The sequence below is a fragment of the Tiliqua scincoides genome, chromosome 8 (genome assembly GCF_035046505.1).
Source record: "Tiliqua scincoides isolate rTilSci1 chromosome 8, rTilSci1.hap2, whole genome shotgun sequence".
Lineage (NCBI taxonomy): Eukaryota > Metazoa > Chordata > Lepidosauria > Squamata > Scincidae > Tiliqua > Tiliqua scincoides.
Window position 1 is genome coordinate 6,114,808 of NC_089828.1, and position 125,619 is coordinate 6,240,426.

Consider the following 125,619-nt stretch of genomic DNA (forward strand, 5'->3'; position numbering starts at 1 on the left):
AGCAGATAACAAATTGCATCAAACTGTGGCTGTTCAAAAATCAGACAGCTGCTAATTGCCCTGCAAAGAGCTGAGCTCTTGCAGTTTGCAAGGAGTTTGCAAGCTTGAGTAAATATAGGGAGATAAATGTTTGAATGCCTTTTTTTCTGGTGTGTGTGTGTGTGTTTTCCAAGTCCATCAATGACAGGTAGTGCGGGGCAGGTGAAAGCTGAGTCACATAACTAACAGCTCAAGCCTATGCATGTCTACTCAGAAGTAAGGCCCACTGCAGTCAATGGGGCTTACTCTCAGGAAAGTGTGAATAGGATTGAACTGTTAGCCCCTTCAAGCCTTATGGCTATTCATTAGGGCTGCCTCATTATGAAAAATTATTATTATTAATTATTATTAACAGTATTTATATACCGCTTTTCAACTAAAACTTCACAAAGCGGTTTACAAAATCAAATAGCTAAATGGCTCCCTGTCCCAAAAGGGCTCACAATCTAAAAAGATGCAAAAGAATACCAGCAGACAGCCACCAGAACAGACACTGCTGGGGTGAGATGGGCCAGTTACTCTCCCCCCATGGATGGATGGAGATGGATGGAGTTTTTTTGCAAATAAATAAAGTGTTACTTGTAAATAAATAAATATTATTTCTTTCTTGATTACCTATTTTTTAAAGTCTCGTAAAGATAGGGGGGTCCTGATAGAGTGTCATTTTTAAAAGTAGGCCCCAGTGCTAAAACCTTTGAGAAACGCTGTCTGCAGTGTTTTGAAGGCTGGGGAGAGGTTCTCGGGCTTTAAGGGTCACCAAGTCTCTCTTTGGTGTGCCCTGTAGTGCCCAGTTTATGCAAACTACACTGATAAACCCATTCACAATAATCTAGGTAGCTGAACTGTGAACGCTCTCATCAGTCAACAGGTGTCATCATCAGCCCGGCCTGTGTGGATGCTGTGCAGAGAGCATGTGGAATACCAGTGTCTAACAGCTGCCAGAGTTCTGGTATGCGGCAGGATCATGTCGGAATATGTTTGCTTTTCTGTTTTATCAAAGGGGGTAAATATGAATATTTACCCCCCAGAATACTCCCCCAGAATATGCCCATCAACGAAAAAACTGTCTGTTTAAATAAGCATAAAATTATTAATCCCCTGCAGCAAAATGATAGACAGCAGAGTTTAAGTGGTCTATGGGTAACAAAGGGTATGCATTTCTCCCCCTATGTGGCAGAACTGATGGGGTTTGGCCAGGATGAGTCCTCTAGGAAGTTTGCGACCAATTGCCACAATTTGTATTTTGACCTATAATAGAGCACAAGAAGAAAATAACGCTATTTTCACACACTAGATTAGATTCTTCATCTATTGAGATGCAGGATAATGGTGAGCAATTATGATATTTGTTAATATGTTAATGTTTTATCTGTTTTTTAATATTATGTTTTAATCTGCTTTTAACTTGTTGTACGCCGCCCTGGGTCCCTTTGGGGAGAAGGGCGGGGTATAAATAAAGTTGTTTTATTATTATTATTATTATTATTATTATTATTATTATTATTATTACTACCCCTGGGGGCTGGGGATAAGAATAGGCCCTCAGTTTGGCTGTACTTGTCATAAGAGGCGACTAAACAGCCACCGGGTAGATGGGACTCGTCAGCCTGGGAAGGCAGTTCATCTGAGAGAAGGAAAACTCTGATCCCAAACCTCCACTGCCTTGTGGCTACATTATTTCCAATTATGGAAAAGGTTTCAGGAATCAACCTCGAGGCAAAATCCGGAGCCGGAGTCCCTGAGGCAGTTCATGGCTGAACACAGTCACATTCTGGCAACTCCTGTGATGCCGCTGGAACCAACCGTATTGGCCTCTGCCTTTCCATTGGACCATTTCAGCGACGTGGAGAGGGGGGATTTGCTGCATGGGTAACAGCCTATCCTCCATACCTACTTTACCCAGGCTTTGCGCACTGGAGAGGACACTCTGTTCCAGAACCACCATTCAGAGCGTGACACCATAGTCTTCCGAGACTGAAGGATGCCAACAACCTATTTAGATAATGCTTTAGTGTTTCAAACTGTGGGTTGTGAGCCAATTTCAGGTGGGTCCCCATTCATTTCAATATTTTATTTTTAATTTAGACTTGATGCTACCATAGAATGTGACTGCATGTGGGGAAATGTGACAGATCTGGACTTTTAACAGGCTACCATGTGTTTGTTTTTTAACAATGATTGTAAATAGGACTTCTGGGTAAATGTGAGTAGGACTGCAGTCTAGGATTGTTAAAAATTTTCCCACTTGATGATGTCACTTCCAGTCATGACATCACCCTGGTGGGTCCTGACAGATTCTCATTCTGAAAGTGGGTCCCAGTGCTAAAAGTTTGAGAAAAACTGCTTTAGCGTGTTTAAATTTAAGTGCATAGACACTGCCTATAGATCTGCTCTAGAAGCAGCTTCATGGTGATTGAAGCAGGCATAATCCAGAATTGAGCTCTGGAAAATAAAGTTTGCAGCACCCTTCAGTCTGCAGACATGCTTAGTGCACCACAGAGGACATGCCAAGAAAGAGCTTCTCTCCCATTAAAAACAAAATACCGTTTTTACAATTAAAATTAAAAATCTGAATTAACGAGCGCTGATCCCAACTGGCTACTCCAATTTTACTGCCTGGTTCGGGGGTAGCAAAAATGGGGAGGTTCGGTGAATGGGGGAGGGGGCAGACAAATGGGGATAAAGTGTGCATAACATATTACCCTGCACATGCCCGATCTTGTCTGATCTCGGAAGCTAAGCAGGGTCAGGCCTGGTTAGTACTTGGATGGGAGACCGCCTGGGAATACCAGGTGCTGTAGGCTTATACTAGAGTCTTTCGAGACTGAAGGTTGCCAACCATAACATATAACATTTAGCCTTTGTATGGTAATTTCAAGCACACATAGTACTTCACATGCTGCCTTTACATCAGGCCTGTGTTGTAACTGGAGAGACAAAGCTGAGAGCTAACAGCTGGCCTAGGGAGGTTGACATTCAAGCCAGGGAAATCCTGACTCGGAGGTCAGTCTCCTCTGGGTGACCACAGTGTTCCCTCCAGAAGTGATGGTGCAGAGTTTTTCCGTGGCCTGCAGGGGAAAGGGAAGGCTTTTTCATAAGTCAGAGGAATGTCTGGATTTAAGCTTGTCTGGTAATGATACATTTTGACAGACCACCTAGTTTGGCCCCAGGCAGGGCCAAATTTGGGCACTGGCCAAGTGGTGTGCTCGCTGAGAGTCCCCCCCATCAGACTGACCCCTGGAGCCGTAGTAGACCGTGGCAATGGTGGCATGGAGGGGGGAAGCTCCAGGCTCACAGCTGCTTGTCCCCAAAGCTACAAGAGAAACAATTAGCAAAGGGTCAGTGACAGCAGATAATTTTTCTAAGCTGCGCTTTTACTGGCTGTTGTGAAACTGTTGGGCGTCTAATGTCTGCCTGCCTCTGAAGAAGACAGACTGGTGCATGCATGACTGCCATTGGCCCTATCTTCCAGGTCATGCCTGGCACAGGAAAAGCAGGATGTGTGATGTCAACACACGCGAAAGCAAAAGCTAATGCTTAAAGTGCGATGGTATCATGTCACACACGTGTCACTAGAGTGAAGGGTTACATACCCAGGAGGCTGCCTTGTCCTGAGTCAGGCCATTGGTCCGTCTAGCTGAGTATTCTCAACAATGAATGGCAGAAGCTCTCCAGGGCTGCAGATAAGGACCTTTGCCAGTCTGCCCGGAAGTGCCAGAGATTCCACCTTGGACTGTCTGCATGCTAGTCATGTGCTTTCAGTTGCGTAGCTAGGCCAGGGCCGGGGGGGCGCATTGCCCCCCACAGTGGAGTGCTGATTTTCTGTTGGAGAGAAGGGGGTGACAGCTTTTACTGTTGTTGTGTGACAAACACCGCAAAATGTGTCCACCTGCCTCCAGCCTCGTATGGCTCTGGGACCACAGCCACACTTGCATGGGAAAGGGGTGACTGCATGCAATGTGAAATGCAGGGGTGTCATCACCCAATCTCGGATACTGCCCCCCCCAGCTACACTACTGAGTGCTTTGACACAGAATGATGCTCCCTCCATTGGTTCACTGCAGCGATGTACAGCTTCCTCCCCCCCCCATCTAACATCGTCTAGTTAGACCTTGGGATGTCATCAGTTCAATGCATCTCTTTGGGGGCTTGTTTGTAACGCTGCTTTCACTACTTGTCAGACAGTAGATGGTGGTCTCGTAATCTCCAAGCACAGCGCAGGCAGCATTTATTAACTTTGGTGCTCACACGGATTCAGCTCCTCTTGAATCTACTAATTTTAAAGGCCTTCATTGCGCCAGATAGCTAGCTGCAAGGGGTTTATTCCCAGATGCAGCTTTTCAAACATCCATATCGTTGTACACGGGTCTTTTGTTTGTGGAACCCCAGCTTTGTTCCCCTATTTTTATTCTGACCATCCCCTGTCAAACTGGAAGGACCCTCTGCCTCTCAGGATGCAGCTGGACTCCAGTCCAGGGTATGGGAGCACAAAGGCAACATCAAAGCCGCAAGCAACAACTCGCTTTTTTCCCAAAGAGACACTTTCCGTTAAGCCTTGGACCAGAACAGCCAGTCAGTCACCCCCTCAATCGCCACTGCCCTCTCCCAAAATGAACACACTTTCCGACATTGCTCAAAAAGAAATCGGTGAGGGCTCCATTTACTTACTTACTTACTAAAAAAAAAAAAGTATTTTTATACCACCCTTCCTGTGAGGAGCTCAGGGTGGTGTATGTGGTTCCTCCCCTCTTTTTGTCCTCACACCCACCCTGAGAGGTAGGTGAGGCCGAGAGACCGTGACTGGCCTGAGGCTACCAGAAAGCCTCACGGCTGAGCAGGATTCAAACCTGGATCTTCTAGATCTCTAAGTCCAGCCCCTGAAACGTAACTCCCCTTCTAGCCTAAACCTCTCCACTTGTTGTCAGTTGCACTAGTTCCCTCTCCTGTACCGGATTCTGAAGCAGCTGCAATAGCAAATGGACTTGAAAGAAACAAGTCTGGAAAAGTTTCATATTGGTATCCAGAGCAGGGCAAGTAGCGACTGGGGGTGGGGGACTTCTGTGGGAAAATCTAGCTCCTCATACCACAGTGCCAGGCTACTGGGGACTCCCACGGCTCCTACTAAGAACTGAAAGGGCAAATCCGTTGAGACTGACCCTAAGGGTCTCTCTTTAGAGATTTGGTTTCAGTGATTCTGAAACCCTCCCCCTGCAGTTTATTTATTAATTTATTAATATCATTTATAAGCCACTGTTTCTGCTCTCAGGGCATTAATACACCATACAAGGCGGGAGGGAGGTGTTCCAGGGTGGCGGGAGGGCCCAGGGGCGGGCAGGTGAGGAGTGGGAGGTGGGGCTGGGATCTTGCTGGATCCTGCTGGATCCCAAACCCCATTCCCGGGGAGTTTGGAGCAGCTTGAAGCCACTCCGGAGGTGGCGCAAATCTGAGGAGAGACATGGGGGCCGAGGCACCTTACCCAGGGGTAAGGGGAAAAGTTTCCGATTCTGGCCATTCCGTTTCCATGTTACTGCGCCACCCAGCCCCAGGAGCCAAGAGGTTCCTGTGCACCACTGGTCCAGAACTATGTGTTCCATCGCAGCTGATGCGGGTTAGAATGGAGAGAAAGGCTGTATCCCTTCCTAGCAGCATCACAAATATCAAAACTTCACATATAGGCTAATGAGTTCTGAGCTGTCTGTGACGGATCAGGAGAGAGATCTTGGGGTGCTGGTGGACAGCTTGATGAAGGTTTCCACCCAATGTGCAGGGACAGGAAAGAAGGTCAATACTATGCTCTGAATCGTTAAAGAAAGGTATTGAGAATAAAATGGCCAATATCATAATGCCAATGTACAAATTGATTGGAAGGTCATATCTGGAGTATTGCAGACAGTTCTGGGAAACACATCTCAAAAAAGAACATAGTAGAAGTGGAAAAGGTGCAGAAGAAAGTGACCAAAATGATTACCGGGCTGCGGCACCTCCCTGATGAGGAAAGGCTACAATGTCTGGGGCTCTTCAGTCTAGAACATTGGTGGCCAAACCCCAGCCCGGGGGGCCACTTGCGGCCCTTGGAGACTCCCAATCCGGCCCACGGGGAGCCCCCAGTCTCCAATGAGTCTTTGGCCCTCCGGAGACTTGCTGGAGCCCACACTGGCCCGACACAACTGCTCTCAGCATGAGGACAACTGTTTGACCTCTCGCATGAGCTGTGGGACGAGGGCTCCTTGAACTGCTTGCTGAATCACGTCTGTGATGCAGTAGCGGCAACAAAGGAAAGGCTGGCATTGCTTTGTGCAAGGCCTTTTATAGCCCTTGTGCTACTGCAAGACCTTCTTTCATTCATATAAGTTCCATGGCTTATATATTCATTTATGTAAATTTATGCAAATTTATTCAAATTTTAAATGTAAATTAATATTTTTTTCCCCGGCCCCTAACACCTTGTCAGAGATGATGTGGCCCTCCTGCCAAAAAGTTTGGACACCCCTGGTCTAGAAAGAAGGAGCCTGAGTGGGGATATGATTGAGACATTTAACATTAAGCATTGGGATGGATAGAGGGCAGGAGGTGTGTGGTCTGGAAGTTGAACTGTCACCTTGCCTGAAAAAGCTAAGCAGGCTTGGCTGCTCAGATCGGAGACTGCTTGGGGATCTGTGTGAATGAGTCAGCTGGCAAAAATGAGCAACAACCTTGAGAAGCCGGACTGAGTCTTGGTTGCCACTGCCTGTGAAAGGCTTGGAAAGTGCAAGAGGCGACAGCCAGGTTGATGACTGCACTATGAAGGGGAACACCTGGAGAAATGGAGGTTTTATGATATTTTCACACGAAATAATGCTTGTAAAAACCACATTGAAAAATGGATTGATGTTCAATCCTGCCTCTGTACCTTGGGTCTATTGATAAATCTCTTAACAAGCAAACAAAGGGAAGTTATTTTCCCTCTTTCAGAGGAACCAGGGGGCATCCACTAAAACCGAGAGTTGGGAGAGTTAGAAAAGGCACAAGGAAATATTTCTTTACCCAGTGTGTAATTCATCTGCGGAACTACTTGTTACGTGAAAATCCCCTGTTTCCTTTTAAGTTGTGATTTTATATCTGGTTATAAGCCAAACTTCTCACAGGTCCAATTTCCAAAACCCTGGTAGAAGTCACAAGTTTACACAACCTCTACCTCTCCATGCACACAGCAGCAAAGACACAGCAACAAAGACTGTAGCAACAAAGACTCTAGCAATGCAAAAGGGTCTCCTGATCCAATCACTGTTATGCAAGCCCATTAAACCTCAACACACAGGACAATCAAGTCAAGTCAAGCTCATGGTGACCACATCCCCATCCCCCAGTCAAAGAGTCTGGAAGTGTAGATTGTTGTCTCAATCACTGTAAATCGTTGCTTATATGTCTCATTGTTGTAACTCAACCACTCTTAAGTACTGTATACAAACTGCCTTCAGGGGTTGGTCCGAGTCCCTCCCCAGAAGGCCAGTCATGGCTGATACCTATCATCCTGTTTTTCTTGCATGCTCCACGTGTCCCACTGGGTGTAGTAAGCATGCGCATCCAGGACAGCTCTAGGCCACAACCGGGTCATTCAGGTCAGCAAAAACCCTTTTAAGAGAGAGCTTCGCACATGCTAGCTCTCTCTCTGGTTGCCCTTCCAAGGCAGAGGTCCTCCTTCCAGGACTTCCACCCCCCATCCATCTGCTCCTCAAGGCAGGTAACTATCCTGCGTTTCTGAAACTCTTTCCCTTCTTCCCCATCTATTCCTCCCTTCTTTCCCTATCTTTAGTTAGCAACTGGGTTATGCAGATCAGGGACCCCTAAAATCCTTCCCTACAACCTATCCTTTTCTAATTTCCTCGGATACACCAAATACTTTTCACATGCAACCACCATAAAGCTAGGTACACTAGATGCAAGTACTAGGAACCAAGAAACATATACTTACCATTTTTCCATGTGCATTATGTTTACCTGTGTGTTTTTGCAATAAAAGTATAATCCTGTTGAAAGTTATCTTTCTCCCAGTCTCCGCTTTAAGCAAAAAAGGAATTTCTTTGCATTACGCTGTCTTGTTATCTAGCCTGTGATCCTGAAGTTTCCAATGAGGGCACTGTAATAATTCCCCTTAAAACATAACAGCCCTTTTTGGTAACATACTTGCCACAGATTGTGATGGCACCTGGCCTGCTTGCCTTTAAAAGGAAATTGGACAGATTTCTGGAAGAAAAGTTCATCCCAGGTTACATTGTGATGACTATATACAGCCTCCAGGTTTTAGAAGAAGCCTATCGCTCAATGCCAGGTGCAAGGGAGTGGCAACAGATTGCAGGTATCTTGTTATCTTCAGTGCTTCCAGAGGCATCTGGTAGTGAGATATGAGAAGATGGGCCTTTGGCCTGATCCAGCAGGGTTCTTCTTAGGTCCTTATGCCCATTGAACACCCTCCCAAGCACCGCTCTTTCGCTCCTGTCTAAATCAGTAATGACACACGGTTCCACAAAGCAATTCAATACCACTTTGGCTTCAGGAGGGGGTGAGATTCTTTTTCCCACATACATCATAGGAGTGATTTACAAACTACCATCTAGAGCATCCTGGAGATGCGAAGTGATTTGAGAACATACTTCAGGGCTCATCAGTGAATACAAGAGCTATGAATTCCAATGCCAGAAGAACACAGGACAAGGATTTTCTCTCCTTGTCTCCCTCCCCCTACACTTTCTGATAACTAAAGACTGACACTTTAGAGAGAGAGAAAGAGGATGACACTCAAAGAGAAGGAAAAATCAGAAGCAATTAAAAATGGGTGTTTATTCAAATACGTTTGTATACTGCTTTTCAAACACACATTTTCCAAGGTCACTTACTGTTAGAAACATCTGGCAAGGTCTATTGTTTGAGGTCGGTTTAAAGCACTTTTATGGATTTGATATGCAAGCCATATTGATCACCTTCTTTTCAGAAGTGGAAAAGTAGAATATCATTTCCATTATACATAAACAAATGCTAGATTGAGAGGTTATGACAGGCTGAGATTTACCCAGGGAAGCTGAACCCAGCAACCTGCAGCGCTGGGCAATACTATAACCACTACACCACACCACTTTAGCTTGCATTCTTGGCCTCACTAGATCCAGCCTGCACCACAGCCTGGCATACAAACGGTGCTGAACCTGGCTACGCTTTCAACCCCATTGCCACACCCGGCCTTGCAGACAGGACTGGCGATGAATGCTCAAAAAATGAAATTTGAAGTGAATTTTAGGGACCATCCCAAGGAGACAGATCTAGGAAAGGTTCAAGGGAAGCCAACTGAGTGCGCACAATAGTGGCCAGGATTTAACACTGTTGTAAAGGGGCTTGTACAGTTGGAATGGCAGAACACATTCGGATTGGGCCCCCAGTCTGGCATTCCAAAAGCACAAGCACCTTTACAACAGTGTGAAAGTCTGGCCACTATTGCTTGCTCACCAATTGATCAGAAATTGTGAGAGATTGTTCTGAGAGATTCTGCAGGTGCCAATACATTGGAGATGGGGGCAGGAATGGGAAGGATTGGGGCCATTCCGGGGCAGGGAGAGATTAGTGCACAGAGTGGCAAATGGGCTGGAGAAAGAGGATCTCAGTGGCAAATGTGATTGCCAGATTCTAGCCCCCATTTTTTTCTTGCCCACCAAGCCCCCTTTCTCTCCTCAGGCTTACTTCTTAGGGTCCAAGGAGCCCCATAGGCTACCAGGAGGCCACTGCTGGGTGCAGACCTCCTGCTCACCCCCCACTGCTGGATGCAGCACACGCCCCACCAGAGTGGCTGCATTGCCACCAATGGTGGCGTTAGGGTCAGGAAGTGAGTTTTGGCACAAAATTTAGCACAAAGTCAAATTCAAAGTGAATTTTCAGTTTCCCGTCAAGCAGAAACATCTGCAAATTGTCAAGGAAAGTCAAGTGAGCTTCTATGAGACAAGAAAAATAAATTGGGAGTGGGGGGAGGGCTTTGCACATCCCTTCTTCCAGAGGAAACACAGCTTTCAGATTTCAGCTCGAACCAACATGATAAAAACTTGATTCTAATTGACTGTGGCTGCAAGGGATGGAATCTGAAGTTTGGGGAAGCCAATGGCTGGGAACACCAAGGAAATGGCAACTTGGGTACATTCTCTCCAAGTTTACAAGTGATACAGCAATCGTTTTCCTTTTCTCAACGTCTGCACAGCTTGAAAGCCGTTTCTGATCAGAAAATAGTCACAGGGAAAAAAAAAAGTGACAAGAACTGTAAGCTATTACCCAAATTCCCCTCTTTTGAAGAAGATTCTCTCATCCAAACATAAATATATTCTTTAAAAAAAAAAATCATTTCCCTTCTCATGTCTTCTACATTGAACCATTCATTCTAAAGACAGCGAGGGATCTAAATATATATTAATTAGAACTCTGGTGGTTGGCAACACTGAGATACAATTATCCCAAACTGATGGTATTACAGGCTCTGATAGCTTCATTTAAATTCCTGAATAAAACATGAAATATCTTTAATCAGAAATGAATGTAGTTGTCAGGAGGGAGTAGTTGCAGGAGTGTTACTTGTTGGAGATGGAAGATGTAATGTGAATACCTACAATTTTGTATGAAAACGATGGCTGTTAAGGAAAGACTGATCTCCCCTTTGGAGACTTCGTTTGGGTTTCCACGCAAATGAGAAGCGACTGGGATAAGGAACTGTCAGCATTTGAGAATGAGTCGGGATTGACTGATGCATTAGTGAACCCTTGGGATTGCCTCCAAAAATGGTATCCCTGGGTCCACTCCCCCTCTCCATAACTGACACTGCCCTAGCAGGAAAGTGCAGGGCATCATGGGATCTCTTCTCCATAATGCCAATTCTACCCTAGGGTGCCCTTTTTATCCTATTCTACTTTACCCTTCTAGAGAACCCTTCTTCCTCAAGAAGAACACTGTCCCCGCTGATTTAGTTGTGCACCCTGGCTATCCATTGGCTGGAGTCAAGCCCCACCCCATGTGGGAGGGGCAAAGAAACAAGTTAACAGCAAGAATACTAGAGACTGGGGTGCTTTAGCGGCTCCCTTATAATTATGCACACATCAGAGCCTCCTCTAATAAATGCATTCATCACATTCTTGTTACGAAGCAAGATCTAAGGCACTCTCTCACTCAGTAAAAACAATTGCATATGTTTACTGCATGTTCTGTAAATGCTTTTAATGGATGGCGCTGATATTCCACTTTCTGCAGGGTGCCTACCTAGCTATTATTTTAATGACAGCGCTGCCTGGTTTTTTCACCGGCTATGCATTATCATTACTTCTATTGAAAGTGCTTTGCAAACATTAAATATCTGAGCTTTCCCATATGACCCCAGGAATCAGTAAGTAAGAATTACAGAACCCATTCTTTCATGAGCCAGCAGGCCTTTGTGTGTGAGGGCGGGGAGTTGCTCCCCCCCCCCACCCAGCACGCTTTTGTTGGAAAGGATTTACCCAAAACACACAACCACACCTGCCTCTGTAACCATCTGACTACAAGTTCACTCTAGCTGAACCACTGTACAAAAACTGGCCCTATTCTCTGGGACTTCTCCCCTTGTTTTAAAGGGTGCCTTCTTGGGGTGGTTGAATGGAAAACCACTCTGGAAGTCAATCTTGGCTGGAAAGCAACTTCGACTTGAGCCTCGGTATCCATGGGAGATCCATTCCCAGACCCCCCGTGGATACCGATATCCGTGGATAATGGAATATATAGGGAGGGCCTCAAGGACCTCTTGGACATGACCGCAAGACGCACTTCAAAAGGCCACCCGGAGACATCCTGAAAGCGCTTCCGTTTTTCAGTGAAAACCAGAAGTGCCTTCTGGACACCTCCTGAGGCCCAGGAGGACATGCCCAGCCTCCCTGCCCCTTAGAACAGTTCCCTTCCAGTCATGTTTGAGAGGTCCTTGACGACCTACAGGTGCAAGTTCACCACCTGCACTGAGTCGGGTGCCGAACCCCCAGGTAAAGGGGACCCACTGTATAAACAAGCAAGATAAAGACTGTAAACTTTTTACAGATTGCATTCTGTAATCAGGCCCACCACTCTAGTCCACCATCCCTGATCTTTTCTCCAGAAAAATTCAAGACAGAAAGTGCAAATCTTCATTTGCGTGGGTTATCCCAAAAAATTGTTACTGCTGTTCAGGGTGACAATTTTGTGATGTCCCTCAGGGCAGAAAATTGTGCCCAACAGATGTCAGGTGCTCAAGAGACAGCCACTCTGATATGCAGCTTTTTTTTTTTTTTCAATTTTTTCAGACTGAAAGCCCACTCCCATCCTCCATGAAGCCCCCACTCTCAAAATCAGCCAGCTTTATGGCTAATTTGGGATTCTGTTTCTCACCCCTATGCCCATAACTGGAAATAGCCCCTAAAAATTGGCAAAAAATGTTGCCCAGGGTAAAAAATATCAGAGCAACTCTGCTCTGAAAAGCACTTATAACTTTTAGGCACTTTATAACTAACAGTAGCAGCCATATTTTTATCCATGAAATGAGTTGCTTCCTGCTTCTTTAAGATGCCAAGAAGTCTTCAGGATGAGGCAGGCCATGTGAGCAAATGGGAGTGTCATCAGTACAAGTTTTTCTTAGCAGGTGTCTGTGAGAGTGGTTGAGCCTGCCCAATCTTCTCAAAGGTGTAAACAGTCTACGCCCATGTGGGCTAAAACCATGGAATCTTAGAATCTTGGATGGGGCCTTGGAGATCAACTAGTCCAACCCCTGCTCACTGCAGGTAACTGCTACAACGGGGGTGTCAAACATAAGGCCTGGGGGCCGGATGCGGCCCGCGGAAACTTTTTATCTGGCCCTCAGGCTCTCATCTGCTGAGCAGTTCTGAGGTATTACTGCTGTAAGGACAGCCCACATGAAAATTGGGCTCTCCCATATTTTGAAATATGATCAAGATTTGCATATTTTCTCTTCCATCATTTGCAGCTAATGAGTTCCTAAGTGAGAAAAAGTGCTTATTTTGGGTTATGACCTGGTTAATGACATCATTTCCTGCCTAATGACATCACTTCCAGCCCTCAGCAGGCACCATAAATGCTATTTGACCCTTGGTTTGAAATGAGTTTGACACCTCTGTGTTACAACAAGCCTGTCATCACATCCAACAAGGGGGAGCCCACAACAGCACAAGGTAGATTGTTCCAGTGCCAGACAGCTCTGACCATTAGGAAACGCTTCCTCAGATCAAGACTAAATCTGTCCCATGTAGTTTGAACATGCTGGTTCTAGTCCTGTCCTCAAGAACCTCACAGAGTGAGCCCCCACCTTCCTCTGCATGGCAGTCCTTCAGATACTTGAAGACACCTATCATATCTCCCTTTAATCTTCTCCAGGCTAAACATACCAAGCTCTAACTATTCCTCATAGGGCTCGGTTTCCACCCACTAGCACAGAACAGAGTGGTACTATCACATCTCATTATCTGGATCTAGAAGCTGACTAGAAGTCACTTGCAGGAACATGCTTGATCTACAACTTTGGATTTTGGGGGCTTTGGATCAATTTTGGGTTTTTCTAGGGAGTGAGCAATCAATAGTTGGGCTACCAGGAGAGATCTGTTCTGTATAAAGGCACACTCTGTATATTTGCTTTTGCAAAGCTTAAGAACATAAGAACAGCCCCACTGGATCAGGCCATAGGCCCATCTAGTCCAGCTTCCTGTATCTCACAGCGGCCCACCAAATGCCCCAGGGAGCACACCAGGTAACAAGAGACCTCATTCTGGTGCCCTCCCTTGCATCTGACATAGCCCATTTCTAAAATCAGGAGGTTGCACATACACATCATGGCTTGTAACCCATAATGGATTTTTCCTCCAGAAACTTGTCCAATCCCCTTTTAAAGGCGTCCAGGCCAGTCGCCATCACCACATCCTGTGGCAAGGAGTTCCACAGACCAACCACACGCTGAGTAAAGAAATATTTTCTTTTGTCTGTTCTAACTCTCCCAACACTCAATTTTAGTGGATGTCCCCTGGTTCTGGTGTTATGTGAGAGTGTAAAGAGCATCTCCCTATCCACTCTGTCCATCCCTGCATAAAGCTACAAAAATGGGCCTTGAAAAGGATGTTAATGTAAAACCCCTAAGATTGCAATCCTAACCACACTTCCCTGGGAGTAAGCCCCATTGAACAAAATAGGACTTACTTCTGAGTAGACCTGGTTAGGATTGTGCCCTAAGACACTCTGCTCCCTTCCTCTGAATGAGCAGTACCAGACCTGAGTCCTCTTTCTCCCAGAGTGTCAGCATTCAACTACTGAATGCTGAGCCAGGGGTTAGTCTGAATCTAGTCTGCATCTGTTCCTGTGTCTGTCCAGATGAGAGCTTCTGTCTGCATCAGCCACCTCAGAGACCAGCAGAGAGAGAAAGAAGGGGGGGGACATTAAACATTAAAGAACAGAGCTGGAGGTTGGCTCTCAGTCTTGGGTTTATGGGCAGCCAGACCCCTGACAGGTGGCTACTGCAGAAGACGTGGCCTCAGAGACACATTTCTCTTGATTTTTATTTTTTAATTAACTTTTATTCCTGGTATTTCATCCTTTTCCTCCCCCCACCCCACCTGATCTAAAAATTGTCTTTTCCACCTTGTGCTTCTCCAAAAACAAGCTGGGGTCTTTCCAGAATAAATGCTACGTCTGTCTACGGACAAAAAGCCTGAGCAAGGTGGCTCTGTGACCCGACAGCATGGCAGCTTCCTTTGACCACTGGATCTTAAGCACACAAACCTGGCCCACTAGCCCAGCAATTTTCAACCAGGGTGCATCTCCACACTGGTGCGCCGTGAAAGGTCTGCAGGTGTGGCACAGGTAGCTTGAAGCACAGAGGTTGGAAATCACTGAAAAAATTCTTCTGGGTTCTGCAGTTGTGGGGCAACCATCTTGTCTGTCCCTCTTCCTCCACAGATCCAGCAGGTCTTGCATGCTTACAGCATCCTGTTAAAGAAAGAAACGCTTCACAGTGGAAAGCATCTCAACAACATTAATTGGGCATGGGGAGGCACTGAGAGCACCTGGATCCATGGATCTGTAGATAACTGAAACGGGGACACTGGATCCGCAGGTAGGGGTGAGCCTGTATAGGGCTTCTTCATGCAACACATACGTTTTGGAATTCAATGCCACAGGAAGGCTGTTCACATGTTATGCTGTGCCCAGGTACGCATTTCTGCTTGGCACCTAGGTTCATTTTTATAAAGCATCAATGTGACTGCTGTGTGTGCCCAGAACGTACCTGCATTGAGTGAAGTATGTGTTTAACTGTAACCTGGTGAACTCATAGGCAGTTCTAGGTTATGCTGATAGCCACTAGCTTGGTTTAAATAAGTGCATGGAGCATAAGGCTACCCATGACTCCCAGTCATGATGTCTACATGCTACCTCTAGCTTCAGAGGTAGTGGTCCTACCTCCCATTACACTGTTTCTTTTAGTGTGGTATTACTACAAGGCTCTTTCCCCTGGGGGCTGGGGATAAGAATAGGCCCTCAGTTTGGCTGTACTTGTCGTAAGAGGCGACTAAACAGCCACCAGGTAGATGGGACTCCTTAGCCTGGGAAGGCAGCTCATCTGAGAGAAGGAAAACTCTGATCCCAAACCTCCACTGCCTTGTGGCTACATCCAGTTATGGAAAAGGCTTCAGGAGTCAACCTTGAGGCAAAATCCGGAGCCGGAGTCCCTGAGGCAGTTCATGGCTGAACACAGGCACGTTCTGGCAACTCCTGCGACGCCGCTGGAACCAACCGTATTGGCCTCTGCCTTTCCATTGGACCATTTCAGCTACGTGGAGAGGGGGGATTTGCTGCATGGGTAACAGACTATCCTCCATACCTACTTTACCCAGGCTTCGCGCACTGGAGAGGACACACTGTTCCAGAACTGCCATTCAGAGCGTGACACCATAGTCTTCCGAGACTGAAGGATGCCAACAACATCTTTGCCATGGCATGAATGATACTTGTTCACAATGGGAGCCAAAAATGGAATGGCAATGGAAACACAGGGCCAAGCAGCTCCAGTTTCTTGCCTTGCTCCAGGGATCTGTGCTGATCCCTTGAGACTCCAGGCCCATCCTGGATGATTGGTAACCCTATTACTTCTTCCGGTTGGAACAATGTCTCCTCTAGTGCTGGGACCAGGATGGTGCAAGTGGTTCAGGAGTTGGACTTAGACCAGGAAGATCCAGGTTCAAGTCCCTGTTCAGCCATGAAGCTTCCTGGGTGACCTTGGACCAGTCACTATCTCTCAGCCTCACCTACCTCACAGAGTTGTTGTGAGAACAAAAAAGAGGGAACTATGTACACTATCCTGACCTCCTTGGAGGAAGGAGTGACCTTCCTCCTCCTATGTTCTGGCCTCCTTGGAGGAAGGGTGCTATAATAAAGTGAATGGATGAATAATTCTCATAATGCACCCTCCATGTTAAGGGAGGTATTCATCTATTGTGTACCCAAACACCTGCTTTAGGGAAACCACAGGACAAAAGAGCTGAGTGTTCCTCTTCCACCCATAGACTTCCCAGAGGCATCTGATTGGCCACTATGCGAAACAGGATGCTGGACTAGATAGGCCTCTAGTCTGGTCAGCCTGCCTCTTCTTACACCTTAATCCTTGGCAACTCTGACAGATGCTATTCTTGGAGATCTCTCTTTGCAACATGATGGGATGCCTCTAAGCCAAGGACAGCCTCTTAAAAGCTCCAGGATTGCTTTCAGCAGTCAGCTGGAGATCTGTGCTGATCCCTAGAGACTCCAGGCCTGTCCTGGAAGATCTGTTCTTCTTACTGGGTACTTTGAAAAGCGGTGGAAAGGAATGTTCCTTCTCTGGATTTCTGGCACATACACAAAAAAAGGATTTCAGAGAGACCGGGCTGGGCCTCTTGAGCACGGATGGCAAAACATCATTGTTTGCTATATAAATATTTCCTCATTTACACTCCCTTCACTCTTCTCCTCTCCTTCTTTTTCTGTAATGATAAATTGCTGTAACATACCTGGAGGCAAACAGGTATGAACAAAAATAGGCTTCCTGCTCTCCCCCCCCCACCCCATGCTACCTTCTCAGACTGTTTTATTGACTCCTACATACCCACAACATTGTGAAGAGAAGAGCTTAAAGTTTCTCCAGGTATTTTCGTACTCTGTTTTCCATTCCATTCGGAAAAAGAGGAAAACAATTTAAGGATGATTTTGTGTGGCTGCTGCCTTTCACAGCAGATGAGCTGGACACATGCCCACTTCTACATTCTGCTCCCCCCCCCCCCCAAAGATAAGAGTACAGGCATCCCCGCATATATATCCCCCCAAATCCGCAGATCTAATATCCACAGTTTCAATTATCCACTATTCAAAAAGGCCCCCCACTGCACCCCCGACCATGCAAATTACTCATCGAAAGTGAGGCAGAGGACCAAAAAGAACATAATGCTAAACTCTTTGAACTCTATGATAAGCATCACATTCTTTTCCTCTGCCTCCTCTTCCTGTGAATGTCTGGGAGTGTTTCCTGCTTCCATTTTGTAGTCAGCAAAAAGCAAGCAAGATCCAGAAGGCTGCAAACACCAGCAAATAAGTAAATTGCACAATGGGGGGGGGCATTCTGTCTGTTGCTCTTTGGGCTCCAGATGTACCCACAGATGTACTCCAGAAACCCAGAAGACAGGTCCTTTTATGACTTGGTAACTGGTTAAAGAACAGGAAGCAGAATACACGCACAACAGAGGGAAGTAAGGAATGGGGTCCCATAAGAATCTGTATTAGGTGCATTTTAATTTGCTCATAAACAATCTGGAGTTGGGGTAAACAGAGATGAGGCCAAGTTTGCAGATGACACCAAACTATTCGTGTAGTTAAAAAACAAAGCAGATTGTGAAGAGCTCCAATAGACTTTCTCCAGATTGGGTGAATGGGCAATCAAATGGCAAATGTAGTTTAGTATCCAAAGCCAGAGTAATGCACATTGCAGCAAAAGAAAAAAATTCCAGTTTCACATATACACTGACAGGGTCTGATGAATCAGGCTGGTGATCAGGAAAGTGATTTTGGGATTGCTGTGAAGAACTCAGTGAAAATGTCAGCCAGAAAGTGACAGCAGTGAAAGAAGCAAATTCCATGCTAGGGATCAGTAGGAAAGGAGCAGAGAATGAGACTGCTAAGATTATATTGTCCCTACATAGATCTCATTGGCTCTGGTCAGGGGTGTCACTAGGGGGTGCATGGGTGTGGGCTGCACTAGGTGATGCACCTGGGGGGGGTTTACACCACTATTGGCCAAAATTTTTAAAATCTTTGTATTTTTAAATCATACCATCATGTTGTATGTCATACAATGTGTAATTTCATGCAGAATGCAATGAAACAAACTGCACTGAAATATCTCTATTCCATCAAAACTTATATCCATAAATATCATGATGGGACAGTGTTGCTTCACCATACCCACCTCCCAGGGCTCACTGCATGGGAGGAGGCCCATCACGGGGGTGATGTTCTGACCTCCTGTACCAGGTAATGCAAACCCTACTGGTACAATTGACCCTGGCTTCAACTGAATTGGCATGCTTGCTTTTTTTCCTATAAATAGCACATATGGGAGGCCTAGTCTACATTGGACTATACCTGGCTTTACCCCTAACCCCCCAACCATCACATTCAGGATCTCCCTCCATACCATGCATGTGCTATTTGCCCTTGAAATTGCTGGCATCCAGTGGATGCTTATTTTCCAGAGCAAATAGTGTCCTGTGACATAGGGGTGATCCAGAGATGAGTGGCAGTCAGATTAAAGCCCCTACCCCGCTCTGTACCACAGACTTGATCCAGTTCGCTCCCCCCCCCCCAGACTACAGTAGTTCTTCAGACTACAGGCCCTGTTACGCAGATGTCATGCAGAGGTGAAAGGTACAAATGTCTACATATGGTTTTCCAAACCCTCTGAACATTTGCCTCCAGTTTGCACAAGGTGCACTCCTCAACCACTATGCTGTTTACTTGCTAACTTCCTTGCTAACAAGGAAGGAGGGGCAATGCCAAATCCTTTGCATTTGGAATGATTTTTTTCCCCCTAACCATTTTCCGCGAGGATTCAGCAGCCCTTTAAATTTTAAACAGCCGGTCCTCCCAGCTGTGCTAAGTGGCACACCCGGGAAGAAAAGTGCTTTTAAATTTGCTGGTACGCACAGCCCCGTGGCGTTAATGTCATTTATCAGTAGAAGAGGGGCTTCCAACAAAAGGCTCACAGATGTGGGGTTTAATTACAAAAAATTAATTTTCAGCTGTGCCTTTTGCGGCGTACCTGACAACAACAGCTCTCGTTCCCTCCCTGCACGTACCTTCCAAAAGCCACACCGAGGAAAACAAGGAATTGCCTCCTGCAGCAGTTGCGCCGCAATGTTCCAACTGCATTCAAAAGGATAAAAGAGAAAAAGGCATGATCACAATCTCATTCTCAGGCCATGAAGATAGCCCTGAAGAAGCTCCTTGCAGAGAATTAGCCCCCATCCTCCTTGCATTTGTCCATTGAGGGTGATTTGCAGTGGTACCTAAACAACACCTCCATCTTCGGAGGGAGTCTGCCCCTGAATTCCAGGTGCAAGAGAAAGCCAATGGAGAAGAGCTCTTGCTTTCATGCCCTACTGAAGGGCTTTCTGGATGTGGCTGGCCCCTTGGGGAAATTGGATGCTGGGCTCAATGGGCCCTGTTGGCCTGATCCAGCTGGGCCATTACAGTTTCCAAACAACAGAGTCCTGGAACGTGCTGGAATCCCTAGCATGTATGCACTGCTGAAACAGAGATGCCTGCGTTGGCTCGGTCATGTCGTGAGAATGGATGATGGCTGGATCCCAAAGGATCTCCTCTATGGAGAACTCGTGCAAGGAAAGCGCCCTACAGGTAGACCACAGCTGCGATACAAGGACATCCGCAAGAGGGATCTGAAGGCCTTAGGAGTGGACCTCAACAGGTGGGTAACCCTGGCCTCTGAGCGGCCCGCTTGGAGGCAGGCTGTGCAGCATGGCCTTTCCCAGTGAAGAGACACTTGGCCAACAGTCTGAGGCTAAGAGGCAAAGAAGGAAGGCCCATAGCCAGGGAGACAGACCAGGGACAGACTGCACTTGCTCCCAGTGTGGAAGGGATTGTCACTCCCGAATTGGCCTTTTCAGCCACACTAGACGCTGTGCCAGAACCACCATTCAGAACGCGATACCAGTCTTTCGAGACTGAAGTTTGCCAACAGCTCCTATCCTGACCTCACTTAGAAAGTGAGCCCCATTAAATATCTCTGAAAGTTGACGTGAGAGGGCAAAATGCCGTCTTCGGAATCAGCACCCCAAATTCATAGAAAACCACCATAAATTTGGGGGGGGGGAGTTTTTTCTCAATTTTGCAAGCCTGTGTAATTGTAAATGCAGAAGGACACAAAACCAAAAGCCTTGTGAGTTCTCAGCCCCAAACTACAAGTGTGGTATGTTGTGATATGATCATCATCTTGCACGTAGGAATTGACCCAAACAGGGATAGGCTTATCTGTCATCTCAAACAGGGAAAAAGCAACGTATTTTATGGGTCACTTCAAGACAAACTTCCCTTTCAGACAGACCAGCTCTTTTGACCTTTCAGCCTGTTTTGCTCAGAAAAAGGGGGTCTCTTCAGCACACGCTCTTCCCCTCCTGCATCTCTATTTGGAAGGAAAGGCCCCATAACCAATGTCTGAGCAACAATTTACATGAGGAAAAACCCCAGAAAGTTCTGAGATGAATGCACTGCTTCTCTTCCTGGCATTCTCACCCCATGGCCACCCCATCTACTCCCCCCCATTCATTCCAGGGGAACAAGGGAATCCTCTGAGAAGTTGTTGGGTCTTACTATGGTTACAGTTCAGAGCGGAGTCAGAAGCAAAGTGTGTGAGACGGTTGGAAAGAAATGCCCCCCCCCCCCGTTGTCAGGGTTTCAGGACAGCTGTAACAACACTGCAGCCTCCAAGCAAGTGCAGAATAACAGAAATATTGTCAAGCCCCCCCATGTTGGCATGTGCCAGCACGGTCACACACACACACAACCCCCTGGTTCGAGGGTCACGGAGTATCAAAAGGGAAGGAAGTGTTAATTTCCTGTTGTGCTTCCAAGGTTTTGACTCCAGGCGGAGGGTGAATGAGAAGAAAGATTGGGGGAAGAAAGGGGACTAAAAATGGCAGAAACCGTCACTAGTAATGTCTGGAAGGCCCTGCCACAATCTGTGGTCACTGGCCCCGATGACTTAAAAAGAGAATTAGACAAATTCATGACAACCTTCTGCAAAGCTGCCCAAATACAGTGAACCCTCTGCTTCTGTGGGGGGGTTCCATTCCCAAGCCCTCCGTGAATGCCAAAATCTGTGGATGGTCAAGTCCACGTTAAAAACATTTTAAATGTTTAAAAAAAAATTAAAAAAATGTGTTCCCTGCCTTAGACCACAAACTATACTGGCTGCAGGTCAGTCTCTGGTGCTCCCTGGGTCATGCAGAGGTTCACAATCCCCTCCCTTGGCCCTAGTGAGCACCAGAATGCATTGTGGCAGCATTTCCAAACACTTCTGCTGGATGCGCCAAGGCCAAGGGAGGGGATCACAAGCCTCGGTGTGATCCAGAAGTGGCTTCCAGGAGCGCCAGAGACTGTCCTGGAGTCCACGGTCTCCACATATCCACGGATGGTGGACTTCACTGATACTGAGACCATGCTTAAGGACCTCTATACCACCTTCCGCGTTCATGATGCCTCTGCTGGGACAGGACTGGTGCCTGCAGAGATGGCCAGTGGACGTTCCAGTATGGGGAAAAAGGACGCTGGATTTGATGCACTGTGCCACAAAATCATCCTATCATTGCCCCCAAAGATCTCCAGTCATAAGGCTGAGAAAGATCTCTGTTGGAGACTTCCAGCCACTTCTACTCAAGAGCAGGCAGCACTGGGCTCAGTGTAGAGTAGCTCTTCTCTTGCATGCTTAAGATCCCAGGGTCAGTTCCTGGCATCTTCAGGTAGGCCTAGGAAACGAAGTTGGGGAAGCAGCTGGCAATCAGTGTGTAGACAATTCTGAGCAAGATGGGCCCGGCTTCATCTGCTCGCAGACCAAAGGCCCAGCCTGGTACAAGGCAAGTTCATGGGAGGCCAGATATTCATGTGAGCCCCACTGTGAGGAAAGGAAGACAGCCAGCATGCATGGGACGCCATTTCCTCGTTAACCATAATGCTGGCAAACACAACAAGCTCTTGCCACACCAACCCTGCTCCGTTACAGCTGGCTTGAGGGCAGACTTTGATTCTGATTGGCCTTCAACCGGTCAAAAAATCCATTATGTTTTTCTCCTCCTCCAGCCTCCCCTGCCTTCCAGCCACCACAACCCCAGAGGCCTTTGACAAAGATAATTTGAAATTACTGTACAGGCAGCTTGTACATTATGCCTTTGGAAGTTAAAATAGCCCAGAGCCGGCCGTATCTCCGGAGAGGGAAGAAGGGAAGGTGTCAGGACTTGGCTAGTAAATAAGATGTTACCATGCGAAGCATGGGGGGGGGCCTGTAGCCCCTTTTTTCTTTGTAAAGGCCCTACCTGTGTAACGTGAAGGGGAGAATCAGTGACAGACACATTAAAACACCATTAAACTGTGAAATGGAACACAGTGTGAAAATAGATTTAACCTTCACAGCGTATCGATCTCTACCCTGTGCCGTGCCTAAGTTCTTGGACAACTGTTTTATAATGGGTTTTACTCATTTTCCTGTTGCTATTCTGACTTCCTCAGAGGAGTGTGTTATTTCTAAAACATCCTGACAGCCAAAGCCATGGCGGGGGGGGGGGGGAAACGGGGACTCGTTTCTTCAGCTGCCCCTCGACTCGGGAAGGTTGCCTCTCGTTTTAAAAAGGAACCACTCAGCCGAGAGCCAAAGCGATGGCGGTTCGTGTCCCAGCAGCTCTGCCCGCATTGTTTGCCAACGCCCTCTCTCTGAGTGACGTTTGGGGACTTCCGTGCTGCGCCGAGCTGGTTTAGCAACACGGCAGCTGTGTGTAGCACACAACTAGCTTATGGCCTCTTTCAACTCTTTGGCCTCTTTAGTTAAATCTTTACCTTGAGTAGAATAAAATGCTGGAATTCTGGATTGTACCACGTGCGAGTGTGAGAGAGAGATTTTCAAATGGTTTCCATGCAAAAAAAAAAAAAAACAACTTCCTGCTACAGCAAACTATCATGCCAAGGATAAAAGTTTAACCAACAGTCCTCTCCTGGGCACATTCATTTACTGGGGCAGTTTTCTGCGACTGCTCCAGCACCGTTTATCCCAGTTTCTCTCCTTCTCTGAATGATCTCAGTCTATCAGGAGTCACATAATAAACATGTCGTAATACCACAGACCCAGTCAGACCTGGCTACATTGCGACATCACAAAGCCGAGCATTACCCTCACTCTGAATGGGCACTAGGAAGGGAGCTGCACCACGAACATGGTCACTCCAGGCATGCTCCAGAAATGCTGTTGAAATGGTGGTGACTTCCGTGGGCTGTTCCTGATAGTCATTCCTCAACCACATTTCAGCTCTCCTTTCAAGCTTATGATAGCTAGAAACTGGGTCCCTTTGGGGAGAAGGGCGGGATAGAAATAAAGTTTTATTTATTATTATTATTATTATTATTGCACTTTTCTTTAAAAAAAAATGAATGAATGAAACCTGGTGGTTTACACTGTATCTTCTGGAAACCATAGTGCTGAAAAAAGTAGTGATTATCACCAGGATAACTCAGGAGCTTGAGAATTACCAGTGTGCAGAGACTCCATCAAAAACTGAAGTCACCCAAAACACAACAGCCAAACAAGTTCAGGTCAATACGAAGGAACCAGTCCACAAGAATAAAAGGCTAGAACAGACATTTTCAACCACTGCGCCGTGGCACATTGGTGTGCCATAAGTGGTCCACAGATGTGCCATAGGAATTGGGGGGAAGTTCATGTATTAGTAAAGGCCAGTGGGGGATGTGAGCCCCCACCGGCAGTATAGTGTGCCTTGACAATTTTAGTGCCTTGTCAGTGTGCCATGAGTTGAAAAAGGTTGAAAATGGAGGGACAACATGGAACTGATGAAGCTGCCTTGTACTGAGTGGATACCACAGACAGGGCCTTTTTGGTGGTGGGACTTTGCTTGTGGAATTCTCCACCCCACCCATTCCAGGCTCTCTCCCTTTTTTCTTAAAGTGGCAGTTTCATTTTTTCATGAAGCCTCTGGAAGGAAAAAAAATCAGCTTAACTCATAATTGTTTTTAGACAGCTGCTTTGGACTTATTATTTATGTCTTTGCTTATACTATGTTTTGTTGTTCTTAATTATGCTTTGTTTGTTGCCAGCCATCTCATGTTAGTTTGCAGCAAGGAAAAGTGGGGCATAAATACCACTAAAATAACATCATTTTATCCATTTAGCACTTTGATTCCAGCTCAGCCAAATCCCTTTTGAAAGTTTATGAGCAGGACACAGTGCAACAACTGTTTTCTTGCTTCTAGCACTTGACATCCTTTCAGCTACTATGGCTGCTAGACATGACTTCCATTGGGAGCTGGGCTGGAACAGACAAGAGTGTGTTGAGGTGGGAGGGGCTGAGTGATGAGGGAGTGGTTTGCCAGAATGGGTGGGGCTTAGAATTCTTGGAAGGATTAGCCATCTCTACCCAGGATCTCCGTTTGATCTCTGTTTTAGCTATTCATACTTTTTTCCCCTGGACTTCAACCCCCACATCAAGAAATTTTTTATTTATGTACTTATTATTTATTGTTTTTATTTGTATGTATTAAGAATGTTTGTATTCAGCTTTTCAATAATAGTTTCCAGAATGGCGTATGCAGCAAAATAAATGAGAAGATGGTTCTCAAATGCCCAGTGCCCATGATATGCTAAATAAAGATCTCTACAGGCAAAACAAGGGGAGAGTTTTTTTTTTAAAAAGCCCATTGAAAATGGATAAACAATTAAAAATGTATTGAAAGTAGAAAGGGAAAAAAAAGACAGGGAGAGAGAGAGAAATCATTCCTAATTAATTCTGGTGCCCTGCACAACCCCAGTCTATTTGTAATCCTACAGGGAACATCTTCATTGATCTGGGCGACGCCACTTCAGACTTCTGATGCTTATCTCAGCATAAAAATAGGCTCTCGTGATGAGCAGTGATTTAATTACATGACAATCACCGTTAACAATGCATGGCGAATACCAAAAAATATGCAGAGGAAGACTGGCAGTGATAAATGCGAGCCGATGGCATTGACTTTCAGTAAAGTCATCCATTGCCAGGAATGGTCGGAGACCGAAATCCCCCCCTCCTTCCCACCGCACAACTTGGGCGCCCAGTTTGTTAGGATGCAGCTTGAGACATACTCCAGGGGATCTCAAGACATATTGGAGGGTGGGATGAGAGAGGGAGGAGGGAAAGGGAGCAGACCTTGATCAAAGCCGGGTTTCATGCATACCGCAGTTGAACTTGCAAGAGAGTGTGCCACATCTGAGAGGAGGGGAGTGCCATGCGCGCTTCTAAAGAAGTGAGAGAAAATGGCTATTTGAGTTCAGCTGACATAGAAAGTGCATGCAGGAGTGGGCGTGGGATGTAGACCCCCTCCAAAATGATCACTTGCAGTGACATTAGGACAAGACTCCAGTTCTGGCCTTCACACTAATTTTTTGCTGGCACCAAGCACAGAGTGTTGTATTTTTCCCAGGCTTTTAACACTGAATGAGCTTTACATTTTTGACAGCTGTAAAGTTCTGCTCCTTTATTGATTGGCATAGTTTTCTTTTAATTTTATGATTGTCTCGTTTTTTTACCTTGGAAAGTGTCCTGAAAATATTGTGGAAGGGTCAGGTAGGGCTTATAAAATAAATTTATATACTCATTTTGAAACTGTCAAGTTCACTGTTCTTAAAATTAAATGCAACTTCCAATAGATAGAACAATAAAGCATCAAATAAAATACATACATAAGAAAAAGTGATGAACAAGATCTATGGCTGCTTTCAGTAGAGCAGTATTCAGAAGTGCAGTACCAGGAGTTGCCACAAGGGGAAGCACCACCATTGTAAAACAGGTGTGATTAAAATGTGTCTGAGCCGGATAATGGGGTGGGGGGCTTTTAACTAAGGCCCAGCCAAAAGTGCTCACTGGAGACTGGGAGTCTCACTGTGATGTGCAAGCAGCCCCTCCTCTTCTGAGCCATTCTGCGCCACTAGAGCAAAACAGAGGCATACAGCTGGCTCTGAAGGGAAGGGCCGCTTGTGCATCGCAGTAAGGCTCCCTGCAAAACTTAGTGCTGGACTTTAAGGTAACCTTAATCAAGTAGATGGGGTCTTTGAAATAATGAGGTTTCTTTTTCTGCATCACGAGATGGATTATACTATATCAGGGGTGTCCAAACTTTTTAACAGGAGGGCCACATCAACTCTCTGACGCTGTTGGAGGTCAGGAAAAAAAATAATCTAAATTTGGGGGTCCCTGAAGGCCACAAATGGCCCCCCAGGCCAGGGTTTGGACACCCCTATACTATATGATTGCTAACAGTTATCCTGAAATCTGCTGACTCCAGAGGGCAGAAGGTCAATTGGGATCTATTGGCAGATCTCTGAGCAAGAGTTAGACTCCCCCTAGTTTAACAACAGCAAGTAAAATTGAAAGTTCCGGTTTCAATTTATTTAAGGCTTTAGATGGCCCATTTATTTATTCGATTTGTATTCTGCCTTTCTCCCAGAAGGGCACCCAAGGCGGCCATTCACACATGCGATCAACATTTCCTATTTCAGTCATCAGCTGACAAACTCACCCTCGGTGGAAAGGCATAAAGGTTGGCAAGCTATACCCAGAAGCTCCACGTGAAGGATTGCACTGTTCAACAAATCCGGTTTCCCAAATAACCAGAAAGCATTCCTTCCATGTGAATCCGGCCATGCTTGGAATCTATGTTTATTGCCTTTTTAAACTATTCTTTCTGACAGAAGTACTCTCCCTTGATAGCACTGGGGATATTAGCACCACCCACGGTTCTTAGATTTCCTTTAAATACCTTCTGCTACTGTGCACATATAGAAAATTAAAACTGGAATTTGGCAGACTGGGTATCAAGTATGGGTGGAGGAAGAGAAACAACTCCAACAAAATTACTGTAGTGTGGAGGTTCCAATCTGGAAAAGACAGCTCTACCTTTTGGGGGGTGGGTGGGGAATAATTCGGGTGATTTGTTAACTTTGGGGTGTTTTTATTGAAACTGCTCATCAGATCTCATGAGTCTTAAGATGCTCAGTGCTGTAGGTTTTTCCTTTTGTTTTTTATACGATGATAAAATGGTATGGCATGGTAAATTCAAGGACAGCTTGGAGCAAGAGAATAAGGCATTGTTTGCACAGAAGACAGCTGCAAAAAAAGGAGTGTGTCGTTGCAGTGGCATAGCTAGAGGGGGTACAAATAACTAAGTGTGGCAGGGAGCCTCACCGCAGCACGCAAGCAGCCCCTCCCCTTTGGAGCAAAACGGAGGCGGAGGGACCACTTTGCGCTTTGCACCCCTCTTGTTACGCCACTGTGCAGTATCATCAGACATGCAAGCCATAAGAACAGCCCCACTGGATCAGGCCACAGGCCCATCTAGTCCAGCTTCCTGTATCTCACAGCGGCCCACCAAATGCCCCAGGGAGCACACCAGATAACAAGAGACCTGCAAGGCCTCCTGGGAATTGTAGTTTAAGAACGTAAGAACAGCCCCACTGGATCAGGCCAAAGGCTCAACTAGTCCAGCTTCCTGTACCTCACAGCAGCCCACCAAATGCCCCAGGGAGCCACGGTAGCATAGCTGGAGCAGCAGCGCACTAAGTACTGCAGGTGCCACAAATGCCACTTAAGTGACCCTTTGCTCTTGGAGCCATTCAGGGTAATGAGGGCAACACACAAGTGCTCAAGCTCCGTTGGTGAGTGGGAGGGGCTACTTACTTGGCACGCTATATGGCACATTGGGCAAGTAAGTACCTGCAGTACTTACCACACCACCACCCCTGCTGGCTACACTACTGACAAGCCAGAGGAATTTGCTGGAGTGTTTGCAATTCTTTCCCATGAGCATCATTAACTTGAAAGTAAATCAAATTACACAGAGATGCAGATAAACCAGAAAGGCAAGTCTGGAGGGGGGGAGGTAAGTATAATATTCCCCTGCTAACTGGGAAAGAGGTGCCTTCTAAAGTGGTGGATCTCTTACATTGAGCAAGGAGAGAGCAACTGTCTATGTTCAACCCAATATAGGATCTCCACAAGTGGCTGGTACTCATATATCCAACTGTTGCTCTGCACATGCCTGATCTCACCTGATCTCGGAAGCTAAGCAGGGTCAGGCCTGGTTAGTACTTGGATGGGAGACCGCCTGGGAATACTGGGTGCTGTAGGCTTATACCATGATCTCGGAAGCTAAGCAGGGTCAGGCCTGGTTAGTACTTGGATGGGAGACCGCCTGGGAATACCGGGTGCTGTAGGCTTCTACCATAGTCTTTCGAGACTGAAGGTTGCCAACCAACCATTTTAGATGGTGAACCCTTTTGGGACAGTGGGGCATTTATTTATTTATATGGTGTAAACGACTTTGTGATCATCTTGTATTTTTGTTGTTGTTGAAAAACAGTCTGCAATAATCTGAATTGCAGGAGCAAGACCAGGACAAGAGTTAGTTCAAATAATATGTAAAGCTCAACCCCATCACAGCTCTCCCTCTTACTGAGGGGTGGGTGCATCCTATTCCTCTGCTTCTGGATCTTCCAGGACATCTTCTCAGAGGCATCACTGGGGTTTGCATTACCTAGTGGGAGAACTCATTGTGTCACCCCATGATGGACCACCTCCTGTACCAGACCATACAGAATAAGTTACAATATCATATGCACAGCCTACATGCAGTAGCATCACTAGGGTTGGTGTCACCCCATGAACTTTATTTTAATATATCATAGTACAGGTCACCCAACAAATCAGTCACCAATTTAAAAAAAACAAAAACCCAGTGGTCAACTTGATGGCACTCACACAACAAAGAGTCCTAGTATGAATTCTGATGCACGGAAATGAGAGCTGACTCATACGAACACCTTATTTGTTCCCTACGGTGTCACAACACCACCACATTGGCTCTTGGAACAATCAATCTCATTGGTCAGTACTGAGTCAAAGAAATTCACTTTTTGTTACCTAAGGCAGTTGTGTTCTCCTTTTCTGGTTATTTGTCGTTAACATTTGATGGAATACAAATATTTAAACACAGTTTGTTTCATTGTATTCTGCATCAAATGATATAACACATAATGGTATTTGAAAATACCAAGATTTCATAATTTTGGCAAGTAGTGGTGTGTGTCCCCGGTGCAGTCCACACTCTCCCTACACCCCTCTAGCAACACCACAGCATCTTTCTAGTTCTCAGCCTCCCCTGCAAAGCCATTCCAAAGGCCTCCAAAGCCTTTCGGAGTTAGCCAGACATAGAAGCCCTTTATAGCCCTTTATAGAAGGGAACAGACCTGGACTGTGTGTGTGTAGATATTGGGGGGTGGGGAGAACACACACACACAAACATGAAGGTTAGACTTTCCTTTATAATAAAATATTTCATCTTGATCTTTATTGCATCATCAAAATGTTCTCTTTATAAAATTAAAATCTCTCATCAGTCAAATCTATGAGCCATTCAAAAAAACCACTTAGAGGCAACTTAAAACATCCGACGGAAACCAAACAGGTCAAAATGCATGTCACCCAGTAAGAATTTCATCCGGCAGGTCCTTTTCAGGACATGTGCCATGAAAGCTTACAGCTGAGCAGGCCCAGGGAATGTGTGTTCCAGGTGGCCACCTCTCTGAGGCAAATCTGCTCCTTGAAGTGGACGTGAAGACTGCTGGGTTAGTCCACACTACTTTTCATTGCACCAGACTGAAATCCAACCACTCCAGGTGGCTGATACTTCATGCAAGGAGTTGCACTGCCACATGATCTTTTCGTTTCTAGGGCTATCCTTATAGTGATGGGATGTCCCTCCACTTGTTGCACATTGCAGCTTCATGGGAACTTAAACTAAAAAGACCTTGCAGGACCAGACGAGGAGCCATATGTTCAGCAACCTGTTTCCTTTGTTACCCAGCTGGATGCTGTTGGGAAGGTCAAGGTGGGAGGCAATGCTTTCCCCCTTTGTCTGTCCACCACCCCCTAGAACAGGGGTTCCCAAAGTGTGTGTTGCAATGCCGCAGGGCCAAATCCTATTAAATTTTCCAGTGCTGGTGCTGCTGTGCCAATGGGGTATGCACTCCTTCCTCTGTTGCGGAAGCAGTCATTGAGGCCTCCTCAAGGTATAGGAACATTTGTTCTCCTTACCTCAGGTTTGCATTGCGGCTGCATCGGTGCCGGAACGTTGGATAGAATTGGGCCCTTAGGGGGAGGCAGCACACTCATAGGGGCACGTGATATGTCCCTGGTGGCCACTTCAACCTGTTCTCCTAGGCAGTGCCATCTTGGATCTTGTGAGATCCAAGATTGCAGTGCCCAGCTGAGCTTGGGAGAAGAGGCTGTGGGGGTGTCATGACCCAGGTAAGTATGGCAACCACTGCCCTAGGGGATGGACTTGTCCATGAAATGAGTGCAAGACTTCTCCTACCCCTGGATCAGGAGTAACGGTGTTCAGAGAAATATGTGGAACTCACGACTCTCAACCTTGCTGCATCACCTTTTATGATACTCAAGACACCGAATGACAGACCAGAAATCAAGAACCTTGCACCGCCCCAAATTCAAATAAGCAACATGGAACACACCTGGTTCTGCTGGAATAGCTATTTAAAAAAAAATCACCAGTACAGTATTATGGTTTTGCTACACGCTCCTTAACCTATGCAATTCAAAATCTAATAAGGATATAAAAATACTTTGAATATGTAGTGTTGGCCTCTCTCTGGAATAACAGAAAAATGATGAGTTGGACAAGATGGAATTTTTAGAAGGCAAATGGAAAATGCAGCATCCACAGTGAGAGATTCAGTTCACGTACTCCTCTGGAACAGCAGATTAGGGGAAAACCCATTGCCAGCAACAGGCTCTTCCCTTGTGTAGCAGCTCTGGTATCTAGGACTTATTGACTGTTTTTGAAGAACAGAAAAGAACTACAATTGCTGGATAAAAAAGAAAAAAAAATAAAGATCAAGAATGTAGGAACATTTCACAATTCCTTGTAATTATGATACAAACACCACTTTATGGCTTAAAGCAGAAGTTGGATATAAACTTCTAGTTTATAGCTAGTTATTTCAGAGCTTAAAAAACATCAATGTTCAGTAATTTGGCCAAAGGGCCTCTCTTGTATCTTGATGCAAATCTGCTGGATGTGTAGGGGGGGAAAAATAGTTCAGGACATCTTGCATCAGCCTTGTTGATCTGTTGTGGGAAACAAAAGCAAAAAGAAAAAGAGAAAAAAATCGCTTTTCATTACACAAACAGTAAGATGTTCCTCATATGGTTTGTATTCCAAAATCCAGACTGAAGGGTACACCAGTGTCTCCACTTATAGGGCCAAATCAAATAGATCCAGCAAGATGCATAGGTTTCATATTAAATAGTTTAAAAAAATGTCTTCCAGATGGAGCAACAGGGGTGTAAGGCAGTGGCCAGATCCAATGCAAATGGGGTGAGGGGGAGGCCCCGGGCGCACGAGTGTCTGGGAGAGGGGATGCCACATTCCGAGCTCTGCATCCTAGAGAGCGCTCCGTTTCTTTCTAATGGGGCTAGAGCCGCTGTATGGTTTCAATTCAGCGTGTTGCACCTGTAAAAACAAACAGACGTCACGTTTGCAACAAGGTAACCCAAGCTCACTCCGCTGGTGCATTAATGGCTCCCCAAGGACAATCTCAGGGAAAACTAAGGAAGGTTCAAAAGTAATGAATCATTCTCTAAACACAGCAACATGGGGGATTAATTGCAGGAAGGATTTGAAAAGTCATGCATCATTTCTTGAAAACCAAAATATTAAAACCAGATTTTTTTTTTTCCTAATGAGATGCACCGGGGAAAGGTTTCACCTGATTTTGGCATGTGGCAAGAAGGACCTTATTTCACTTTATTTTTTGCACTCTCTTTCTTGAAGTTTGATAAAGAAAAGGGAGCCTCCCCACCCAGTGGTGTAGCTAGAGGGGGTGAAAAGCACTAGGTTTTGCAGGGAGCCTCACAGCGGGACCCTCCCCTTCGGAGCCATTCCGGACAGCGGGAGCAAAACAGAGGCGTTGCCTCCCATGTGGCAAATTTCAGTGCTTTCCACTCATGAAAGGCAAGGCGATATCTATTTTATTGCATGCAGTCCCATGACTTGTAGGACTCTATGACTACTTGTGGCTGAATCTGGTTGTCTTTTGCTGATTGACTCGAGTGCAGGAGCTCTTCTTTTGCTGTGTGTGTGCTCATTTTTTAATCTGCAAAAACAGTCCCCTTCCCTGATCCTCCCAACCCACAAATACACATAGTCTGCCTTCTGCTTCTGACAAATAGGCTTTTGTGAACCTCATGCCCAAGTACATTTGCTAGCTTCCCAAGTGCCACAAGACACTCTGTTGTTTCTGATGCAACAAGTGTACACAGCTGCTATCACAGAATTTCCAGCACTGACATTTAATCCCCCCTTGCCATTTTTTCCCCTTTTTAGTGAAATTTCATTTGCAGCAGGTTTTGTTAGCTACACTAAACAAATCCAGGCATGCAATATCTTCAATGGCAAACCATCTCCCTCTGTTATCTAAATAGGCCCACTAACAATCTGGGATATGTATACAAATTTTTATATTCCTATCCACTTTTCTGTGTTTTCCTCCCATTACCCTGTTTTTGGGGAAATAAGGCTGGTGATCATTCTAACCTCCAAAAGAAATCAGTCAAAGAACTTTATGCGTGCCAGAAGTTCATATAAAGCATGATGAAACAACTAGAGTTGATTCAGTACAAGATTCTTGACATAACCTGCTGGTCATTTCCTTTGAACATGTCTATGGAAATGAATGGGTGCCCTGTAGCTGATTCAACATTTCTCCCATTCGGGGATGTGAATATGACAGTCACAAACTCAGGCCTGTGATGGATTTAAACAGACCTGACCTTCCAGCCTGCTTAGAGGATCAAGGAGCACCCATGCAGGCTCCTTCCCCCACCCTCCTGCTCACATGTAAAGGCCCCCCCATTCCATTTTCAGATCTAACCGGTTTTCACTTTACATCTGCACCAGCAATTTCAGTAACTGGGGTAAGCTTTGTGAACATGCTTTGCAAATTCTGATTTGAAGTTTCCCAGGGTTAATGACAACAGTAGTATAGACACCATGTAGTACCACTGATATCTCAGAAAAAGAGATGGGAGGGGGAAGTTTGGAGAAGAAAATGGGGCAGGGAAAGGGAAGGAACTTCTGGAGTGCATCCAACCTCCAAACCACAAGTAGGAGACTCTGGGCATGACACATGTACCAAACCTCACTCTCAATTCCATTTTTCTGGTGCAAAAAAATCCATTCTTTGATGCATTCCATCTAACAGGTCTGGACATCTTGCTCTCTTCCCCACATCCCCACTTTGAGGTGCAACTTCCCCACCAAGGGTGAGGGAAACCACTCACGCAACTGTAATAAATGCAAGCCTTAAATACAACCTAAACAGAAAAGCAGCTTATCATTGAAAATATGAATGTATACTAACACTGCAAATCCTGTGTCCTCAAGAAGAAAAGAACGGTTGCAGAAAGTAGGAAAGAGGAGGGAAATACCCTCAAGCTTAATGACTTTATAGATTGGAAAGAGCTAAACACAAATAGATAAAAAAAACCAAGACAGCACTGTCTTTGCCTTCCTAACCACTTCTCATGGCACTCTTCAAGGTTTCACATCAAGAGCTCTTCACCACAACAACAGAAAATAAGGCAAGCTTATATACCACTGGGTTTTTGAACAAGAGCACTTCATCCTCTAGCAAGAAATCCCTATAATTCTTCAATGGTTACTTTTGGGCAGCTATTTCAGGTTTGCATAGTTATTTTATCATCTCAGTGCACATGTGAGAGAGGGATGGATGGATCAACATCAGAGGTCATACACAAAGCAGATGAAAGTTGTCCCTTCCTCCCTCTGTTGACTTGAATATATAAAGGAGACGGTATAATTGAATGCAACACAGGCATATAGGGACAAGCGGATGGGAAATCCCGATATAATCATAGGTCCCAGTTCCACATACTGATGTGACACAGATATTGCACAGATGTAGGATGTACAGACATCCCGTCTCCATGGATCCAGCAAACACTATAAGCAGAAAGATTTTGACAAGACGAGCAGGCAAGAAGGGAGGCTAGAAGACTAGAGGGGCTAGAGCAGGCTAGCAGGCTAGAAGGGAGACTAAGAGTGAACTTCCTGCTTCCTGTTAATGTTTGCTCCAGCCTGCAGGCTGCCTGCCTGCTTGTCTTGCTGTAAGCTTTCTGCTTATAGTATTTGGTTAAAGCAAGACATGCTATGGCTTTGCACAAATGTAAGAAGATAAATAAGGTAAAGGGCACGGGTGATGTGGGAACATGGAGAACTGCGGAGATACGGCTCCCCCTTATCCGTGATTTCTGTTATGCACAGGAAGGGGGGGGGAACATATCCTCTGTGCATACTGGGGTATGCTAGTATGTAGAGACAAGTATACAAGAGGAAGTTCCCAGTCATTCTTAGAGGGCACACTTATTAAGGTTATACACCTCCCTTTTTCCTGCAGCAACCTCCTTCCCTTTTCTCCCTCCCCCCCCCCGCCCGTTTATGGTTATTGCAGATGTCTTATTGCCCACCCGCCAGTCAAGGTGCCCTGCATTGCGTTCCTGGGTCACTGCACCTGGTGGGTCTTTGGGCCAGGCCTGGTGTCTCTGTTGGAGGCCAACATTCGTTACTTACCCTTTGGACATCCGACGGCACCCTGGAGAGAAAATCGAGCAGCTCATTATTGTCAATGGCATAGGGATTTCTAAGCTTCTTGGTAAATTTATTTATGCCTGGGAAAGAAACAAGAAGAAGACACAATTCAAAGAAAAATGTAACTCTCTCTCTCCACAGCACAAAGTACTTTTCTTGTTCAGGCAGGAAAGGGGGGGGGGACTTTTACAAGAAAAAAAATTAGTGCGAAAACACAGACAAGCTGGACACATGTTGCTGTCATGTGGAATCACTCACAAACATCTTTCCTTGAAGGAAGTGGTGGGAGGTTTATTACAAAGACACTCTCTGCTTGCCTCAGCAATGAAAAATCCCATTATTCAAAATCAGTAGAGAAGCAGGAATAGCTGTGGCACAGAACAAAGAGTGTCTTTCTCATGCAGGCATTTGTTCTTGGGAATGGATCGTGCCCGGGCCCGAGTTCTGTGCAATCTAAAAAGAACAAAGCAATAATCATAGAATCACAGGGTTGGAAGTGACCTAAGAGGTCATCTAGTCCAACCCCATAATAACTGGTGCATGTGTGTTAGGGCACATGTGTACTTTGTACCTGGGTAGCAATATGGTTGGCAACCTTCAGACTCGAAAGACTATGGTATAAGCCTACAGCACCCAGTATTCCCAGGCAGTCTCCCATCCAAGTACTAACCAGGCCTGACCCTGCTTAGCTTCCGAGATCAGACGAGATCGGGCACGTGCAGGGTAACAGTTGCTGCCAAGGTAGGTAGCAAGGTGGGTAGCAATACCCATGCACAGAAGCCATCCTCAGTCTATGGAATACATAGGCTTATATGAGTGAGGGTTAATAGAAGGCTCCTGGTGTCTCAAAGCAGGGATTTTGGCAGCAGTAACCCAGCCATAGTCTCTGCACCACCGTGGTAGCTTTCCAAAGGAGAAAGTGGCTGGCCTGCTTTGAATAATGCTTCACTATCACCCCATAGAGGGGGAAGCAATGGTACTGTAGCTAGCCACCCAGGAAGGGTCAGGTGACACAGAAAGCCAATAGGGTTCCACTTGACTCCACGTGGCAGGTTGGGGCTATTCCGTCAAGAGGAAAAGAGTTTCATTAAATTTATCAGAGACAGCACACCCAATGTGCCTAAGTCCAATGCTAACTAGGGGACTGGCACCAATGTTGGGCACTGGTCCTTCTCCATAGAGGACCATAGACAGGACAGCGAACCTGGGAATGACACCATGCAAACTTGGCACTCAACTGCTGACCTACAGCCAGTGGCGTCACTAGGGTCTGTGTCATCCAGTACAGGAGGCCAGCACTTCGCCCCCATGATGGACCTCCTCCCATGCAGTGGGCAGGCCAACATCCCGGGTGGTGGGTATGATGGTGTACCATTGCCCCACCCCCTGCTGGTTTTTTGGCTATAACCTTTGATAGAACAGAGATATTTAAATGTGGTTTGTTTCTTTGCATTCGACATAAAATTACGCATCAAATGATATACAACATGATGGTATTATTCAAAAATGCCAAGATTTAAAATTTTTTGGTTAGTTGCAGTGTCACCTCCCCCCTGTGCATGTCACCTGGTACAGACCACACCCCCTAGCAACGCCACTACCTATAGCCGCTCTACCTGCCACTAGCAAACTCATTTATTCCTAATGTTTCTATTCCATTGTGGGCAATAAAGTCCTATTTTTTTTTTAAAAAAAAAAAACCTCTTCTCTCATTAGGAGCCCAAGAGAACAGGGCAGATTCTGCTTGGAGCCTGAAAAACAGCCAAGCTGGTGCCAACGGTCAAGCGCATGAAGACAGCTTCATAACAATGGCATTGCCTTGAAAAGGTCTCTCTCCAGGAGCCACAACTGACCTCAGGAGAGTGGGGTACCTGAAGAAATGCCTCCAGAACTAGGAGACGGATTTATGTGGGGGAAGGTGGTTCTCCAGATAAACCCAAGGCTTTCTAAATGTGAAGTTCTTTTCAAGCGCACCAGGCCTTTGGTCCTGCTAGCCCAGTGATTTTCTACCCAGTGTGCCATGACACAGCAGTGTCCTATGAAAGGTCCATAGACATGCTGAGGGAGTTGACATAACACCTAAGGGGGGACATGATTGAGACATACAAAATTATGCAGGGGATGAGTGACAGAGTGAATAGGGAGATGCTCTTTACACTCTCACATAACACCAGAACCAGGGGACATCCACTAAAATTGAGTGTTGGGAGAGTTAGGACAGACAAAAGAAAATACTTCTTTACTCAGCATGTGGTTGGTCTGTGGAACTCTTTGCCACAGGATGTGGTGATGGCGACTGGCCTTGACACCTTTAAAAGGGGATTGGACAAGTTTCTTTTGTCCAATCCATTACGGGGTACAAGCCATGATGTGTATGCGCAACCTCCTGATTTTTGAAATGGGCTATGTCAGAAGGCCAGATGCAAGGGAGGGCACCAGGATGAGGTCTCTTGTTATCTGGTGTGCTCCCTGGGGCATTTGGTGGGCTGCTGTGAGATAGAGGAAGCTGGACTAGATGGGCCTATGGCCTGACCCAGTGGGGCTGTTCTTATGTTCTTATTAGTTTGGAGCACAGCTGTTGGAAAGTACTGAAAAACTCTTCTGGTTCTATGGCTCTGTTTCTAGGGCAGAGGAAGATAGACAATTCATACAATTCAAAAAGGACACTTTATACTACAGAGTCACAGAAGCCAGAAGAGTCTCCTGCAAGATGGAACTAACATCACAAGAGGCAGAGACCACAGAGAAGACCACAGACATCAAGGTGGCGCAGGAAGGAAAATGTTGAAAATCACCGATCTAGCCCAATACGTCTCGGCCCGTTTTTGTTTCCCCAAGGTCTCAGAGACAGGCTTTTCCCCAGCCTTCATTCCTTTGACTGGAGACACTGGGATTGATTCTGGGAAGCTTTACCATGCAAAGAATGTGCTCCACCATAGAGCGCTGGGCCCTTGGAAAAAGTCACACATGAAGGGCTGACTTACCCCAGATTAAAACGATGTACCTTAGAGGTATGTAATATAGCAGGACTGTTGCCACTGCAAGTACTAAGCAGGCCAAGGTGGAGAGGAAAGGAACTGTCCAGTTGAAGGTACTGTGGAGCAACAGGAATAAAAAAAGGGGGGAGGGAGAATTGATCAGTATTCACAGATACAAGCCCAATAGGTTAAATAATATTCCATGCACCACTACAAGAATGCTACAGGATCCTTGCTACAGATCCCTGATCTTCAGGGGCTCCAATGGAGGTCTGCACTTGCATGAGAAGCTTCCAATGCATGGCTCCATAGGGTGAAGTATGCTAAGGGCTCCACCTCTCAGTCACTATTTTGCTCTGCCTCTGGGTTCTAGAAAACAATAAAGCAGGTGCCCTGAGCCTGAATCCACCTTTAATCCAGCCTGGCAACACGAAACCTGCAATGAATCCCAAACAGGAAAACTTAAGAAGTCTTATGAAATGGGCAGAGCAGGACACAGCCTGGCCTAAGCAACTTGGCTCTAATGCTGAAGCTCTACAAACAAGCACTCAGCCTTTTGAAGGCATCGGTTGTCACAAGGAGATGACCCAGAGATGTCCCTGGAGGTACTCCAAACACGGGGTGCTGGTGCGAAGGGACTATAAAAGGACACTTTGTCTTAATTGATTCATTTTTTTTTTTAATGACAAGAGGAAATAATGCATTTCTCAGCCTCAATGAAGACCTTACCATTTAAATCTAAGCAGGGGTGAGAACTGGCTCAGAAACACATGGAAACTATTTTTAAAGTCACCAAACAGAGCTATTTAAAAAGTCCCTTTGACACAAGGGGTTACACAGATGGAAGTGCTTGTCTAAACTGTCATGACACTTGTTTAAAACCACTTCGGTGGACTCCCCCCCACCACCACCACCACCCTTGTTAATAGCCACGTTACTGTTGAGTTACAATGGGATTCCTGGAGGATTAGGCAGGGCAGCCATATTAATGCCCTTCTGGGTTCTTAGGGGTCATTGTCATCAACATGAATGCCAGAATTTAGAGTCACCCGATGTTCTGAGCCTTCCTGCTACCCAGCTGCACACAGAACAGTACCCTGTTCAGATGGCTAGAAGATGTCCCTTGGACATTTCCCGCACAGCTGGGGCAGATGTGGCAGAATCACAACACATGGATTTGTTGTAGTATTAGACCCCCACATGGCTGTCCTTTTAAAAAGCGGAACTGTTGGCGAGTCTCAATTTCCATGTGTATGTTAAAAAAAGAAAAAAGAGGATTACATGATTATGCTAGTGTGTGTGAGGGAAAGTTCACTCATCTTCTTGCTGTGGGGGAGCAAGGCCCATCTGAAAAGGGATGGCACACACCTGCTGCTGAAGTCAAGGAGTCTGGAGTGACCTGTAGCTTGCAGTAATGTCAACCAGTGGCCTCACAACAGGGTCGCAGCTGCCACAGGCCGCAACGGGTGTCACCACACTACCCAAGCCTCTGTTTGGTGATCTTCAGTCTGCTTCAGGTCCAGCCACCTTTTGCTCTCACCAACGATGGTGTCTTCGCCATTCGCTGGTGAGAACATGAAGTGACTGGGCCCCAATCTCGAAACGGGCACAGTTCGGTGTTGGGTTTTTTGCATTAAAAGGAATGCAAAAGCTCAGAAGGTCAGGGGAGATGTGATTAAATCATGTCAACCCCAAACTTCCAGAACGCCAAGCATCTGCTGGCAAGCACCACACTCTCAGGACATCCTGGGGAGGTCACCACTGGGAACCAAGGCATAGAGGTTTCTAAATGCCAGCAACACAATTTTCCAGAAGCTCAAAATTCGGGGGCCAAAAATAATTACTTAGACACAAGTTCAGGCATTCCCATGAAGTCCAGTTCAGACACACTATCCCCCAAAATGGCCCTGGGAACTCTGTCCATCCCTAAAACAGTCAGCAAAGCTTCCCACCTACCAAAGCTTTCCCAGATAATTGTGTCTATGCTAGGGGCTTTCACAAGACTCTGGAGGAAGCATATTTCAGAAGACGGGCAGCTGCTGGGTCAGCATGGGAAACAGGAAGTTGGACTCACTGGGCCTTCGACCTGATCCAGCATAGACAGACTGCCAACTTGCAGAATATGCTTAATTTTTACTCGATTCCCCAGGATCCACCAACTGGAACAGGTGAATAAGAGGGAATTCTTGACAACTTGAATGTACAAATACGTATCACCTGGCAAGACTTTGTGAGGGCTGCATCAAAATAATGCACATGAGGTACACTCAGAAAGCACAATACGGAGGCTAAATATTCTCATCCAGTGACTTTTATTGTCACCTGTGAGTCGGAAATGCAGTGGCAGAAATGATCTTTAGGTTGTTCTGTGCTTGACTCCAGCAAGTCACACTTAATTCTTTAAGCTATCATTGGTCAAGTTACAATGCCTGGACATTTTTAAGAGAGCCTGTAAAGAAAATCCTCACTCACTTTTTTATCCTTTCTGCAAAAGATGCTATTTCCTCCAAGAGATTTTGGACAGTGATGACAATATCCTGAACCATGTGGATCCTGTCTATTAAGCCTTTTTTCTCGGATTCCTGGATGAAGGGGAGGGCAGGACAAAGAAAAGAAGAAACACAAACAGATAAGATCCATATTTCCTAAAATTGTCCCAGAGAATAAGGGTTGTCAGGGAGGTTAACTCCCTTGTTAACTTGTGTTTGGTCACAGTGTTAATTGCAGCAAAGTTACACACACACACACACACACACACACACACACACAACAATGGGTGCCCATATGGAAAATTTAATTTATTTTCAACAAAATGACATTGATATGTATAATGAAATTCCCACCCACAAATACCCCCACATTATCTTAGTAAAGGCAGGTTTGGAAACACATCATGACCAGTATGTCGTTCCAGTTCGGCTGGCAAAAGGCAGCCCCCTCCCCTCAGTGACTGGCCGCAAGCTCCCGGGCTGCAAGGCACAGCTTCCAAAAGAGAAGCAGTTGAGCCCTGGCTTCAGAGATCCACCCACACCACTCAGCATTTTGCCCGGTTCCGTCTTGCTGATGCGACCAATTCTTTGTGGCAATGGAAATTTCATAAATAGACCGTCTTCCCGGGCAAGCCTGTTCTTGAAACCTGGAACTGTGAAGGATATCATCTGACAGCCGGATCTGCATCCCGCTGGCTTTGTTTACACATCTCAGATTGTGCTACAGAAACGTGGCAATAACACAATTTAACGCACATAACATTACGTCTTCTGTTGCAGCTATCCAGACAGCCAAGGACCAAGAGATGAACTTAAAACAAAGCCACTGATGCATTCGGAGAGACATCCTGAAAGTGATATGGGTCTTTTTCATTTATCTTTCTCAGAAGAAGATGATGGTGGCATTCGATTTATAATGTGAAAAAAGAAAAAGAAAAAAGAGAAGGGGAGAAAGAAAAAAGGAGGGGTGGAAGAATGAGAAACCCACTGGATTGTCAATTAATTTGAGCTGCTGATGGTCTAGCAATAACCTATTCTTTCATTTTGAGCAGAGAGGCTTCTGTTTCGTCAATATCTCTTTCCTGACTTGAACTTTTTCTCAGCTACTGTGGCACTCTGGATGGAATAAAAGTATCCCTTCGCCTCTGGGAAAGAATTAAAACCATCAAAACAAATTTACAGCCGAGAATTAATTATACAATCAGTGTGTTACTTTAAATCTTCCCCACATAACCTCAGCAAAGGAAGTCCTCCTCTCTCTATTAATTGCTGGAGCAAAACTACAAAAGAGGGCCGGGCGGAGATTAAGCAAGTTGGAGACAAAGAATAATAATTTTAAAGAGGAGAACAGAGCCAGGATTTAAATCCTTTTGTGACCAAGTAATTCACCTCAGATTGAACTTGGGAAAGGAGAGCGATGGCCATTGCCCCAGGGAGGCCAAAATGCTCGAGATTAGCACTAGGCAAGTATCCCATGGCTTGCACTGGATTGGCTCGGAAATAAGTTGAGCGACTCCCCCCACCAAAATCAGAACATAGCTTGGCCTATTTCCAAGTCAGTCTAACCCTCAGCCTGGAAGCTGTCATTTGTAGCCAAGGGTCGTGGAAGTTCATGAATGACCACAATCCCCAGCTGCAAATAACAATTTCAGGATCAAGGCAAGCCACTCTGATGGAGACACACACATACCGTGAAGGTGTTTGGGGCAAACAGGTGATCAGCAGTGGTTTGCTGTTTTCATCTCAGTGGAACAGTGTTCAGCTCTACAACTTCTTTCCTGAGTTGAACTCCACAGAGAAATTTAGTCTGAGTAGGAGATGTCTGTTCCTACTAAGCCTCACCTCTTCTTTAAGGTGCTATTGAACCCTCAGAGCTCACATTCAAGTCAGACCTTGGTCAACTATTGCAGCCTCTCTCTAGTTGAGAGCTCAACTTTGGTCAAGCATATAAACAAGAGATTGGGGCATTTGCTCCCACAGCTTGGTGTTTGTCATACTGTAACTGTCTCACAACTTGAGTGGATCTGGAACCCTCCGCAGGAATATAGGCACAGAGGGAGATAATATTATGCTTTTGCAGAGAGCCCACCCCCCCCCCCCAAATCAAGGTGTACTAGATCCACAGGCTGCACTGTGGAAGGGGAGTCACAGGCAAGACAAAGACTAGGCAAGAGCCAAGACCAACTAGAGGGGGTCTTAATTAGTGATGCTAAGGAGCACAGTCACAGAATCACAGAATGAGGCAGGCACAGAGTATAGTTCGGGTGTTGGCGTTACATACAGGAGACTCTTTGCTCCCAGACCATGTGACCATGCAAGAGTGTAGAGATAACTGACCTGGTTGAAGGAGAGCTTACAAAGAGGATATAAAGGGACCCTGACTCCACTCAGACTCACTGCGAAGCTGGTTAGAAAAGACAACTGGTATTTCTTTGTTGCCAAAGCTGAAGCAATTCCCTGAATTTTCCCTTCTCTGTAATTCAGGGACTGCTCCATTCCCTAACCTTTTTGAGGGTTAGCTCAAAAGCTGATTTTTGAGAAATCAGCTTTTGAGGGAAGCCTAGTTAGAGAAGGGTTCCATACAGTTCTGTTCACATGGGGACCAGGTCATGAACACAAGACAGAGAAATGACCCTTTTTTGCCCACCAAACATGCATGACTCCCACATGAAAACTGAAATGCATTTTCATGTGTCCTTGCTCTAATCAAAAGGCAATGCAAAATGGTACAGGGACGCACTGCTACTTCATCTCATATTAGCACATCTGGAAGCAAAGTCAGTGGGAAAACACAGCCCTAGGAAAAGGGGAGTCTTCAGATGTCTTTTTTTTGCAGAAGAAGCTGAGCTTGAGCCAGAAATGGTGACACTGTAAAGAAGCATTCATTGAAAGAGATGCCCAGGGAATGAACCCCTCTTATCCTCCATCATAGTCTCCTCTATCAGTATGTGTATGGGAAAGAGGGCTGGCAACTCAGCCCTGCCATTTTAAAGATTGATCATTCAGATGGAAGGGAGTTAATCTACCCCTCTGTATTTGCACTAAGTGTCTATGTGTTTCTAAGTTGTAAACAGTTAGTCTCCAAGGGTGTGTTACAATTCCCAGAATCATGGTCTGTTATGTCTGACATGCAGCAGAATCCAAGAAACCTCTCCCTCCCCTCCACCCGCTCTGTACACTTTGATGGAACACACACACACTTGATAGAAAACATGACCTTCTGTGTCAAATCCCAGCCAGCACCTTTTCCAAGTTTTAGGAGTTGTTGCATCAAGGGGGAAAAAAAAACGTATTTTATAAAGTTTGCTTTTGTGTGTCTCAGTGACATGACTCTAAAATAGCAATATGCCAATGTTCCTCTAACAGCAAATAAGCCTTGACCTCTCCAGCGCTCTTCCAAACTGCCGTCTTGGAAAACCAAAAGGCTGACAGAGATTTCAGTTACACTGCAAAAAGAGGTGAGAAAACTCCATTGCTCTTCCTTATAGACTGTGAAAATTTTAAAGTGAACACACACATAACCGATGATGCCACATCTTCCCTCGAGTCAAATTCTTCAAGGATCTAGGGTGCTTCAGCTGAACTTGATCTTGGAAGGTGCATCCTTCTGGCCCAGAAACTAATTAGGTGTCCTCAGCAAAGTCACTATCTCTTTGCTTTAGCCAGCTTCCCAACTGACAACCTCAACATGGGGATAATAATTAGGGTTGAGCTGATAACTTCCTCCAAATCCCATTCCATCTTTACCACTTGATGGTCTCATGCTGGAAATCACCATCTATATTTATTTATTACCAGAACTTCACTGGTACAACAAGATGTAGCTTCATGGTGAGGGAAAAATTACAGCTGTCAGCAGCTAGCGGAAGGACTTCTGGTCTTCACTTCTTGTGATTTCAATTCTGGGAGACTCATCCAGGGTTCTGCAGCTCTATTTCTAGGGCAACTGCCTGTAGTCACAAATTCCTGGTCCTCTCTTCCTCTGCTGGCTCTGCCAGCGGAGAAAAAGGGATAGACAATTTATTAGTAGTACAGACAGTTGCCCTAGAAACAAAGCTGCAGAACCCCGGATGAATTTTTCAGCAATTTTCAACACTGTTGAAAATTGCTGCTCTAAACTGCACCTAAAATTATAATAAGCATACTACAGCCCTTTCTGAGTGTGCAAAGTATATCCCATGTATTATCATATTGTCTTTCTAACAACCCTGTAAGATTAAGTAGGGCTTACTATCCCCATTAAGGATCAACCCTGTAAGATTAAGTAGGGCTTACTATCCCCATAAGCGCCCTGAGTACACTTCTGTACTGCAGCAAGTCATGGACTCTTCGCTCACAACAGGAGAGGAAACTGAACGCTTTCCACATGCGCTGCCTCAGACGCATTCTCGGCATCACCTGGCAGGACAAAGATCCTAACAACACAGTCCTGGAACGTGCTGGAATCCCTAGCATGTATGCACTGCTGAAACAGAGACGCCTGCGTTGGCTCGGTCATGTCGTGAGAATGGATGATGGGCGGATCCCAGAGGATCTCCTCTATGTGCAAGGAGAACTTGTGCAAGGAAAGCGCCCTACAGGTAGACCACAGCTGCAATACAAGGACATCTGCAAGAGGGATCTGAAGGCCTTAGGAGTGGGCCTCAACAGGTGGGAAACCCTGGCCTCTGAGCGGCCTGCTTGGAGGCAGGCTGTGCAGCATGGCCTTTCCCAGTTTGAAGAGACACTTGGCCAACAGTCTGAGGCCAAGAGGCAAAGAAGGAAGGCCCACAGCCAGGGAGACAGACCAGGGACAGACTACACTTGCTCCCAGTGTGGAAGGGATTGTCACTCCCGAATTGGCCTTTTCAGCCACACTAGATGCTGTTCCAGAGCACGATACCATAGTCTTTCGAGACTGAAGGTTGCCAACGCAAACTATTCCCATATTGTAGATGAGGAAACCTGAGACTGAAAGTGACTTGCCAAAGGCCATCTAGTGAGATGGGAACCAGGTAAGTCCTGACTTATAGTTCTCTCTCTTTAGCCACAATATTACCCTACATCCAATTTACTTGTCTCCTTTCCCCATTTAGCACTCTTACCTTGTCATCATCATCTTCATCCTCTTCTATGTCCATGCAGTCCTTGAAAAAGGATGAAAAACATTAACACATTTTGGAACAAATGGCAAGAATAAATAATGCTATTTACATGGAATCCTCTCTCCAAGGAGAGCTTGTGCAAGGGGGCTCCCTCCAAGCTGGTAAACATAGGAAGATTCCTTAACTGACTCAGACCCTGGGTCCATCAACGTCCATGCTACAGCTCTGTATCACTTACCTCTCATTCCTTTGAAAACACTTTATAAATAAATGGCATCATAACTCATCATCATATCAACAACAGCACTCCTCTAATGAAAAAAATCAACTTATTAAAAGAGATGATTATATCCTTACAGCAATCACTTGAATGTTCTTAAAAACCACCATCTTGACCTTTTAACTGCCAATTTAAATAACTACATTTTTTTTAAAGAAAAGAATGAATTTTTCCAAGCTTAACCTATTTTCCATGACCAATCCATCCCTATTTTCCCAGGAGAACCTACACATTTTCCCAAATTTAGACCAGGAGTTAATGCAGTGCTCCAAAAATGGCTGCCAACCAAGCACTCCATGACGGTGGTCCATCATCAGCCATTTTACAACCACGGGAGCTTCTTCCGCTGTCGTAAAAGGCTCCGTACAACAGCCCAATTCGCAGTAGGATTGGCCCATTAGACTTATGTTTCCCTCCTGTTTTCCCTCCATGGTTTGTTGCCAGGTCTCAACAAAATCTTTGCATCATGGTCCTTTGAAAAGGAAATGACTTAAACCTATTATTGCGACCTCGTTGAACCTTTTTCCTTTGAACTTGAGGTTTTCTTTTACAAGAGCTGAAAACAACCCTCCACCAAGACCCACACCTACAACAAAGCTGTCGGCTGCAGGTGCAAGCTTGCGACTCGGAAATCAAAAAGTTGCGTGTGTGCAGGCACACGCGGGTGATTTTACTTTATTGTATTTTAATTCATTGCCAACTTTTACCACCAGTGAGTGTCTTTGTTCTTGCTCTGAGAAATGAACCAGCCGGCATGTCAAGGCTGAGAATTCTACACTCAGTTCGTTCTACCCTCATTGCTTGTTTCAATGACTGTTCTCTCCCTTTAGGGCCATTATGAAAACATTAGGGGGCAGAAAACACATTAGTGCTCACATAATCAATCTTAAGAATCAGATTCAAAGTTCTATATGGCATTATCACTCCACTCACTTTTAAAAAAAAGAAAGAAAGAAAGAAAGGAAAGGGTTATGATGGGAGCTTAGGGACAAAAGTGGCTTTCAATGTATGTTCCTTGACAGCAACGTATAAAATAAAAAGATCTCTAGGTTAGCTTGAGTGGTAGGGATTGAATAGGTAGTTTTTGAAAAGCAATGAAAATGTTTAAACACAAAACAGTGGAGATGGGCCAAAGTACAATTAAAAGCTGTTTTATTCAAAAAATTACAATATCATCAAGAAGTTGGGGTGGTGGGGGCAGGACTCAGAGGAAAATCCGACTCTGGCAGGGAAGGAGGAAGTGGAGTTTATTGTTAGTATAATCATGTATTTCAGAAGTTTCTATCTCGTCCGTAGGGGCAGTTTGCAACAAACATTAAAACCCAATAATAATACCGCTAAATTATTACCTAAGAATAAAACCACCAACAGCCAACAAGTGGTTTGATACTTCGGGTACTCAGACACCCAACAGGTTGTCTAGGAACTAGGGAAAGATGACAGTGAACACTCTCAACAAGGACAATATTAAAAAAAAAATCCTCGGCTAATAGCTCCCAAACACTGGGCATTGTGTTCTAAGGTTTCCTTCTTCTTGCAGCAAGAGTCTGCAAGGACTTCATGTCTACTCCTTCCACAGAAGAAGGGAAACCTTCCAAGACCTGATACAAGACAGTATTAGAAGAACATATTAAAATGCATAAAGCCATCAATCAAACAAACAGCAGGCAGGTTGGACGATATAACCCCGACATTAGGAGCTTTGGGAAAAGATGCTATGAAATGCTAGAATTCTCAGTTGTATGGGGAGCTGAGGGCAAGCATGGTGAAATCTCTACCTTGGATTTCAAGAAGGCTGATTTTAATAAGCTTGGAGAAACATAAGCAGGATTCCATAGATAGATGAACTAATGGGGGAAGGAACACAACATGGAATGGGAGTTCCTTAAAAAAGCAGTCACTACATACGCAATCGAAAATAATTCCAAGGAGAAAGAAAAAAAGGGAGATATCTCAAAAAACCAGAATGACTGCGCAAAAGGCTTAGTGGTAAACTGAAGATATAAAAGGACAGAAAAAGACAAGTAGCCCAGACTTGTAGGGAGATGTCAGGAATATTAAAGCTCAGTATGAACTGAGGCTGTCCAGGGACACAATGAGGAACAAAAACAACTTTTTAAAGGTCTGTTCATAGGAATTAGAAAGAGGAACAAAGTGGTAGGATTGCTGCTTAGTAAAGGTGGTGAACTGTTGTCTGGAGACAAAGAGAACTTCTCAGCTCCTGCTTTTTGTGCAGCTTCTCTCAAAAGGGGGATTGTGCAAATGTTTCTGCTGGCCTGTTGACCAAGGGAATGGATTAAGAAGAATCTAAGTGGCCTAAATGAATTCATATCATCTGGACTGGATGAACCACACCTTAGAGTAACTAAAAGAACTTGTTGATATGCTCTTGGAACCTCTCTCAATTATCTTTGAAAAATCCTGGAAGGCAGGGAAGGTAATGCAAGACTGAAGAGGACATTGTCCCAATTTTTAAAGGTGGGGGGGGGGGGGGAGAGAAGCTACAAACTTGTCAAATCCCAGCTGACATACTCCAGCTTATACACCAGAGTAATACAAACAGTAAACACAAAATCAGATTAAAATTCTTAAGGCATACAGGGCAGAAATATAAAACAGAACCAGTTATTTATTTATATCTGGAATATGGGCATTTTTCTCACTAGATCAAACTCGAGACAAATTTGTCATTGAATACATATACAATTTTATTAATAATAATAATAATAATAATAATAATAATAATAATAATAATAATAATAATAATTTATATGAAGTACCATGGTCCAGCAAACTCAATGCAGGCGGAGACTGAAGACAATAAACCTGTTGTTTATTGTCAGCTTGTAATGGTGTGGTTTGGAGTTTGCTCTCATTCTGAGCTTCATCCTGGATGGTCTCATCCAAAGCAACCCAGCAAGAATTCAGTAAACTCAATACAACCAGCAGGAAGGCCAAAAAAGACCAGCAATTAAAATCAACCAATTGGGAAGCCAGAAGACTTGATAGTTTTAAAGGTGTTTGCCTGCCACGGAAGAGACAGTTACAGACTTGGCAATTACTGAGCTTCATATGATAAATGTGATGTCACTCAGTAGTTATTGAAGCCACACCTGCTGGAGGCCTTAAACAGTCAAATTAAACAGGCACTTTGGGAAGTCTACCAGGGTGGTATCACATCTCATGGTAGTGAAGAGATCTGAAAGTCTTCTCCACAATTCTGGACCTAGGCCCTTGGAATTACAAGAGCTTAAAGCAGGAGTTCTCAAACTTACATGGGTCATTTCTCCACCACAGCATCTTGAGCCAGGCGCCACCATATTGGATCTGACCAAATCTCAGGAGGTGCAAGATGGTAGTGCCCAAATCTCAGGAGATTTGCTTGACATGGAAAACTAACTGAAAATGTGATTTGACTCCCCCTCCCCACCACCACCAGCAGCAACCATTTTCTCTTGGGGACAGTCTCCAAACATACAGAAGAGTCAAGGAAGATCAGGAACACGTGCCTGAACAAAGTGCTCTGGCTCTCGGGAGGATTTGGTCACCGCCATCTTGCAAAATCCAAGATGGTGACGTCTGGGGAAACAGGTAAGGGACATCCTACAGAGTTGTGATGCATACTTTGGGAACTCCTGGCTTAAGGATATTTAACCTGCAATCCTATGTGCACTCACCCAGAAGCAAATCTCATTAAACGTACTTCTGAATAGACATTCACAGGCTTGAGCTGTTAGGGAAGTGCAACCAAACAAACCTTCTGCAAATAATATAGGGTGGGTGACTAGGAAGCTCTGTAAGCAAATATGGTTATCGACTAAACTTACTGAGAATCATAACATCCATCACCTACTTAGCAGCCAATGCAAACAATCTTTGGGATTTCAGGGGGACATTGATGTGCCAAGCACAGAGTGCATGATGGACAACAATTGCTTTTAAATCTGCTACCTCAGCTTTCATTGGGTTTACTGGACTTTCACAGTACTTTATTGTGTGTTGTTTTTTTTTTTTAACTAAGAAAAAGAGATCTCCTTTTCTACTTAATGAGGGGTTTGCCCCAAATTCCATCTAGTGAGGAAACCTCCCATTTTCCAGATGTAATAAGAGACTTGTTAAGAGTCCTGATAGCTCTTGTCTGGACTACTCTAGCTTGGGACCGAGTCTCAAGATTACTCAGCTTCTCACCATTTGTCATCATATCCAGGCTGCTTGACATAGTAAACTGAAAATGTGATTTGCCCCCCACCTGCAACCATCTTCTCTTGGGGACAGTCTCCAAACATATCCAGAAGAGTCAAGGAAGATCAGGAGCAAGGGCCTGAACAAAAGGCACTGGCTCCAGGACACATCAGCTTCCTTTCATGCTTTCTGCACATAAAGCAATAGAAAAATTACACTCCAATCAGGCAAAACAAAGTCTCCTTTCTTTTAAGAAAGGGAAGGTGAATCACTGGAGGTGACATTGCTTCAATAGGACAGAGTCACAGAGAGCAGGAGATGAAAGACAAGGAGGCATTCCATTTCTTTCCAACACCGCCTTAAGTGTTCTGTGCAGACTTCTAGTGTTTGTGTTGAAAAGAATTCATTTTTGCAACACCTCACCTCGCGTCACCCTCAAGAGGCTCTTGCGCAGTAGGTTTTACCCACTTCAGAAGGGCAGGGATGCCACGCAAAGACATACCGGTGGGAGACAAGGTCAGCTCGTGCGTTTATTTCCAAGAGTAAAAGCAAGGTGTCTTAAGCACAGGAGCGTGGATACTTTCCGATACACGGCAACTACACAAGGCTAATGCCACAGGCTGGAAACAAAGGGGGGCCTCTAAAGGCAATGGAATGTAGGATGATGCATGTGCATCAGAAAACCTCTTTTGTTCCAATGCTCTCGTTTTGAGCTGAATGCAGTTTGCATGTTTCTAAAGGACCACAAAAACCATTTGATAAGAGACTTTGCAAGATGAGTGTCACGTCATGCCTAACCAGGCATCTCTCACACCTTCTGCAATGCTCTTAAGCAGATCAGTTTTAAAAGGGAGAAAAAACACACAAAGAACAGCCTTATTGGATCAGGTTAAAGTTCCTACTAGTCCAACATCCCATTTCTCATAGCACACCGTCACTGGCGTTGCTAGGGGGTGCAGGGGGGATGTGCGGGCCGCACCAGGTGACGCGCAGGGGGGTGATGCACCCTGGGGGGAGGACGTGCTAACATAGTGGGGTTAGGAGCTACCATGTCATGCCATATACCGTTGGATGCAGAATGGCCAGTGGAGTGCAGTGCAAAAAACAGAATTGAAATAGCTCCTTTCGTTCAAAAGTTATGGCCAAAAAAACAGAAGGAAAAATGCATGGTGCCCTATGGAAAGTGAAAGTGAGTCGTATCGCACGTTTACTCGTGAGCAGGCGTACTTCCCATAGTCCGTTGGAAAGGGCAGGCTGAGAGGAATTGAACACCACCACAATGGTCCCAATTCAATGAATGCAGCCCCAAAAAAACACCCGAGAAGCTCCCCCCCAGCTGCGAGTCTGAGCCCGAAACGAAGTCATGTGGCCGCTTTTACTCGCAAGTAGGGGAACTTGCCTTAGTCAAGGCAGGCTGAGAGGCTCCCCACTACATGGGGTGATGCACAGGCCTCCCACACTGGGTGACGCAAATCCTAGTGATGCCACTGCACAGCGTCACTTATCTCAAGGAAGCCCTTCCCTGCTCTTGCTTCCCAACATTGGGTATTCAGAAGAGCTAAGCTGATTCAGAACCTGGAGGTAACTGCGACTAACAGTCACTGATTGAGATGCCATCCATGAATTTGTCTCTTTTTAAAGCCATGCAGGCTAGTGACCATCATCACACCTCCTGGCACAGATGGAAGATGCACTGGGAGAAGAGGTGCTCCCTGCTGAACTCCCCCTGTCCATCAGCTTCCTCTAGAGTTATCAGAAAAGGTTAAAACTTCTCCCTATCCACTTTTTCCAGAAAGAGAGAGGGGGGGGATAGGTAGAAGGGATGTGTAAAAATTAGTTACTGCTCTACAAAAAGTGCTACTTGTCCACCTGCCTTCATATCCCTCCATCGATCATTGCAGTCTTAAAGGGAAAACACACACATCCCAATACCAGGCTTTGTAAACCTGCCATGCCCTGTCACCTGGTGATTAATGCTTCTCACAATATGAAAGGTGGAGTGTCTGTTTACACAGTAGGAAGCTTGATCTTCTTATTTTTTTTTTTAAACAAAAGCTAAGTCCATCAATGCTCATGGTGGACTTAACACAAGGTATAATTTAGCCCTACACTACTCACCACATCTTGTGGCAGCAAGTTCTAAGAATTATGGTTGTGTAAAATTAATTTGGCTGGGAGAAGTTCTAAAGATTGCGATGGTGCATTTTCTGGTCACCGCAAACGTAAGAACCGTGGCCTGCTTTGTCCACCAGAGTGCCTAGTAAGGACTGGCCTTAGGGAAACTGGACCGATTTGGCCCCGCACCCAGAGGGATCCCACAATGGGGCAGTGATTGGAGCACCCACAGCTGGCACCTCACTGATGCTGCAGCATGGAATCTTCCAAGGTGAGGTGTTGCAAGGAGAACAAGGTGAGCGGAGCTTTGCCACTGGACTCTCCCTCCCACCTGCCTCTGGGTCCAATTGGCTTGAAATCACCCCCTCCCCCCCCAAAAAAAAGCAGTTGACGGTGATGCCACTGCTGGGTGCCTTTCCGCCCATACAGGTGAATTGGGGGGGCCTGCCCCCCCATAAAAATGTTTTGCATTGGGCCCTGAAGTTCCTAAGGACAGCCCTGTGCATAGTTATGTTGACCACAAGAGTCAGAGAATTATATGGACTGCCCACAAGTAGAGAACAGGGTCACATGGTGTTTCACATAGGGCCAGCTCAAGACCTACTGGTCCCAGTTTACCCAATAAGGTGCCAACCTCTGCTCCTCCCACTTCCCCATGTTCCAGATCAGCACTCTCCTCCCCTCCACCTCTCCACTTCCTCTCTGCTCCCCTATTCCTTTTCCAATCCAGGGAATGCAAGGAGAAGGAGGACTAGTGGAGGCAAGCAGGCTAGCAGAGATTGGCACCTTCCCAACCGATCTACAGCCCAAGGCAACAGCTTCAGTTGACCTCATGGATGGGCCAGCCCCGGAAATCCAACAGCTCAAGATGCTCTGGAAGGAGTTCATCTGAGGACAGCAAATCAACCCTACAGTTCCAACACTCTGTTGAAAATTCCTAAAAACTGGGCTGGAATTTTATCCTACCTCTTGAGAGAGAGAATTAAACATCTCTGTTGAGATGTTTTTCATTTAACTGACATTTTTTTTAAAAAAAGATAATAGAATGGGAGGTGAGGAGAGCTGCTTGTGTTGGAAACCATTCTCCCATCTCTAAACAACACAAATGTTCAAGGGTACGTTGCAAACAGACATTGAATAAGTAACACTTGACTTACCTGGGGGTCTTGGGTACCGGTGACTTTCTCTGGTGTGATCAGGGAGAAGTTGTATGCAAACAGCAACAACAAAGCAAGGGGCACCATATACAACTCAAAATGCCATACTGTGACCACAAACACCTAAGAGAAACAAAGCAAAACAGAGAGACTTATGGGGGATATTTCCTATCTTACATCATTTGCCTTTAAAACAAAGGAGACGGAAAGAATACAGTTCCTGAATCTTTGTGTCTATCAATACACATCCTTAAATCTTCACTAACCTCTGACATCCTTTCCCCCACTTTTGCATTTGTGAAATGGAATCTGCCCAGATGCTTTTGTTTCCCCTCATGCCCTGCTTCTTCCATTAAGATTGTCGGCATAATCTTCTCCTTTTAATTGGTTTTTTTGTGTAATCCTACATGCGTATAAACAAGAGGAACCTCGAAATCTGTGCTCAAGGTAAGACAAAGTCAAAGTTCAACATACATTGAAAAATGGAGAGGGAAAAAATGCATTAGCCTTCTACAGGACCACCGCATGAAAGGGACGCCTTCCATCCATTTGGTTGACTAAGCCTCAGTCAAGGAGAATTGCATCACTCAAGGAGAGTCCAACTAGATGAGATGCAATTGGCTGCTCTACCTCTTCATTTTTTTTTATTTTTTGCAACACACAACTACAAGGGAAGGGGGCTTTAGATTAGGACTGCCATGTCCCCAGGTGGCCTTCCTGACTATTGATCCATCCGAAAATGGTTGAACTGCCCCTTCCCCTACAGCATGCGTGATCTCCATCTGATTTGCACCCTGTGGTGGTCAATTTTTATGTGTACAGGAAGAAATAGGAGATCCAATTCAATTGTGAATCTCTTGCCACTCAACAAGCAATTTCTGGGCTTCCAGCGGAAAGAGGAAGAAGAAAGAGATCGCAAAGCACAGAGAGGATCATGTATTGTCCAGAGCATGTTCACACTTCATTAGGAACTATTGGATAATTCTTTTACAGACATCTACTACACCACTCAAAATACCCTTGTAATGCCCACTACCCCTTCCTTGAGGTAAGACCTTTTCTCCCATTCAAGAAAGTGGGTGAGAGAACGAGCAGCAATTGCGGTTTTTGAGTGTTCAAGTCAAATGTCCTAAGAGCCCTTGAGGATTTTCCAAGCATTTGACCTGAGCAGCCCAAAAAACCTGATTAAATCTTGAAGCAAACCACTGAGTTGGGGTTCACGCATCCCTAGCTTAGATGCAACAATATGTTCCACCCCCCATTTAGATCAGTTGTGGTCCGGCTGAACTCAATGCCTCTTGCACAAAACTCTATCAAATTAAAATCTCTCTTCCACACACACTCCGTTACATGGTACAAGCTTGCCACTATTGATGAAAGTCAACCTTTTCTATTTTAATGCAACTATTTGCAATTTTGATACTGGGAAAGGCAGGAGGAAAAGGGGGGGGGGGTTCCTGAAAATCTCAACACCTGTTTGCCCTGAAAAATCAATGGAAGCCTGTTGTAAACTTAGGGGGGTTTGGGGTGCTCGGAGTTCCTGGTTCTCGAACCCTAAAGCCCTCAAGGCCCCCCTGTTCAGTAGTACTGCCACCACCCTATATGTGCCAGTGCCTCAGTCCAGGGACACTGAGACCCGCTAGGCTTAACTCTATCCCTTGCAGGCACTGAGCTCTTTCTCCAATTAAAGCTTCAGTTCTCAAGTTACTAGACCTCAATGAGCACGCTGAATGGCTGGGCAGGATTCTGAACCTTTGTCCCCAACAGGCAATGAAGCAACTTGGTAAAAGAGATTTTAGTTTAATAAGTACATAAGGTTACATAAAGTTACAGTAAGGCAGCAAATGCTAGAGGCATAAACATCTAGGAAACATATCAGCAATAAAATAATAAAGCTAGCTGGCTATCTCTATTAATCCCTATCTCTCACCTGGGTCAGTTACTCTTGTAGATCTTTTAGCCCCAAGGCTACCTATGAGGCCAGGTGCCCATGGTAGACAATGGAGCTCGCAGGATGTTGCACCCAAAAAACTCTGTTCAAGAAGGACCACGCACACCCCTTGGGGCACTCATTATTATACTTCTTATGCTAATAGTACTGAGGTGACTTCATACTTATTTACTGTTCAATCAGAAACTTTTGAGGAGAGAACCTTCTTAAAGTTGGCCTGGTTGCTAGCCCTCCTAGTTCTTACCCCTCCCAACTGGAGATCCACAGCTGCACTCCATCACGCTTGATCAGGCGCCTCTCCGTCTACCAAGGTGCTAAACATTCCAATGGGTTGTAATTCTTGTTGTCTGTCCTTTCTGGCCAGCAAAGGAGAGACAACAATCTTTTTATTTACTCACATTCTTGCAGCTAGGGACGGCTAGCAACTTCTCAGTTACATTGTCTTAGTGTAGTTCAGGCTTCTACTGCCAACCTAGGCCTAACATGTACATATTCATGACAGCCCCAGCATCTCAGCTATCCCTTCACTAGCAATCAAAAGTTTTATGGCCTAAGCATGCCATGCGAGGACATCACGGGAAACCTAAAGACTCTGTTTTACCTGGCTCTGGTTTGCTTCATATGAGCAGGAGTTAAGTAGCTGAAAAGTTACCAAGGAGGGAGCAGGGTTAATGTCACTAACTGCAAACATTCCCAGAACAGCATGGGAAATGTGGGGCAGCGATTCACCAGTGGTTCCAAAGCTGTGCACTGTGGCATTTAAGGGCCACTCACATGGGCACCAAGGGATGCCCTTGGTGTTCTCTTCTCAGCTCTCCAGGGCGCCACCATCTTGGATCTCGCACAACCCAAAATGGCAGTGACCAGGAAAGCGGGAAGGAGAGGCTGTAAGAGAAGGGCACTCAGTAAGTGACCTCAGTAAGTTTGGAAACCACTGCACTAAACCATAAAATTATTGGATGTTCTCTGAGCCAGACCACTGGAGTTCAATTTGCATGCCTCCCTGTTCCACACAAAGACAGAAAGAGGACCATACTGGCATCCCTGGCCTCAGCTGTTTTTCCTCCCTGAGTGATAAGAGATCCCTCTTTCCTCTCACCATCAGCTTCAAGTACTACAGCTTGAGCTGGTGTTCTGTGATGGCTAAGAGACAGACCTGACCGTCCCCAGCTGGAATTTTGCCTCTAGCTGGCCTTAGGTAAGCCACTCTCCTATCAGCCTCAGTCTGTCCCAGATGCAATATGGGGATAAGTCAACTTACTTGGCTTACAGGGTTGTGGTAAAGGTGACAAGATAAAGCATGAAAAATGTTCAAACGCTAAAATCATATACAGTCTGTCTTCAGCATCCATGGGGGTTCCAACCCCTGAACCCTCATGGATGCTGAAAATCATGGATAAGCAAATCTGAAGTCTGATCTACAGAGGACTTCCCAGAGAAATTTAGCAGGTACATTCAGTTTTCGTGAAAACTGGAAGTGGTTGTTTAAAAGCTCCTGAGTAGCAGGAAGGTTGCACTTGGCCTACCTGTGACTCAGAAGACCTGCTGGACATGACCAGAGTTTGCAATCAAATCCATGAATAAAGAGGACACACTGTAAATAATTATTAAGTCATGATGTTGCCAAGATTTGTGTTTCTGGATTCTGAAATATGAATTATAGGGTTTTTATATTTGTCTCATATAAAGGCAAGAATCATGGCCACCAAATTCTTCCCCAGTTCACCCAAGCTGGAGAAGAATTTCACTATCAACTTCCCTTCCATGCCTCCAATTCCCAAACCCCTCCCCAATGCCCCCCCCATCTCCCACCTACCTGGCCACTGCTGTGCGACTCTCTGATTGGCTTGAAAATAAGCCGAGCTTTCTCTCGCTTTGGGGAAAAAGTGCTTATATTATTTCCGAGCCAATGGGGGAAAGGAGGACCTCATCCATCACTAATCCGAAACCACCTGCATGTGCTTTACCTGATAAAAAGGGAGCCCTCGGGGCAAAATAATCACAGAACCACACATCACATCTTCAGCCAACTGCACACTTGCCAATTATGTATGTATCTAACACATGCACCCTTGATAAGATGTTTCAAATTTGAATTTTTAAACACAAAAGAACATGTCACACCAACTATGCTATGGCGGAGAAGGTCACAACCCCTCACTCCTGTCCCAGGTACATGGCACAAGAGAACAGATCTAAGTCTGCAAGTTGAAAGGAAGTGCACGAGAGAGAGAGAGAGAGAGAGAGAGAGAGAGAGAGAGAGAGAGATCAGGAGCCATCCCAAGTGTTTTCATAACTAAACAAAAGTGCATAATGAACCGTCTGCCCAAAAGGGGCCTGCTTTTCTTGTGGCCCAGATTTTTTTTCTGAATTTTTAATTTTTATATACAGATGAAACGCTGGGTGTGTCGGAGCAGTGCACTGGGGCATGCGGTGCAGTAGGAAGAGAGAAAATGGCAATTTCTTACCTGAGAATTCTTCTTCTGGGGAGAGTGATGGAAGGTGCATCTCCTGGAAAGGTCAGGAATGCCCTCCCTTCCTCTACCAGAGAACTGTCTGTGTGAGGATGAGCAGAGCATCCTCAGATGATAATGTGTCTAGCTTTTGCCACTAGGAATTTTTCCCCCTAGTTCTTTGCATCCTTTCCTCCTTTGAGCAACTGCTTTTAGGCATCTGTTCAAAGTCTCCAGGAAAGGGATATTGACAGCTTTTTCAGCTGAATGGCCCAAACAAAAAACAGAACACTGTCTGCTCTCCCCCCCACCCCCCAAAAAAAAGGCTGACCCCCACGGGACAAACAAGGATTCCTCAGCTTTCGGTGGGGACCCACCACGTCGCCTCCACCACTCTGTTGGGAGAGATGAACGAGAACCTGCCTTTGAAGATCAAGCCAGCACATTTTACAATAATAATTCCAGTGCTTAACTGAGGGGTCTCTGAACTCCCATTTCATTTTAATTCTTGTCACAAGGCTGTCCTACTAACTAGGGTCGAAGCTGGGTAACAAGACAGAAAGCCACCATAACATCAGTTCACATTGGTTCCCCCCCCCCTTTAGATTAGGAATAAAAACAGTTAAGCAGCCCCCTTTCCACTTTTCAGGGTTTTTTCCCCCCATAGCAGTGGGAACACTTTAACTCATGCACATTCAGTTTTGAGAGCTCTTCATAATAAAGTCCAAGAGCCTTTGGTTGCTTATAACATACATTCCAGAAGCATCTTTTTTCCCCTCTTTTAAATTACCCAGGTGACCAACTCGATAATGAAACACTTTGGCACTGTTTTGATCCTTCGGATATGACGACAATTAGCGCCAAGTGGCACCTATTTTAATGCCTGTTCGGTCTAATGAAAGGCTCATCGCCGGAGAAGGAGTCTCGCATATTTGGAAGGAGATGCACACTAGAAAGGGGAGGGCAGAAGGTAGGTGGAGATCTACCGTTAGATCTCTGAGCAATTTGCAGCAGCATCGGCAAGGGTTTCCAACTCCCCATAGCTCAGAAGCTAGGAAAATTGCAACACCACACCACAGAAATCTCTGCCACTGCTGGCCCTTGTGCTGGATGTGTCCCTCTCAGCCTCCATGTTCCCTACCTGAAAACAGAAGCATTACTTTGTTGACTTTGACAAGGTCTTGGTGCAGCTGCACTGACCACTTGCAGAGTTCATCCGCAGCAACTCAGTGCAGATTTGTTGTACATACAGGTTAGGCCTATGTAAGACTAACTGGGTGAAGAAGGTTAATTGGTTCCACCACTGAGCTGCCATTCTGTATTTGGTTCTGCCATCCCTGAACCGCAGCCTCCAGCTGATGGAACCTGGAGTTTTTTGGGGGGTGGTAAGGGTGGGGAGGAAGATGCCACCTGCCTCTGTATTTAGTCAGATGATGCACCCTGGACTCAGCTGGCAGTACTCCTTCTGTCTAAAACTGGCTGGATTTAAGCTAGAAAATCTGTACTAAAACATCAGATACAGCAGGAAATCCATGAGCATAGTCTGGGCTTAGCAAAGATGTACAAAACTGGCCGGGCTCCCAACTAAGCCAACCCAGTAGACTACAACATGAATGCACCCTCTCCTGCTTTTAGGCCATCGGCAAGGAAAAAGGAGAGTACCCATTCTGCTACTCAACTGCTTCAAAACTCCAGTCTATCCAAAGGACCACTTCCACTCTCATCAACCTGCCGGCACCCTTCTGTCCTTGGGGGAGGCCCTCCTCCACGTCTTCCCACCACAAGAGGTTTGGCTGCGCACAAACGACAGCATCACTAAGGCAGTGGAAAGCTTTACTGAGAGCAATTCAATGGGTACCTTTAGATTCCTATTAAAGTCCATTTCGTTACACCCTCCAGTATCTGGTTCTGCAATTTATCACTCTCATGATGGCTTCTGTTATTAATCCCTGTTTTAATGTGTCTGCTGCTTTTATGATCAATTTTCTTTTTTGCTACTGCAGTTATGGAGTATTGGAAGCCACCTTTGAGCTGCACAGTTGAACTAAAAGGCAGAGTATACCCATTTTAATAAGTAAAATAATCAATCAATATGGGGCTAAGATAGAGAAACAAGGGACACATAGCTACCACCAGCAACGCTGCATCTTTCTCCCTCCCCTGGACCAACTACTAGAGCTGTGGGTACACTTCAGGCTTGTAGGACCCATTTTTTGAGGTTTTTGGGTTTTTTTTACACTGGAACAAGGAGGTACACTAAATAGAACCAGGTTTTTATGAAGATCAGGGATTCTAAGAGTTCACAAATGGCCAGCAGAGCTGCAATAAAACCTGGTTGGAGCAGCCAACAAATATTACCAAATTTAAGTCATTTCTGCCCAGCGTTGCATATACGCAACAGGGATCAAAAATGAAACGTGTGAGAATACGTGTCCACAGCTTCATTTCATTGTCTGACACACCATGGGGGGGGGGGGGGCAGTTCAATACCCTGAAGCACAAACAAAGCCATATCCTACATCAGATATTCTGGGACAGTTTCACGAAGAGACAACCACATGTCAGTCCTTGTAATCTGCTTATTCTTGGCATTGACAGGCTGCTTTCCCACTCATTAAAGGCCATCAAAGCGACTAATATTGATCTGTCTTTAAAATTTCTATTTTCTTATGCTTTCCAAGAGGTCTCTCTCTAAAACACCCGTTCCCAATCTGTGGTCCGTGGCCCACAGGTGGCCCACAAGACCATGAGAAGTAGTCTGTGTGGCCTCAGGGGGGAAAAAAAACACCTTTGATCACTTCTAGCATCTTGTCAAGCAAGCAAACATACAACAATTGTTTTCCTTGGGCATTTCTTGCAAGGCTGTCCCTTTTAATCTGCAAGTCATTTATTGCTACACATTTCTGCAGGCTTCATGCTGGCAGGTGTCATTCAACAGCAGGGATGCGCGGTCAGGGGAGGCAGAGCCTCACCTGTCATACACCAAGGAACATAGCTTCAGCCTCCCCTGTGATTATATATGCACTCCACCCACTTTCTGGTTGGCAACCTTCCGTCTCGAAAGACTATGGTATAAGCCTACAGCACCCGGTATTCCCAGGCGGTCTCCCATCCAAGTACTAACCAGGCCTGACCCTGCTTAGCTTCTGAGATCAGACAAGATCAGGCATGTGCAGGGTAACATTGCACAATCACAGGGGAGGCTCTGCTCTCACCTGCCACAGCTCTAGTCTCTATACCAGTGTTTCTCAAATCTTTCAGCAGCAAGACTCACTTTTTAGAATGATGATCTGTCGGGACCTGCCAGAAGTGATGTCATTAACCTTGAAGTGATGTCATGGCCAGAAGTGACATCATCCATTTAGGCTTCAAACCTAAGCTGCAATCAGCCAAAGGTCCCATTACACAACACACTCATCAGCATTATTTTGCATAGCTCAGAATTCAAACAATCCAGCTCGGAAGTCAAAGCAGAACATAGCCTTGGATCCTTCTCCAACTACACAGCTATCTACCCTTTCCACCATCCTGTGTTCCCACCTATGCAGGGCAAAGCAGGTCTTTAACGCACCAGAACCTGCCCTGCACAGCAGCTCTGTAACCTGTATTCTCAGCTCTGTATTTTCAATGGCAGCTGAGCTAAGTGCTACACAGCCCACCTGAAATTGGCTTGCAACCCACCTAGTGGGTCCCAACCCACAGTTTGAGAAACACTGCTCTATACAGGGAGACTTAATGGCAGCCTTGGAGGGGAGGTGTTTAAGTTGGGAAACTGACATGGAAGCAAAAGGTCACCCCCTTCTCACCTGTATCCCCCCCCCAATGACTGCTTTTGGAAAAAGGACAAAGACACCACAGCAGAACACTCTCTTCACATTGACTGTGGCCCTAACTTGTGCTTCCTTCTGCCTGAGGTGCATTGACACTGAAGACATTCTCCGCGGAATATTCATCACAAATGCTTGAATGTCCTTTTGTTTATCAAGATCTACTACAAGCTGTACTACAGATACGGACTGGAGCAACAGATAAGCAAAAGAGACTTTAAAAATAACCTGAATTGGAAGGGGTGGCGAGAGCAACTCTGCCAGGAAAGCGAACAGAGAAAGGATGCCAAGGCTGGACATCCCCCCATTCATGATTACATATCGCCACCTACAGGAATTTCTCCTCTTGCCTAGAAAACAGCCGAGACTGTTTGGCTCATGTGTTTGGTCTAACAGTCTTCTTAAACTCTTTTGCAGTGCTTATGGTGGGGATGGGTGGGAGTTGAGCTTTCCCACCAAGCAGGTGGAAGAGAACCTTGAAAAGTTGTTTGCGCAATGGGAAGAACCTTAAAATCAAGACAACAGGCAAAAACACTTGGCACGTTTTTCAAATATTCAAGCCGTTTGCATACATCATCGTTGCAGCAGTGCTCACACCAGCCCTATAAAGAAGCCAGTGTCCATCATTTCCAAATAGGAAGGGAAGCAACAAAGTCAGGACAGTGGGGTGCCTGAGATAATCCAGAGAGTTTTTGAGAAAGCCTCTCAAACTCAGCAAGAATTACATCAACAATACAGAACGGTGTTTGCAGCAGTATCTGAGCTGTTTTGATGGACAAGGCTCTTCCATCAGGGAGACGGAGAGTTATCAAAAACAGGGATTTGAGAGTCCAATGTAATGTGGACAGTATTATATAGAAACTATATATTTCTTCTACAGAAAGGAACAGTCAGAGGGAGCAAGGATGATTCTTCTACGTGCTGAAGGACTCAAATGCTACCCCTACTGTGTATTACAAGTTAATGAAAGATTATCTGTTGTTCAGTGCATCTTGTAACCCTTCCATCAGCAGCAATTAATTCTGTTCTTTCAAGGAGAGACCAGAGACCTTTGTTGATGCAAAATTAGTGATGCAAACTTTGTACATATTGAACAACAGATCATCTTTGCACCTTCAGGTTTTCTCCCTGAATCTGGAGCCTTTTCTTCTTGCCCTGGTGAATCTACAAAATCAACCTGTTCCCAACATAATTTTTTAAAAATTGTATTATATAACTCTCATATACAACCCTCTTTGTTCTGGCATTGTCAAACTCTTCCTTCATGCTTCTAATATTGTAGACTAGTGGTTCGCACACATTTAGTACCGGCACCCACTTTTTAGAATGAGAATCTGTCAGGACCCACCAGAAGTGATGTGACATCATCAAGCAGGAAAATTTCAAGAAGTGACATCATCAAGCAGGAAAATTTTTTAACTATCCTAGGTTGTAATCCTACCCAGGAGTAAGTTCCATTTACTATCATTGTTAAAAGAATATACATAGCTTGTTAAAAGTACAGATCTGTCATATTTCCCCAAATGCAGTCACATACCATGGTAGCATCAAGTCTAATATATTGAAAATAAAATATTGAAATCAATGGGGACCCACCTGAAATTGGCTCACGACCCACCTAGTGGGTCCCAACCCGCAGTTTGAGAAACACTTTTGTAGACAGATAACCCAATCACCATAGGTACTCTTGAAATAGATGGTCTTCCTGTATGGAATACACCAAGTCCTCACTTGAAGTTGTTTTGTTATCAAGCTGATGAGCCCAAATAAGACCTAGTCCCAGCTGGGGCCACTGTCCATGTTGACTTTGCACACACTCCCCAGGGCTGTGTGGGTTCTTTTCTGGCCCGGAAAGCTCACATTTATTTCAGTGTATATCAGAAGTGTTTTTGGTCTTTATTTAGAAGTTTGGTGATGTTTTTGTGACCAGATATATGTTGTAGCAATGCAACTTTTGTTTACATATATCAATTAGCCACCAGTAAAACTGGTTTCGTTATAAGTAGAGGTGGCTGAAAACGGTTTTAATTTTCACAGATTTTGGTGTTTTCCAAAGTTGTTGGCATCCTTCAGTCTCGGAAGACTATGGTGTCACGCTCTGAATGGTGGTTCTGGAACAGAGTGTCCTCTCCAGTGTGCGAAGCCTGGGTAAAGTAGGTATGGAGGATAGGCTGTTACCCATGCAGCAAATCCCCCTCTCCACGTCACTGAAGCAGTGCTATGCGTTGTTATTCAAAATTTACATTATAATTATAACCTTTTTTTTTTTAAAGTGTGCCATGTAGGTGATATAAGTGGTATAGTGTCAGCAGATGCAGCCACAGTCATGACCCAGGCACTCCCACCTATTAAATAATAAATAAAAACCAAATACAACAGTTTTAATTTTTCACAGATTGGGGGGGGGGGTTACAAAAATAAAGAGCGCAGAAAGCAATTTAATGTGTTTTTATTTCATCATCACTGTTTCCACCAACCTCTAGTTATAAGTCGTTTCACTTAAAGTTAGTTTCCAAGAACCTATCAACAACTTTAAGTGAGGACTTGCCTTATTATCTCTCCATCAATCTGTCTTCCTTCTATTTTTTTTTAAGTCTGTTTCCAACATTTCATCTCACTCAAATGTTTCTGCCACACTTTAGTGTGATCAAAAACCACTTGTTAACTTTTTTTAAAACTTTTTTACAAGTTAAAACATCTTTCTGAGCCCTGAAGAGTTCACTGGCACTGAAGAGATTCTGCCCACCCAGACTATCCCCCTGGCTCTTCTCTGCTGAAAGGGCAAACTTCCTACTTAGGGTGAGACTTTCCCTGAGCAACAATAGTCCTTTACGCTCAACTTATTTTCAGATTCAGACCCCTTTGGCTCGGCATTCACCCAATCCAGTAGTGTAGCTACATGGGGGCACTGTAAGTATTGCAAGTATCACAACACGCCATGTAACCAGACCCTCCCACTCACCATCAGAACTGTTCTGGGTGTTCTGAACAGCAATGGCAACACACTGTGCGGTCTATACAGAAAAACCCATTGACAGAATGAGAGTGGAATCTGCCTTCCACCCTGACAATGGCGTGTCTCTCCTCCGTAGTTGTTTTCCCACATTGGATTAAACTCCACCATCATAATGAGAGACGTTTTGCCATAAAACCCCACTCTCATGATTCTGTCATGTATGACCAAAGACTGAGTGCCAGATAGAGAAGATTGACTGGACCCTCATCATGATGAACCCCAAGCACACCCTTTTGCAGGACACTGTGTGTGTGTGTGTGTGTGTGTGTGTGTGTGTGTGTGTGTGTGTGTGTGTGTGTGTGTGTGTGTGTGTGTGTGCGCGCGCACGCGCGCGCACAGAGAGCCTCCAGCAGTGGCATAGCTAGACGTGGTGCAAAGCATTAAGTTTTGCATGGAACCTCATTGCAGTGTGCAAGCAACCCCTCCCCCTCGGAGGCATTTGCCTCTGTTTTGCACACACACACACACACACACCCCGCAGAATTGCTCTGAAGGGGAAGGGCCACTTGCACGCTGTGGTGTGGCTTCCTGCAAAACTTTGTGCTTTGCACCCCCTCTAGCTATGCCACTAACCTCCTGTCCTGACACATGTGCACCCTGGCCCTCACTGGCAAAGATCCTGCAAGGAAGGAGGAGGCAGAGCGAGTACATATATTGTACTTCCTGGAAATCTCTGCCACATAAACAATCCCTCCATACCGGCCAACAAGCATTTTCCTTGTACTCATGTTAAGAGGTGCAACTCAAAAAGTTATGAAGTGAATCCACTAACCTAAGAAAAATGAAGAAGATAAATTAGATGCAAGAGGAATCAACGAGTTGTACAGCACAGCGAGCTATAGCGGTGGGTAACCAGACCACAAAGGGGTTTTTCCTCTCTCCAGAAAACATCAGATCAGGCAGCTAAAATTATTACTGTGGCTCTCTTGTAACTGACACCTGTGGTGGGTATAATTACAGGTTACTGCCGCCAGCACGCCCACCTCGCACGGCAGTAAAAAGGGTCCACCATTTGCCAAGCCCAGGCGCACAATGGAGGAGACAAACCATTGACGGGAGTCCAAAAAGCAAGCAGCCAGGGAGACTCATAAAAATGACAGCTTCGAAACAAAATGATAAAGCTTTGCGGCTTCAGAAGCACACCCGCCCGCGTGAGTGCTCTCTCTCTCTCTCTCTCTCACACACATACACACACACACACACACACACAAGCAAATTTGCTGGAAATGCAAGAACTGAGCACAGTTCTCCAAAGGTCACAGCTACACAAGCCATTCAATTTTTTTTTTCCTATTCAGTGAGTTCGGATTTTAAGTTCTTCCTTCCTTCCTTGCCAAAGAAAATGCTTGCAGAAGTTTTTAGGGAGCCAAAATGATGAAAAACAAAATTAGAGGGATGAGTATATGGGCCACAAATACCATTCAAAGCAGACTAAAGGTTGGATTGATCAATGCGTCATGCTTTAACCCCCCCCCCCCCCATTCCAGAGCATCACAGTTCCACTTGGATAAAATAATGGCATGAGCCATTTCCTCTGAGATTTACAGGCAAGTTCAACAACTGGGGTTCCTAGGATGGGGTGAGACAGACCACTGAATGTCTGAACTCCTAGGCAGCTGTCTACATACTAGTCACAATGGCGCACCATTCTGGTTATTGCTCAGATGGTGCTATTGCCAACGATAAGGAAGCAAGAGGAGGAAGATTAAACTAAACCTTGCAATCGCTTTGTTTGTTCGGAGAGGTGAATCAGTCACAAAGGAGATAAGGCCCTTGGAAAAATGTTCTTTACTAGGTCCAAGGATTTGTGGGATACCAGACTGATTTTAAACTGTTTCATTTCATTTTTTAATGTGTACACTTTGTTTCTATCTTGTGATTTATTTGTAAGCCATGTTGGGTTTTACATAAGAACATAAGAAGAGCCCCACTGGATCAGGCCATAGGCCCAACTAGTCCAGCTTCCTGTATTTCACAGCGGCCTACCAAATGCCCCAGGGAGCACACCAGATAACAAGAGACCTCATCCTGGTGCCCTCCCTTGCATCCGGTCTTCTGACATAGCCCATTTCTAAAATCAGGAGGTTGCACAAACACATCATGGCTTGTACCCCGTAATGGATTTTTCCTCCAGAAACTTGTCCAATCCCCTTTTAAAGGCATCCAGGCCAGATGCCGTCATCACATCCTGTGGCAAGGAGTTCCACAGACCAACCACACGCTGAGTAAAGAAATATTTTCTCTTGTCTGTTCTAACTCTCCCAACACTCAATTTTAGTGGATGTCCCCTGGTTCTGGTGTTATGTGAGAGTGTAAAGAGCATCTCCCTATCCACTCTGTCCATCCCCTGCATCATTTTGTATGTCTCAATCATGTCCCCCCTCAGGCGCCTCTTTTCTAGGCTGAAGAGGCCCAAACGCCGTAGCCTTTCCTCATAAGGAAGGCGTCCCAGCCCCGTAATCATCTTAGTCGCTCTCTTTTGCACCTTTCCCATTTCCACTATGTCTTTTTTGACATAGCTGTTTTCCTGGACAGCAAACATGAGCGGGATACAAATATCAAACAAAAGGAAATGGGGGGGAGGAGTGCCATTGAACTATATCGGTGGTTCCCAAACTGTGAGCTGTGGCTCCCCAGAGAGCCAGGGGAACCACAGAATCATTGCCAAAAAATCCTCCACCCTATACAATGTATGGGGTTGTAGCCCTAACGGGGAGCCGTGGCCAATTGCGCAGTAGGTCAAAGGAGCCACTAGTCGAAAAAGTTCAGGAACCACTGCACTATATGATTAAGGCTGCAATTCTAACCACACTTTCCTGAGAGTAAGCCCCATTGAACAAAATAGGACTGAGTAGGCCTGGTTAGGATTTTGTCCTAAACTGCTAGACTGTTTCCACACAGAGAATGAAGGTATGCTTTGGAATGTTTGATGCTTCTGCATATCTAGCTGGAGCTCAGGCCTCATCTGCTCTTCAGAGTCAAAGGACAGCGAGCGTCATGTATCTGTATCTCCCAGGGATGCAGAACTACAGTTTGTTCGGCTTCAATGGAAGTTGCACACTGTTGCTCTTCAACTGAAAACACAGCAGTTTCAGGTAGCCGGATGAGGCCATAGCACAGTGGAAGAGGAAACACCAAAAGTTCCATGTCAACCCCCCAGGGTTCCAGATATGACTGGGACCCCCCGCAGACTGAAACGTGGAGCGCTGATATCAGCAGCGGAGACAAATAACAAGGCAAGAGTCTCAATAGTCTGACCAGACGCTTACTATGCTAATGGCGGTGACGTATTTATGCACCATATTTTGGGGGACGAGGCCATTTTTATTTATTCTACTGACTCCCTGACATCTTTGAGTCCAGCACGCATCCCTGAGGTCCTTGTCCGAAAGCGAGAGGTTTCATCAGACACGCCAGGATCTGGTTTGCCCAATTCAGTTTACAGCCTCGCTTCTTACGCGATTTCCAAGGGATGGAAGCAAAACAGCAGTCAAATATGTCCTTTTAATTTCCCTCAGATTACAGTAATTGCATTAAGAAAACTGTAATTTCATTAAATGGCATAATTACCATTAATACTCGGCAAACTGTCAATAGAAGCGGTAATTATGGCGGAGAAAAATCATAAGCGGAGAGTGCAACGATGCATATTCCTCACAACAGCCATTCAAATGCTCAGAATTAACCTTAAAAATATTTTAAAAATATCTATTACCCAGTGGTAGCAATTAGTTCTGTGAGGCAGGCTCAACTTCCAGGACCAAAATCTGACATTCCTGATTTTCTGCAGGCTTGATTGCAGTAGTAGCCTGAGAAATTTTCCCCTTTTTTGACATTTTTTTCCATGTTACCTCAAATTTCTGGAGAGAAGAGAGGAGTAAAGATGCTTCTACCTAGGCAGTGGCATAGCTAGAGGGGGTGCAAAGCACTAAGTTTAGCAGGGAGAGCTTTGCAGAAGTGTGCCGGTGGCCCCTCTGATTTGCTCCACTGCCTAGAATGACTCTGAAGGGGTGGGGTAGAGGCTGCTTGCACCGGCTCCCTGCAAAACTTAGCGCTTTTCACCCCCTCTGGCTATGCCACTGTGTCCAGGTATGCCATACGAGCTGTGTGTTATAGAGCAAAACTGCACAGGATGAAGTTTGTAATGGTAGAGGAACTAAGCGTGTGTGTTAACTAAGGCTTAACACACACTTCCTTTTATGATTACATCAAAGATGGGCAATTCATCAGAAGGTGAGGAAGCCATTCTTGCAAAGATATGAAGCTCCTTACTACCAAGTCAAGCCACTGACTTGGAGGCCACCAGGATGTAGGTCGCTTGTTGTCTTGTGTGCTCCCTGGGGCATTTGGTCGGTCACTGTGAGATGTAGGAAGCTGGACCAGATGGGCCTATGGCCTGATCCAGCAGGGCTGTTCTTATGTTCACCACTGTCTACTCAGACTGGCAAATTAGCTATGAGTAGAAGTGGGAGAAAACGGTTTTATTTTTTCATGGATCTTGGTGTTTTCCAAAGTAAGAAGTACAGAAAGGGAGTGTTGCGTGTTTGTATTCAAAATTTATATTATAATTATAATCACTTTAAAAGTGTACTAGGTAGGTGATATATGTGGTATTGTGTCAGCAGATGCAGCCACAATCATTACCCAGGCGCCCTCAATTAAATAATTTTTTAAAAGTTTTATTTTTTTTAGCAGATTTTGGCTTCTTGTTTTCAGTGAGATGTGTGGAAAAGCACCAAGAAAAACGGTGACTCCAATCCAGAATAGCAGACCCTGCCACCATACAGGACAAACATTGAAAAAAGATACGCAGAAAGAGGTGTTATATGTTTTGATCTCATTATCACCATTTTCTCCCACCTCTGGTGATGAGATGTCTAGCCAAGGTCTTTTTCCTGCAGCTGCTACCAGAAAATCTTTAACTGCAGGCACTGCCAGGGATTCAAATTTTATTTATTTATTTATGAGATTTATATTCCGCCTTTCTCCCCCAAGGGCACCCAAGGCGGCTATGGAAACCCAAATAGAGACTTCTGCCCAGGTGATCTGCCAATGCACTATAGACCACCCTCTTGCCTTTTTAGTGTATTCCAAAGTTGACAAAGATTGGTCCTTGTTTTTATCTCCTTAAACTCTTTGCCATTTTATATCACACGGCAAACAGTTTTTCCTGAAGCCTCCTGATAAAGAGCAGGGCAATGTGGGAATAAAGGCTTTGCCAGATGCATTTTCCCCACTTCTAAATTACAGAAGCCATGAAATTTTAGGAGGAAATCTCATGAGAAGGAGTCAAAGCATTATGCAACTGTTGCTCAAAATGGAAGTGAGCCATTTAAAATAAAATGGAGTTTTCATTAATGTGCACAGAGCATCATCAACAAGTATGAAACTTGACAAGTCCCTGCCCCAAGAGCAAACAATCTCTCTGCACCCTCCAAGAGGGAAACTGAGGTCCAAAATGAAACATGAAACAATTTGGAGCAATGTGGTTCCTGCCAGCTGTAATTTTGTAAGTGGGTGTTTAGACTTCTCAGCACGTCCTCAACAAACTATGATCAATTGGGGGGGGGGGTGTCATGTCCGTTTAATTGCCATTAACTGATATGTGCTGATTGTGTAAATGCTACCTGCAAATTTTACTTTCAGCACTCACCTTCCAAGTATAATGTGGCAACCACAAGACAAATTATTTCAGTCTTTAGTGGCATGACAAACAGTTGCAAGCACATAAGTAGGATTTTAAGATGTTGCACACCGAATTAGACGCAAGCTTCCCAAGAAGACATCTTTCAAAGTAAAAAATAAATAAATAAATAAATAAATAAATAAATAAATAAATAAATAAATAAAAATAAAAAAATAAAAAGCTGAAAATTACAGCCCAAGGGAATCTGGAGCACCAGTAAAAATATAACACAAAAATCTGCTCACCCTGAATTGAGATAATACCTGTTTGTGGGTTCATATTTAAATTTAAAAGCCACACAATTTAAAAACTGGTGGCAAGAATGCTCCTCAGATGGGAGGCAGCTTCACTGCGGCACAAGTGCTGACCAGTCAGTACTTTCTGTAGCCACTGCCTGTTGCAAACATGCAGAGCTGATGTTTTCAGAGTTCTGGAGTGGAATATAACGGTTGGACTAAAGTCTGCCGGGGCACGTTCAAATCAGCCTCATGGTTGTAAAAATGTTATGTCTGTCTTCAGGGAGTTTCAAAATCTGTGCATTATATGGCATGGGTGGGGTGGGGTGGGGGGAATCTGGTATTCAGATTTGTCAAGCCAACAACCCCCACAGAGTAAGCCTTAAGTTCCTTGGATCCAGGCCAGAGTTTCCACTATCTGCAAATGTTTGGCAGGCGGAAAAAAGAGGATAAGATTCTGAAGGGGAAGTTTAAGCAAAAAGCAAAACAAAACTGGCTACACGTTCTTGCTGACCAGTCTTTTTCTGATTATTATTGCAGCCAGGAAGGACTGAAAGTCCAGAACCACGAGAGACAATCAGAATCAGGGTGGAATTGTTTTCTACATTCTCTTGGCAGACGTCACACCCAGAGCTGCTAGAGCCTTACAGTGCAAATAATTTAGAGCCAAAAGAACAGGACCAAGTTTTTGGAAACCCAGAGAGGGAACAGAAAAAGGAAGGTCTATTAACTCATTTCAGCAAATCGGTCCAGAATGATTCCTGGCTGGCTGATCTCTGAGCATTTTATCCATTAAGGGCAGGTCATAATTTGGAGCTGGACACAGATTTAAGCAAGGCAAGCAGGTGGCTTTTAATTAGGACTGTGCTGAATGTTCTCCCACTTTCATTTTTGGGTTGAAAGGAGCACAGGCTGGGGGAACAGAATCCTCCCCCCCCCAAAAAAAAAACCCCTTGATTGTGAGTGTTCCACTTTTTTCAGTTGTGCCCTCTGGCATTGTTTCTCCTCCTTGGGGATACCTGGTGCCTTTTTACTTCTGCCCATTGCTGCTGCTGCTTCTTCCATAGATGAACAAGCCTTGCTGAGAGAGAATCAGCATGGCTTCTGTAAGGGTAAGTCTTGCCTCACAAGCGTTTTAGAATTCGTTGAAAAGGTCAACAGGCATGTGGATGCAGGAGAACCCGTGGACGTTATATATCTGGACTTCGACACGGTCCCTCACCAAAGGCTACTGAAAAAACTCCACTGTCAGGGAATTAGAGGGCAGGTCCTCTCCTGGACCGAGAACTGGTTGAAGACCAGGAAACAGTGAGTGGGTGTCAATGGGCAATTTTCACAATGGAGAGAGGTGAAAAGCGGTGTGCCCCAAGGATCTGTCCTGGGACCGGTGCTGTTCAACCTGTTCATAAATGACCTGGAGACGGGGTAAGCAGTGAGGTGGCCAAGTTTGCAGACGACACCAAACTTTTCCGAGTGGTGAAGACCAGAAGTGATTGTGAGGAGCTCCAGAAGGATCTCTCCAGACTGGCAGAATGGGCAGCAAAATGGCAGATGTGTCTCAATGTAAGTAAGTGTAAAGTCATGCACATTGGGGCAAAAAAAATCAAAACTTCACATATAGGCTGATGGGTTCTGAGCTGTCTGTGACAGATCAGGAGAGAGATCTTGGGGTGGTGGTGGACAGGTCGATGAAAGTGTCGACCCAATGCACGGCGGCAGTGAAGAAGGCCAATTCTATGCTTGGGATCATTAGAAAAGGTATTGAGAACAAAATGGCTATTATTATAACTCTGTTGTACAAATTGATGGTAAGGCCACACCTGGAGTATTGTTCTGGTCACCACATCTCAAAAAGGATATAGTGGAAATGGAAAAGGTGCAAAAGAGAGTGATTAAGATGATTACTGGACTGGGGCACCTTCCTTATGAGGAAAGGCTACGGCGTTTGGGCCTCTTCAGCCTAGAAAAGTGACGCCTGAGGGGGGACATGATTAAGACATACAAAATTATGCAGGGGATGGACAGAGTGGATAGGGAGATGCTCTTTACACTCTCACATAACACCAGAACCAGGGGACATCCACTAAAATTGAGTGCTGGGAGAGTTAGGACAGACAAAAGAAAATATTTCTTTACTCGGCGTGTGGTTGGTCTGTGGAACTCCTTGCCACATGTTGTGGTGACGGCATCTGGTCTGGATGCCTTTAAAGGGGGATTGGACAAGTTTCTGGAGGAAAAATTCATTAGGGGTTACAAGCCATGATGTACCTCCTGATTTTAGAAATGGGTTATGTCAGATGCAAGGGAGGGCACCAGGATGCAGTTCTCTTGTTATCTGGTGTGCTCCCTGGGGCATTTGGTGGGCCACTGTGAGATACAGGAAGCTGGACTAGATGGGCCTTTGGCCTGATCCAGTGGGGCTGTTCTTGTGTTCCATGATTATCTATATGGATAGTCCTAGCCAATCAAGGATCACAAATGGTTCGGGATTATGTGCCCTCTGAATCTCTATGAGACAGCTGAAGGGAAGAGAAACTTGCCCCTCCCCACTAGACAGTGACTTTGACAGAGGAACAGAGTTGCTTTGTAACCCACCGCATTATGAGGCTCTGCAATACAGACATCCATTTGTATCTGCAGAACCCATATTCGTGGTTTCATTTATCCGCAGTTCACAGATTTTCTCCTCTTCATGTTCGTGGCTCACCTCTTTTTGTTTGCCAAGGCTATGCAAAATGCAGGTTTTTTTTTGTGAAAACAAAGGCAAACACTGAGAACACTAGACTTGGAGCTAGACTAATTCCTCAGGAGGCAACAGAGGGAACACTGATAGGAAGTGGACAGCAGAGGGAGCAGATAGACAGAGAACACTAAACTCCACTTCCTGTTAGTTTGCTCTGTTACCTCCTGTGACATTAGTCTAGCGCAGTGATTTTCACACTTTTAGAACCAGGACCCACTTTTTAGAATGAGAATCTGTCATGACCCACTGGAGGTGATGTCATGACCAGAAGTGACATCATCAAACAGGGAAATTTTTAACAATTCTAGACTGCAATCCTTTCCACACTTACCCAGGAATAAGTTCCATTTACTAGCATTGTTAAGAACATAACATAAGAACATAAGAACAGCCCCACTGGATCAGGCCAGAGGCCCATCTAGTCCAGCTTCCTGTATCTCACAGCGGCCCACCAAATGCCCCAGGGAGCACACCAGATAACAAGAGACCTCATCCTGGTGCCCTCCCTTGCATCTGGCATTCTGACATAACCCATTTCTAAAATCAGGAGGTTGCACATACACATCATGCATGGCTTGTACCCCGTAATGGATTTTTCCTCCAGAAACTAGTCCAATCCCCTTTTAAAGGTGTCCAGGCTAGATGCCAACACCACATCCTGTGGCAAGGAGTTCCACATACCAACCACACGCTGAGTAAAGAAATATTTTCTTTTGTCTGTCCTAACCCGCCCAACACTCAATTTTAGTGGATGACCCCTGGTTCTGGTATTATGTGAGAGTGTAAAGAGCATCTCCCTATCCACTCTGTCCATCCCCTGCATCATTTTGTATGTCTCAATCATGTCCCCCCTCAGGCGTCTCTTTTCTAGGCTGAAGAGGCCCAAACGCCGTAGCCTTTCCTCATAAGGAAGGTGCCCCAGCCCCGTAATCATCTTAGTCGCTCTCTTTTGCACCTTTTCCATTTCCACTATGTCTTTTTTGAGATGCGGCGACCAGAACTGGACACAATACTCCAGGTCTGGCCTTACCATCGATTTGTACAACAGAGTTATAATAATAGCCATTTTGTTCTCAATACCTTTTCTAATGATCCCAAGCATAGAATTGGCCTTCTTCACTGCCGCCGCACATTGGGTCGACACTTTCATCGACCTGTCCACTACCACCCCAAGATCTCTCTCCTGATCTGTCACAGACAGATCAGAATCCATCAGCCTATATCTAAAGTTTTGATTTTTTGCCCCAATGTGCATGACTTTACACTTACTGACATTGAAGCGCATCTGCCATTTTGCTGCCCATTCTGCCAGTCTGGAGAGATCCTTCTGGAGCTCCTCACAATCACTTCTGGTCTTCACCACTCGGAAAAGTTTGGTGTCGTCTGCAAACTTAACCACTTCACTGCTCAACCCTGTCTCCAGGTCATTTATGAAGAGGTTGAAAAGCACCGGTCCCAGGACAGATCCTTGGGGCAAACCGCTTTTCACCTCTCTCCATTGTGAAAAATTGCCCATTGACACCCACTCTCTGCTTCCTGGCCTCCAACCAGTTCTCAATCCATGAGAGGACCTGTCCTCTAATTCCCTGATTGTGGAGTTTTTTCAGTAGCCTTTGGTGAGGGACCGTGTCAAATGCCTTCTGAAAGTCCAGATATATAATGTCCATGGGTTCTCCCGCATCCGCATGCCTGTTGACCTTTTCAAAGAATTCTATAAGGTTTGTGAGGCGAGACTTACCCTTACAGAAGCCATGCTGACTCTCCCTCAGCAAGGCCTGTTAGTCTATGTGTTTTGAGATCCTATCTTTGATGAGGCATTCCACCATCTTACCCAATATGGATGTTAGGCTGACCGGCCTATAGTTTCCCTCTTTCCCTTTTTAAAGATAGGCGTGAAATTTACTATCCCCCAATCTTCTGGCACCGTGGCCATTTTGAGGGACAAGTTGCATACCTTAGTCAAGAGATCTGCAACTTAATTCTTCAATTCCTTAATAACTCTTGGGTAGATGCCATCAGGGCCCGGTGACTTATTGATCTTTAATTTATCAATGAGGTCTGAAACATCTTCTCTTTTAACCTCTATCTGACTTAACTCCTCGGTCAGGAGGGGCATATATAAAAGCATATATATTAAAAGCATATATACAGAATAACCTGCTAAAAGTACAGATCTGTAACATTTATCGAAACTCAGTGGTAGCATCAAGACTACTATATTAAAAATAAAATATCGAAATGAATGGGGACCCACCTGAAATTGGCTCACAACTCACCTAGTGGGTCCCAACCCACAGTATGAGAAATACTGGTCTAGAAGCTCTAAGTCTAGTGTTTTCAATACAGTATTTGCTTTTGTTTTCACAGAGTTCTTTAAGCAAAGTAAAAAAAAACTACGTTTTCAAAGCCTTGGCAAACAGAGAGAGGTGAGTCATGAGAATGACAGGGGGAATTTGAGTAGGATTCACTACTATCCGTGGTTTCTGGTATCCAAAGAAGCAGGAACCTATGCCCCGCAGATACCAAGGGATGCCTGTATACAGATCTATGCCTGCAGACACGCATTGATCTTCATGATGAATGCAAGAAGAATCCTGCTTGATCAGGATAAAGGTTCAATTAAGTTCAGCATTCCATTTCCCACACTGACCAACCAAATGCTCCTGTGAAGCTTACACACTGGAACAAAGTCTTCTCTCCTGTTGCCATGCCCTCCCCCTCCCCAAGAACTGGTATCTAGAGGTACTCTGCCTCTGAACATGGAAGTTCTCGAGACCATCATAAGTAGTAGCCAATGATGCATTTCTCATCCATGAATTTGTCTAACCCTTCCTTTCAAGCCATTCAAGTTAGGGGTCATCATGTGGCAGTGAATTCCACAAGCTAATTATGTCTTGTAGGAAGCACTCACGGTTTTGGTTGGTTGTGGCATTTCACAACTTCCAATCGTGAAAGCCACATAGGCCTGCAATTCGACATTAAGAAATCCACTCACCACGAACGCGATCACACTCCTTGCGGGAGACTCCCAGAGAAAGCAGCTGCGGAGAAATTGTATGGTATTCCAGATTGCCATGGTGATCCTTCTCACACGATCAACATTTCTTGATAAGATCTGGTGAACATTAACGTGGGAGACATTTCAAAAAAAAAAGCAGGTAGAACAAAGAGTACTGTTTCATTCCCAGGAATCTAAAGGAACAGCGACAGGTGAAGGGGATGAGGCAAAAACAACCTTTGCATGTCTGTCCACTCTCTTCACCACTTGGGAAATGCCTCTTTCCAGCCCTGGGTAAGCTTTTGCATGATGCTTACAGCACATAAGTACTTTTTCCTGCCCCCCCCCAGCTATGCCATTCTGGATAAAGCACAGGGTAAAATGATGGCTGGTATATTTACTTTGACAGGGGTGTCAACTAGGGAATTTTCATGCCAACCTTGGGAAGGAAATCAGGGCAAAAAGATGATTGAAACAACCATTAACTTTCATGCATGGAGGGGGCAAAGTTCTTAGGTGTGTGGATGAAACTCCTCTCTGAACTGGGGGCTTGGAGGGAGGGAGAGGCAGCCACCAGGGCTGTATACGTGAGGAATATAGTCTAGAGCAGTGATTTTCAACCAATGTACCATGGCACAATGGTGTGCTGCAAATGGTCTGCAGGTGTGCCACCAGAGTTTGGGGAAGGGTCATTTCTTAGTGGGGTAATTGGAAGACATGCTTCACTCACAGCATGGCGTTAATTGTCAAAAAACTGATGGTGTGCCTTGACAATTTTAGCGCCATGGCCGTGTGCCATGAGATGAAAAAGATTGAAAATCACTGATCTAGGGTGTGTTTCACACCAAAGAGTTTTGCAATGCAGAATACAACAGCTTGGTTCAGATGCAACACCAAGGTTTCCATTGTGTTTCCATCCCTCGCTTCCTCTCCCCCTTCAACCCCTGCTAAAGAACATCAAAATTCTCCTATAGTACCTATGTTCTGTGTTCTCAAATTTTTCTTTGTCTACAAAATACAAGGTGATCCCAGCCTCAAGACCAACATACCTTCTTTGAAAATTTGCGGTTGTCTTGGAGAAAGCGCCTCTCCTGAGGAGAAAAAGTTCTGATACTTGCTTTTATCTGAGAGAGAGAGAGAGAGAGAGAGAGAGAGAGAGAGAAATGAATGAATGAATGGATGGATGAGCATGTTAATGACCACATTTGGGGGGGGGAACAAACAATGTTTATGCTAAGGAGCTATATCTTAGATGGGAATTTAAGCATCCTTTCTGCATAGCCTAAATATGAAATTGCCTATACACCTTCCAGGCCAGCTCTAGAAGACTCTTCCTCCCTGGCCCTGCTTCAACACTCATTCACTGGTGCCATACAGCAGACTTTACATCTCTGGTAGGCAGGAAGGCACCCTTGAAGTCCTTTGACTTACTGGATTAAATAAGACATCCAGCTCCAAGTGAATCACACCTTTCGAAGGAAGTTCCAGATCTTTATTCTTTAGTGTGTAGCAACACAGCTGTCCATTTCTAATCTGCAAACAAAAAAAAAAAGATAGCAATCAAAAATGGTAGCTCAATCTGTCCACTGTGGTAGTCAACCACTACACACTCTGCTACAAGAACAGACCAGACCCTCAACGATTAAGCCAAGTCCATGTTCCAGGGGAATTTCTCTTAAACTGAACACATAATATTCAAAATGGTGCAGTAACTAGTTACAAGAAAAAAAAATACGGATTAAAAATACTGGTGGCCCAGCTTCAAATTATAGATGGATTTTTTTTTTTTGGTAGCAAACCTGAAATGCAACGAAACAGCCAGCAAGCAAAACATGCCCTGGAATGTGGACAACCAACAGAAAATCATTAACTCCTGCTATTTACAATTGTAAATAGCTCTTTTCCTTCCAAATAGTGGAGGGGGACGGGACTCACCTGCTTCCCAAATAACATAGGATGCAAAACTGCTACCTAACAACAGAGTAGAAATTGAACTTTTTTTTTCCTCTGCAAAAACTAGCTAACAGCTAAGGAGAATCAGAATAACCATTAACTGAAAAAACACATACACGAAACGCTCTTTAAAAAGAAGGAATATTCCAGAAAAATCGCTTCAGACAGAATTTTGGATGGCTTTTCTAGGTTCTAATTTGTCTGCTAGCCCAGGGATGTTAAACATCTACGTAAAAACAAGTCATTTCTCGACTAATTTGCAGACAGTTTGGCTCATGACAAAAGGTGCCCTCTTTTTCTTTTTTTTTTTTAAAGACAGTGAAATGCACTTATTATACACGGTAGGATAAGTATTGATTAAACATTTGGCTTTCTATTTTATTTTATTTTTTAGAGTAAGGGCTGGCTAAATTTTAAACAGCAGTGACATAAAAGCTATCGCCTTCCAAAAAGCTCCACTGGGGGAACAAAACATTCAAGGATTAAAAGATAAGGGAGGAGATTTGAGGGTGTGAAATTGCAGCCATATTTTAAGTGGCTATGGCAGAAGCAACATTAGACACAGCGTGAGCCACAGCAGGGTGGGGGGCGAGAGCAAGAAAAAGCCATTGGCCAAGGCAAGTGAAAGGTCTCCTTGCTAACTCACTGCAGTAGCTTCACTAGAGTATGTCACCCCTATGATGGACCTCCTCCCTTGCAGAGGGTGGGGCAACGCCCCGGACATTGGGGGGTGGTGATGTACTAATGCCCCGTTCCTGTTGCTTTTCTGGCTATAATCTTTGACAGAATAGAGAAATTTCAATGTGGCTTGTTTCATTGCATTCCACATGAAATTACACATTGATATATAGCATGACAGCATTATTCAAAAATACCAAGATTTAAAATTTTGATGTGTGGTGATGTTACCCCCCCCCCCCAGCTTACTGCGCTCCCTACCTCCTCTCTGCTAAATACAATAATTTCTAGAGGTCTTTTCCCAGATTCACGGACTGGCTCAGACCATAAGCTCAGCTACTTCCAAAAGAAAATGAAACACACTGAGCTTGTTTTCTGAACCAACCCAAAGAAATCACCTGGTCACCCCTTCCTGCCAACTGGTCAGCCTCTGATCCCCAAAATCTTCTCCCCCCACCCTCTTCCCATTAAACTGCACTCTATATCCCCAGCAGTAGAGTAACAACAGGGGCAACATTCCAGCCATGGTGAAATGCCCCTCCCTCCTTTTTGTGCACATGCCCTTATGGCCCTTGGGAAATGGTCCAGTAACCTGGCAATTCTTCTTTAGCTTGGAATTTGAACCAAACCAGATGTTGACTGACAACACTTTCATTTCCTTTATTTGAATGAATACACGTGGCATTGCATGCTTGCCACAGGAGCATAACCACTATCTGGAAAATCACTGGTCTACATATAAGGATAGGTGGGGCCTCGGTATCTGAAAGGGATCCATTCCCGGACCCCCACAGATACCAAAAACCGCATATAAGGAAATACGCAGTTTCATCCCCTTTAAACTCTCCAAAGGCAACTGGAGCTATGCTCTTGTCACCTCCGTAGGGCTTTCTGAAGGATTCAGACTGAGCCAAGTCTGACTCAATGTGGGTCCAGGGCAACTGCATTAAGCCAGATCGGCATATATAAAATCCACAGATAAACAGGTTACACTTGTACATACGAATGGTGCCAACATTAGATGAAAAGATGCTCTCAATCAGTGTAGACAAAACTGAGCTAGATGGACCAGCAGTCCGACTCCGTATAAAGTAGCTTCTTAAATTCCTAAACACTAAGATTCACAAAGTCCTGGGAATACCTGAAACGTCACGTATTATCGGCAAGGCAATTTCCAAGCTGAACTGACGGTCACGATGCAGACGTCCCTATGGGACGTCGCATCGCGTCCAAGCGCATGCCAGATTGCTGCAGGATTAATGGATCCGTTTGCTGCATCGTTTGCACAAGGCATCCCAGGTAAAATGGATGTGAGGGAGTGTGGATCAGCTACGGACAGCCAATGCTAAATCTATTAAGAGGCAACCCTACTGACCGCTTGAGAATTTTAATGAAATAGGAAGAGTCGGAGATTGATACAGTACAGGACTCCAAGGAGACAGGACCTTTACTGAGAAAAGCCGGGCTTCTCGTTGCTCTTGTCTGGAAGAAAAATGCGCTGGTGATTTTTTATCCCTCCTCCCTTTGCATTTGTTCAAAAACGCTTCAAGTTTGATCCCAGCTCCAATGCAGATTCGGCATCAACCATAGATGTCACAACAAAAGAAGGATTCGACCAAGCCTCCCAGGAGCACAAGAAGGGGGTCATACCCAAGGAGAGTGGGCTGAATTTTCTCCTATTTTGATTTTGGAGCAGAAATCAGTGATTCCAAGGGAAGCAAGGATGAGAAGTTATTGCTGCCAAGTTATGTCATTACAAAAATGTCTGTGTTGTATTGATGATGCTCAGGACCTCAGTGGCAGTCTTGGCCTTTTTCCTGCCCAGGGCCTCCACTCTGTTTGCGGACCCCCACCCCTGACCCAGAAATAATTGCAGTGACATCATCATATTACTGCAATCACTTGCAGAATTGCAACGGGAGTTCAAGCTTCTCCCAGCGTGATTCCGTGCCACTCTGGCTGCCCTTCTCCTCCAAGGAGAGGAAAAAAGCAGCCCAGAGCGGTGTGAAATTGCAGCAGGAGTCTCCCACTGCACTGCCACTTTGGGGCGCGTCTTTAGTCTCTTCTAAGTTGATGAAGATGTGGCCCAGAATCACAGTCGGAGTGGCTATGAGTTGTGGTCAATCCAGCCACGATTCAGTGCCGTTCTGGGCTTCCCCCCCCTTTATAGGAGGAAAGACAGCCTAGAGCACTGGGAGTTTTAGTAGCTTGCTAAAGCACTTATATTCTTCTTGAATCTAGCAAACTGCAGTTCCAAGAGAACCACATATTGCATGCCAAAGGCTCCCCTCCCACACATACTCTCTGTCTCACACACAGCCCCTCTAGGTGTATGGAATTAGCTGCATGATCCTGGTCCAAGGCCTCTAGATCAGTGGCTCTCAAACTTTTAGCACCGGGACCCACTTTTTAGAATGAGGATCTGTCAGGACCCAGATGATGTCATGACTGGAAGTGACATCATCTGTGGGGAAAAAACAATTTTAGGCTGCAACCCTACCCACACTTACCCAGGAGTAAGTGGCTTTTACTACCGTTGTTAAAAGCATATACATAGTAGCCTGTTAAAAGTACGGATCTGTCACATTTCCCCATATGCAGTCACAAACCATGGTAACATCAAGTCTAATATATTAAAAATAAAATATTGAAATGAATGGGGACTCATCTGAAATTGGCTTGTGACCCACTTAGTGGTCCCCGACCCACAGTTTGAGAAACACTGCTCTAGATGGCCAGCACCAGCCTCTGCCAGGAGATCAAATAAGTCAGGCTGAGATCAGGGCTGACAGAAGAGCAAGAAAAACCTCAAAAAAGACTTGCCAAATCAAGGCAGCTTGCCGACACGTGCATTTCATATCATGGTACAAGAACAGGGAGGCAAAGCTTTCATTCTAGGGATGGGCAAGTTCTGTATTCTTGGGGGCTGCTCTTTCCTCCAGACGCTAGAATCAGAGCCGAGCAAAATAACCTCTTCACAGATGGCTCTGTTCCTCCATTACGTTGGATTCAGAAGTGTGGCACTTGGATGGTACAAGGTCACTGCTGGGATGGGAAGGAGGGAGTGCTGAAGTCCCCTCCAGAAGCAGTTTGGCAGCTGCCCTTTGCCTTTCCAAAATGCACAGAGTTAGCAATACAACACAAATTGATACACGAATATACGAAGCTGCCTTGGGGTTCAACTAGAAATTACTTCACAAAGTGGTTGACCTGATGTACTAGTTTCTCTTTACTCAGTTACAGCCAGAGATCTGAAACAAGACTGCATCATAGAAAAAAAAAAGGGGGCAGAATTTTACCCACTGCTCCTCCCACAGGAGGAACCACATCCCCCCTCTCAAGAAGACCCCTGCTGGATCAGTCCAAAGGCCCATCTAGCTCAGTTTCCTGTATCTCACAGTGGTCCACCAAATGCTTCAGGGAGCATACAAGACCACAAGACACAACCTGTGTCCTGCTGCCCTCCCCTGCATCTGGCACTCTGAGGTGGCATACCTCTAAAACCAGAAGCTTGCACATACCTTTCACGACTTGTAACCCGTGATGGACTGTCCTCCAGGAATTTGTTCAATCCCCTCTTAAAGACATCTAGGCGAGATGCCATCACCACTTCCTGTGGCAAGGAGTTCTACAGACTAATTACACTCTGGGTAAAGACTAATTACACGCTATCACTATTTGTTCCAGCTCCCATAAATGACATAAGTCGATCCTATTGGTTCTGATATACTTTGGCTGGCAGCATTCCTCTGAGGGTTTTCCCAGAGATCCTGCCCCAAATCCATTCAACTGGAGATAGCGAGGATGGAATCCCCTGCCTGCAAAGCATGTGCTCTGCTACTCAGCTGCAGCTCAGCAATATACTGTGGGCCCTCAGTATCCGCAGGGGATCTGTTCTAGAACCTTCTGTGGATACCGAATTCTATGGATAGTGAAATCTGCTGGGAGGGGGACCCTGTTGGTAAACCAGAAGTGCATTTCAGAATCCTCTGGGAGGTGAGTCCCTGCACCTTAGAAGATGCTCCAGACATGACTGGAAGGCACTTCTGATTGTGTCCAGGAGGTTCACTGAGGCCCTCCAGCCATGGGCTTGTCACCCAGGGATACTGAAATCCACTGATACTGATCCGCTGATGCTGAGTCCGCAGATAAGGAAGGCCCACAGTATTTGGGAGGGAACCAAATATTCATTGCCTCTTGTCATTAAGTGAGCAGGTTATCACACCTTGCCTTAAACTTGCTAGGGCCACTGCAGGTCAGTCAAAGCTACGCTGGGGACCATTCTGGTCTCAGGTCACCAGTTGGCCACTCTCAAGACAGGCCCTGTTTGTTCTCAACCCTCAGACAAAGAAGCAGGCAGAGCAGAGCCGGGTTTTGCCTCGCGCTCCACACATACGCTTCCCCCTTCCTCCCACCTCCTCCTCAGCCTGCCTCGTTCCATGAATCCTGAGGGACACTTGACAAAATGTCTATAAAAAATAAAGAGGGGGAAAAAATCAGAATCCAACATCTTCTTGCTGTCAGCCCACACAGCCAGCTGCCTCTCACATAGACCATTTGGCAGGCGCTGGCTCTCCAGGAGCCCAGCTGCTCAGACCGCTCCCGTCCAGTAACATCAGGGATACGAGGACTCGGGGAGAAATTAACAGAGTCATCAAAAATTGAATAAAAGATGTTAAGGAGTTGTTCCTTCCCCTGTAAACATCAAACGGTTCGTCGCAGGAAGCAGGTTTTGATAACCGTTGCGGGGGGGGCACTGAGCAGCTACAGCCTCCAGAAAGGAAGGCAGCCTCAAAGTCACGAACTTTGCAGAAAGGGAAGGGGTGTATGGAGAGCCTCAGAGGACAGTGCAATTGAAAGCCCTCCTGTATTCAGACCCAGAAGAGGGGTGGGTAGTTTTAAAAAGGGACCACTTTTAGGACAAAACGCTGCATTCCCCTTATGCTAATGCCCATCTCCAGGATTCTCTAAGCCAGTGGTCTTCAACCTTTTGGTGCCATGGGTTGGTTGGCAACCTTCAGTCTCGAAAGACTACGGTATAAGCCTACAGCGCCCGGTATTCTCAAGCTGTCTCCCATCCAAGTACTAACCAGGCCTGACCCTGCTTAGCTTCCGAGATCAGACAAGATCGGGAGATAGTGTTCAGTATAGGGAGATGGTTGGCAACCTTCACTCTCGAAAGACTATGGTATAAGCCTACAGCGCCCGGTATTCCCAGGCGGTCTCCCATCCAAGTACTAACCAGGCCTGACCCTGCTTAGCTTCCGAGATCAGACAAGCTCAGGCATGTGCAGGGTAACAGTGGACAGCCCAATCAATCAATCAATCAATCAATCAATCAATCAATCATATATGAGATGGCGGATTCACAGTAAATCTCAACCCCTCCTAGGATCCTATCTGCCTACCTCCCCCGCCCCTGTTATGCCCTCCCAGCACTGTTCACAGGAACCAAATATTCTTATTAGAGAGAGCAGAAAAAAGTTTCCATGAAACCTGACACTAGTGAAAGCTATTTTAGCACAACTTGCTAAGAACCTCAGCAGGACTAGGACACAATCCCCTGACACCTGAAAAGGCACATCAGATGCCTCCCCCTTTACTTGGTACTGTTATAACTCAGCGGTCTTCAACCTTTTGATTCCTGCAAGTTGCTGTGACACCACAACAGCGGCTTTGCGACCCCATGAGGGTCACAACCTCAAGGTTGAAAAACGCTGCTCTAAGCCATTAGGTGTGAGGCTCAAAGTGGCCAATGTTCGCTTCCACCTACCAAAAATGCCCTGCTTGCTGACATTTTCAATATTCTATTGCCAATATTCTATGCTCTCTCCTCATTATGCTGTGTTTGGAATTCTCCCCCCCCCCCTTAACTTTGATTTACAAATCTAAAACACACATACCTAGGGAGACTGCTAAGAATATAGAAACTAAGCTCTTATTATTGGAGTGGTCTCATTTTGCTCCCAAACTGGTGAGCACAGAATCACCAGAGTTTGAGATTGGGATGGATGGATGGATTCTGAGAACTTGTGGTAGACGTTCTCACAAAAGTTCTCACTTATAACTCAAACTTTAAAGGGTTAGGGAAGGAGGTCCCTAAACTTACCCTTTTTTTGCAGCCATTGCCCATCACAAGGCGATATCACCATGGCATCCCCTTACCACAAAACTGCATCAAGGCACAGTATTATGAGGTTGCAGCTTTCAGGGCAAAGAAAAGTAAATAAAAATGCACCTGTCAGCAATTTACGTAGCAGAAAGCAAGTTCACCTGGACTGGTTCCCCCCCCCCCCTTCAAAAGAACCCACAGAATAGCTTTCCTTCACTTGTTCACCTACAAATCAGGCGGGGGGGCATTTCAGCTCAGTTTTCACCCATAATTTGGCAAAAATAGCGTTAACATATCCTCAAACTACTTAAAAAATTTAAATAAATTAAGTTTTGTTATTGCTTACTAAAGGTAGGGTGGAGGGGAGAAGTGAAGTATGCTAAGATCATAAACAAGGAAGATGAGATAACAAAGGCATAATGAAAATATTATGCTCCCAGGGTGAGTCAGGCTGCAGCACTGATGAACCAAAGATAAATCAATGTTTTTTCCTCTCTCTCAATTAATCACAGTGTTTGACTGAAAGACTACCCCACTTGCAACATAAAGGGCCATCATAAATACTGACCGAGACACATATATCACAAAGGGTTATTTTTCTTTCTGTCCATGTTGTTCAGGGCTAGAGGGGAAGGCAATACAGCCATCTCCCATTGAAACCATCAAGGCTGGAATGATGCACGAAGCACAGATAAAACTTACAGACAGCAACGGGATGGCAACTTTTCCAAGGAAATCTGGGGGCTTGTCTCCATCTTCATCAAAGACTGTCACTTCCAGAACATCGTGGATGTCTTTCACGGGGCTGGAAGGAGAGTCACAGAGAAGATTGTTACCAGTGCATATGTACCTTCACTGCTACAGAAAAGAGCTGAGGATAAACCGGTGGCATCGCTGGGGGGTGTGGACCACACCAGATGACACACACAGGGGGGTAACACCACCAGTGGCCAAGTATTCTTGAATAATACCACAACGATATATATCATTCAATGTGCAATTTCATGCAGAATGCAATGAAAAAACCACGTTTCAATATCTCTATTCTTTCAAAAGTTACAGCCAAAAAATGAACAGATGGGGCAATGGTGCATCATCACACCCAATGCTCAGGGTATTGCCCTGCGCACTGCATGGGAGGAGGTTCATCAGGGAGGTGACACACTGGCCTCCCATACCAGGTGATGCAAACTCTAGTGGTACCACTGGGATGCACATTTACTAATTAAGTCCTGGTCACTTTGGAGAATGAAACTTGCTTTTGCCTATACTTCGCCAATTCAATCAGCCCAATCTTACTGTGGCCATCCCTAGGTTAATGGACTCAAGTTGCAAGAAAACGTCAGCTAGGTGACTGCATTTAGGATGGGAAAGTGTCAAGACTAGCTCACACATAAGAACATAAGAACAGCCCCACTGGATCAGGCCAAAGGCCCATCTAGTCCAGCTTCCTGTATCTCACAGCGGCCCACCAAATGCCCCAGGGAGCACACCAGATAACAAGAGACCTGCATCCCTGTGCCCTCCCTTGCATCTAACGTAGCCCATTTCTAAAATCAGGAGGTTGCACATACACATCATGGCTTGTAAACCGTAATGAATTTTTCCTCCAGAAATTTGCCCAATCCCCCTTTTAAAGGCATCTAGACCAGATGCCATCACTACATCCTATGACAAGGTGTTCCACAGACCTACGCTGAGTAAAGAAATATTTTCTTTACTCATATTTACTAAATATTTTCTTTAGTCTGTCCTAACTCTCCCAACACTCAATTTTAGTGGATGTGTGAAAGCACATCCACTATTTCACACATGTGAAAGCATGCTGGAACTGCTGTGATTCTATGGGAGATCAGAAAAATGATCACACAGAGCGTTTCTCCTCCCTTGAACATTTGCATGTTTTAGAATCTGGCCTACAGGAACCCCGCCCTCCTTTCAGGGACACCAGGATACCTGTTCTAGCCCTTGTGAAATAGGTCCACCTGGTCCAGCCCTTGTGAAAGAGATCTATATTTCACCACAAAGTCTGCACTGTAGCAGTCCAATGTGAGATTTGCATTGAAATTGAAATTGAAAGCCCCACGTGGGTTTCAATTTCACACCACCGTGAACATTACTGGACTGAACAGCAGCTTCTATATATTTTTTAGAAAGAAAAAAAATGAAACAAAATCAAAGTAGCAGAAATGCCAGTTGCACAGTCGCTTACAAAGTGAAGACCTGGTTCCACTCTGGATTGAGGTTTTTGTAAATGGTGCAGCTCTGAAGTCTGCCATTTCCCAGCTCTAATACACAGAAGGGATCGCTTTTGCCTGTAAAAGAAAAATGAGATCTTTAACAAACAAAAACAAACAGAAAAAGGGCAACACTTCCCTATTTAAGAAATGAATGCCAAGAACTTAAACTGGCAGATGACACTATATTTCTTTTCCCCCATTATTCTCAACAGCCACAGATTAGGGAACATTTCAAGTGTTGCTAAGTTGCCCTCAGGTAGCAGAAGGACTATGTAAGAGCAAGAGGAAAATAGCTCTGTGGCAGAGAAGTAAGTTGCTTCAGAACTTTTCCATGTCCTCTATCATATAATCTGCATCCCAGCTTGCCACACTGGTTCACCTCTCCAGCAGATTAAATCTTCAGGCGTAGTGTTTCTGGTGTCAGACCTGGAAGATCTAAGATTCAAATCCCTGTTCATCCATGAACATAAGAACAGCCCCGCTGGATCAGGCCATAGGCCCATCTAGTCCAGCTTCCTGTATCTCACAGCGGCCCACCAAATGCCCCAGGGAGCACAATAGATAACAAGAGAAGCTTCTGTGGTGACCCTGGGCCAGTCACCTATCATTATTTTCAGCATGAGAAAGTTGGATAGGATTGGGCCCTGAATCTGACCATCTGATATAGCAAAGATATGTGCATGGATTATACTATAGTTACATATCTATTGTATTTGTCTTCTCTGGTTTTTTTTTCCCCCCTCAAAATAAAAAGCAACAAATCTAGCACAAATAAGTTTCTGTACCAACTCACATCACCTCTAGGGGATTTCTGATATTACATACTGAAAAAAGGATCTGTTTAGAGTCGTATTTCATACCTGAAAAATCTGCAGCCAACAGATCAAGAGCTTTCAAAACTTTGACTTGTAAGAAGCCGATGTCCTTCATGTCGCAGAGAGTGTTCCTTAAACCCTGGAGGGGGAGAAGCCAGCAAAAGAAAAGAAAAAAAGTTAAATAATGATTTAGACTAAAAAAAAGTAGACAAAAAATGTAATAAAAAAGCTACAGGAGATATTTTCATTATGGTCAACATTCCTTTTCACTCAAGGCTCTCTCTCAGTCCCTGTCCCCTAAACAGGACTCTTGCAACATCATCACTGCAAAATATTTCACTGCAAAATATTTGCAAAACATAGAGCCGGAGAATTACAATAGCACCCCTATCTTTTCTGACTGGCACTTTCAACAGTTACTTGGAACAAAATGTCAATTTCAAGACCATTCCACATTTGTACAGACTGATTCACAGAATTCCTACTGGTCCCCTCCTCCCTCTTGCCCTGTACAACACATTGAAAAATGCAGGGCTGCCTCAGAGTCCTTTGAAATCAGGCAGCAGCCCGCTTCACTGGCGTTCTCCTCTGTGTAATGAACAAATGTGATCACATTTGTGACAGGGAGACTTACAACAATCTACACAGTCTGCACTCTACATTTTCAAGGGGTCCAGTCCCCATGTTGACTAATTAACAGTCATTCCAAAAAATGTGTGGTTGGTCTGTGGAACTCCTTGCCACAGGATGTGGTGACGGCATCTGGCCTGGATGCCTTCAAAAGGGGATTGGACAAATTTCTGGAGGAAAAATCCGTTACGGGTTACAAGACATGATGCATATGTGCAACCTCCTGATTTTTGAAATGGGCTATGTCAGATGCAGGGGAGGGCACAGGGATGCAGGTCTCTTGTTATCCGGTGATTCAGTTGGAGCCATGGCAATTATCAGTAACAAATTATGGCTTCCTCACGAGCAAGAAGATTTGCTGTGCCCACCCTTCCTCCTTCACTAGGGCAACTAGGAGACAGGAGGGGCAGGGTGTGTCTCAAGAGTGGAACCTCTAGGCAGTTGCCTTATGAAGAGGACAATGACCAGGATGACTCAACTCCTTTCCCCCCAAGAATGCTGAAGCACCCAGAGGGAACCAAGGCACACAACCCTGCCCCACACCACATAGAGACAAGGGGTCAGTCACTCAGCCATAATATTCAACGTGTGATAAATGGAGGTGTTTGTTTTTGTTGAATACCATATAATTACAGCCTAAGTATTACTGAATACAATGAGCTGAGTAAAATAAACAATGCCACTTTCAAACACCTTTAGTGATAAAATCTTGTTTCTCCTCTGCCTCCTTGTTAAACACCACACTTTCAGGATCTCAGCTTCAATGTCCTTTTTGTCTCTATCTTCCCCATCTTTTTCTTCTTAAAAAAAAAGCATAGCGTTCAGACTCACATAGCGTTGAGAAATCTGCTTCCTCTCATTGGGGTCTCCCAGGGGGGAAATGCACAAATCAGAGATAGAAACCCCCGAACAGGGGGCAACAGAAATCACCAGCAAGAGGGACCCTGGTTGTTTCTCCAGGGGCAATTCCAAGCGGTTTGCCTGTTTGTCAGGGAGGGAGCTGACATCTACCTTGCACCTTGAAAAACAGAGGCAAACGGAAGCAAAATTAACAAGAGAAATAAAATACAAACTTGCTCAAAACATGCAGAACGTATTTATTTACACAGTGCAAAGTGCTTTACGACCCTCAAAGACAAGTCAGATAAAGGTTCTCAGTGAGTATGTGGTATAGCCTCTTGTTTGACTGTACCATCTCAGAAAATAAGACAGGAGTTAGTGAACTGAGGGCCCAATCTTATCCAACTTTCCAGCACCAATGCAGCCCTGAAGTAAGGGAACAAGCATTCCTTTACCTTCAAGAGATCTCTATGACTGTCTCCCCCCACTGCAAAATGCAGTACAAACCCTGTTGGCATGGCTGCATTGGGGCTAGAAAGTTGGATAGGATTGCACCTTTAATGGGGGGAAATCACTTATTTAAAAGTACTTCCCTGTCAAAACTGCCATCATGTGAAAAACTTGACCAGGAACAAATCCCCCCCCCAACACACACACACACACACACACACACACACACACACACACACACACACACACACAGAGTGTGTATTTTAAGTGACAATATAGTCAGAGGACTGTATCTCGCGCTCTTCCTGAAGAGCCTGGATTGGTTCCAGTTGGTTTACTGCGGCACAAAATGTTTGATGTGTTACAGCAAATGTTTTAAATCTGCTGGATGTTGACGCTATGAAGTGAATGCTGGGGATTCCAGATTATTTCATGAATTCCAAAAACAGATGTCTAATTTTCTCTTTTTCAGGACATAGGCTGCCAAATAGTACCATTTGAGGCGTTTTTTTTACCTGTTCACTGTACCTCCGATTCAGAATTGCTTGGGGATTCTCGTTTATTTATGTCTGACTGATTTATACGGTGACAAAATGAATCAACTTTGTTCTAACAAAAACATCCCCCCCCCAAAAAAAAGCAGTACAATCAATACATCCAGTTTAGCAAATTGAGAAAAAAAAAAATCAACCAACAATTATGGTCTTTCTTCAGTTCTAGTGACGGACATTTCATGGTCATTGAGCTCCACGGTTTGCAAGTCACCACCTCCGGTTCTGTGAGGATATGCAAACACCAACGAGTCCCAGTTTAGGGACTCATTTGAATTTAATAACTTCTGAAATGCCTTGTTCTTCACCATTTTTTTCCAAAACACTTTTTTGGCTTTTTTTTTTTTTAATAACAAAAGAAAAAGGTGGAAACCCCACAAACGTCTTCCAAGGCATTTTTTTTTTTCCTAAGAGCTGCTGTGGGGAAAAGGAAGCTGCTGGGTTTGTAGCCATGAAGAGCCTGGAGTGTAATCATTTAAATGCTTTTTTCTTTGAGAGTAAATGGAGTGCAACCTTCAAGGAGCTTTGCAGATTTGAGCTCTCAAGCAAACATCTCCCACTTCAGTCCAAAAAGAAGGGGGGGGGGGTTTATACTGCCCAAAGTGTGTGGTGGGAGCCCAGTTTCTGAATACAGCAAGGGAGAGAGGATTTGGAGTGGGCTTTTGGCATTTAAGGCCTGTCAACAGGTTTCAATTTAAATCCAAAAAACTTGCAAAGGTGTTTTCTTAAGAGGCAAAAGGAATTGCCAAGGTCAGCCAGGTGGGTTCCTTCTAGGTAAACAGGATACGCATTCCCCACCCACCCCAATCACCCCTCTCCAGTTGGCACCCATCCATCACCAGTTGCAGAGCCTGACCACTTCTAAATAGCCAGATTGAGAAAGGAGGGTTGGATAAAATCTGTCTTCCCCTAAATATTTAAGTTAAATGAATGCAGGGAGGAAAGTGTCCAGCATGGAAAGGAAGCTAAGCAACCGACTTGCAAATCAAACCCCACCCCCATATTTGGTGGCTACTGCCATAATTTATTTTTTTAATGCAGAAGTCAATCACATTCCCCTTACCAAAACAGGTATGTTTGTCATGCATCCACATCTGCATTTCAATTCTGCATTTCAATTCTGCATTTTCCTTTTACATAAACTCAGCATTAGAATAACAAATGAACCCAAAAGCATCCCTCAGAAAAGTCAAAGTCTGAGAAAGAGATGAATCTTTGGGTTTGGTGACAGTGGTTGATAAGTTCTCACTGACTGAAGTCATCAAGAAGTGCAGGGTAAGCACGGCTCTCTCCAACCCGGCAGGATTTCAGGGCAAACTACCCAAACCATCTGGGACCAGTTAAACCACAGGACTAGACTTGATTGCACAGTTTTGCTAAGGAACTGCAAACAGAGCCCACACCTGCGCTAAGGCAGCAGATTCCCTCAAAGACATGAGTACACTTAAAAACAGAAGTAATTGAATTTAACTGAGCCAACCACATTTTTTAGAAAAGGAGCAAACACCTTGGTAAAACTTGAACACATATTGAGTTTAATGTGCAAATCCAGCTGTTTAATTACTTGTGTCTCTAATTGTTTACACAGCAATTTTTCTCTGAGCAATGCAACCCTCTTTCCTCCCCCCCGCCCCCCCGAGCAGCATGTGACTGTCAGATGGAATGCAAAGGAACCCAAAGCTTGCTCCAAGTAAAGGACTGGAGCACACAATAAATTTACTATGAAGATGCCTTCAAAATGGTCTCCCAAGCTGCAGGTTCCTGCAGTTTATAATGACAAACTATTTACTATACAAATTGTTCCTAGCAGGTTCTGTGTCTCCAAGACTCCAACAGTGGCACTTAGTAAACATGGAACAGGGAGCTTGGAAACTCAAGGAGGTAATGCACACCATAACTACTTCTAGACCAGTAATTTTTAACCAGTGAGCTGTGAAAGGTCCACAGGTGTACTATAGGAATTTGGAACAAGGTGGTTAAAAATCGCTAAAAATACTCTTCCGGGTCCTGCAGCTCTGTTTTAAAGGCAACTGTCTGTAGTAACAAATTGACTGTCCCTCTTCCTCCAGCAGAGGAGGAACTTCAAACGGTTGCCCTAGAAAGAGATAAGTACAACCTGGAATTCTACTCCAGAAGTGTCTCCCAGAAGTGACATCACAAGAGGCAAAGACCAGAGAGGTCAGCGTACTGTGAGAAGAAATTGCAGAGAGGATTGGGATGGAGCAGGGAAACCACCTTGCCATGGGAATGGGTGGTTTTCAGTAGCACCCCACTGGCAAAGGCATAGCTATACCTTTCCTCTGAAAATTGGAGTCCCATGAGTGGGTGCTGTGGACCTCTTAATGAATTCTCAGCACTCCCACCAAACTACCACTCCCAGGATTAATGGGGCTTTGAAGCAACCACAACTAAATTGGTACAGAACAGATCCATTTGCAGTGTCCATCTGATAGACCACTTCTGAATCCAGGATTCTTCCTTCCAAACTAAACACCATCTGAAATTCAGTGGGCACAGATTGCTGCAAGCACCTTTTCAGGTGTGTCTTGTGTACAGAAGCCTGCACCTCCCAAGGAGCTCACTGAACAACAACTTGGTTATATCTTTCTGGTGCTAGGAGAAGACTTTTATCTGCCCAGGTGTCCCAACACCAAGCAAAACTAGTTTTAATTGTTATTTCTCCTGATGTACCTTACTGTGTTGCTACTACTTTAGAATTTTTTTTTAACCAAACTGCATTGTGCTGCTTTTAATGTGTGCACTGCTATGAGTGCCAGGGAGCTGAAGACAGCTTGTGAGACCTGATCAGAAGTTCTCCAAGAACGTTTGCCCATGAAAATCTGACCAGATTTGGCAAACCTGGACAGAGAATGCAAGAGAATGATCACCTTTTGTTTCACACATCAATTTATTCATATTCAAAGCTTTCCAAACACTGGAGGGGAAAAAAAAATTAACTTACAGTCCCAAAATTTCTTCATGCTTTTTGTTATCCTTTCCCCAGACCTCAATCTCCAACACATCCTTCCTGTCAGAGAAGTAGTGAAAATCAAACTGTTCCCTCCACTGTGGCTTTGCACTCTTACAAAGTGTCTAGAAAACATGCAGTTATAAGGTTTATTTTTCTTATAAAGTGTATTTCTTTCATATAACAATTTGATCTATCAACAAACAAATCAAAGTATCGGCATCCCAGGGCCCAGAACAGCAGTTTCTTGCGACAGGGCAGCAGAAAAGAAGCAGTCCCAGTACTTTGCAACAGCGGATTCAAATCTTGGAAACACAAAGTGGTTTGGCTCTCTGGTGCAAGGATTGGGGGTTCCCAGTGCCAGCCAGGATGGAAGCTTTCCAATCCTCAGTTCCAATGGGAAATGAAGAAGGATGTTCTTTTCCCTCTCATACAACATCAGGAGACATTCACTAAGATTGAGTGCTGGGAAAGTTAGAACAGAAAACATTTCTTTACACTGTGGGTAATTAAACTGTGGAACTCCATGACACAGGACATGGTGATGGCACCTGGCTAAGGCACCTTTAAAAAGGAATGGTGCAGATTTATGGTGGACAACTCTATCACATGTTACAAGCCATGATGGTTCCATACTAAAAGGTCCGTGTACATGTTCTGTGAGAGATCTGCAACCAACTTCCAAGGTGGATTTGGGATGTGCTTTTTTCCTTTAGTGAAATGCAGGTGCTGGGGTTGCATAATGGCTAAGACAGAGTCATAAATCAGGGAATTCCCTGGTTCAAATTCTGCCTCTACTACGATCACATGAAGTGGCCCTAGGCAAACCGCTCCTTCTTAGTCTCTGCAGCAATGAGGGGATAGTAATACAGGTATCCACTGAGAAGCAAGTAAAAACAGGTTGTCTAAAGGGTCACCACACTAGTAGCACCGTGTAAAAGCCTCACACATCAGAAGTCAGCACCTTCCCTTAGTGCACTTACCTTGCTCTTATACTTTTGATCTCCCATTTTCAGTAAAACAAATATTTGTGTTATGCCACCTCCAGGGATGTTCTTCCCTTCCAGCAACGCAATGGAGACTGAGCCATCCCACAGCTGACTCTTTCGCAATGAATCGGCCAGCCTGGCAGTCCGTATGAAGCTCACCTAAACAGGGAGACAAGCACAGCAGGATGTCCCAGGAGTTCCCAAGCTTTAACGTTTTTGGATATACATCTATATCACTCAAAGTGTGGGGAGGTCAATCGCCTGCCTCAGCTGCTACCCCTTCAGCTTCAAACCCTATATTGTGTTGTGGTGAGTTCAGGAGCATTGTGTCCAAGACAAGCTGACAAGCAGCTCCTTCATCTCTCACATTGAGGGCAGCCAAGACGCTTCTTCGCTCACACCGAAGAGCAGGTGAAATAACTCGGCTTGTCAGCTGCTTCAAGGTCTCGCAGTTCACCGTCCCGGTGGCCTCGAACTGGCGACCTGCAGATGTTATCTTCAGGCAAACGGAGGCTCTACCCTCTAGACCAGACCTCCTGCCCAAAAGGGAATTGGACAGATTTATGGAGGAAAAGTCCATCACAGGTTAAAAGCCATGATGGATATGTGCAGCCTCATGGTTGTCCAAGTAGGTTGTCTCTGACATCCCTGATGGAAGGGAGTATAGGGTAGGCTATATGGTGGTTCTTCAAGTAGCCGCAGGCCAGGGTCTTGAAAGGTAACAACCAGCATTTCAAACTGGGTCTGGGAAAGGACTAAGCAGACAGTGCCGTGGGTACAGGCCAAGCATGACAAGCTCTGAAAACAGAGCATCACGTTTTCAAACTATCTTCAGGAGCAAATTCATGTTCCCAACAGCCTTGTCACGATGTAACGAATGCGTGCATGTATGAACCAGCCCCACATGGAGAAAATTAAAAAACCCGAGCAACGATCATGACTGAAACTGTCTTTTCCTAAGATAGGAGTCTTCCTGATCAAATAATCAGACTGCAGCCTAGGCGAACACCTGTTGTCTCAGAAGCAAGTCCTTCTGTGTCTGGGGGCAGTGGCATAGCTAGGGAGTGTGCGGCGGCAGTGAAGAAGGCCAATTCTATGCTTGGGATCATTAGGAAGGGTATTGAGAACAAAACGGCTAGTATTATAATGCCGTTGTACAAATCAATGGTAAGGCCACACCTGGAGTATTGTGTCCAGTTCTGGCCGCCGCATCTCAAAAAAGACATAGTGGAAATGGAAAAGGTGCAAAAGAGAGTGACTAAGATGATTACGGGGCTGGGGCACCTTCCTTATGAGGAAAGGCTACGGCGTTTGGGCCTCTTCAGCCTAGAAAAGAGACGCTTGAGGAGGGACATGATTGAGACATACCAAATTATGCAGGGGATGGACAGAGTGGATAGGGAGATGCTCTTTACACTCTCACATAACACCAGAACCAGGGGACAGCCACTAAAATTGAGTGTTGGGAGAGTTAGAACAGACAAGAGAAAATATTTCTTTACTCAGCGTGTGGTTGGTCTGTGGAACTCCTTGCCACAGGATGTGGTGACGGCGTCTGGCCTGGACGCCTTTAAAAGGGGATTGGACAAGTTTCTGGAGGAAAAATCCATTACGGGGTACAAGCCATGATGTGTTTGTGCAACCTCCTGATTTTAGAAATGGGTTATGTCAGAAGGCCAGATGTAAGGGAGGACACCAGGATGAGGTCTCTTGTTATCTGGTGTGCTCCTTGGGGCATTTGGTGGGCCGCTGTGAGATACAGGAAGCTGGACTAGATGGGCCTATGGCCTGATCCAGTGGGGCTGTTCTTAACTACAATTCCCAGGAAGCCTTGCAGGTCTCTTGTTATCTGGTGTGCTCCCTGGGGCATTTGGTGGGCCGCTGTGAGATACAGGAAGCTGGACTAGATGAGCCTATGGCCTGATCCAGTGGGGTGTTCTTCTGTTCTTAACTACAATTCCCAGGAGGCCTTGCAGGTCTCTTGTTGTCTGGTGTGCTCCCTGGGGCATTTGGTGGGCCGCTGTGAGATACAGGAAGCTGGACTAGATGGACCTATGGCCTGATCCAGTGGGGCTCTTCTTATGTTATGTAGGTACAAAGCACCAAGTTTTGCAAGGAGCTTTACTGTGGCATGCAAGAAACCCCTTCCCCTGCCCTTCAAAGTCATTCTGGGTGGTGGGAGCAAAGCAGTGGCTTAAGCCTGGCTCTGAAGGGGAGGCTGCTTGCACACCATGGTGAGGCTCCCTGCAAAACTTAGGACTTTGCACGTCCTCTAGCTATGCCACTGTTGGGGGGGGGTAAGCATGTACAGGATTTCAGCTTTAATCAAAGGAATTCTGTGCTCTCTCTCTCTTTCTCTGCATAAAAGCATCATGTCCTTGCAATCCCACACACCAACTCCTGTTTTTCCACATAGGATTCCATTTAAACATACAGCATTTGACTTGCTTTGAAGACAAGGCTAAGAACTCCCACCTTTAAAAAAGAAAACGAGATTTTGATTCATAAATCCAGCTGCAGAATCTTTTTCTTTATTATTATTTAAAGTTTTGTCTCAGGCCCAAAAAAGTCCAAGCGTGAACATTCCCATGGACCTACTTCAAAGTCCCAGCAGATCTCTTCCTCCCTAAAAGCAGCAAACTATTTCAAACTCGGCTTTCTTTTTTTCTTAAAAGAGGGAGTAATGTCCGCAAAGGATCGAAAGGTCAAGCGCGCAATCTGCCAAAAGCTGGAGAAAAATGGCCCTGCTTCCGTGAAATATGCTCTAAAATAATTTTGCGGCTTGGTCTGTCCTAATTTGTTCGAATTGGATGTTTGTCTTGGAAAGGCTTCTTTCTAACTTGTCCATAAAACAGGCCCACTTAAGCTCTGTGAGGCCTGTGAAAATGGAATCCGAGGCTGGCCATTAAAAGGGGCTGGGAGATTGCTTCCATATGGCGGAACAGCATGGAAGCGGCAGGGCCAAGGCCTACAGCAGGCCGCACTTGGCTGGGAGCTCCTGGTCGATCCGTGGACACTCGTTGCGCTACCCAACAACATCTGGATTATTGCTTGTCATGTCCCTGGGAAATATCCACTTCCCATCAAAGCCCTTTATCTATCTCCACTGCACTTTGAACATTTTAGTGTGTGGTGCAGCCGTGTTTGATGTGCAGGGCTTGCTGCGTTTGAATCCAAAGCGGACGCCTCCCACCCCCTTCCAACCCAGCCTGGTCTCCCTCACCTTTCTACTTCTTTTTTTTTGGGGGGGGGGGGGAGAGAAGAGGAGAAATTTGAGGCTGGTTCCCAAAGAAGCAGAGCATTCTTCTTACTAATGCTGCATCGTTTTCTTAAAATAATCCATTTATTACAGAAATGCCAGACTCATGGGAAATAAAAAGGGATGAGGGAGAGAAAGAGAGAAGAGAATGTTGTTTTTAAGATTCAAGTCAGTTTCTCTCCCCCCCCCCCGCCCCGTATCAACCAAGGGGCTCATGGCTCTCCTCTTGCCAATTCTATCACAATCACAGGGGGTAACTCCTCTAGGGCATTGCGGACCACCAGTCCGCCGGCAGCGAGATCTACGGTGGAACTTCAAATGGCAGTAGGAGGCTCAGCCCAGCAAGTTGAGCTCCAGCATGTGGTTTCTGCACACTTTCAAGGCCTGCCTTGAGCCTCTTATCACTCTTTGAGGCTCCGTCGTGGGTCTCTGAATCCAGAACTAACTGGTGATGATGTCATCACCAGTCACTTCCAGAAGCCACGGGATGCATTTGCATCCCAGGGTAGGAGGGGGGGGCATCGCAGATCAAAGCAGATTGGGAAGCGCTGCCCTCTGAGGTAGCCACAGAGAGAGAGAAAGCAGCCACCGTCAGGTTGTAATATGATGAAAACCACACTCAGCACAGACCTCAGGTTCTTGCATTCCACCTTCCTCCTCCTCGTGTGAGAGAACAAGAGTGAAACCTGCCTAGAAGTGTTTGGACAAACCGGTTTCCTGTTGTGACTGAAACCACACTAAGTTCCAAGGTTTGAATTGAGCAGAAATCCCAAGAGGAAGGGGTGGAGAATCAAAGCGCCCCCACCTGACTTTTCTCGTTGACCCACAGAGAACAAGAAGGTATCTGAAGGAAGAAGCTACCCCCTCCCCCATCAGCTGGGTTCAGGTGACCATGGAAATGAACAGCAGAAAAAGGTGGAAGTCCATCTTTGGAAAAGTTTTTTCGCTGTGTCATTGACCAATCCAAACTTCCAGGAACAGACATATGGACTAAAAGACATTTACTACAAAGAACCCACGGAGTCCACGTAAACAGATACGAACTGCACACCCAGCCTGAATTTGAACTGCGGACCATCCTCGAACTGTCCCAATCATCTGAGATTTGGTCTATAGAGACTGAGAGAATGGCCTTCTTGGTGGTGGTACCCCCTCTCTGCAATCACCCAGAGCCTACCTGAATCCTATTCTGATGCTAGGTAAAGACCTTCTATTTCTTCAGTTCTCTTAGGGCCAAATCCTATCTAACTTTCCTGCCCCAGTGCCCCAGCCTTGCCAATGAGGTGTGAGCTGCATCCTGTGATGTTGGGGGGGGGGAGTCATAGAGGCCTCCTCAATGGAAGGGAACATTTGCGCCCTTACCTCAGGACTACATTGCGGCTGCATCAGCACTGGAAAGTTGGATAGGATCTGTGCGTCAATCACCGAATATGAAACTGACAACAAGACTGGACGTTGTTATTTTTATCCTGCTGTTTATGGACTCTGGTCATTATCCTTTTTTATTATTATTTTGCTTCTTACTTCTTTTCTCTGAACTGTGCTGGTAATTTTGATTAAAGGGGCGGAATACAAATGTATAAACAAATGAATAAAATAAGATGAAATAAAATGAAACGTGGTAATCGCCTGTGCAATCTGGGCCTATGGATTTTATGTACGGTGGTTGTGTTCGAATTTTATGTACGTTGGTTGTATTTTAATATTATGGGCCCACACGGATGTCTGGGGAAGCTGGAGGTGAGCCAGACAAGGCAAGTGCTTGTTCTCCTACACACATATGGAGATGAGAGAGATTGGGGAGCTGTATTGGCCAACCTGGCTCATGGCTGCAAATTGGGGGATTATTCCTTTAAATAAAAATATTGTTTTTATTTAAAAAAAATACACAAGTGTAAAATCTGTCAAAGAAAGAAACCCACTGAATGAACAGGAGCAGGAGTTGTGGCTTGAGCAAAAATGAAGCCACCTGCCCTTAAAAGGATGCGACAAGGGAACAAAAGAGACCTGCGCACAGGTCAAAGCAGCAATGCAAATTGAAGGGGAAAAGAAGAAGTTCTCTCTGCCCAGCTCTTCTCATTAGGGAGGGAAACCATTCAGCAGAAGTACTTTCCCCTGTGGGAGAGAGTGAGAGGAGGCAACTGAACTGCCCTGCAAAGGAGCGCGACCCCCACGGCAACTGAGCTCTCCGGCTCTATGAAACGTTCAAAGAGCAGAACAGAGCAGCGCGGCAGCCGCTGCCCAAAGGGCATTGCTGGAGACAGCCAAATAAAATAAGGCGGTCAAGGGAGGAGAGGCAGGGCAGAGGGATGGAGGCTCACACACACAGGCGGAGGAGAAGGTGGCAGGAGGATTTCGCCTTGCATTAAAACAACTCCCCGAGTCCACTCAGCGACCAATTCTGCCAATCGTTTGGGCATCACAGAGGCACTTAAATGTGCCTGGGTGCCTGCAATTTAATATACATTAAAAGGGCACTGCAGATCCATCTCATCAAAGCTGATTTGTTCACCAACTCTGGACTCATGGACCATGCAGAACTTTACTCAGTAGCACAAGGTGCAAACGTTCCTCACCTGTGCCAAGCAAACTCAAGATGAAGTGTTTTGATGGGGTCAACAACAAGAGGCCCCTTACAAGTTGAGCCTCCTAAGCAAAGCAGACCTTGGAAAGGAGTCATGTAATTCCATTCTTGCTCTCCTCCTCTTCACCCTTCCTTTCGCCTCCATTTTACTCCCACCACCCGAAATGGCTCCGAAGGGGAGGGAGGGGGGCTGCTTGCACGGCGCGTCCAGTCACCTGCAAAACTTAGTGCTTTGCCTCCCCAGCTACGACACAGCTCTAACCACTATGCAACACTGGCTGCCAAGTTCTCCAAGAAAGCTCGGGAGGGGGAACCAATTACAAGAAGAGCCAGGTTGTGACTCAGGTGACATAACGTAGAATGCTTCTCTGAAGGAGGCAAAAAATAACTGAACTAATAGACTGAAGGATTAAACTTGGAACCAACTTGCACAAATGGGCAGGCAGCATAATACTGAGTTTTTCCTCCTCCAGGTCCCTACCAGGGGTAATACAGCAGCAGCACCAAGTCTGCAGATCCATTAGAGAGCTTTTTTATTATTTATTTCCTCTCGGTATCTCAGTCCAGTCCTTCCACATATCTTCTGCCCCATCACGCTCCTCCTGACTGCTCTTCCATAACCTCTCACACCTCCCCTCTCCAAGGCACCCGCATTCCCCGAGCTCACAATTTCTCTTTGCAGCCTTTATGTTCCACCACAAAAATAGAAAATAAAATAAAATAAAATAAAAAGCCAGGGCTGTGTCTCTGCAGCCCAGCATTTCCTAACTAAAGATAGTTATTGATGTGCCATGCTGGTGTTTTAGTGCAGCAGCAGAATCAATAAACCAGGAAATACTGCTTTGTCAGGTGTTGCCCAAGTAGCCTTTCTGGGAAATTCTTTACAGCCTCTCCGATGGTCACAGAAGCATTTCTGCAGAGATCGCTCTGGAGCCTGAACTTGGGCTGCTCTGGGAAGAGCTGAAGCTCTCCTACCCTCTAGTGACGGCAAGCGAAAAAGGCAAAAATTCCTGTGCTCCATTTCTCTGCTCCTTCCCTGTGTTCAGAATAATCTCTGCTTCATGAAAAATCCCCTCCATTATCTCCTTTTGGCATCTCCTAATTTCACTTAAAAGGGGATCTAAAGACTTTTTAACAGGACCTTGGAAAATAAGTGGCCTCTCAATCCCAGTTAGAAGTTTCATCTTGATTATTTCAACTAAAACATTGAAACAAAATTTAAAAGAAAATCAGCCAGAAAAAAGGGCTTTAGACTAATCTGAACTGGGAAGGTCCAAGTTTGGAAACTCAACATCTTTTCAAAAGAACCTCTGAGATCAGTGAGAACACAGAGAGAGAGAGAGAGAGAGAGAGAGAGAGAGAGAGAGAGAGAGAGAGAGAGAGAAGAACGACATTCTTAACAGGAAACAGCAAACCCAGTTGGATCAAGATTGGAACTTTTACAATTTCCTAGAGTTTCACTTCAAACCAAACTGTCAAGGGCTTTCCTGTCATCAGCTTCTATTTTAACGATTTCTGGCCCTATCTCTCCAAGTACACAAGTCTGCGTTATCTCCAGACTGGTTTGCTTAATTCAGGATTTAAACGCCCAGGAACGCAAATCATTTCTCTGCTGTGCCCAAGCAGCTGTTCAGACTTCAAGTCTCTCCCGCAACCACAAAAGCCATGAGTGCAAGAGTATTAATGTGGCACATTTTAACAACTATTTTAATATATGAGCAACACATTCCTTTATCTGTGTATAAATAGCAGCTGTAAACAAGGATGAATGACACATAGTGCTATATGTGGGAACTATGCAATATTTTCTTTTCAATACAACCAAGGGTGAATTGGTTGGTTGACTGAATTTACAATCAATATTGTGTGTAATGTATGGGGGTTATAACAACCCCACCTACCCTACAGGGTTGTTGTAAGTTGGTGAGATAATGAACACGTTTAAAGGCATTAAAGGCATTATACAAACAGCTATTTTTTCTACAGTTGTCCACCCAGGACCAGAGGAGATTCAGGTTCAAAACTCTTCATTCAGACATGAAGCATACCTTGCGATCCTCACACTCTCTCAGTCTAATCTGCTTCATTGGGTTATCTGTTTACCTAACATACATAAGAACAGCCCCGCTGGATCAGTCCATAGGCCCATCTAGTCCAGCTTCCTGTATCTCACAGCGGCCCACCAAATGCCCCAGGGAGCACACCTGATAACAAGAGATCTCATTCTGGTGCCCTCCCTTGCATCTGGCATTCTGACATAACCCATTTCTAAAATCAGGAGGTTGCGCATACACATCATGGCTTCTACCCCGTAATGGATTTTTCCTCCAGAAACTTGTCCAATCCCCTTTTAAAGGCCTCACCATCATCCTGTGGCAAGGAGTTCCACAGACCGACCACACGCTGAGTAAAGAAATATTTTCTTCTGTCTGTTCTAACTCTCCCAACACTCAATTTTAGTGGATGTCCCCTGGTTCTGGTGTTATGTGAGAGTGTAAAGAGCATCTCTCTATCCACTTTATCCTTCCCATGCAAAATTTTGTATGTCTCAATCATGTCCCCCCTCAGGCATCTCTTTTCTAGGCTGAAGAGGCCCAAACGCCATATTCTTCTGCCATCTTAAAAAGCAAAAAAATTCCAAATCAGCTTACAAAAAAAGTTAAATAAAGATTAGAATCAAATACCTACAAAAAGTAAAGCTTACAGTAAAACTACTGCAAACATAGGCAACAGCAGCACAAAATCAGGGTGTAAGAAATTAAAAGCATTCTGCATTTAAAATCAACCAAACCACTTCCACTTTTCTCCTGAAAACCAACAGGCCACTGAGAAAAGCCTGCTAAATCTCTACAAGACCCAGGACAGTACTTCTCTGGGTTTGAATGTCTTTCTCTGTAATCACTGTTACCCTGCACATGCCTGATCTTGGAAGCTAAGCAGCATCAAGCCTGGTTAGTACTTGGATGGGAGACCGCCTGGGTGCTGTAGGCTTATACCATAGTCTTTCGAGACTGAAGGTTGCCAACCAGAACTGGACTGGAGGGGACTCTGCTCCAGTTCAGAAGGGATTCTGTTTTTAAGTGCCCTGAAACATATTGTGCAGTAATGTTGCTAAGGGGTCATGGGGGAGGTGACACAACTACTGGCCAAAATTTTTAAAATTTTTGTGTTTTTGAATAATACCATCATATTACATATCATTCAATGTGTATTTTCATGCAGAGTCCAATGGAACAGACCACATTGAAATATCTCTACTCTATCAAAAGTTATAGCCAAAAAACCAGCAGGGGCAGGGCAAAGGTACATCACCATGCCCACCACTCAGGGCATCGCCCCTTCCACTAAATGGCCTCCTGCACCAGGTGATGCAAATCCTAGGGTTGCCACTGATCTTGCGGACTGGTTTCCTGCAACGCAATACAACGCAATGCCATTTCCGCACAACACGTTTCGGCTTTGGTAGACAGGAAAAAAATGGACGTAGGCACAAGGATGCAAGTTACCTTTGGCGCAGAGAGCTTTCTTCGGTTTGTCCACCGCTGGTTATAACATTCCCATTGGTGCAGCATGGAACATCCAAAGGAAGGAACAAAAAGAGACACCAAGGGTTGGGGTAGTTAGCATTTCATATAAGGGGGGAACCAATAGCCCTCTTATAGGAAGTGTATAGCTGAATGTGGGGGCGGGGAGGTAGCACAAGTGCATTGGCAAGCCCCACACTTACATCCTAAGAGCCCCATACTCGTGCTTTCCACAGCACAGGGTTTATTTGAAGAGACTAAGTTGTACATGAGATGTATATCTTCCCTACAATTAGGGATCCCAGGTTCCCAGTCTGTCCCTAGAGTAAAACACGTGTGGCCACAGACAAAACGCTGAACCATGAACAGCAGGGTGGGTGCTCTGGGGTGGGCAGGGCTTGCTGGGACACTCTCACTGCCTCTCCCCCACCCAAATGTATGCCATGACACCACCTGCTTTAACAACTAAAGGAGGCTCAGAGAACAGCTCATGAGAAGCACAGGCTTCTTACTCCACACTCATAAAATATCAACACGTTAACTGGACCCCTGGAAAATGCAGACTGCACATCACTGTGTACTGCTGCATGTACACAGAACACAACACATCTGCTATTGCACACACATTCAGATCAATCATGCTGTACTATATGCAGACTGCATTTGCATTGAATGTAACTTGTGAATAGGTTTAGTAAGACTTGTTGGGAGTGGCAGACCCTGTTCCCCCCCCCCAAAAAAATATACCTGGCTCTCCCCCAAGACTCAATGATGTCCCACACTTTTACTTCCTCCCATAGAAGCAAGTGGTGGAATGGTGGACTTGGCACACAGTCAGGGGGAAAATTACCTTTCCCTGAGGGGTGATCCCCACCAGATGGAAGTCACATGCCCTGCCTTCCTTCCTTCCTCGTCATTCTGGGGTCACAAGCCCTCTCCCCACCTGACCCGCTAGGAAAATTACCATTTATCAAACCACTCACATTTCTCTTAACATCTTCCTGCTTCACTGCAAGCCTCACGTCCAACATGATCACACCCATATCATCCTCTAAGCTGTTTGGATCTTCTAGTTTGAGGATTTTTTCACAAGTCCTGCAGACAGAAAAAAAGTCGTTTGCTTCTTTAAGGCTAACCAACTGGTTTACAACAGACCCTCGACCGCTGGCCTATCAAGGTATCACAGGGTTCATTCTTGTCCCTATGCTTTTTAACATCTACTTAAAATGGCTGGGAGATGCCACCAAGGGTTTGGAGTTGGGTGTCACCAGCACGTGGAGTACACCAAGCTCAGTCTCTTTTTTTCAATCTTTATCCAGGAAGACGGAAGCTCTAAAGGTCATAATGCATTGAATGAGGGTAAACAAATAGGCATTAAATTGGGCAAGATAGACATGCTGTACAGATCTGCTGATCCGGTGATGGAGGAGTCCGGTTCTGAATGAAATTGTACTACATATAAAGCACTGGGTCTACAGCTCAAGGGTGCTGCTCCTGGATCAGACTTTACACCAGAATGGCAAGGTGTCAGGCATGGCCTGAAGTCCCTCTGTCCAACTCCAACTTGTGTGCCAGTTGTATCTATTCCTGGATCAGGCAGATCTGTCCACACTGGTAATATCAAGACTGGATTAATGCAGTACACGCCACATGAGGCTACTCTTAATGACCACTGAGAAACATCAGTCGGTTCAGAACGTGGCAGTCAGACTGCTAACTGGCGCAGGGATATGTGGTCATGACCGTGGTGTGCCTGGGGGGGCGAAGGAGGACAAATGCCCTTTGAGGAGGCTGTGGCACATCACCATCCACCCCCGCGCCACCCCCTCCCCAGTATTCAGTCAGCTGGCGTGCCAATCTGAGGGCCATCCCCTTTTCCCCAGAGACATTCTGAGGGCTGGAGAAGCAGCATGCTGCCTCCCCGACTCTCCAACCTGGCCCTCAGAAGGCTTTCTAAAGGGTTTAAAAATGTCACTTCTGGTTTCCTCTGTGAAATGGGAAGTTATATTTTTCAGCCTTCCAAAGGTTTTACAAGGCCTTCAGAGGGTCGGAGAGGCTGATGCAGCCTCCCCAGGCCTCCAGAAGAGGGGTAGGGGGTGGCAACCCGGCTAGTGGAGGGGGGGGCGGTAGCAGCTTGTGGTTGTGGCTCCAGGCACAGTCCCAGGTACCGGTTCCTATTTCCAGATTCTGAACTGGTTACTTGAAAGACCAGCACTCCCTGCAGAAATCCAGCCATACCCAAAGCCATCTGGGGAGGCTCTTCTGAACGTACCATTACTTACAGGGGTCCATTTGGTGGGAGTGCATGGGAGAACCTTCTCTGCAGTGGCACCTGTCTTGTGGATGACCCCACCCAGAGGGCAACCATACAGCCCCCTTCCCTAGCAATCGTTCATGGGAATGTGAAAGCATCCCTGTTTCAACAGGGAAAAACGTCATCCCTGGAAGACGTTTATCATCATGTACAACTCAGGGACTCTTGTTTGCTGGCTACATGTCGCCAATTTGATTTTACACTTGTTTGTTGTTTGCTTTAACCTTGCAAGCCACCTCAAGGCCTCTTGTCCTATAAAGACAGGCAGCATATACATTTTAATCCTAAAAAAACCTGAGCATTTACAAAAGCAAAGAACGATTTAAGTTTCAACATGATCAATTAAAATTCTGTAATTTTGTACATTTCTGGTCTAGTACACAATGTGAATGTTTCTTAGGTTGCACATTTATTTGGGAAGAAGCCCCATTGAGCTTATTGGGGCTTCAGGGTGTATTCTTCCCCAACCCCCAAATCTCTCTTGTGGTCGCTATTTGAAGACAAAGAAAACACCCGTCGGCACCAATGGAAGCATCGAGGGCAAATCGCAGCCAAGAGAGAGATCCAGACTAGTGGCATGAAGACACAAAGGGTTAATGCCCCTCCCCACAGCAGAATCCCAATTGGGACCCTGACGGCTTCCACAAAAGATTCACTCACACAGGCGCTAAGCATGCAATAAGTATGTTGTCTGGTTTAGCCCTACTTCCAGGTGAGCAGGCCCAGGGCTTCAATGCAGTGTTAATCAGCTTTCGACCTACCTGTTGAGTTCCAGTTCACTCAGCATTAACAATGCTGAGCCCATGAAGTCCGACGAGGTTAGATCTCGATCGTACACCTGACGCATACAGGGAAGAGAGGGAGGGAACATAAGAAACACTGATCTCAGCATCTGAAAATTGGTGCGGGTCGGATAAAAAAAGCAATTTGTTCTCTGAATTCTATATTTTGTGCACAAAATTGAACCAATTACTGGCTTTTGAATGAGAAGAAGAGAAATGAAAAGACAGGACGGACAGTTAATCTGACAGGCAATGGCTTCTGTAACGCGATGCTTTTTTAAAGTTCCTTTTAAAGTTATCACAGCACTTTCTCCCAAAACATTCCTTGCTACTTCATTATCGGCTTGTATCAGCCAAAAGCCTTACGATTTTGCTAAAATCAAGGTTTTAAGGCTGGTAGCTTTGCCAATCTGAAGAGAGAGAAAAATTATGAACAAGATTTTTTTAATTTAATAGAACACACACTTTTTTCTCTTTTTGAATAAAAAGAGAACCTGACAAGCTGTTGAATTTAACGTGATGTGTATTTTTTTTTCCTTCGTCTCCACAGGGATACATTCTGCCTTTACCACCCTCAGACAGATGGTTCCTAACATACCGATGGTTAAACTATTTTTTGAGATCCTGCCTGTTCAGAAATAGGTGTTTTTAAGCTACAGACAGCTTTGCTACCAAGTAACCTGAAGGCTTGTTAACTACGGATTGAGACAGACAATCATTTCAGAGCACGGAAGGTGGAAATGACACCCTCACTCAGGTGTACACATCACTTCCTTGATCCCATTAAAGAATCTCTGGTCAGAGGCTTTTGTAGTAGCACAAAAATGAAGTTCCTTCCCATTTGCTGTGTGGTGCACTGTTGTCTCCCTGAATGAGTCATCACTCCAGGCCGGGGTGTCCAAACCCCAGCCCAGGGGCAATTTGCGGCCCTCAGGGACCCCCAATCTGGCCTGCGGGGAGCCCCCAGTGTCTAATGAGCCTCTGGACTGGCAAAGACTTGCTAGATCCCGCACTGGTGCGCCACAGACTTATTTGGATTTTGTGGCTGAATTCATTTATGGGAGCCTGACAAGTGGATGATTCTACTTGTGGGCTAGCTGGCCTATAGCTCAGAAGCTGATCAGGCCTACAAAGCAGGATGCTAGTCCCTAGGAGGGAGGCAAGAGAAGACATCCAATGCAATGGTGTTTGCCACTGAGATTTTTTTAAAAATTTAAAATACTTAAATCTTGTCTTCCCATAAACGCTCAAAGCGGATCATATAGCTTTTAACATAAGCCATCTGGCTGTAGACATCACAAAAAAGGAGAGATCCTAAGCTTGGGAGGTTGCTCTGGGCAACTCAAACACTTGTCAACATTTGTGGAACCCCTCTGGAGATATTTCACTCATCTCATCGATATTTACACGTATTTTGCTTTGCTCAGAGTTTCCTCATATGTTTTGACCCAACCAGGAAATTTAACCATGGACAGAATCCAGGGGTAACTCCGACAGTTTACCTTCACACTGAGCTTCTGGTCATGGGCTCGAAGAGGAAGCACAATTGTCTCGTCCCAAACCGGGTTAAGGTTCTTATAGATGACTTTGCTTTTGTAGACTGTTTTCCCATTTAGCTTAAACTTCACATAGGGATCACTCGTGCCTATAAAGAACAGAATGGTTTTATGAGATCCCATATGCAGCAGCCACTAGCTAACACACAGCCAGTAGCCCACCAAGAATGAAAAACCCACATTCGCCATCATGGAAATTGGGGCCTACTCAGTCAGTACGAGTTGAGGGCATGCATCAGTGGGTTGCTCCACCAAAGAATGCCTTTGGTGATGTCAGCTGTAATATCCACCTACAGAGGAGACTGCCTGAGTCACTGCTACGGCCTGGCCTCCTCCCAGTCAGTCTCTCCTGGTTAGGTCCTTCTGCCTTGTCTCTGCACTGGGTGCCTTTGGGTCATTTGATCACTTGGGGCAGAGTGCAATACGACTAGCTGCCCTCAGATAATGTGCTTGTTGGATCTCTCCACGAGAACCAGGAGGTGGATTGACAATGTGGGTTCATAACTCACACATCAAAACATAGGAAATGGGTGAATGTTACTCTTATAAATAACGATTAACATTTAGAAGAAACCAGCATGCATTGCTCTGCGCCCACGGAATAAAGAAGGGTATAAATAAAAGGAGCAGGAAGCAAACACTTTCACCAAAGTGTTATTCTAGTCTGACCAAGAAAAGGGAAAAATCTCTCTTGGCTATCAGCAGCTTGGGGAAAAAACCAGTCTTAGAAAAAGAAATAAACTGATTGGACAGAAAGGGGAAATGAACCCACTTCATTCCCTTTCCAACTGGAAAGTCTGAGATACTCCCAGCAATGTTTCCATTAACTGGGAGTTGTCACCAACACAGTATGTAACTATGCAATCTGCCTGACATTAGTGGAGAAGCCCAGGAAAAATCCCCCAGTACCAGTAAGGCTTCAAGAAAGACTTCCATTGCATGGCTCTTTGGATACCATATTTCAGTGTGGTGGATTGGAGAGATTGAATGGTTTAAAAAAAAAAAAATTGCCAGTCATGAAGTTCACTGGATGAACTTGGGCCAGTCGCTGTCAGCCTAACCCAGTGGTTTCCAAAGTGTGAGCCGTGACTCCCCAGGGGAGCAGCAGAAACTAGCCAGGGGTGCCAGGAATGCTCGCAAAAAAACTCACTGCACAGTACAATGTATACGATTGTAGCCCTAATGGGAAGCTGTGGCCAACAGCCCAGTAGGTAAAGGAGCCACCAGTGAAAAAAGTTTGGGACCCACTGGGCTATCCTCTAACTGACAAGGCTGTAAAGAAGATGGAACAGAGATGGGAGTGGGACCGAACACAGCATCTTAAGCTCCTTGGACGATGCATCTGGTGGAACTATCAGAAAAATAAGTGCTAAAGGAGATGCAAGGTAAGGAGATGGCACAGATGTCTGCATTCACAGTGGGAAAAGCTTTGCCCACACTGTTCTTCTTTCCCTGCTACAGCCTAAGAATGAGATGTGAGCTTTCAAGGATCTATCCATTCAGAGCATGATCTCCATTTATTGCATGTACAGACAAGAACCACGACAGATTCCATATCGGGCCAGCACCACCCAGATATATACGGAGCATGGAGCTTTTCCAATAACCTTCAGAGGATGTTTGATCATCAGAGAGGGAGATGAATGGGGGCGATTTGCTGTAGTCCTTTTGTTAGGTTCCCGTGAATATTCCAATCCTCCCCATTCTAAACAGGGCGAAGGAAGACAGAAGACACCAGAGGAACTGCCTTTATCTTCCTGATAAGCTGAGGCTGCCGGCATTTTTTTTATAAATCCCTCCACTATTAACTACATGAAAGAAGCAGTATCAAGACAAGACAAGAGAAGTAACAGGCGCAATGAAAAGATGAATAGGGCAGTGGAGGCAGGTGGTCCAAATGAAGAACTCGCCTGCTTCTTAAATGGAAGACAGGCCATTGAACAGAGTGCACCTTTGAAAAGGAACACAGACAATGCATCTTGGTGGGGTCTGCAGTATTAATCCCCAAACAGCCCTCCTCCTCCAAAGGGAAGGTATCTTTGGGGATATGCTACACTTCTCACATCAAGGCTGAAGTTTCATGGTTGTCGGAACACACACACCTCCTCTGTTACTGTAAAACAATCCTGTTCATGCGGAACAGGCATTAACAACCATTCCAGCGCCGATAGATAAAAAAGCACATAGTGCGTGTATCTGTGTGGGGTTTGGGGAGGGGTGGGCGAGAGACGGCGAACGATAATGAAAGAGGCTTTTAATTAAATGAGATTGCCTCCCTGGGATCAGGACTTCAGGCTTGTCAGCTTACTCTCAAAATAAACATCTCAGAACCGGCCGCGGCGGTGTCACCAGCCGAGGCAAAGCACGCTGGGTAATCCCTGGGTATCTTGACAGCTACATAATGTTCAAACTGTTTCACGGGTGAACGGCGGCACTTGCGTGAAAGAAAATATTAATGTCTGGAATTAATAGAAAAAGGGGATGGTGGTTGACAAAGCCAAAACGGGGGGGAAAAGAAGTGTCAAGTTAGTAGCACGTTAATTGTGAGGGGGGAAGTAATTGAGAGGCAGGGGGAGGAAAGGAAGGAACGGCACCGCAAGGGAGAGGGAGCTCTCCCACCCACACCATCCAAGCAAAAAAAAACACAAAACCATTTTATTGTCAAGAAAGTAACATCTCAACTAGGCAAGGCGGAGACGCGGACGAGAGCAGGAAGCAGAGTGGGCTGCTGGAAAATGCAAGACCAAGACCATACAAATGTTGGGCTTTGGGTATCAGCTAGCAGATGGTCCTTCACCTTAATATTGGCACCTTCATACACCTGGCTGTGAGGTGTTTCCTTAAAACAAACCCTATCTACTAGCCAAGCAACATACTTTTCCTTTTTTAAAGGAGTGCTTCCCTCCTGCCAGCCTGTCTTTGGCTCATACGGACATGAGAGAACAGAAACGCGACAGTTTTGCAATTTCAATGGAAATCCTTGGTTCAGTTATAGGATTTGAGGAGGAAAAAAGAAAGCAACGCCCAACTTTTGTTATGGCATTTTTGCAATCCTCAAATTCCTTCCTTCCCAAAATGTGCAACAGCCGAGCGCTTCCTTGCTTTGTTTCACCGATTCCCCGAAGCCCGTACTTGGTACATTCAAAACAGCAGCTAAGCACATTAGCTTCACACAAGCAAATGACATGAAACCTAAACCCCAGGCTTGTTGCTCCTGCTTGCTCAACATGTGGGTCCTTAGCGTATTTTAAATCAGAGGCAATTCTAATTCCAAGATTCTATTTCTTGGATTTATCACATTTTTAAATCTACCTTTCTTTTAAGGAGCTCAAGGTACGTGGTTCTCTCTCTCTCTCTCTCTCTCTCTCTCTCTCTCTCTCACACACACACACACACACACACACACACACACACACACACACACACAGTGTTCAAAGCACACACAGCTGAAAAACACTGTGTTCAAAGCAAAAGGATAGACTCCCCCTTCCTCTGTGTCATGTTCCTGATCTAATTCAGCAGAGGGGGTGTGGGGAAGGCAAGGTATCTCAGCTGCTTTTTGATGATGGAAGTTCTAATCACATCTAGTTCTACCCTGCATTCAGCTGGGAGAGGTGTGGATTTGTTGCATGTGGAATCCAACCACGTGCATTATGCAAGCACACTTAAATAAACTGAGATTTATCTGAATTTCAAGAGTCAGGTCGGGGCAGCTGCTCACAGGGCAGTGACAGGTTCCCCATTGATCATCTATGCGTTATTTTGGACAGCTTGTCAAAGAGCTCCTTTGACAGCACGGACCTCCTCGGGCCTTTGCACGCTGCCATTGGTGCACAGGCGCTCCTGAAATAGAGGCCAGATAAAATTGCAGAGCCCACAGTAATCAGATGGGGTTTTGTTCCCTGTGAAAACTGTCCAATGTGATTTTGAGTGGTTGTTGCTGCCCTCTAGCAGTTGCAATGTTAACAACACCAGAGCCATTTCCATTTCCTCCAGCCTCAGAACATTTTCCAGAGTTTATCATTTATCATCACTTCCAGGTTTGTGGGAATTTTTCTTCTTCTTCCCATTATAAGCACATTTGTGAGCCATGCACAACAGATAGCTAATGATTGGAATTCACAGGGCTAATATCCAGATTCCACATCCAGAATTGTAGAAACAGTGGAGGAGGAAAAAGTGATTTTTTTTTTTAAAGCAAATCAGACACTAAATCCACCTCACCCAATTTTTCAGATCCCAGCTAATTATGATAGAATCAGTGGCATATCTAGGGAAAATTGTGCCCCTGGAAAGCACTGAAATGTCATTCTTGTACAATGAAAGGGGAGATCAGATCACGGGGTGGGAAGCCAGCCCTCTCCATTCCATCAGGTGAATTTATTATTATTATTATTATTATTATTTATATATAAAGCTGAATGGTCTTCAAAACTCTGGGGAAAGCCTATTTGAACCCTCCCCTTCATCTTGTCTTATTCACTAGAGTTTTGAAAGCCTCAGAGGTGGAAGAGAAAATAACTCCAGACTGTTATGGGGGAAGTAACAACTCTTTTGATATTGGTAGTTTATGAGCAAGACCCCAGTGTCATTTAAATAAAAGGAGTGAAGAGATCCAAATGGAGAGACCACTCTTGTGGCTGGAATACTATGAGGTCATCATCATACCTCCAAATTAAGGCTCATTTTCCACTTTTCTCTATCAATTGGTGTGCTGTAGGTCACGTGTCAACCCAATTTCACTTTTGTCTGGCCTGGAAGTCTCTAACTGCACACCTTGCTCACCAGTTCTTTGCAAGCCCCTCTAGCTAAGCCTCTGTTTTGCTCACATTGCCCGGAATGGCTCCGAAGAGGAGGAAGGGGCCTGCAAAACTTAGTGCTTTGCACCCCCTCTGGCTACACCACTGTTTGCAGCGGGCTCATTTTGTGACAGCTTCCCGTTCGCTCTGATTAAGGGGGCTTTGCCATTTTTCCAGCTAGAAAGCAAAAGCGGTTTTGTTAGCAAAACATCTGGAGACCCACAAAACATGGATCTCTGAGTCCATGGATCCCTGCTGACAGTCTCATTGCTTCCAGCATCCTGCAATGTTTAAACCAGCCACATGGGGGAACCACTAAAACAGCATATTAATTCTTGGCTCAGCCTTTTTCCAATCACGTTCCACTAAAACACAAGTCAGGATACCAATAAATCGAAAGCAGGTTTTTTAAAACTGTTTTTAAAGTATTCCAAAAAAAAATTACATTCAGCAGTTTCCAATTTAGAAGATACGGCATTCTGTCAAAGTGTCTAAGACCAGCTCTAGATCTTGCTATAGAACGCCAGAAATGAAATACTCTGTACGCAGGTTCACCAAAATAAACTGGCCCCAATCAAAAGGTAACAGCTTACCTAATTGGTTTCTACCATAGTAACTCACCTATACGCTCCTCGGTAAAACTAATTAGCAAGGCTAGTTCTGGCAGGTATAAGTTTCTCACCAAACCACAGGTAGACAGTAATCAGAAAGTAACATTTACCAAACAGAGAAGCAACTTAAGAGAAGAAAGATTCTACCTACAAGGTTCCTTCTGCCCTGCTGTCACTGATCATCAATGAGAAAAGGAGTAAAGGACTTCCTCCACCAGGCTGTGACCATTTAGATGTCTCTTCTTCTCTCTTGCCATTGAATTGCTTGCTCTTTCTGCATGTAGTTTAAGCCTCTCCCCATAAGTCCCTGTATGATCTTGTTTCACCTTCTACCTCACCTTTTCTCTCTCAGTTCTATTCTCCCCTTTACACAAGGCATAAGAGGAACAGAGACTGGTACTTCTATGGAACTACTTCTGAAGTATGGAATGGGCTGAAGATTGGCTAGGGGTTCTGACATCCAGTAGTAAAGTTCTCTGCCATGACTGAAGTTTATGCTCATCCCCTTTCAGCCTCCATGCTCCTCACCTATCAAACTAGATATACATCAGCCACCAGTGACATGTCTTTGAGCACTTTGAGCACTTCTGCTAGCTGTTCTTATGTTTGGTGCTAGAGTCCCTGATCTGTGGTATTCTAGCCATAGCAGCATTCTAGCCATAGCAGCATTCTATAAGTAGAGGTGTTTGTTTCCAGTGAATAGGATAGGTTTACAGCCCAAGTCTTACTGAACACAGTGGGCATACTTACAAGATAAATAACACCGTTTTGAACATCTATAAACCACTAGCAGAAAGGAAATCATAATGCAAATTGTTGACCTGCACTAAACAAGAAAGCCCATAACAGCTCCTTTCTGCCCAAGCAGAAGAGTTCACTTCATGCAACTGAACAAAGTTAGCTATACAATACACCATGCAAGGTTCTGCTGAAATAAACAGGTGGGTCACCAAGGTGCTCAAGACTCTGCTCTTTCTGCCCAGCTCATAACTCAGGCTGGGTGAATCAAGCTCTCCTTGGATCAACTCTTGTCACTTGTGCACAGATTATCTTCACAGGTTGATTATATGCACCAGAACCCCCAACTGCACTAATCAACCCTGTCTTGTCACTATCTCTGCTTATTGTGCAACATACACATTTCACAGCTTCAAACAAGCACCACACGAGTGCAAATCTCAGTACTAGGCATAGACTGCACAACTTTAAGAGCCCTTGGCTTTAAAAAATAAATGTTCCTAGTCCTTAGGACTGTGAGGACTAAGAAGGAGAAGAGACTAGCCCCATGGCTAGAAGCAGGATAAGGTGTACAAATAAATCTGTGCAATTATTTTATATACGTGGTGCCATCATTATTGAGCCTGAGGCTGAAGTTTTCCAAAGGGAACTTTTGCCTGGAATGGGGGGGGGGGGTAAAAATGAAGGAAATGAAATCCAACTGATGCTTTTTACTGGAATCTAGGATTGAGCTGAAATGACAGTCCTTGCAGGGTCCACCATCTCTTTCCCAGCATGCCCCTTGGGAATAAGACATATGATGATGTAATATCACTCCCATAAAGCATTCTTGTGAATAAAGGGCACCCCAGTCAGTTGTTCCCAGGGGAATGCTGTTGTTAGTGCCTGCAAGTCCAACATTTTGCCCCATTTCATATCCTCTAAAGGTTTCCAAAATATATCCCATTTTCACAGTTGCAAGTGAAAAAAAAAAGTGGGGGAGCCCATTTTGGTCCCTCCAAAGGGTTCTCAACACAGTTTGCAGAGATCAACATACTTTCATCTTGAGATCCACTCAAGTGCCAGCCTGATCTATATGAAGAGAGTCAAAGAGAGAGAATAAAAAAGGCAGACTCACCACAGCGATCCCTGACTACTAGATTTCTTCCTTCTTTGAGGTGTATTGTTAATAGATATGCAAATGAGCCAGGCAATTTACTCAAACCATCGCTTCCTTCCTCAAGCATCTGCACAAAAGGGTTTTAAGAAGAAAATCATACAATGAGTTTCACTTCCCCTGAAATGCACAAGCACTTTCTCTCCTAGTTCTAGGAACTGGGATTCATGGGGCCGGGGAAAACCTCTACAAATGTGTCTCTCCCCCCTCCCCCCCCCAAAAAAAAATCTGCACTTGCTAAGATGAAAGAATGGGCAGGGTAGCCATGTCCACTGAGGACCCCTACAAACGCTCCCCAAGACTGGTTTGCCACCATCCATCCCCCCCAGACAGGGTTATTTCTGGTTTCAGCGCTTAGTCATGAACAAAAAATAATGTTTCGACAGAAGCGGTGTAGCAGCGGTGTGACTGAACTGCGAACCAGGACTTCCTCAGTCTGAATCTCTTCTCAGCCATGAACTCACTAGAGGGAGCAGTGTCTTTCAACTTTGGGTCAGGACCCAAATGGGGGACTCGGTTGTGGAGTCGCAGCAACTTACATGAACAAAATAGGTTGAAGACCACTGGACTAGAACACCACCAGGTCAAGGGGGACGCATCTGGTGTACTCCAGAAGTACCACGAGATTGTGTCCTTGTCCTAAATTGTGCTAAAATAGCTTTCACTAGTGCCAGGCTTCAGGGTAAAGTTTTTCTGTTCTATCTATTAAGAATATTTGGTTACAGTGAACAGTACTGGGAGGGCATTGTGGGGGTGGGGAGTGGGTGGTGTTGAGGGCAGGGAGTGGGTAGATAGGGTCCCGGGTGAGGTCTTCAGTCTCATACTGTACTTATTTCTTTATTGAGGTTGTGGCACAAACAGCTTGACCACTGCACTAAGAATCCTCATCCTCAGCCCCCCCCATTGACTAGTTCTTTCCAGCAGTATCATAAGACGACCCTGGCAGGATCAGGCCACCTGTAGCTTGCAGTGATCAGGTCCATTTCACCACCTCAAGACCCTGTCGCCTCATTTTGCTGCCACACACAGAACAGGCCTCTCAATGTTCCAGCTTCCGGTGTGTCCAAATCAGGTGCATTTCCTGGTCTACACATGCTAGAGAACAAAGTGGTGGAGTGGAACGCCTGACTGTGAGGAGAAGACTGCATCGCCTAAAATGCTCCCACGTTAAAGGCACGTACGGTGACAAACATCCACCAGCACACAAAGGTTGGTCACTTTTTCTCATACTTCCTGGTTTTCTAATTGCAGGGAGTTTCTTGCAAGGGCAGAGGTTTCTCCCACCTGCAACCAGAAGTGGTACAGCCCATTCTGATACCCCATTCCATGGCATGCGTAGTCTTGTTGGTCTCAATAACCAACACTCGCCAGGATTTCTCCTGCAGAAGCCCTAGAGAAATTAATGAAGCTCTAGCAACCCCATCTCTGAAACAGATAACATGGGACATAACTAACATGGGGTAACATTGATCACATGGGACATAACTAACATGGGGTAACATTGGTGTCTTCCAAGAGTCGATGGTGCAGATGGGGTTTATCCCTAGAGTACATACCAGTGCAGTGTGATTTCTTCTTCCAGATATTACTAGAGCAATGCGGGGATCCTACTGCTGAGGTGTAGGTTGGGAAGAGTCTATAAACTGAGCCCCCCACAACTCTGCATTCTGTGCTTTCCTACAAGTTTGATTCACACGTCCCAGAATGAAAGAGTTTCCCACAAATGCAAGCTCCCAAATGAAACCTCCTCTTTGCAACATAAGCCCACATTTGGTGTCTATTCTTGGAGACCCAAAACATTATCAAGTCAATCACTTACGGATTGGTCTTCAAACAGCTGAGAAGAAGACGAGGATTCAAGGTTGGAACCTGCACATGAAAGCTGTTTAAAAAAAAAAAAGAGGCTTTTATGCACTAGAAGTTGTGTATATGTCTTCAGTGTATCAATGCACTGAAGAAGAGCACAAGTTTTCATACACGTGCAAAGTTTCTCTTTGGCCTGGTTGAGACCCTTCCCAGGTTGACACACCTATTTGCATGGTTAAAGAGAAGGGCACATGCTCCTCCCATTTATCATGCATACAATGCGCAACTCAGAGGCTCTGTGTAACAGTCCATATACACCATCTTCCCCTTGCCCTTTTTAGGAGGAGAATAATAACGTCATTTGACATGGATATGACCAAGATTCCCTTTATGCAGCATGGCTTCATTTCACTGCACTGATTTAATGGTTGACAATCCAGCATTTCAAGGACAGAACCCACCACATGAGTCCCTCCTACCCAACAATCACCTCCTATCCTAGCCAGGTAACAACTACATCGGAATTACCTGTACAGCTTGTTAGGACTCTGAACACTGAAGCAGTGCAGTGTGATGAAGCCAGGGAAAGCGACACTCCCATATTTCCTGTAATGAATAAGGGCACCAAAACTGACTCCAGAAGAAAATGGAGAGTTTGGGATAGTTATTTCTACCTATCTAATAGGTTTTAAATAGTGGGGGAACTTAGAGTTCTGGGGGTTGTTGATTTCAGACCAAAACATAAGATGCCCTCTTCTTGTGTCAGTAGATGGAAAACCAAAAGGAGAAATTCAGAAACATGGAACCCAAGAATCCAGCTTGACTTGCTCATCTGCCCATTTTGGCAACTCACATTATAACTGCTCCTAATGTCTCTTTCCTAACTTTGTCGCAGATATCGCAAAGTTACTTGCTGAGCAAATTTTTGCAATGCTTACTCAGTGGTAAGCCTCACTTCAATTCAAAAGAACTTCCTAAAATAAGCCTGCCCAATCAGCAGGTTGCTTCACATTTATTCAAAGCCAAACTGAAGATGGGAGTTGAATAAATGCAATTTTTTTCCCTTAACAGTATCATTAAGAAATAGTACATCATCACTGGAATAGCAATCAAGACTCGCAGAATCAGGCTGGAGAACGCCGGATTCTGTTTTAATCTGTGGTCAATCAACCTATGTGGGCCAGCACAATGTTGGCCAACAGCCTCCATAAACAACAAATGTCACAGAGATTTTTTTTTTTAATTCAAAACTTAATTTGCAATGTGAATCAATTCTGCTCCAGAATATGAACCAACCTGTTCCTCATCCTTTATCAAAGTGCATAACTTAGTCTTGATCAGTTTACTTCCACATTCCCTGCCAGACGTTTTGTTTATTTAAGAGGGCTTGGGTTTCTGGAGAAGAGTTACAAAACTAATTTAAAAAACAAAACCTGAGCTCATAGTGAACTGAGGCTACAATCCTATACACACTTTTCTAGGTGTAAGCCCCACTGACTATAATGGGACTTACTTCTGAGTAGACAGGCATAGGATTGGACTCTGACTTAGTCCCAAAGTGTTCTTGTGAAGTTTGTGGGGTCCTGACTCACCATTTCACACCCCAAACTGATTTTTGAAGGATTTCTAGAGGGTTATTCACATGTTAACCATAACATAAGAAAACAAGAACAGCCCCGCTGGGTCAGGCCATAGGCCCATCTAGTCCAGCTTCCTGTATCTCACAGCGGCCCACCAAATGCCCAGGGAGCACACCAGATAACAAGAGACCTGCAAGGCCTCCTGGGAATTGTAGTTAAGAACATAAGAACAGCCCCTCTGGATCAGGCCATAGGCCCATCTAGTCCAGCTTCCTGTATCTCACAGCGGCCCACCAAATGCCCCAGGGGGCACATCAGATAACAAGAGACCTGCAAGGCCTCCTGGGAATTGTAGTTTAAGAACATAAGAACAGCCCCACTGGATCAGGCCATAGGCCCACCTAGTCCAGCTTCCTGTATCTCACAGCAGCCCACCAAATGCCCCAAGGAGCACACCAGATAACAAGAGATCCGCATCCCAGTGCCATCCCTTGTATCTGGCATTCTGAGGTAACCCACTTCTAACTGTTGCACCCAAGGACAGTTCATCATACTTTTTTTCATTCAGTGCATGTGCAATCAATGTACATGGCCACTGATCTGTAGAACATGAACTTAGGTAGTCAATCAGGTGGAAATATTTACCCAGGTAGACATTCTATATGTGGATACTGCATAACGGATAAACAGCTCTTAGGAGGTCAAGTTTGCCCCATACTGCAGCATTCACAAGATCATCCCCACCCACAAGGCCTCTGCAAGAATCAGACTGGAATGCAGAAGCCCAGGTGCCCAGACAGCATCTCAAATGATGGTCTTGAAGGCCACAATGTTGAAAACCTAAGAAGCTGGTTTCCTCTCCCACATAGGCAGAGCTGTGTGGGGCCTGGTTATCAAACTGATCCTTACTTAACCAGACTTCCCTAAAAGCAACTAGCAGTCACTCAGTGTGGAAAGAAACCATTTGGAATCCTCTTTCAGGCACAGAGCTTGCTGTACTTGCTTTCTACCAGCAGGGATCTCTTTAACCAAAGGCAGCATCTTAAAATATAGGAAGTGGTACAATCCATTCTGCAGCATGGATAGACCACACCATATAGGGGAATAGAGGCCCCAATCAAGGTACAGCTGCACAACAACTCACTGTGCACAGCAGCCAAAACCCCTGGATGGGAAGATCCCACTAGTCAGTAGCACCCAGATGAGCATGCAACACACGTAGGTTTTGGGGGAAAACACAACAAAAATAAATCTTCAGTGATATAAAGCTGCTACTACTAAATCACACATATGAGGCTAATGTGGCACCAAGAGGTTTTCCACCAAAGGTTTGTCCCTTGCAGAGCACCTGTAGAAAGAAATCAGTCCTACTGATTTAACCTGGTTGACCCAACAAGCATTACCTCAAGTGAGTCTTCCGCAAGGTCACTGCTGAAGCTATTTCTTTGTAGCAGATCAAAGAGAACATCACTGGACTTCCGCTTTGCTTCTCCCCTGGGGCTAGAGGTAACCAGGTCCTTGGTTTCCTCACCCCTATTTCCATGTGCACAGTCTCCCGCTGACTCCATTCCCATTGCTCCTCAGAAACTTTCACCGAGGAGCTGCCGCCATTTTCCAGGAACATCTCTGTGGCAGAAAAGTCACTTGGGAAAAAAGTGGACAGGGCGTTGGAGCGCGAGTACTTGGTTTCTCCTTCCACAAGTAACTCTACGTCATTCAGCATGTCAGGCACTGAAGAACTCAGGCGACGGTCTAAGGGATGTCTGGATCTCTTCTCCACAGTTTGGTAAAGCTTTTCTTAGTCCTCCTGATGCTGCTTTGCAACAAAGGCTTCGTTTTTTGTTTTGAACGATCCCCAAACAGAGGACTTCTCCAAATCCATCGTCCAGCTGGGCTCCAACAGCTTGCGGGTTTCCCTGGAGCCCTTTTTACCAACTCCTAAGGGCAATGACAAAGAAGAAAAGGAGACTCTGAGTCAGACACAGCATTACAGAGAAGCCAAGATTTCATTCTATGTCCAAACGCCTGCCACAGATACCTTGAGCAGGCATCTCAGTCAAAACAGGTTGCATTACTAATTCTTTCCAGCCTCTGTCTGTTTTCTTAAGTGTAAACACACAGGCAAATGTTATGCTTCTAGGAAGGAAATAAAAAGGAAGAGAGCACATAATTCTACACAAGTCGTAGGCCTAAAAAATAGTCGGGGGTGTGCTATTTTGATTACTTCTAGGGCACGACATGATGGGAATTCTCAAGCGTCATAAATGATTCCGCTCAACAACTACTAGAAATTGTGCTGTTTAGTTGGGGGGGGGGGAATGAACTGTCTGTCTATGGGCATACTGGCGGAGGATGTTCAGTTCTAAAACTGAAGGGGGCATTGCTCAGTGGCAGAGTCCCTCCGCATGCAGAAGGTTCCAGGTTCAATCTGTGATAGCATCTCCAGGTAGGGCTGGGACACACACCCTCTCTGGAACCCGAAGAGATGCTGCCAGCCAGTATGGGTGAAACTGAACCAGATGGACCTATAGGATAACGGCAGGAGACTGCCTTGTATGCCAAAGTAGCATGTGTCTTACAGAAATTCTGTGCATAATCTCACCTCCATTCCAGGGCGGAGGTTATGGAGTCTGGAGTCACCAGATGCAGCCATGGGTCACTGCATTCAGAGGTCATCAGATAAATCTCTGCAATTCAGAGGTTATCAGAGCCATGGGTCCCCAGTTAGAGTTCAGCAGCCAAGCTACTTGCACAATTTCACATGCCATGGCAAGTGGTCAGACACTTACTGGTTGTTGTTTACTGGTTGTTTCTGGTGAGCAAGAGAAGGCCCTGCTAACTCCCAAACTTGGAGCCGAGAGTGTGCTTATTCTGCCTCTTTCCAAGCTTTCAGAGGACGCCAGGGTTTGTTCTGAAATTCAAGGCCCTCCAAGGACCTGCAAGAACAGCACCCAGATAAGCAGCCCCAGTCATCTCTCTCCAACAGGGAGGAAGGGGGCTTCTCCACATGGCTCTGCGTTATTCAGGCCCTCCAATTGCCCAGCAAACACAGAGACAGAGTATCCCCTGCCTCTCTCCGAGTTAGTGGGGGAAATGAAAGGGTATACTTGGAAGTAAGTTATATTGAATTAAATGCTTCCTCCAAGTAATCACACAGAACAATCCTTGAGTAAAGTCCTACTGAACACCCCTAGGATCGACTTCTGAGCAAACATGTATAGCATTGCACCTGAGAGCGCATGGTCCCAGCTAGCACACATTTTGGCCTGGTTGATAAGGCTGGCTGAAATGTGTGGATCCTTCCAAGCAATGGCCTTGATTGAAGGCAACCTGCTGTGCCTGTCCATGACCCATCAAGTGCCTGTCCATGACCCATCAAGAACCAGGGGACATCCACTAAAATTGAGTGTTGGAAGAGTTAGAACAGACAAGAGAAAATATCTCTTTACTCAGCGTGTGGTTGGTCTGTGGAACTCCTTGCCGCAGGATGTGGTGATGGCGACTGGCCTGGGCGCCTTTAAAAGGGGATTGGACAAGTTTTCTGGAGGAAAAATCCATTAGGGGGTACAAGCATGATGTGTATGCGCAACCTTCTGATTTTAGAAATGGGCTATGTCAGAATGCAGATGCAAGGGAGGGCACCAGAATGCCAGATGCAAGGGAGGGCACCAGGAGGGCACGAGGATGAGGTCTCTTGTTATCCGGTATGCTCCCTGGGGCATTTGGTGGGCCGCTGTGAGATACAGGAAGCTGGACTAGATGGGCCTATGGCCTGATCCAGTGGGGCTGTTCTTAAAACTACAATTCCCAGGAGGCCTTGCAGGTCTCTTGTTATCTGGTGTGCTCCCTGGGGCATTTGGTGGGCCGCTGTGAGATACAGGAAGCTGGACTAGATGGGCCTGTAGCCTGATCCAGTGGGGCTGTTCTTAAACTACAATTCCCAGGAGGCCTTGCAGGTCTCTTGTTATCTGGTGTGCTCCCTGGGGCATTTGGTGGGCCGCTGTGAGATACAGGAAGCTGGACTAGATGGGCCTATGCCTGATCCAGTGGGGGCTGTTCTTAAACTACAATTCCCAGGAGGCCTTGCAGGTCTCTTGTTATCTGGTGTGCTCCCTGGGGCATTTGGTGGGCCGCTGTGAGATACAGAAGCTGGACTAGATGGGCCTGTAGCCTGATCCAGTGGGGCTGTTCTTAAACTACAATTCCCAGGAGGCCTTGCAGGTCTCTTGTTATCTGGTGTGCTCCCTGGGGCATTTGGTGGGCCGCTGTGAGATACAGGAAGCTGGACTAGATGGGCCTATGGCCTGATCCAGTGGGGCTGTTCTTAAACTACAATTCCCAGGAGGCCTTGCAGGTCTCTTGTTATCTGGTGTGCTCCCTGGGGCATTTGGTGGGCCGCTGTGAGATACAGGAAGCTGGACTAGATGGGCCTATGGCCTGATCCAGTGGGGCTGTTCTTATGTTCTTAAGTTAGGCTAGGAATCCACAGATATGCCCAGACTAGGGACTCGTGCAGAGGCAATGGACTCCTACAAGGGCCCAGTATCTTCCTATACACTCTAGAATCTGATGGGAGGGGATAATAATATATAATAATAATATACAGTATTTATATACCGCCTTTCTTGGTCTTTATTCAAGACTTTATTCAAGGCGGTTTACACAGGCAGGCTTATTAAATCCACGCAGGGATTTTTACAAATTGAAAGAAGGTTCTCTCTTTCAAGAACCACCACATTCAAGCTGTTACACTCCGATCTGGTTTAACATTCTGGCCTCCATCCTCCCACGCTCCGAGCAGATGGAACAGCTCAGCTGCAGCTTGCCAGCTGCTTCAAGGTCGCACGGTGCCGGTGGCCTCGAACTGGCGACCTTGTGGATGTTTAATCTTCAGGCAAATGGAGGCTCTACCCTCTAGACCAGACCTCCTGCCCATCCTCCTGGGATGTTGCAGGAACAGTGTGCACCACCTATATTAATTTCAGAAAGTAAGAGCCCCTCAATTATCAGAGCCCCTCAATTATCAGAAGACATTTCAAGTCAGGCCAAGTCCATAACAACCGCCCTCGTCACTGTCACGCCACGGCAAATCCTTTCCAAAGCTTTGCTTTCTCTCTCTTTAAGTGCCATGTTAAAACAGGAAGGCTGTTTCCTCCGCAGAGCCAGCCGCGGTGGAAAACAACCCTCCCCTGCTCTTCTCTAGCCAGCCTTCGGCCAGGGAAGGCAGTGTGTTGACCACATCCTGGAGAAAGATGCTAAGAAGGTTATGTAAACTTAAAAGAAAAAAAACTGCTTTAAGTTAATACCTTCCTGCCCTTCCCACGAAAGGAAGTGCCTGTATTCCACAAAGCAGAAAAGAAGAACCATGATGGACAACAAACACTTTACAAACAAGGAATAGAGGGGAGCACGTGATGAAATGTTCTCCCATCCCCCTCCCCTGCAATATCCCTGGGACATGCCTGCCAGGGATACAAGCATTGCAAGGAGGAAGCTAGGCCAGGTCTTCTCTTCAACACTGAGTTTTTCTACATGCAGGGATTTTCTCTCTGTGTGCAGAAGCCAGCGGTGATGCAAGCCTATGCCTGCAGTCCAGCAGTGCAGTCTAGACACGTTGGCCATTCCAGGGAAAACTGCACCAGAGAATTTAAAAGGCGCAGGCTGAACACACTGTAGTTGTCATATTTCAAAGAATTCAGGTCCCTCCTGTCAAGATCTGTGAACCCTAAACTGCCAGGTTGAAAGGGAACAAGCAAGCCCATACAGGCCAATGGAAATACAAGCCAGGAACTGCCGGATCACACCATTATCCACATCGGCCCAGATGGTCTGCTATACTGAATGGCAGTGGCTTGTCAGGATCTGCCCAAAAGGCTTTCCCCAGGCCCACCTGGACAGCCTACCAAGGATGTCAGAGCAGACTTTCTGGAGAGGGGGCAGGTGGCCATCACCACCTTTGCTCCCACTTTGCAATGAATGGATGGAGAGAAGCATCCAGAAGCCCTCTTCAGAAGCAGAGATCATGGGAGTGGAGACAAATCTGAGTCCCTTAATAGTACAGCTGGCTGAATCAGGGATGTGTGTTGTTGCAGCCTTCAAAAAGGGCAACTTGATGGATGACCCTTCATGCAAATCTGCATCAGTGAGCCTGAGCAGGGCCAAGATGCAGATGTGAGGCCTGTCAGTTCCTCCCTTCCCATTTCCATTCCCCACTCCCTCCCAAACACTGACAAAGTCAGCAAGTGGACAAAGAGCGGTCCCAGCCCCTCATCAGAAAGCAATTGAGCGTAGGGAGACAGGCGCACCCTCTGCAAAAATCAAGCACAAAGGCCGCCGTCATCTGGTTTCTGCCCCAGCCAAGCCCTGTTCCTGCCAAGTCCTGCATGCTCCAAATTGTCCCCATTAAATAA

At 45.4% G+C, this 125,619-nt stretch overlaps 1 protein-coding gene and 4 pseudogenes across 1 annotated transcript; 2 read left to right on the plus strand and 3 right to left on the minus strand.

Moving 5' to 3' along the window:
• The first annotated feature begins 2,723 nt into the window (after positions 1-2,723).
• LOC136659883 (5S ribosomal RNA) lies at positions 2,724-2,843 on the plus strand (annotated as a pseudogene).
• A 25,558-nt stretch (positions 2,844-28,401) lies between these two features.
• LOC136659868 (5S ribosomal RNA) lies at positions 28,402-28,522 on the plus strand (annotated as a pseudogene).
• A 3,213-nt stretch (positions 28,523-31,735) lies between these two features.
• On the minus strand, positions 31,736-121,091 carry MCTP2 (multiple C2 and transmembrane domain containing 2). Its single transcript, XM_066634895.1, is given in 25 exon segments — positions 31,736-31,923; positions 35,062-35,159; positions 38,064-38,173; positions 40,530-40,639; positions 45,631-45,672; positions 53,365-53,487; positions 76,272-76,391; positions 77,324-77,398; positions 77,706-77,807; positions 85,720-85,822; positions 87,230-87,332; positions 88,118-88,211; positions 89,534-89,720; positions 93,506-93,636; positions 94,495-94,659; positions 103,850-103,885; positions 104,851-104,962; positions 106,943-107,019; positions 108,466-108,608; positions 115,785-115,893; positions 117,643-117,705; positions 120,613-120,744; positions 120,747-120,991; positions 120,994-121,054; positions 121,056-121,091. Coding segments are annotated over 25 exon segments (2,646 nt in total). The 3' UTR covers positions 31,736-31,854.
• On the minus strand, positions 35,701-35,817 carry LOC136659552 (5S ribosomal RNA; annotated as a pseudogene).
• LOC136659512 (5S ribosomal RNA) lies at positions 60,844-60,961 on the minus strand (annotated as a pseudogene).
• Positions 121,092-125,619: the final 4,528 nt, after the last annotated feature.